The 121,896-nt window shown below is 39.3% G+C and overlaps 1 protein-coding gene across 3 annotated transcripts; it reads right to left on the bottom strand.

The window, feature by feature from the left end:
* Positions 1 to 719: 719 nt before the first annotated feature.
* Positions 720 to 84,766, bottom strand: LOC127578714 (tyrosine-protein kinase HCK-like). Of its 3 annotated transcripts, none has more exons than XM_052031055.1 (13): positions 84,539 to 84,766; positions 49,265 to 49,382; positions 48,380 to 48,419; positions 44,833 to 44,932; positions 43,883 to 43,981; positions 42,631 to 42,734; positions 42,116 to 42,265; positions 40,837 to 40,989; positions 35,590 to 35,772; positions 16,721 to 16,797; positions 4,443 to 4,596; positions 2,891 to 3,022; positions 720 to 2,336 (listed from the first exon to the last, which is right to left on the bottom strand). In XM_052031055.1, exons 2-13 carry the CDS (start codon positions 49,376 to 49,378, stop codon positions 2,134 to 2,136), a joined length of 1,509 nt encoding a protein of 502 aa, XP_051887015.1. In that variant the 5' UTR covers positions 49,379 to 49,382; positions 84,539 to 84,766; the 3' UTR covers positions 720 to 2,133. The 3 variants fall into 3 exon arrangements, with proteins under 3 accessions (XP_051887015.1, XP_051887017.1, XP_051887016.1); XM_052031057.1 differs by having other exon boundaries at positions 49,319 to 49,382; positions 84,539 to 84,724; XM_052031056.1 differs by lacking the exon at positions 84,539 to 84,766 and adding an exon at positions 83,684 to 83,834.
* Between the last annotated feature and the right edge of the window lie 37,130 nt (positions 84,767 to 121,896).

Below are 121,896 nucleotides of genomic sequence, written 5' to 3'. Positions count from 1 at the left end.
TTAAATGCTTACATTTTTTTTTGAAAACTAAATTGACCAGGTCAAGATACAGATCTTGAATTCTAGAATTCCATTGATCTCCATGGACCAAAGCAACTAACACTCTGTAATTCAACTGAGTTTGGGCAGGATCTGGGGAAGCAATGAATGGGTCTTGTACACAGGGTGGGTAATTCTCACTAAACCTTTGGCTTTATGTTTTACAAAGCAGAAAAATCACTTAATTCTCAGACACTGGGATTTGTAACAAACTCACAAGGTATCATTTACATGTTATGAGCAAGTTTAAGAGAAATGAAGATACGTCACTAAGATATTTTTCGAAGGTAAAGAAAACAATACTTCAACTATTCATGTAAAGTTGTCAGTGTGGAACCGAGAAGAGGTGGTTTCGTTCAGCACTGGATGGTATGCTCTGTGATGCATCGTGCAATGGGTTGCCCCTCTTTGGGAAGTGGGGAAATACAACCCTAGATTCCTCTTTTGTTCTTTGTTGGGACTGTTGGCCATTGCAATTGCTGCGCATAGGGAAAATAAGGGCATGTACTTTGTCTTTAGATTTCAAACACAAGAAAATATTGCTTATAAGAAATCCACTCTGAATATTAAGACTACTATGAAAATATTTGTAAAGATCAGATGTGAATTTGTACACTTTAGAGTGTAGAATTACTATCAATTCCATGTTTTTGATTTGACAAATTTCAGAACTAGCAATATTGAGATTAAGGCACTTTATTTCACACTTCAAGCATTAATTCAAATATACATTGTGAATGAGTATATTTTTGGAATTATAATTTCATTCTTTCAAGCCATGTGAAAAACAAATGCAGTTTATAAACCTTAGAGCATGTGCATACTCTGATCCATATGAAACAAAGCAACGATACACTCTTGTTACAAATGGCATCAAGCACATTCATTGCTATAAATTATTCCCAAACCTTACACACCTGATAAAAAAAAACTTAAAAACAAATATATTCAAACAATAAAAGAGGCCAACAAAATTAATGGCTTTTTAAAATTTTTATAGATTAGAATTACTTCACTGGTTTTGCTTCAGTAGATATCTCTTCTTATCAAGCTGCAGGAGCAGGAGCATTTCTTCTGCTCCAAAGACAATTCTGGTGGACTACAGAAATTTCTGCAGCTCACTTGTTTGCAGGTGCAGTTACCATTGCAGAAAAATGTATGTTTTTCCAGTAACTCAAGCTCCAAACTACAAGTTTTATGTTTAGTTTGGACAGTGGACCCTGCTTGGTAATATTCCAACAGGACAAAATAAATACTTTAACCTTCAGCAAATCAACCTGGGGCTTTATCTTCAGGCTAAGAGCATCATTCTGTCAGAAGTAGGTTTGAACACATCAGTACTCAGTGTTCTAAGTTTTCCTGAGCTTACCTGACTAATATTGTTAACTTCACAAAAGAGAAATTGGCAGATATTCCATTGGTTCTCATAACCTTTATTAAAATATTTACAATCTTTATCAAATACTTGTTATTTTCATCAACTTTTTTTAAAGTAACTCTCTACACTTTACAGATTCTGGGACTAGATGATTCAAGCTTTCTACATATAGATTAAGTTATTTCCTATGACTACTATCTATGTGAATACAACAGCTGTGCATGTTTAAAAAAACACTCTGTTATAAGATCCTTACGTGGTTCTGAAATAATTCAACTATTTTTCTAGTTATGAAACACCTAATGGATATTGCTGCATAAAGGGCTATACCACCCAGTGTCTGATATGGGAGTACTGCCTTCAGTATAAAAATAGTGCACAAGAAAAAATAAATTGTGATGTCAATGAAAATACAGTACCAATATTATTTTAAACATTATTCCAGCAAAAATAAACCTTTTGTTCAGCCATCCAAGAACTAATGATTTTTTTTTAAGTTTCTGTAGAATATTTGTTACTACATTTTTTAAAAAAGTTATTGAAAACATTTAACATGGAAAATACACTGCCTACAGTCAATAATGTTAAAAATTATTCTTACTTTGGACATGGTGCAAAAATGCAAGTGCAGACCTTAATGAGTCAAAACTGAAATGGATGGTTTGAGTTACTTTTTTTTCGCACTGTCCCATTCTCTGGTCATGCTTGGCACTTCATTATGGCTGCTGCTGGTATTGGCTCTCTGTAGCTGTAAAGAAGTCTTCAAGAACGCTCTGAAGATATTCAAAAGTGGGACGTTCTTCTGCTTTGTTTTTCCAGCATTTCATCATGATGTCATACAGCTCTGTGGGACATATCTCTGGACGTGGCATCCGATATCCATGCTCTAGCGAGCGGATCACATCTGGGTTTGACATTCCTTTAAACAAAGAAAATGTAACTAAGCGCTTAAATTTATTTCATTGTACTTTAATGTATTCTTTCACCACCTCTCTTTCAAACTTTAGCATATTTCCACAATTCACTTATCAAATGGAGCATGAATTTAGAAAATGAATAAAAGAACTTTATGAAATAATTTATTACATGTTTGTTACTAATAGTCATATTGAGTAAATTGACTGGAGGTACTAGTCATGGGTTACAAGGTAACTATCAGATGCACAACATTGCATTCACCCTACAATTTGAGGGTTAACCTGATGCATGAATGTACCTGTGCATATGACAATAAACTCGACTTTGACTGAGGGGTAACATGATGCAGTTTTCCCATTGAATCAATTTTAAGTGTAAATAAGGACCGGAATCAGGACTAAGACTCCATTTAACTAGTGCAGTATGACATTAAGAGAATCGACCTCACAGATGTAGTGAGTAGATGTTTTGATAAGTATTGCTGGTGTGATGAGAGGCATGATTCATGCAACAAAACTACAGTTCTGCTTGAAGAACTTCACTATCTTTACAGACCTGGATAAGGGGTACGGCCATATGTGATAGTTTCCATAAGAACAATTCCAAAGGACCACACATCAGACTTGATTGTAAATGATCCAAAGTTAATGGCTTCTGGCGCTGTCCATTTAATAGGAAATTTGGCACCTAGAAAGTAGTAAATGGAGATCATAGAATCAATGTCTAGAAGATCCTTAAAGCGTCTTAAGGTAGCACATGAACTGAATTTCAAGAGAGTGCAAAATCTTTTGGTTTCAGTACAGAGTGGATTTCACGTGCAGTCCTGCAAAGTGATACACAGACAATTGTTGCTACCCTGCATTGTGTCACAGTATACAATCTTTCTAAAGCCATGTGCCTCTCTACCTGGTGGTCACTGTAGGTCAGAATGAAATACAGTCCACTCTTTCCAAATAGAGTGCACCAGTGACCTGTTTTATACAACAATGGATGGCAAAGTGCAAAATGCAGCAAATACCTCCAGTTTAGTGTGGAAGGAGCCAGATTTCAGTAAAGATTGCAGACATCATTTACATTGTTCCTCACTGAGGTACACGGAGGAGAACTGTTCTATAAACATATTGGTCACCTGTGGCCTCCTGCTGACAGGTCCCTCTTTCAGCAGCTTGAGCTGCTTCCCGTATCTTCTGTTCAACTCTGTCATGCAGTATCAACAAATGGAATGCCACCAATAGTGGCAGCAACAATGGATGAAAACTCAACAGTGAATTTTTAGGAGGGATGACAACATGTTGGAAACATAGGAACCAAAGATTAATAAAGGACACAAACTCAGTTGTCCTTAGACCTATTGCTAGTTGTGATTGGGGATGACAATATACAAATACAGAGATCTGGGATGTGTACAGCAGATGCCATCTAGTTATAATGGCAGATTTTAACTTTTACAAACCTGGAGAAGCAGAACAGCTCAAAGTAGGAAGGCAACTCAATTTTATAATTCATGGATGAGAGTTTTCTGGGACTATATGTACTTTAGAGATAAGGTTGCAGTCAATTTAATGATGAGCAAGCAAGGAGTCTGTATATTCTTAAAATAAGACAGTAAAGGGACATCTTCAGACAGTGACCACAATATGATTAAATTCAATTTGAAGGAATGAAGAACAGCACAAAGCAAGGTTTTAGATTTAAGTAAGGTGAATCTTGAAGGGATCAGAAATAAAATAATTGGCCAAGCTGTTAACACTACAGATGAGCAATAGAACATTCGCAAGCTTTAATATAATACAAAATTTGTACATAGCTTTACTTGAAGAATAAATCACCCACAATCAATGAATTGGGTTACAAATAGAATCAAGCTAAAACAAAAGGCTTGTATAAATTACAATAAGATGTATAAACTCAGAAGGCTCAGAGTGCTATGAAAAGCTACAGAGGATATATTGAATGTAACAAGAGATGCTAAAAGAGATTATTAGAAATAAAGAATTATTGATCAATAGTTTCAGGGACCCTTTGTGATAATGGTGTAGTTGCTGGCTTGCAAATTTATGTCTTATACATAGCTGGGGACACAGACTGCTTCCATGGATTAACATACCTTCTCTGGCTGTATATTCATTGTCTTCAATTATTCTGGCGAGGCCAAAGTCAGCGATCTTGCAAACCAGCATGTGAGACACTAAAATATTGGCAGCCCTCAAATCTCTGTGTATATAGTTCTTGGATTCAATATAAGCCATTCCTTCTGCAATCTTAAAATAATAAGTCAATAGCATTACATATGATTCAATTAAATGAACATCCCAGGCCAATAAGGACATAGTTATTTTTACAATAATTAATTTACAACTAAAATGACAAAAAATTATTCACCTGCACAACAAAATTGTTTTTGATATTCTCTGAGCTACTTCAAAGTTAACAATTAGTTAAAAGTTAGAGCAACATTAATTACCCCATTGCCAACATCAACATGAGTTTCAAGTCAAAACACTTCCTTCTTTTGAAGGTATAGTCATTGTTCAGCATCAATTCCACGATCGTGGACAGGGCATAGATGACCCCAGAATTTCCTCTGGTAATCACATGAGTGGTACATCTAGCATTGATGCAACTGGTTTTTAAATAATGGTTTTTAAGCCTCCTATATGTTTGGTAACTAATTTTATAGAACTAAGTCTACTCTCAATGAGAAGTAGGAAATAAAGGCAGCAAATACCAGATAGAAATAACTTTTTGTCTGAACTTCTTCCTTAATCTAAAGTTCCCTGTATTTTTTCGTGTATTGAGTTATAGGATGTGGATACCACTGGCAAGGCCCAGTACTTATTGTCCATCCTCAATTGCTCCTGAACTGAGGAGGCTGTTACGAGCCTACTATATCGGGAGACCTAGTGTCACATTTAAGCCAGATGAAGCTGACGGACATAAGTGGATTTTGCAACAAGCTAGTACTTTATGGTCACTGTTATGATATTGGCAGAGAACAATGAGAACAGAGAAATAGAGGGTGGAATGAGGAAAGGATTTTCACTTTCCAAACAGTGTACATTTTAATTATCATGGACGATGGCCAGTTTAATCCACGAGAGGAAATCCTGCAAAGAATCACTTCTTTCCCCCAAAGAATTAAGCAAATTCCAAGAGTTTTGCAGGCCATATATTGCATGAAGTGGACATTTGTATGTCTTTTAAATTTTTCAGGGAACATGTTTAAGTTTAAGCATTGTTGTTGATAGTTCTGAATACAACTATTTGCGGGTTAAGTAGCTAACAAGTCACAACACAAATTTCACCAGATGGCCAGCAATGACTGGAGGTCAAAAACAAAGTGATTGAATTTTAATAGAGCTTTACCTGATGCTTACTATCTGATTGGCTTTTCCCAGTTTTTCCTCTCTCCCTCAATCTCTGTGATTCTTTCTTTCTGAGATTATGATTGCTCCTGACCCAACCTTGCCAAAAAGAAAATGAGTGGGTGAAAAATCTGCAACTACTCTGGGCTCTACCCTCAAATTCATGGCATCTGCTATAGTACAAGTGGCTTCTGTTGTGTACAAAGATTTACATAATCTGAAAACAATTTAAAAAAACTTGAAATTTTCTGGAAAACAAACCAGGTGGTCAAGTTGCTGCCCATGGACTGGCCGTTCATGTGTCTGTTTAATACACATGCAGCTTTAGAACTCCACTCAGTTTCACTTTCTTTCAGAAAAAATAAACTACACATCTCAACTTCTGTGAACTAGCTAGGGTTTAAAGTTTAAGTACTTAGGCAGAGAATAAAAATGAAAACTTTTTTTTTCATTTCCTACTGCAAATGCAGAGTCTGTTAAGTGAAACATGCTATAGGGCATTTCCTTGTACTGTAAGATATATACACAATGTTATTTTTAGAACACAAAATAACTCAACCAATGGCTTTCGAAATACTTGCACATGGTCAAGACTTCTGAATATATGGCATGTTGAAGGTGAATGTGTGACACTGGGACGTTACTGAAACAAAATGTGCACAAGCTTTTTTTGACCAGCTTCCTCTTCTAGTGCCAGTGACGTTTCCACTCCCAGGGTAACAGCTGTTAACTGTGGTAAATAACCCTGATAAAAACTCCGAGAGGCAGTAGTGGAGTAAGTGAATTGAAAAGTTCTAGCTTCCCCAAGTAGCATTTCAGCAAGCACTGGATTTTTGGGTCACAAAGGACACATTCATATTTGAGAGAGAGGAGTCTTTTTCATTTCACTCTCCAAGTTTCCTCTTCCCTCCTTAGGATGATGATTCATGGGTGATAGCTAATGGTGGGAGGAAGGGTAAACACTGTTCGGCCTGACTGCCTTCTCCCAAAATCCACATACGTGGATTTTCCTCCAGGGATTTTAGGATAGTATTCAGGACAAGGAACTCTAACTAATTTGCCTTCCTCTATCACAATTAATAAGCAAGCTAACCTGATAAGATTAGCTAAATTAGTATAAACAGAAAATTAAAACTGGGAAATGCATGCCTTTCTATGATTTTTAATACGGTGTTGTAAAATAAAAGTAGTCTTTGATAGTGTCAACCAACCTCTTGCTTCAAGAAAATGGGATTCATTAATATTTTGTCAATCCTTTCCCAATGCCCCATATAACTTTAGCGGTCATTATTAACATGCAAATTACTGGTGGTAAGCAAGGGCTAGAGAAAAATCCAGAGCAAAAAACTTATTTATGGACTATATCCTATTGCTTATGATGCATTCTTGAATGCTTTTCTGCAATCTAACATCTTTTTACAGTTAAAATGAAGCATATCTTTTTGACTTCCCTTTTTGACTTTTTTTAAATAGCATATTTGAAAATAACTACAAATGGTTTTCTGTCAACTCAAATTAAACTTTACTGGAATGTGCTCAGGTTTCCACCCAAGTAATAACACCAATGAGATAAGTTGTGACAGGTTCCAACATTGCCAGCTCGGTTGCATAAAATGTGAAAAATCTTTCAAAACAATAAGTAATAAAAACATTGATTATCAAACAGATTCTGTGAAAGTGATCAGGACAACAGAATATTTCCCAGAAATCGCAAATTGATTCTTTATGAAAGCGCTAACAATATCAACAACAATGATTCCAAGCTAAAAAGTGTAAAGCACATTTAATTACATGTTTATGTCAAAATCTTTAAACCACTCACTTTCTTCCATTTGGCCTTAAGAGTTCCCGAACTTGCTTCTAAGGAATTAAGGAGCAAGTTTTGCTAGGCTGGAGTCCAATCAGAACCACAGATCTTTAGTTACTGAATTTTCAGCTAGTCTCATACTCATGTGCAGACACTGTGAAATGTGGAAGTCCAAGACCCACCGAGTGACAGATACCATTACAATCTGTCAATATCCCCAGTCAATGGGCTTCATGTGGAGTCCAATGGCACAGGCCACTCTAATTGAGGTTTCCCACTACCCCTATAATTTTATGTCAGGTCAGACCCAGCGCAAGACTGGAGACCCCATTGATGTCAGTGGGGATTCTTGGTCTTTGCATTAGTAGATAAAGTGAAAGGCAAGAAATTTGCTTTAAAGCTAATATTTCTAGTTACTTCTCAGTATAATGACTTGAATTAATTTTTAATTACTTACTTAAATTTTAATAGTTTTTTTTCTGTCTTTCAGCATTAGAGACATTTAAAAATTATAGATATGCCACACAGTTTTTACTGAAGACAAAGCTTCTTTCAAAGCCTGTCGGGGATGTTTTGGGGTAGAACCTTCTGCTCTTCACTGCATGGCCATCTGCATTCTGTCCAGATGACTGATTATCTGCAGTGGGCTAACTTAAACAAGATCTGGTCCAAAAGTATGTGCTTGTAGCTTGGCCCTAAATATTTGGCTCTCTTCTCTTTACCTGGATAAGGATTTCACAGATATCAGGAAACATTACATAATGCTTGAAGAATTGTCAGATACTTCTTGGCCATAATAGTCCAAGCCAATCATGTTCTACAAGTTAGAAATTAAGGTGATCATGGAATGAAGAAATATGGGTTGCAAATGCTGGGATTGCAAGAATCAGTACTCATGAAAACTAGCCAGGATAGGGAATAGTGAAGTGAACTGTAGCATTGTAGGTAAAATGGTTCTTGGCAGACAAACAAAATACAAGCTTAATTTGTCTACAGTGCGACATGACATCATTGGAACAGACATGTTTGCTCAAGAGTTAGCTATTACAATTCACCTTGCATGTAGAATTGGGTAATACACATTACAACAGGTATTCAGATGTTTAGAAGAATTGACCCAGCCCGAAAGGAATTAGGTTTGTCTGGAAGACTTGCTGTCCACATCTATTTTGGACCCAAAATACAATATGCACTATTAGACTATGAATGAACATTTCTGTAGATGCCCTGTTGATAATATACCTCCAACTACAGAATTTAAACCAGGAAATGATTTATCCTATAAGTTGGAAAAAAACATGCATCTAAACTGTTGATCATGAAATTTACCTGCATCACAAACTTAGCATTCAGGTGAGGCAACTAATTAGAAAGGCAAATGGAATATTAGCCTTGAATGCAAGGGGTGTATTGTACAAAGCTAAGGAAGTGTTACAGCTGTTCTGGGTGTACGTGAGGCCATACCTGGAGTGCTGTGTGCTGTGTACAGCTTTGGTTTCCTTATTTAAGCAGGAAGCTGTTCAGAGAAAGTTTACTGGAATGATATCTGATACGAAGAGATTGCCTTAAGAGGAAAGGATAAAAAAAGTTGAGCCTTTCCCTACTGAAATTCAGAAGAATGGGATGTGATTTTATTGAAGGATACAAGATTCCCAAGGGGTTATGACAGTAGATGCTAAGAAGATGTTTTCTCTCATGGGGAGGAGGGAACTAGAACTAGAGTCATAGCTTCTGAATAAGGAAGTTGCCCATTTAAATAGATGATGATGAATAATTTCTTCAGAGGGCCATGAATCTTTGGATTTCTCTAACCTAGGCCATTCTGGGGGTACTGGAGGGGGGGGGGGGTGATGTTGAAAAGAATTAGGGAACTAGAACAAATTATTGGAAGCATAAGTCACCGAATATATTCAAGGTTGTGGGATGCACATGTTTGGACTTTAGGGGATTCAAAGTTTATGGAGAACAGTCAGAAAAATGGAGTTGAAGCCAAGATCAGATTAACCATAATTTTACTGAATGATGCAGCAGGATTGAGTGCCATGTGACATATTCCTACTTCTATTTCTCATGTTCTTATGCTTGCTAGTTTGCTTTAACTTAAAAAACTTTTGTTACATTTAGTTTCTTGAAGCGAAATTTGGAATAAATAGTAATAGTTGGACTGATATATCATCAGGTTTACCATGAATGGTACTGAAGCATCCAAAGGCCCAATAACTGTCACACTTCAGCGTAATAACTTCAACAGATTTTATAGCAAGATATATAGGATTGGAAATGAATTAAATCTAGCATATGGAGTGATAAAAATTAACATATTTTAATTGCTATAAAATTCAAGAACAGGTGATGCCATACTGACAGAATAGCCATCTGCTGATAAATAACTTCGGTGCATCCCATGAGACTATTTTGAAATGAAAATGCAATTGTTGGTTAATATATTTAAATAAGCAAAATCAAAAGCTCCTCAATGAAACTTAACTCTTTTAAGATCACCTAATCATTGTTTCTCCACTTCTATAATAACTCTTTCTAACCTACGTGTTGTTCATCTGCATAGTGCACACAGGCTATAACTTCAAAGAGACTGAGGGCTATGGTATGAGAGGGGAGTTGGCAGTGCTTGGTGAGAAAGTAGGGACAGAGAAAAGAAGGTTGCCAGGGCGAGGCTGAGGGAGGGCAAGTGTAGAATCAGTGGGCAGCAATAGCAGGGTGCTCAAGGACAGAGTTTTTCAATGGTAATTGCTGATGACCCACAAGTGCAACTATGGTAACATTTTTTTGGAAAGGCATAGAGAGATACAGGTCCAGTGGGGGCAAATCGAATCAGTGTAGATAAGATCATGGTCGCGTGAATGAGATGGGTTGAAAGGGCCTGTTTTTGTGCTGTACATTTCTATGATTCTATAATATATGTAAAATATTTAGAAAAATGCGCTGAATTTTATTGAAAAATGTAATTTGGTTAAACATCTACTCTAGTAACCTGGAATGTAAGGCTCTCAGAATGGGTTGAAGATCAAGTGTAGAGAGATTCACCGTGTCACCCTATTGATTAATTGATATACAGGAGCGTTGGAGGCCAACCAATCTGCAGCAGACCCTAGCAAAGGTTAGGAAGGACTAGATATCAATTTTAAATTTCCATGGATACAACAGGAGGCATCCCTGCTCTTAATATTCCTTGTAGGGTACACTAGAGCAGATGGGATAACTCTGGCATTCTCTCTGGTAAAGCAGAGATAGCTAAGACAGATCTTCTTCATGCGCAGCATTGATCTTTTGGATCTATGAAGGGGGTCCTGTAATAATGACAACAGAGGACGTCACTTGTGTTTTTGCCTCTGCTATGAATTTGTCCTCACAGACGCATTCTGAAGTCATGCAACAGTATTGGAATCTCCAAGTAGAATTTTCACTCTTAACATTATGTAAATTGCAGCAGCAAATAGTGATTCTTGAGAGTACCTGGGGGTGGGTTGAAAAGGAATTAGGGAACTAGAGCAAGTTACTGGAGACATATGTATTACAATAACAAGATAATTGATGCTAACTATGAGCAAAAAAGTACAACTTGAAATTTATAATTCATGCTAATTCAGATTTGTATTTCATGCATTAATCCAAGGCAGTGTGGAAACGGGTGTTCATTTTTTCAGATGACCCAACAGCAGTGCTGATCATAATGCAAAATCTTAGCGGCAAGGTGCACCATTGTAGTTGAAGTGCACTATTGTGACAAGGAAGATTGGCAAGAGGGCTATAGCAATGACACTGGCTTGTCTGACTACCCTGGGATTGGATATGTGATGGATTTGTTTGAACTACAGCTTGTGTGATGTTGTGTAGTAGGTCTGGAATGGACACAAATTTCTGAAGGCAGCCAAATTTGAAAGTATTGTCCATTGTCCCTCAGTTGGCATGATTGAAGGCTTTTATAAAATCAAAAATGTGTTCGAGGCTGCTCTTTGTATTTTTCTTGGGGTGTTAAGTGTTGAACACTATGTCAGTTGTATCACATGATGGATGGGATCCACATTATGATTTGGGAGTGGGTCTTTGTTCACTGAGGGGAGGTAGTTGAGGAGGACCCTTGTAATGTCTTCCCCTGTGGTAGGTAGCTGGTTGATCCCAATAGCTACTGAAATCAGGGCTGTTACCCTTCTTGATGATGGTCATGATTATGGCATGTTTGAGGTCTCCTGGCATGTCCTCGTCGTCACAGATGAGGGCGATTCATCTCAGAAGCCTCTCCCCATCAAGTTTCAGAACTAGGTGGGCTGAAGGGCCTGGTTCTGTGCTATACCTCTCTATGACTATTTCAGGTAGAACAGCAAATGAAATTAGAGTGTTGGTTTCAGGAGAAACAGGATTAGTAGATGCTGGTGGTTCTGAGATTAAACAAAAACTGGTTGTTTTTCAGACCAATGAGGTTGAAAATCGTGTTGCAAAAATTATGGGCATTGCACTATTGTTGTCTTCAGTTTGGGAATGTTTTACATCAGAAAAAAAATGAACAAATGAAATTCCTTCTAAACTGCCAGGGCTCAAGTTTCCACTGGGTGCTAAGATAACCAGAAACAAAACCAATACTGCCATACCCTGGTTTAAATCAATTTTCATCTGTACAGTATAATCTGTCTTTTGTGTTTTGTGAGGAAATTTCTCTGCTCCTATTACAATGACCATAACATGCAAGATAACTTTACACCAGGTAACACTGCATTCTCTCATTGACTCATTTCTTACTTCCTCATACAACAGGATTTAACAGTGAATCAGAAACACCAGAATGCAGGTGGCTTCAGAGAAATACTTCATCCAGCAATGCTCCACACTTCTAGCAGTGCCTTTTTTAGGATAAGAAGTTGCTGCTTATAAATTGTAAGTAGTTTTTCCACCCCCCCCACCCCACCCCCATTCTTTAGATTAGTGCCAGCTAAAGAAGAAATTGAAGTCAGAAGATTTTTGATGAAAACTAACATGAGACTGCATCAAGTAACAAAGTTAGGTCATTATGAGGATTTATTTTTGTAGTGTGTTGCTTGGATATTCACCTTGTATGGTATATACTATGAAATAACTTGCTCAACTTAAAGAGAAGAACCCTGACTGGTAAAAATAATACTTAATTCTACAGCAATCAGTTCAAACAGGTTAACTAGAGTAACATTCAAAAAGAATGGATAGCACAGTCAAAATAAATCACCACAAAAGCCTCATCTGCTCCTCAATGACCATCAACACCTGCTCACCTCACGCCTGCGTGCTTAGCCCCCTGCTCTATTCTCTCTATACCTGTGACTGCATGGCTAAGTATAGCTCCAACGCCATCTACAGATTTGCCAGTGACACCACTGTTGTTGGCAGAATCATGGATAGTGATGAGGTGGCATACAGGAGTGAAGTAGGTCAGATGGTTAAGTGGTGTTGTAACAACAACCTTACGCTCAACGTCAGCAAAACCAACTGATTATGGACTTTAGGAAGGGGAGGTCAGACAAACGTGCATCAATCCTCATTGAAGGGTCAGTGCTGGAAAGGAGGAACTATCCTGGGCCCAGCACATTGATACAATCATGAAGACGGCACATCAGTGTCTCTACTTTCTTAGAAGTTTAAGGAACTTGAATACAATATCCTGAAGGATATAATTACAATACTGACTGTAGTGTTAATAGATCAAGCAATTTAGCACAGACAATAGATACTGTATAGGCTGAGAATGGATATAAAAAAAACAGGATTTTCTTCAGGAAACCTTGGAAAACAATGGAAAACCAAAGACAAGTTTGCCTTTATGCTGTCACAAGAGACTACTAATGCTGGAATCTGGAGAAAAAAAAACGAAGTGCTGGAAGAACTCAGAGGGTCCGGTATTATCTGTGGAGGCAAAGGGATGGTTGATGTTTCAGGTCAAGACAAACACAGGCCATCCCTTTGCCTCTACAGATGCTGCTTGATTTGCTGAATTCTTCCAGCAGTTTGCTTTAACCCTTTTTTTTCTGATTACTTCTGAGGAGTGACATGGCTTTTTTGCTTATCTTCAATTTAGGAATTTCATTTAAATTTGCAGGCTGGTATAAAAATGGGCCAAAGTATTCTTTACATCTCTCTGGTTAAGCTAAGCAGCTACTGCTGCTATCATCTATAAATTCTTGCCATACAAAAGACTCCACTCTTTATTAAATTACTTAGCTCTGACGATTTCTTGTATCTTACTGTGTTTAGTATATTTGGCAGAACTTGAAAATACATCAGATGTCAGTTCTGCAGCCTATACAAATACAGTTTTATGAGTGAAAATGAAAGAATAAGGCTGAAACCATCTCTGTGGACAGTCCAACAAACTAGTGTGGGGGTTTATAGTTGTGACCTTTAATTAGAGCATACTGGTGTAACAGGCATCCTGTCCCAGCTAGAGCCAAGCTTCGAACCATATACAAACCATAACAAAGACAGCCAATTTCCATTTACTAACAGAAGCTGCTGGAGGTACACACCAAGTCAAGCAGCAACTTCAGAGACAGAAACTAAATTAATGTTTTATGTTGATCTTTCTCGGAAATGGAAAAATGAGAAAACCATTGTTTTAAGTTTCGGAGTGTGGATGGGGTGGAGAGAACCAGAATGTCTGTGGTTGGGTGGAGACCAAGATTGTAGTTGACATCATTTAAAATAGGGTGATGAATGTTGTTAATTACTGCTGAGCTGCCTGGGTGGGTGTAAATAGAAGGAGATAAATGAGGGCAGAAAAAAACTAATAATACTGGAGCCATGACATGCAGAACATGGCACTTCCTGGAAATCTAGAAAAGAGAATGCTGGAAACACTCAGCAAGTCAGGCAGCATCTGTTCCAAAGAAAAACAAAATTAATGTTTCAAATCCAAAAAAGGCTCTTCAGCTTGATACATCAACTCTGTTTCTCTTTCCACAGATGGTGCCTGTTGATCATTTTCAGCATTTATTTCAGATGTACAGCATCTGCAGTTTTTTTTTGGTTTTCAACAAATGCTGGAAATACTCAGCTCAGGCAGTATCAGTGGAGAGAGAAATACAAGTCGATATTACAAGTGGACGACCTTTCATCAGAACTGGTGAATTCTCACACAATCAGGAAGGGCTGGATATCTGAAACTGCTGAATTCAATATCAAGTCCTGAGAGCAGCGATGTGCCTTCGTGGAACGACATCTTTTCTTCTGTCTAGGCACGGTGCAGTTCTCAGGATTCAACAATGAACATCTTTTATCTGAAATTTTCACTAAATTCAACCCCTAGTTCCAGCACTTCTTTTGTATTTTTTCTCTCCAGAGCCCTCATTTATGTCCTTTATTTACACTCCTCCAGACAGAACAACTCTGATTAACAAACACCCTCTCTTAGATGACATCAATAGTACTTGTGTCACTAAACAATCTTGGTCTCCATCCAATCACATGCATTTCCCTTGTTTTCACCATACATCCCCCTCTTTAAAATGGTAAACACAATTATTTCTTCATTTTCCCTGTTCTGAAATGTAAACCCTCTTTCTCTCTTCATAGATTCTGCCTTATCTGACGAGATTCTCCAGTATTTTCTGGTTCTATCTTACATTTTCAGCATCTGCTGTTTCTTGCTTTTCAACTTCCATTAAGCCTCTTACCCACAGCCAAGCAACTTTTTACCCAAGCCTCCCGGCTTCTCTGAGGTTAATAGTCATTAGTCCTCCACCATCACATTCAAAATCCTCACATAATATTTCACCTTACCAACATGAAATATCTTCCTTAAACCAACTGCATTGAATTGAAATCTTAATCCTTTTAAAATAGTCTCCTCCATTATTGATGAATTCTTCCTCCCTTCTACCTTCTTGTCACTCTAGCCTTGTATGTATTCTTCATTCACCCCATTTTTCCAGTAGTCTTCATCTGTCTTCTAAAATTCCCTCCTTAAATCCGTTTGCCCTTCCAGTCCTCTCTCTTACTTTAATAACCTTCTTAAAAGCCCTTCTTGACTAGGTTTTTGCCTCCTACTTCTCCTATCGTGCCTAGTTCAGTCAATCTCTTGCTCTATTTTCTTCCCTTTTACTAAGCACTTCAGCACATTAAAATGCACTGCTGTTATGAGGCCATTTTAAAACATATTTATGACCAATATTAGCAAGCCTCCATTTCAAATTTGTGTTTGAAAATTTTTCTCTTCAGCTGGTTTATTACAGATATTATTGCACAGCAGTGAATGGGAGGCTGAGATGGCTACAGGTGGATCATTGTGATATCAGAATGGATGTGGGTATGAATAGAACAGAGTTTGAGTGGTCTGCAGTTCCAGTGTAGTTTAGGTAATGCACACATTCAAACCACTGATTCCGCTGTTGGGTAGCAATGTCAATATTTATTCACTATTTGTTCAACAGGGAAGTACAATTCATTTTTAAGTTAATATGTAAATTAGATTAGAGTCGAGGCTGGTAGAGCAATAAAGGAAGTGATTGTCAGCTTTATGATGAAGTAATCTCTAAAATAATGAGGGAATTTAAGACCTCCCATTGTATTATATCCCCAATGTTGAGGAATGTTAACAAGTACAAGGAAATAAGTTAGTTCTGCAAAGAGTATGCCCAACATTTTAAACAGTGTGAAAAGAAGTTAATTAATTAAGAAAACTAATTTATTAACAAATCAATTATCTGGAAATGATTGCTAACATGATCTACCTCAGGTTTTATATGAAATTTGTGCATAAAAATCAGGTGCTAATACATTCATTTTCCAGGTTTGGATGGTTAATGCAGACTTTAAATGTCCAAAAATCTCATCACTATCAGTGGTAGATAGAATATTTAGCCATAAATAAAAATTGTAATGTCTGTTCTTCCCTAAGGTAAAGATATGATCAAATCGCAGTTAAAGATAAAAGTACTTTTTTCTAAATGCATGGCAGGTCATTGAAGGACGCTTATCATTGACATATAACAGGCAATTTTTTGGGATATTTTCATGTAAGCAATACATTAAACATTTTTTCAGCAATCTTAAGTAATTACAGATGCTTGGTGGTCTTTCAACCAATAAAATGCACACAATATACTAGTTTCCTTTGTTAAAAAAAAAGCTCATTTTCAATTTATTCAATTCATAATACATTTTCAAAAATCTTGGTATTTTGCACTTGATTTTCATTATAGAAGGTGTTGTAAAAGAACCATGATCACTTACTTGAGCTGAAAAATCAATCAGTTTGGGTAACTGTAATCTGTTCCCTTCATCACTCTTCAAGAAATCTAATAAACTTCCTATAGGAGACAGAGGGAGATTTAATTACTTATGATGCCATTAAACTTATGATTAGGCCCAAATTACACCCATCTTGCCAATACAAACCCACGATCGCAATAATATCACCCTTCACTGGTCATCCAAAAATATTGGTTGGATTAAGTATTCCAGTATTATAAAGAGCTTCATTCTGTCACATAACAAAAACCTCCCCATCAGAGAAAAATCCAATTTCACTTGAATTTTTAGATTAAAAGTAAGGTTAAGCACACCCAAATGAATTGCAGACTGTAATGGGGAGGAACTTCTTTCTGGTTAGTTGACCAAGACTAACATGCCAAACCCCACCCTCCTCCAAACGGTCTCTGCAGAGAAATCAGGGGACAGGTGGCTTGCTGCAGCTGGTGGAAAGAGGTAGCTGGTATACCGCCTGATTAGTACACAAAAATATCTTCAAAATGTCCATAATCCTTTTCAATGCACCACAGTGCACTAATAAATGCTGGATTAGATTCTGCTTCAGATTTTGCCCCAGGCCACTAAGATTTAAATGTAACATCAAATGGTTGGTAGGAATTCATTAAAGCATCTCTCAAGTAAACATGAGATATTATACCATAATAATCCAGGATCCATTTGGAGTAAGTGACTGAGAATCTAGAGTTATGATGCTTCTCATCTAAACAGAATTGCAGAAAGAATGTGGTCTAGGCATGCAGACAAAGGATAGCAACATGAATACAAAGTAACTTTAAAAAGTGATAAAATACCACAAGGTTTTTTCTAGGACCAGTATCAAGCAACATCTGACACCAAGTTACAATGGGCAGTACAATGGAGCAACAGATAGTGTTGTTGCCTCACTGCTCCAGTGACCCGGTTTTGATCCTGACCTCGGGTGCTGCATATGGAGTTGCACATTGTCCTTGAACATGTGGGTTTCCCCTTGGTGCTCCTGTTTCCCTACACATCCCAAAAACGTGGTGGTTAATTAGCAATTATAAAATCAGTGTGGAGTTATTGAATGTGAGGGAGAAGTGGTTTCAGCAAAATAAGTAGTGGAATGGAATTGATGGGATTGGTCTGTGAACTGGCACAGACTCCTTGCGTATCTCCTATGTCACAAGGAAATATGAAAAATATGAAATACAAGATATTAGGATAGATAGCTGATGACCAGAAGTTTCTACAAAGAGATAGTCCTAAGGGACATCAAAGGAGAAAAGAGAATTATGGAGGTGAAGCTGTTCAGGAAAAGAATTCCAGAGAGTTGCAGAAATCTTGGAGGTCTGTGGGATGTTACGGATAAAGGGAGGGAGGGATGAGGCCACTGACGGATTTAAAAACAAGGACGAGAATTTTAAAATGTGGGCACTGCTTAACGTAGGTCACTTATGTTAGTTAGCAAAGCTTTAGTGGATCGAGTTTATGGAGGATAAAAGGGGGAGGCAGATCAGGTGATTGATGAATCTAGAATTAGTTCATGAAAGGGTTCTAACAACAGATGAGCTGAGGGAAGAGAGAATCGGAGACCAGCAGTCTGATTAATGATGAGAGCAAGTGCTTCAGGATTTCAAACATGATGACAAGGTTGTGAATTATCTGGTTCACTTTCAGGCTATAGGCAGGGAATGGTTTCAGTAGCTAGAAGATTAAGCTTGTGACAGGGACTGAAGAAAAAAGGATATGGTCTTCCCAATCTTTGGTTAGAGGAAATTCCTGGAGATCCATTTCTGGGTGTTGGTCAATTCTGACCGTTGTCTGACAATTTGGACAACAGTCAAGACAGGCAGAGGTGAGATAGAACTGGGTGTCATCAGTATTACTACGGCAAATTTCTCTGCAGTTTTGGACAGTGTTTGCAAGATGAAGTATGTGGATGAGCAATGGGAAGAGGACAAGAATGAATCCTTGAAGAACACCATTGGTAATGATGAGGGAGAGTGTGAAGGAAGGGAGGCCAGTGCAGTTGGCTCTTCAGTTATGACCAGATGGTTAAAAATGGAACTGGATAAGTGCAGTCCACCCAGCTTGATGGCAGCACAGGGGGTGTTTGAAGAGGATCATATCAAAAACTGTGTCCAAAACTATGGATGGGTTGAGAGGACAAGGAGTGATTATTACCTTGTGACAGAGTCACATAGCTTCTCAACACTCAACAAATGTGAATTTTCTTTGTTCACAATTTTTGAGAAAGGCACTTTTAAAACAGTTGATACAAGAATTTAAATCAAACTGATTCGACATTTATATGCTAATATAGATTTCATTCAAATTTGTATTCATGAGTCACACTCTCTCCAAAACCTACAATTCATCTTGAATGGGGCATGCAGGTTCAAGTGAGAAATGGTTTTAAAAATTAAACTTATAGCCTTACTAAGGCTTCTGGGCCAAAACTGTTCCTCAATATAATTTCATTACGGGTTTGGTCATTTGTTAGTAGTTTGGCTCAACATCTGTGTACAGAAATAATTCACGCACTCATGTATAAATTATGGTGCTTGAATGACTATTGAATTATTCTCCAGCTTTTTAAGTGCAATTTGGCAACTGATTTAGAACCATCTATTCCAAAATTACAGAAAAAAGTTCTAAATTTTCTCATGCAACGGGTCACCTTATGGGCCACCTAAAGCACATTATGTGGATTTGACGCCAATTTTTTATGTTTTACTTGACTTCCATTAGACTTTCCTAATTTCCTTTTAAAAAACACAATATAAATGTTAATATACCAAAAATATGCTTATAATTATTAATTGAATAAGTGAAATAATATATTACATCTGTTTTAAAACAGGACACCTTTAACTAGATCTCATACAGAAATATTTTAATATTTTTCAATATTTATAAAATACAATCAAAAGACAATTGCTTTGTAAACGTTTTTGTTACAATTTAAAAGAAACATCTTGCTATCTGCAAAATCAGTGACTGTGGTTTAATGGACTAGAAAACTTTGAAGTCGAGAACTAGCGCACAACTTGCAGTCACAACTGACCACAGGAACTTGCATCCTCCCCCACATTGATCAAGGGTGCAAGCAATGAATTGCTTGTGTACTTACAATATCACTGACATGTTCACGGATAAGCTGCTGTTTAGATGTATGAGTGCTTCTCCTGTACCATAATGGAATTTTCTTTAGCATTAGAAATGACTAAAGTTAATGGGAGAGATATTTGGAGCCAAATTCCAGAACATGTGGCATAAAATGAACGACCATTTTGTTCAGTGGGGTGGAAAATGAAAGGAAGCTCAGAGCATCTACTTATGCCCATAATTCACAAGATCACAAGACAAAGGAGCAGAAGTAAGCCATTTGGCCCATCGAGTCTGCTCTGTCACTTCACCGTGAGCTAAACTATTCTCCCATCTAGCCCCAATTCCCGGCCTTTTCCCCATATCCCTTGATACCCTGACTAATTAGATACCTATCAATCTCCTCCTTAAACACCCCCAATGATCGGGCCTCCACAGCTGTATGTGGCAATGAATTCCATAAATCCACGACCCTCTGGCTAAAGAAATTTCTCATTTCTGTTCTAAATGGGTACCCTCTTGTCCTGGACTAACCCACCAAGGGAAACAACTTAGCCACATCTATTCTGTCCAGTCCTTTCAACATTTGAAATGTTTCTATGAGGTCATCTCTCATTCTTCTGTACTCCAATGAATACAGTCCAAGAGCCGACAAACGCTCCTCGTGTGTAAGCCCTTTCATTCCGGGAATCATCCTCGTAAATCTTTTCTGAACCCTCTCCAACATCAGTACATCCTTCTTAAGATAAGGGGCCAAAAACTGCACACAGTATTCCAAATGAGGTCTCACCAGTGCCCCATAGAGCCTCATCAACACATCCTTACTTTTATATGTTATTCCTCTCGAAATGAGTGCCAACATAGCATTCGCTTTCCTTACTGCTAATCCAACCTGGTGGTTAACCTTTACGGTATCCTGCACAAGGACCCCGAAGTCCCTTTGCACTTCTGAATTTCGAATTTTCTCCCCATCTAGATAATAATCTGCCCGTTTATTTCTTCTTCCAAAGTGTACAACTGCACATTTCTCAACATTGTATCTCATCTGCCATTTCCTTGCCCATTCTCTTAAACTGTCTAAGTCTCTCTGCAACCTGTTTCTTCAACACTTCCTGCTCCTCCACCTATATTGGCGTCATCTGCAAACTTGGCCACAAAACCATTTATTCCATAATCTAAATCATCGATACACAGTGTAAAAAGAAGCGGCCCCAACACCGACCCCTGTGGAACACCACTAGTAACCGGCAGCCAACCAGAACAGGATCCCTTTATTCCTACCCTTTGCTTTCTGCGCATCAGCCAATGCTCCACCCATTCTAATATCTTTCCTGTAATTCCATGGGCTCTCATCTTATTAAGCAGCCTCTTGTGCGGCACCTTGTCGAAGGCCTTTTGAAAATCCAAATACACAACCTCCACAGCCTCTCCCTTGTCTATCCTACTTGAGATTACCTCAAAAATTCCTTACAAAATAGGAAGCCTTTTAGCTCATCGAATGTATGCTGGCTTTTTGAGTGATCCTGGAAGCTGCATTCCTCCACTTAACTCCCTGTAACCTATTGTCTCTCACATACTCATAAACTCCCTCCTAATCCTCCTACCACTGACTTACACAAGGGGAACTTACAGCAGCCGATTAACCTACCAACCAGTGCCACTGAAGGTTGTGGGACAAAACTGGAACATCTGGGGCAAACCCACATGTCCCAGGGAGAAGGTGTAATCTCCACACAGGCAGCAACAGAGGTCAGGATCAAGCCCAGGTTGTTGGATCTGTCAGGCAGCAGCACTACCTGCTGCATCAATCTCTTCTCTTTGTGTTTGAAGCATGCAATGAAAAACAAACATGTTGATGTTCTTGGCTGCTAAATTATAAACTGTAACATCATCAGTGTGAACAACAGAAGTATCAAGCTTGTGAAAATATTCAGCTCGGTACTAGCTGAGACAAAGCAAAATTGTAGTTACAGAGGGTAACATACAAACAGTAAATTTAATTGGGGTATAAAAGGAGTGTCCAGGCCAAATCTCCTGTTTTCCACCTAATGGTTTAGGTTTAAACTATTCTGTGACTCTATCACTATCCTATTCAAAGTTTTGAACTTTCTTTCCTATAGTCTGGGATTCAGGTTTGTCTACTTGTTCCCAATTTTCTCTTCAATTATTTTCATTTAAAATGAGGTAGTGCATTTGCTCACTGATAGAGCTCCAAAGGGGCCTATTATCTATACAATTATTGATAATTAAACAGTCACATTACCTGACCACATTGTAATTTAAAGCAAAGCCCAATTCTGCCCTTGTGCAATTCCTATGCGCATGCACTTCGAGCAAAGTCTGGATGGTGACTAGAAGTGGGAACATTGGGCTAGACTTGACTTTTCACAATGGAAGATGAGAGAAGTCAAACAGCAGTTGAGGCACTGACGTCAGCTGTGATTGGTTGAAAACAGTGATTGGGAACAAATGTGCAAACTTGTTAAACCTTACTTAGAATTATACTCCAAAGGAACACCAGATTGAAAGGTAAAAACCATACACAAGAGAGGACCATAAGACCCCTCGATCCCAATATGCTATTTTGTAAGATGGTGGTTGATCTGCTCTTTGGTCTTTACTTTGCTGAATTGTTCTCATAAACCTTGATTCCCCTGGAACCCAAAAACCTGAGTCTTGAATATCTTTAATGATTCAGCATTCAAAATCATCTGGGGATTAATTTTCAGGGATTCAAAACCTTCCTCATCTTGGTCATATGTGGCCATGGCATTATTCCAAGACTAAACTCTTTGACACATCAGTTTCCTCATCAGGTCCCTACCTTTGCTCCTGGAGACAAAGAATATTTTGCAATTACCACCAGCTTTTCCACCATAGATCAAAATGCTGAAGTACATGTAAAGAATTTTACCCAAGATTCATCTCATTGAAAGGAACTGAGTTATGAAAATCATGACATTCATTTTATTTCACTCCACTGACTGGTTAGAGCTCATCCATTGACAGAAGAGGGATGAGTTTAATTTTTGAACAAGATTATATTGGACATTCAATTACAGAAAATGAAAGGTCTTCTCTTTTGAGCAAGATCAGCTGTTCAATTGCACATTGGGAAGAATATCAGAACAAGGTTGGGTGAGAACTAAAATTATGTATATTTTTTGAAACTTTTTTATCAAAGAACATCTGCCAGAGGTCTGGCAGAATGAGTGGGTTATACGTTTATGTAAATACTTCCTTTAGTGATTCACTAACGAATAGCATGAACAGTGCAACAGAAAGGGGAACTATATACAAATATATTTCAGGGAATACCCATTATCACTCTTGGGATCTTTAGGACAGTAAGCTGACACTCACTTAGAGCTGCTGCCTCACAGCTTCAGTGACCTGATTTTGCACATTCTTACTGTAATGCATGGGTTTCCTGCAGGTGCTTCGGTTTCCTCCCACATCCCAAAGATGTGTAGGTTGGAGGTTAATTGACCTCTATAAATTGCTCTTAGAGTGTAGGTGAGTAGTAAAATCCAAGGGATCACTGTAAATGGGTGCTTGATGGTTAGCACAGATTTGGTGGGCTGAAGGGCTTATTTCCATGTTATAGGACTCTGCGACCCTTTAAGCACTGTGATTTTGCTCTGGGGTTATAGTCTAAGAAAAATAAAACTGGATGAGAGCACACAGGTGAGCAAAACTGGAGAAAATCAGTAAGCTGTACCGCTTTATGTTGCTGATACTAGTGTTTTGTAAAGCTTTCCACATTAAAAAAAATGACAAGATGCATAAAGGGTAAAAACAAAGGGGGAAGGAAAGAAAAGCTTGTGTGAGACACTGTTTAATATAGAAAAAGTGTAGAATGTATAAGAGTGAAATTAGAGGGAAAATTAGGAAAGGAATGAAAAGGTATGAAAAAAAATACTGTCAAATGAAATGACAGAAAATCCAAAAATGTGTTGTAAGTACGTATCAAGCCAGAGACTAAGGAAAGAGTTAGGAATAACTAAGGAAGGAAACTAAGGAACCAAACGCAAATTAGATAAACACTTCGCAGAGCACCTGCATTCAGCCTGTAAGAGTGATTCCGAGCTTCCTGTTGCAGGCCACTTTAATTCTCAAACCCACACCTATTCCACACACATTCTATTCCCTGCCCCAGCCCCACAGATGCTGCCTGACCCACTGAGTTCCTCCAGCTATTTGCATGTTGCTCCAGATTCCAACATCTGCAGTCTCTTGCTATCTCCACCTAGTCTGACCTGTCTGTCTGCAGTCTCTTCCCCCACCATAGTGAGGCCAAACATAAACTAGAAGAACATCTTATCTTCCATCTAGATGCTTTGCAACCATCGGAAATGAACAGTGAATTTTCCAACTTCAGGAAACTGCTCTCTCATCATTTCCCATTATTATGCTTATGTTCCATTCTCACCTCATTTCTATAAGGTCATTTCTATTGCTAATGGTTAGTCCTCATGTTCCTTATCACCTGATCTGTTTTAACCTGTCTCCACATATTCTTTTGCCTGATTCCTCACTCCTCTCCAGCTCTGCTTTGAGAAATGACACCCCTTCATTCTTCCCCCATTCTGAGGAAGGGTCCCTGACCCAAAATGTTAATCGGTTTCTCTTTCCACTGATGCTGCTTGACTAGCTGAATTCTTTGACTATTTCTGTTTTTGTTTCAGATTCCAGTAAGTGCAGTGCAAGTGGAGGTAGCGGCTAAAGTTCTTAATGAACACTTTGACTATCTAATCAAAAGAGGGCTTGATGCAAACGTTATAGGCAAGGAGGATCAGTGTGAAATATCAGTGTGAAACATAGTAAGAGAGGAAATATTTATGGGATTAACATCTTTGAAAGTACAGGTAGTTCTGCTGTAATGCAATAGTTGCATTTGTAAGAAACCTTGCATTGTTCTAAGTTGTGTCATAGCAGAACAGGCCATAGTTGCCTTCAAAGCACAGATTTAAGCAGGTTTTCCTGATTGTGATCACACTTTTGCCAATGTGGCCCACGCAAGGCAAATTTGCATTATAGCTATTTTGTGCTATGGAAACATGTGTTGTAGCAGAACTACCTGTACATGAATCATGAGCCCTGGATAAGTAAGTCCCAGGCTGTTATAGAATCAAATAACAAAAATGTAGAGGCTCAAATCATGATTCTTCATTCCTCTTTGGCTACAGGAGTGGTGCCAGAGGATTGGAGGACTGCTAACAAACTGTCATTTAAAAAGAGAGCAAGGGATAATTGAGTAATTACAGACCTATTAGTTCAACTTCAGTGGGGGGCAAATTATTGGAATCTATTCAATGAAACAGTATAAGCCTTCGTTTAGTAAAGCACAGATTAATCAGGGACAGTCAGCCAGGATTTGTTAAATAAAGTCATATTTGGTTAACTTGATTGAATTACTTCTGGAGGTAGAAAAGGTGGTTGACTGTGCATTTGATATAGATTTTTAGCAAGGTCACATACAGCAAGATACTCAAAAATGTAAAAGCCCATGGCATTGGACCAAGGGTGACAAATTAGATTCAAAATTAGTTCAGTGGCAGGAAACAAAGAGTAATGGTTGATGGGTGTTTTTATTACTGAAAGGATATTATTATTGGGGCTCTACAGGGCCCTGTACTTAGTTCCTTGCTTTTTTTGTAATATGATTTGGACAGTAGACTCCATGATAAAGTTATTTACAGATGATACAAAAAGGTGATTGATAATTGGAAGCAAAGTTTTTGACAGCAGGAAGACAGATAGTTTGGTCAGTTGGGGAGAAAAGTGAAAACTGGAATTCAGATCAAGGTAGTATGAGGCAATACATTTTGGTTTACTGAAAGGTGTGGAGGAACTGAGGGTCCTTGTTACTATATGTTCATAGATACTTAAAGGTAGCAGTGCAGGTCAATGAGGTATTAACAAAACAAATGGCGTGCTTCCCATTATGAACAAGGTATAGAATAAATGCCTTATTGGCAGTTATTGTTGATCCCTAATTGGCCTTGAGAAGGTGGAGATGACCCCTCCCTCGAAACATTGCAGTCTATCTGGTGAAGGTGCTCCTGCAGTGCTTTTGGGTAGAGAGTGCTAGGATTTACACCCAGGGATGATGAAGTCCCTTGAGAAGGTGGTGGTGACCCATCCCTTGAAACATTGCAGTCTTTCTGGTGAAGGTGCTCCTGCAGTGCTTTTGGGTAGAGTGCTAGGATTTACACCCAGGGATGATGAAGGACCAGCAATGTGGTTCCAAATCAGGATGGTAAGACTTAAAGGGGAACCTGTAGGTGGTGGTGTTTCCCTGTACCTGCTGCCCTCGTCCACGATGGGAAAGGTCACAGGTTTGAGGGGTGCTGCTGGAGTACCAGTAATTGCAGTCCTTTTTGTAAATGATACACATTGCAGCCACTATGGAGATAATGAATGTTTAGGACCACTGAAGGGGTGCCAGTCAAGAGCGCTGCTTTGTCCTGGATGATGTTGAGCTTCCTGAGAGTTATTGGTGCTGCATTCATCGAGACAAGTGGGGAGTTTTCCATCACAGTCCTGACTTGTGCATTGTAGATAGTGCAAAGGCCTTAGGATGTCAGGTGAGTCACTCAGCACAGGACACCCAGCCTCTGACCTTGTAGCCTGAGTATTTACATGGCTGGTCCAGTCAAGTTTCTGTCAATGATGAACCTTGAGTTATTGATGATGGGGTCTCAGTGATGGTGATGCCATTGATTGTCAAGGTGATAAGACCTTCTCTTGTTGGAGGTGAGTGTTGCCTAGCATGTTTATGGTGTCAGTGTTACTTATCAGCCCCTGCCTGAATGTTGTCTAGATCTGACTGGGCTGCTTCATTTACTGAAGAGTTGCAGATAGAATTGAACATTGTGCAGTCATCAGCAAATCTCTCTATTTCTAACATTACAATGAAAGGAAGGTCATTGATGAAGTAGATGAAGTTGGTTTGCACTAGGATACAGCCCTAAGGAACTCCTGCAGTGATATCCTGGGTGGGATGATTAACCTCCAACAACCACAACCATCTTCTTATGTGCAAGGTACAACTCCAACTACTAAAGTGTTTTCCCTTTGATGTGCACTGACTTCAGTTTTAGCAGGGCTCCTTGATGCCACACTAGCTAAATGTTGCCTTGATGTAAAGGACAGTCAATCCCAGCTCACCTTTGGACTTTATCTCTTCAGTCACATTTGGACCAAAGTTGTATTGGTGTATGGAGCAGAGTGGTCTTGTAGAAATCCAAACTAGTCAAGTACTTAAATGGAAAAAAAAATGCAGGGCATGGGAGTGTCAATTGCTGGACTGCTCTTGGCAGGCTGGCCTTTGTCAGTCAGGGCATTGAGTACAGAATTTGTGAAGTCAAGAAGTCATGGTGCAGTTGAAAGGGGTGCTGGTGAGGCCACACATGGAGTATTGTGTACAGTTTTGGTCACCTTGCTAATAGGAAAAATGTTATTAAACTGGAAAGAGTGCAGAAAAGATTTACAAGTATGTTGCCAGAACTCAAGGAACTGAGTTATAGGGAGAGGTTGGACAGGCTAGGACTTTATCTATGCCCCTCATGATTTTATATGCTTCTATAAGACTCCTATGCTCTAAGGAATAGAGTGAAAGCACTCAGTCTTTTTTCCAGATTTGGGGTATCAAGAACTAGAGTGCATAGGTTGAAGGTGAGAGGGGAAAGATTTAAAAGGAAGATGAGGAGCAAGTTTTTTTTATTACACAACAGGTGATATCCTTGTGGAATGAGCTGCCAGAAGAAGTAGTTGAGGCAGATACAAGAAAAGGCAGTTGGACAGGTACAGGGATAGGAAAGTTTTAGAAAGATATGGGCCAAATGTGGACAAACAGGACTAGCTTGGATGGGCATCTTGGTCGGTATGGGCCAGCTGGGCCAAAGGGTCTGTTTCTGTGCTGTATGTCTCTATGTCTCTTGCCTAGAGTTAGCATGGACTTGATGGACCAAATGGCCCTTTTCTTGCTGTAACCTTTCTGTTATTTCAAAACAGGTGAGATACCAAGAATAGTCACAAAAAATAAACTCAGCTTCAGAACTCAACGGGACAAGCAGCATCCGTGAAGGCAAAAGGGTGTGTTGACATATCGGGTCGAGACGCTGGATCAGGACTGGGGGTGGGGGTGAGGGAAAGTGGAAAGATGGTCAGTGTATAGAAGTGTGGGGAGCAGTGGGACAGGAGCTGGTGGGTGATAGGTAAAACCAGGTGATGCCGGGAATGATGGGCAAATGGAGCCAGGTGGGAGAGGGGAGTGCAATGGAAAAGGTGAACAGAGAACCTGGGCGGACTGACGGGAGTGAGAAAGGAACACAGGGAGTGTGGGTTACCTGAAATTGGAAAATTCAACGTTCAGACCAAGGTGTCGTGGAGAGTGTGGTTCCCTCAGAACACAGAAAATGGGGGGGAGAGGTGAAGATGTTACTGGTGATAAGATATTATTACAGCTAGGGGAAATGGTGAAGGATGACGTGCTGGATATGGAAGCTAGTGGGATGAATGCTGAGGATCAAGGGAACTCCATCTCTGTTCGGTCGGGGGGGGGGGGGTGGGGTGGGAATGAGAGTAGATGTGCTGGAAATGGAGGAAATGCATATGAGGGTTCCAACAATTATAGAAGCCACATTTCTGGAAAAAGGAGGATATTTCATAAATCCTGGAATGGAAAGCATCATCTTGTGAACAGATACTGTAGAGACAAAGAAACTGAAAGGGATGGTGTCCCTGCAGGAGACAGAGTGGAAGGAGGTGTAATTGAGATAGCTGTGGGAGCCTGTGGGTTTATAGTAAATATCGGTGGATAGTCAGAGAGATCCAGAAGAGGGACAGAACTGTCAGAAATAGTCCAGGTGAATTTGAGGGCAGGGTGGAAGTTAGTAGCAAAGGTCTTAAACTTGGACTCGTGTGCTTTGCTGATATTACCAAACTGGGAGGTGGAGCAAGAGAGAAGAAAATACTTGTTACAGTTAAAACCGTTACTTATATAGGTTCTGCATATACAGCAATGATATTCAGTTCCAATCCCCTCAACATATCCACTGCCTCTCATAGTTAGCGCTTACTTGTCACAGCAACCGGAATAAGCCATTGTTCCCTCCAATTAAAAAAATCCAAAGCTATTAACTTTGGCTGGTTACCCCTGCTATCCCTCCCACTTCCACTGTCTCAGATGGAAACAGACCACCATAGCCTCAGTGTTCCCTTTACCCTATAATTAGGCTTTTAATCACACGGCTTTTTCATTGATAAAAAAAAGTTAGCCTCTCAGCCTTGTCAGCACAGCTGCTACAGAAACATACATCCGTACCTTTGATACCACCAACTGCTGATTCCAATGATCTCCTGGCAAGCTACGCTTCATTGTCCTAGTCTAAAAGATTTGATGGAAAAGTGTCTATTATAGTGCATGGTAGGCAAATGTAGAGTTTGCCAGTGCAAAATTATATTGGGCATGAGGGCCACAAAGACGTGTAACAAAACAGGCCAATCGTCCATCAGATGGCAGGTGAAGAGGATGGGATGAGGGGTTTTTTTTGCAAGGGAGAGAAGGCTGTTTTGGGGTGAAAATTTAACATAAAAACAGAAAATGCTGGAAATACTCAGAGGTCATCAGTAAATGTGGAGAGAGAAACATTTGTGGTTTATGATCTTTCAAAACCAGTTATCACTGTGAAGCGTTAACTGTAACATTCTCTAACCACATGAAGTACACACTTCCATTTTTACCTCAGGTTTCCAACATTCACAACATTTTGCATTAAAAAAAAATCAGGTGGGTTGGAACATTGAAGTGTTGGGAGGTAGATGGTGGGTTAAGGAAGCCTTCCTGCAATGAGTTGTCTTTAAGCAGTTCCTCTTCACCTTATGACAAAGCGAACTTGATACATGCTTCTGCAGATCTGCTTCATTAGTGTCCCCCATTCTCTATTGGCCCTGGATAGGCATCACATGGTACAGTGCATGTTTGCATGCCTCAGCGTATCACAAGCACAGATTTCTAAGCCATTTTCTCCCTCTGCTCTACTAGGAAAGTTCAGAACAAAACAGTATGGAATCAGAGCTAGGTAATTCTTTGGAGTAAAATAAGGAACACCCTTCGCCCACTCAAAAATGTTGAAAGTGCTCGTCAATTGAAAATGTAACACATTGGGAGAATTTTGTACAGAGCTAAGGTGGGTGGATAGAAATACACGTTAACCATGATCTAAATGAACAATAAGAAAGGCTCTGTAATTTAACGACCTATTCCTGTGCCTATGTATACTTTTTATGGTGGCTAAGCCTTCAGATATTAGGCTCAAACCTCTGTTAATCACTCCAACTCCCTTTGCTAAAAATGTATCACTTTGACCAATATCCTTTCCTAATATTGTTAATTGTGTGGTAGACAGGATAGGTATACAGGTAAACTTTCATTACCTATATTGTGACTTGTAGCTGTGAGGTGGTTGTGGTGGGGGGAGGGGAGAGCAATTTAACTGTGAGCCTGTCCCCTGAGAGGAAAGTCTTGTTTCACTTTATTTCCTGCTCTTTTGCAACAGTACAAGGCTGTGGCAATTTTAGTTGTCAGGCTTCATTAACTTGCTGTTACTTCATTACCTGACTTACTTTATTAAGAAGGAAGTGGGGCGAGTACACTTCAAAACATGTGGAAAAGTATAGTTTTGTTGCTGGGTCAAAATCCTTGAATCTAACTAAACAGTGGGAGTAAATTCACACAACGAGAAAAATTCAAGGTAGCAGCTCACCATCACTTTTTCCAGAGGCAATTAGGGGCGGACATTAAATGTTGACATTGCCATGGGCACAAGCATTCTGTGAACAAATTAAAATAACATGCTTTTCAAGGACAAATGGAGCACCTGCTCTTCTCGACTTCATAAAGGAAAGCAAAAGTCCATCAGGCAGGTTGTTTTAAAATGCCCATGACTCAAATCACAACCTATCTGGGAGAATGCTTGTATCAGATTCTTTCTTACAAAGGCCCATGAACCAGTGGTGGCTCCAATTGACTTCTAGTGCAGCTCCCACGGGAGCTGAGGACTGGAGTGCAGATGGAGTCTCCAGGTATAGGGCCGGGTGTGTGGACAGAGTACTGTGGGGACCATGTGGGCCAGGATCAGGAGCTGGAAAATAGCTCGGAAGATACCCGGGCCAGTGTTCCCAGACTGGTCGGACGCAAGGGCTGAAGTGTTCAGATCTGTAGGAGTGTGGGAGGAACTCAAAGAGCTGGGGAGATGGGAAGTCCAAGTGAAGGGGTTCAGGGACAGGATGTGTGTGTTGTGTCATAGGGAGAGTGGGAAGCAAGGAGGGAAACAGTGGGCTAGAGTACCAGTACCTGTGTGATTGAGGGCGAGGGAGAGAGAGGGCACAAGAACATGCAAGATGGCGAGAAAGAGAGTGCTTACTATTTCTCATCGGCACGCATTATGTCACCGTAAGTCATGCATTAATTTAGTAGTCAACATGGTTTAACATTAAATTTTGTTTTTACTTAAGTGGCCTCTGTCGGAAAAGAGTGCAGCTTACTGACTTAGATAGTTTATTGCAGGGCAACCATAAGGCAAGAAATTTAGAAGAGAGTCTTGACTTGAATGGCTTGTCATCAGACTTTTTGTAACATGGTGCATAAGCAGATGTAGCTTCTATCTTTAATATTGAGAACAGTAATGAGACCATTGGATGATTCTAAATAGGGCAATGCCATATTGGGACATTCTGTTATTGTACCATTTGACACAGATTGCTGCTGTGACATAGATTTTTATTCCATTGCTAAACGAATAAACTGTGAAGTTTTTTTATTTTTCTTTTGGGCACTGCAATATATTTTAAAAATAGATTATTCCAATCCTGAAGTGTTCAGAACAAAGGGGTGATGCAGAGTTTTTGCAATGAATCCATATTTTTGAGGCTGGATTTAATAAAATATGATTGGGATACTCTTTATGTCAGGGAAGGAAACCAGCTCACACAAATATTTGAAATGTACATCTGTTTGTGAGTATCTTAACTGAATTTTGTATCCAAAGACTGTGCAAATGTCTTCTGTTCATTTGATAAAACCTTATTACAGAAAACATAAAATCACTATTAAGGGTATATTTAAATCAGAAGATATTCACTTTTGTTGGAGTGGAGATTCACGTGCACCGTAAGAGAAGCAGTAGAATCCTGAAGACCAATTGGCTATTAAATCTTCCTGGGAATGAAGTCTAAACAAATGGAATTTTGGGGCAGAAATGGAGATTCAATTTGCTAAAGTTAGGTGCGAAATAGAGTTTTGAAGCCAACTCTACGCTAATCGGGGGGGCCTGCCACCTTTCATGGATGGTTCTGAGAAATGACATGAACAGGAAGCACTGTACCCTACTCCATTCTATTTTCATACTTCATGCAAAAGTGGTGGCTAGCAACATTTTCATAGAAAGAAGAACAAATGGAGATTGAGGCAAGAGGAAGTAGTGGTCATAAGGACATAAGAAATAGGAGCAGAGGGAGGCCATCTGGCCCGCCGAGCCTGCTCCGCCGTTCAATAAGATCATGACTGATCTGGCCGTGGACTCAGATCCACCTACCTGCCATTTCCCCATATCCCTTAATTCCCCTACTATGCAAAAATCTATTTAACTGTTTCTTAAATATATTTAATGAGGTAGCCTCTACTGCTTCCTTGGGCAGAGAATTCCACAGATTCACTACTCTCTGGGGAAAGCACTTTCTCCTCATCTCTATCCTAAATCTATTCCCCCAAATCTTGAGGTTATGTCCCATAGTTCTTGTCTTACCTACCAGTAGAAATAACCTTCCTGCCTCTATCTTATCTATCCCTTTCATAATTGTATATGTTTTTATAAGATCCCCTCTCATTCTTCTGAATTCCAGCGGGTATAGTCCCAGGCGACTCAATCTCTCCTCATAGGCTAACTCCCTCATATTTCCGGAATCAACCTGATGAACCTCCTCTGCACCGCCTCCAAGGCCAGTATATCCTTCTTCAAGTAAGGAGATCAGAAATGCATGCAGTACTCCAGGTGCGGCCTCACCAGTACCCTGCACAATTACAGGATAACCTTCCTGCTCTTAAATTCAGTCCCTCTAGCAATGAAGGCCAACATTCCATTTGCCTTCTTGATAACCTGTTGCACTTGCAAACCAATCTTTGGTGATTCATGCACAAGCGCTCCCGGGTCCCTCTGCACAATAGCATGCTGCAATCGTTCACCATTTAAATAATAAACTGATCTTCTATTTTCCTTGCAAAGTGGATGACCTTGCATTTACCAACATTGTACTCCATCTGCCAGACCTTTGCCCACTCACTTAACTTATCTACATCTCTCTGCAGATTCTCTGCATCCTCTGCACGGTTTGCTTTTCCACTCAATTCAGAGTCATCAGCAAATTTAGATACGCTGCACTCAGTCCCCTCTTCCAAATTGTTACGTATATTGTGAACAGATGCGGGCCCAGCACCGACCCCTGCGGCACCCCATTCACCAGTGATTGCCAACCCAAGAAATACCCATTTATCCCAACTCTCTGCCTTCTATTGGTTAACCAATCCTCTATCCATGCTAATATATTATCCCCAACTCCATGCATTCTTATCTTATGGATAAGTTTTTTATGCTGTACCTTATCAAACGCCTTCTGGAAATCCAAGTATACAACATCCACCTGTTCCCCTCTATCCACTGCGCTCATTATATCCTCAAAGAACTCCAGTAAGTTTATCAAACAGGACCTGCACTTCCTGAATCTATGCTGTGTATGCCTGATGGAACCACTTGTATCCAGATGTCTCACTATTTCTTCCTTAATGATAGCTTCAAGCACTTTCCCAACTATACAGATGTTAAGCTAACTGGCCTTTTGCCTATATCCTTTTTTAAACAGTGGTTTGACACTCGCTGTCTTCCAATCCCCTGGGACCTGCCCAGAGTCTGGAGAATTTTGGTAAATTATCACAAACGCCTCTACTATAACTTCTGCCATTTCTTTCAGTACCCTGGAATGCATCCCATCAGGACCAGGGGACTTGTCTACCTTTAGGCCCATTAGTTTGCTCATCACTACCTCTTTAATGACAGCGATTATATCGAGGTCTTCACCTCCCACCGCATACATAATATCTCTCTTTGGCACGATAGATGTGTCCTTCGCTGTGAAGACCGACACAAAATAGTCATTCAAGGCCTCGGCCATTTCTACATTACCCAATATTAATTCCCCCTTCTCATCTTCCAAGGGGCCTACGTTCACTTTAGCCACCCTTTTCCGTTTTATATATTTATAAAAACTTATTACTATCTGTTTTTTTACTTTGTGCCAGTTTACTTTCATAATCTATCTTCCCTTTCCTTATTGCTTGCGTAGTGGTTCTTTGTTGCTTTTTAAAAGTTTTCCCAATTTTCCAGTTTCCCACTACTCTTGGCGACTTTGTATGCATGAGCTTTTAGCTTGATGTCTTCTTTTATTCCCTTAGTTATCCAAGGCTGGCTCTCCCCACCCTTACTGTCCTTGCTTTTAACTGGAATATACTTTTGTTGAGCACTGTGAAAAATCTTTTTAAATCTTCCTCTGTTCCTCAACTGTCCCACCATATAGCCTATGTTTCCAGTCTACACTAGCCAACTCCTCCCTCATCCCCTTGTAGACTCCCTTATTTAGGCATAATACACAGGTTTTAGATTGAACTATTGCACCTTCCATTTGTATGAGAAATTCAATTATACTACGATTACTCTTTCCAAGAGGATCCCTAACTACAAGATCATTAATTTTACCTGTCTCATTGCTCAGGACCAGATCTAAAATAGTATTTTCCCTTGTAGGTTCACTAACATGCTGTTCAAGAAAGCTATCACAGATGCATTCTATGAAGTCCTCCTCAAGACTGCCTCGACCAATTTGATTCGCCCAATCTGTGGAAGTTGAAGTCCCCAATGACAACTGCCGTTCCATCCTTACATGCATCAATGGTCCTCATTTTTCTATAGTTACAAAAGCATTATGACTCAGGATTTCAAAACCATTGAATAAAAATAAAAAAAAAGCCTGTGGATACTGGAAATAAACAGAAAATGCTGGAAACACACTGCAAGTCAGTTAGTATTTGTTGAAAGAGAAAGGGTTAATGCTTCAGTTCTGATGAAACGACTTCGACCTGAAACATTTTTCCATAGATGCTGCCTGACCTGCTGAGTGTTTCCAGCATTTTTCATTTTTATATCAAAGAAAGAAAGGCCAGAGTTCTTGATGCTACATTTTCAAACAAATCAACAAGGCAGGAAACCATTTGGCCATCGGCAACACTTTTTACTGAATAGCATACATGCAGACTAAGTATCCTCATGAAATGTTTTGCACACAGATATAAACACTGTAAAATGGTCAACTTCATGAAAAACCCCAGTTGTATAAATGCCAGAAAAAATCCAGTTACTCTAAAGCTTCAATACACAATACACCTGGAAGATAAGGATGAGAGGTGTGTTTTGAACTGCTTTTTTAGAGTGAACACCAAGTCAAAAGCTCAAATAACAAGTGGCACTTACAGAGCAGAGACAGACAATAACAAGAAGTGGTTGGAGCAAATATATCTGTCAGTAGTCCTTGTACACCTGCCTTGTTAATGACAATATCTCCACTATAAATGGCAAATTAGCTGAATTCTCAAGATCTCTCACAGCAAGAAAGAAAAAAGAATGTGTAAATATCAATACTCATTTTACCTTTGGCCATATACTCTGTGATGATGTATATGGGTTCCTCCTTCGTAACCACAGCATTGAGCCGTACCAGCTTATCGTGCTGAAGAGCCTTCATGAGATTAGCTTCCATGAGGAAGGCTTCCACTGACATAGTACCTGGCTTCATGGTTTTCACTGCCACTTTGGTATGATTTTTGAATGTAGCTGAAATAAAGAAATTTGTGTGCTGTAATTAGTCTCTTAAATATTATCATTTTTGAAAATATTATGACTAAATGATTAATTGGTGAATAAAAACATCACTATATGATGATAAGTTTAGCATTTCTGATTTAAGTTATAATTTTGCTTTTACTGATTGATGGCATCAGCCTTGTTTCAGGCAGCATTCCCTACTTCAATCCCTGTTCACAAGAACACAAGAGGAAGAGTAGTAGGCCACTCAGCTTCTCAAGCCTGTCCTACCATTCAACATGTTCACAGTGGATCAATGCTGGCCTCAACTCCTCTTCCATGCCAGTACCACAACCCTCAATTCTTCAGCTATTCAAGCACTTATCTATCTTCACCTTAAATATATCTAATGAATAAAGAACACAAGAAGATAATAGCAGGAGTAGGCCACCAAGCCCCTCAAGCCTGCCTCGCCGTTAAATATGACCATGGCTGATCTCTGCTGGCCTCAACTCTTCTTCTCTGCTAGTTTCCCCATCAATTCTTCTATCATTCAAAATATTTATTTATCTCCACCTTAAATATATCTAATGATCTGGCCTCCACCACTCTCAGGGACAGGGAATTCCAGAGATTCCCTACCCTTTGATATGGAAACATTTCTAAACACCTCAGTTTTAAATGACTGTCTCCTTATGTTCTATCTATGTGCCCAGGTTCATGACTTTCCCCACTAGTGGAAACATCTCAACATCTACCCTGTCAATCCCCCTTGGGATCTTATATGTTTGAATACCTCATCCTTCTAAACGTCAATAAATACAAACCCAAACTGTCTAACCTATCTTGATAGGACAACTGTTTCATCTCAGGAATTAGTCCAGTGAATCTCCTTTGAACTGCCTCCAGTGCTACTATATCCCTTTTTAGGTAAGGGGACCAAAACTGTGCACAGTATTCCAGGTGTGGCCTCACCAACACCCTGTACAACTGCAACAAAATCTCCATATTCTTACACTCCAACCCCTCAGCCATAAAGGCCAACATGCTGTTTGCCTTCTTAACTATTTGCTGGACCTGCCTGCTAACTTTTTATGATTCATGCACTAGAACACCTAGATCCATCTGAACTTCACTCATTTGCAGTCCCATTTACCTTCATGCCTTAGTCCTTCCACAAAGACAATGACATAATCTTTGACCTTTGACAAGTTATCAAGAAATACATCAAAATAGTCAAGTCAGTACTTGTGTCATTCCAGTTATGCAGGACGACCAACCCCCTAGTTGGTGCTTCCCTTACTTAACTTACATAGCTCATTACAGTGTCCTGAATGAGCATGCTGAACTTGACATATTTTCAACTTTACTGTCAATAACAATGAAAAATTCCTCAATCCCAATTCCAGCTATTACAAAACATTAACCATTTTTGTTTCAGGAGACGTACAAATTGTGAATTTCTGAAATGGTCTGTTGGTCTTACTATGACAGGATGAGAAATGGCAACTGGCTGTGAAATTTACACAATTTCTTCACTACGTGCTTCAGGGAAGGAAACCTGCTGTCTTTACCCACCCTGGTCCATATGCAGCCGTAGACACACCAATGTGGTGACTCTTCACTGCCTCCTTAATTCAGAAGCAATTACGGATGAACAACAAATGCTGGCATATCCAGCAGTGCTCCCATCCCATGAACAAATAAATAATCTTGCTTTGGGGAAATGCTATGAACAGAGTTTTCTTTGTGGTACATTATTTTTGCATCTCTACATCTTTATGTATGTAGGTTTTTAATTAGAGCTCTCACCCCTTCAGTGCCACTCACACCCCACTGGTCCATTAGTTCACAACCAACTCTAGCACTTTATTTTGTCATAACCACATTGTGATAAGCAATGACTGGGTCCCATCTGCAGTTCTGGTCATACCCTCATTTTCTGACTTAGAACGATAAACATCAGTATTTCATACTGCAGTAGGATTATCTACATATTTTCGAAATTGTGACCGGAAAAGAGAACCATTTTTAAGTCTATTGGGTTGGTGTAATCCTGCTTCAGAGCATATATTCAATATGTAATGTGTCCTGATTGCACAGAGGAAGCTAGCAATGTAAATGTTTGTGCTACTGTGCTAACACAGTTCAGTGAGAAGGATAAATACAGATAGCACTCAATTTAAAAAAGTTCCCAGGAGACAGGAGATTGTGATTACAAGAACAGGAAAGATAGAGAGGATGTAGAATCAGTCTTAACAGGATGCGATTAATATTATGTCATTGCACTCCAAAGAGTACTACATTCACAAAACAGGTTAAATATTTTGATGTGAATTTTGTTTAAACTACTTTAGATTTAAGTAAGATCATTTGTATTTACAAACCCTTATGTTAAGAAAGCCGCCTTTAATCTTTATTTTGAAACACTGATTATCTGTTAAGTTTTTAAAAAAGTATTAATTTAACTCACTACACACAAAGAGCAAATTTAAACGTTTGAAGTTAGGCAGGGGAATAAAATCATAAGTTGAAGGATGGTGATTGCAAACCATGGGTGGTGCTTGGGAAGTCAGATGGGTGAAATTTGGGGGGTTTGTTTGTTCCCAGTAAGGTCAGAACAGATAGGTAGCAAGTAGAGTGGTTTGCCATCTATGGCTCCATCAGAGTGCAGAATAATAAGACGCGGTTGTTTTAGAAATGACCATGACCTGTCTATTAATGGTCACTTCTGGACATAGTTTCAATTTCCAAAGGGAAATTTATATTCAAAATGATGCCAAAGTATGTTGATCAAACATAACCAGAAGCACCCAGTTAAATTTTCAGTTCAGTATTAAATGTGGCAAAAAAAAACTCCTCATCTGTGATTCTGTGAATTGCTGATCCATGCTGGATCTTGTGCTGAAAAACAGTGATGGATCCAGTATGTAAGGCCTTTGTTCCTTAAGAGTCTTTAGTACCAATTGAGATAAGAATGTTGGTCAGAGCACCAGAGGAGCTTCCCATTCCTTTACTGCCAGTGAATCTTGGAACTTGGCTTGAAATTACAACAGAAAAATCCATTAACTGTAGCAAAAATGTCTCAAGACATTGTGCAGCAACATAATCAAGTACAAATTGATTACAAGCCACATAATGAGAATTTGGCTTTGCCAATTGGACAAGTTTTAAGGAGAATGTCCAAGGGAGAGAAAGAAACAGAGGGACAAAGAGGCTTTGGCAGGGAGTTCCAGAATTTCAGATTTGACAATTGAAAGGCATGGTGGAGCAACTAAATTCTTGAACGATCAAGAAACCAGGTAGACATTTTCAAGGGATATGGAGTGGAAAGAGATTACAGATACAAGAATAGGTAAGAGGAAAGATTTAGAAGAAAGGGCAAACAACTTAAAATCAAAGTCAATTGGTGCAGGAGTGATGGCTGAATGGGACAGTGCAAGTTGCACAAAGGTGAATTGTGGCAGATGTCAAGTTTACGGAGAATAGAACGAGATGACAGTCAAGTGTGTGTTGGAATAGTCAAATCTAGAAAAGGTAATAAAATAATGAATGAGAGTTTTCACAGCAGATGAGCTGAGGCAGAAGCAGAATTAGGCACTGTAATGCCAGTGGAAACAGCCAATGGTGGCATAGTGATATGGTCTAAAGTTCATGACAGGATGAAATTTGATATCAGATGGTGAATGGTTTGGATGAGTCACAGATAACTGCCAGAAAATTTACTGGGTTTATGTCAGAATAGAAAAAGTGGTCTTGAACTTCTTAGCATTCAGAGAAAATTTCAGTTCATTTAGTACTTGATGTCAGACAAGCAGTGTTGCAATTTAGGGATGATGCAGGGCTCTGTGGAGGCAAGGACAGAGTTAGGTATGTTAATGTACTTGTGAAAACTGATGTGGGGCTTTCTGATGATAGTGATGGGAAATATGTAGTTAAGAAATTAGGAGAGGCCAAAAATGGATCTTGGGATATACCAGAGGCAATGGTGCTAATACTGGAAGGGAAGCAATTGCTGGTGATTCTCAGCTATGAGTGGATGAATAAGGTGGTTACCAGGTGAATGCAGTCCCATACATCTAGAGGATAGAAAAGGGGTGATGAAAATTAAAGGTATGGTCAACTAAGTCAGAAGCTGCAGAAAGATCAGAAAAGACAAGGATAGATAAGTTAACTCCATCACATTCATATAGGTTGTCATTAGTGACTTTGATAAAAGCCATTTTAGTCTATGACAGGCATGAAAATCCGGATGGAAATATTCAAAGAGTTTCAAATAAGGAAGAGGTGAATTTGAGAGACCACACCTCCGAAGTTCTTGGATGTGCAGAAAGGAAGGTTGGAATTGGGGTGATACTATTTAAGGCCATGGGGTCAAACCTTGAACTATTGATAGGGATGGCAATGAAAGATTTGGAGGGAGCATGATATTACCAGAAGAGGTTAACATTATCAGCCAAGGAAGTGACATTTGATGGTCAGCATTTTTTGTGAGAATAATTTTATGGGAGCAGATTCTGGGTTTTACAGACAAAATGAGTTCAGAGAGGTCATACAGAGGAACAGGAGGGAAGCCAGACCATCATCTGACCAATGGCACCACTAAAAAAAGCAGTACTTCCTTGGTATTAGTGACCACATAAAACTGTGCCCACATTGTGGCTGGAACCAAAACATTTTGACAGAGGAGAGTGCTATTACTGAGCCGAGCCATTTTTAAAAAAATACTACATGCAATAAAAGCAATAGGTTCAACATTGAACCTTAGGTCCCGAAGTTGAAGCAATGTGCTAACAGAGAAGACTCAGGAGGTTACCTTGGAAGCATTGAACATTGCTAAACAAATCTAATTAGTATTTTTAAATTTTTGACCAGAATTCCAGGATAGTCCTCAATTTTATTTCTATTATATTCTGGTAACTATTGTATGGTGATCATATGACCCAACCTGTTAAAATTAAACCAGAGCCACCGAAGGAATAACAATGGTTCCCCATCAATTTGCCAAGTTTCATGTCCTGTAATTTGATCAACAATTACGTACTAGCTTAAAGGAGAGACATTGTAAGAAGATAAATTGATATTGAAACTTACCCAACCACACTTCTCCAAACTGTCCAGCTCCAAGTTTTTTCTCTAGTCTGAGTGACTCTCTTGGAATTTCCCAGGCATCTTTCTCCCATGGTTTTTGAGGTTTTTCACTAATGCAAGGCTTTGTTAGCTTCTGACACAATCCATCTCCTTGTTCTAATAATTGGGGTAAAAAAGAATGTTAGCGTGCAATTATGGACATTAAATTCTCATCGAGGATAGACAAGAACAATATCATCAGCTGTGACAAATTGATCTGATAAAAGCCAAAATAAAGCATTACCATAGATGATGCTCACATGTTTTACTTTATTGAGTTTTTTTATTATCCTTTTGATAGTAGTCTTATGATCCCATATGTTCTCTACTAAACAATTCGATACAGCTCATTAGTAACTCTTGCTAGAATATATGTAGCTGCTTTCTCTGTTGCAAAAATAGAGACAGGGCCCCAACTTTACTTTTGGTATGGCAAATCTCTTCTGGTGTGCCCCATAGGAACCAAAAATGCTATTTATCAAGAACATGAACATGCCATCAGGTAATGATTGCTATGCTTTCTTGAAATGAATGCTGGTCACTTCTATTATATATGATCAGAGCCATTTTTCAGAGGGTGGTGGGCAGTGGGAAAAGACCAACAAGATATTCCGGATAACTTGGGGTCAGCATTAAACAGAGAAATTTGCAGTAGACTGTGCAATATCTGGACATCAATTCTGGACTGCAGCAAGGTCGGTATTATTCAGCTACATCATGTCACCAGTTGCCTTCAGCAGGCAATTCAGCTGTCAGTCTCTAACAATTCAAGGTTGGACTCCATTTCTTCACTGTAAATGGACATGAGTTCAAAGGCAACTGAAAGCATTTTTCAGTGCCTGGTAAAAGGCTGGTTTCTATTTTGTAAGTAGATCAGCAAAAGCATACAGTTTTATCTTCATTTGACACAGTTTGCCGAAGGAGAACATTCGTACTTTACAGAAAACATAGTATTGTTAAAAAACACAATATGTGTAGCCCAGCACAGCACACATTTGCTTTGGTCTCACCTTAATTAGATTCATTATTGGCCACATGGTAACAGTGCACCAAGATCAACCACAATCTGGAATTTGTGTGTACTGCATATAGGCAAAGGCATTTACCAATTTATTTTAAATTAGTTATCCCCACCATTAAAAAGTTCCTAAAAGCATTTTGGACTAATACATGCAAAAGTACAAATTTATCCCTCAGAACAGCTGGCTGTAAGAAGATTGCTTTACTACACAACAATACTCACTCTTGTAATGGTTGACTAGTTCAGTCAAAGTGGTGAATGTTATTCGAGGAGAGATATAAAAGCCACCATTGTCCAGAGTACGTATCTTGTAATGTTTTACTGTGTCACCCATTGTAGGATCATAATCTCGAACAGAGAGGGAATAACTACCTAATCCACAAAAAAGAAAAGATTTTAGCAGTTCAAATACACAATAATATCAAAATCTCAGATCAAAACATTTTTTGTATCTTTGTTCATCACTAAATATTAAAAAAAAGATATAATCGGTTTACTACCATATCGCTATTGTGAGAATACTTCTGCCAAAATAAGGGTTGATAATGGACGGTGCACAAAGTATCAACTTTTAATGTTTATTGATGTTCAAAGTTTACATTTGGAAGTAAAGGAATTAGAGGTTGTTCCATATGATAGCCATATCTACTAACAACGTACATTTATATGGCACCTTAATATAGATAAATGTCCCTAGGAATATGCTATTGTTCTTAATTACAAATAAAAGTACTCACCTTTGGTTGTTTCACTATCTCTTATCATAAATGAACCACTCTTATTTCCTGTTGCCAGAAGTTGCCTCTCTGCATCCTTTCTACTGACACCTTTGAAGAACCAACTTGAATGGAACACACAGAACTTGTGTTAGTTTAAAAAAACTCGCATCTTCATTGTTTCCTTTTAGACTTTTTAGTATATTCAAATATGTCTTTATTTAATAACTTACTTGTTATACATGTGACCATTTTTTTTTTGTTCAGGATCTGGACCAGTGTGACCAGGTCAGTACTGACTGCCCATCCCTATTTTGTCTTAAGTCAGTGGTGGTGAGCTGCCTTCTTGGTTATGCAGTCTGAGTGCTACAGATGTGTGCATAGCATGGTAAGTTAAAGAAATAAACTGGCTCTTTTGCTGAGGTTAATCAAGGAATGTTGCCCAGGGTATTAGGAGAAGTTCCTCCTCATCTCTGTTCAATACCACAGAATTTTCACAATAGCAGGATTGATAGACATGTGCTTGGTTTAAATCACCTGAGGGATGGTATCCCTAATTCATACTCAGTTTATACAATACTTTTATTACATTCCATCAGAGCACCTCTAAAGATACTTCAGTAAAACAGCGCACTTAAATCTTGTTAATAGCAGTGCAGATGTCTACAAGGTCGTAATGTAAAGATAAGGACAGATAACCATTCTCAACACAGTACAACCAGCACCAAAACATTTTGGCAGCAGTGGTTAAATTACTATCCATTGTGGAAGCAAATGAAATAAAAACAGAAAACACTGTAAATACTGGCAGGTCAGGCAGCATCTATGGAAAGAGAAACAAAGTTAATATTTCTGATCATCAGGATCTTTAAAGAGTCTTTGACTTGAAATATCAACCGTTTCTCTTTCCACAGATGCAGCTTGACCTGCCGGATGTTTCTAGGATTTTCTGTTTTATTTCAAATTTCCAGAATCTGCAATTTATTCATTTTCAGTTACCATGAATATAGTGTGCCTTCATCAGGTTATTTCCATTGCTGCACCCCACCCCACTATATCTCCTACAGAATAAAAGACTTGGATGAACTTAATAATATTAGATGCAGAAAGTGAAAATATAGTGTGGCACTTATAATTAACTATAGTTTTCTATACTTCAACCTAACTACTTTGGACAAAATATCAGATTTGTCAAACAAAAATTGGGACAGACAACCATGTAAACTGACAATCTGCTTTAGGTTATAAATGCAAGCATTTCATGGATACTTACTCTTCCGTTTCAAGTGAGTTAACTCTGGCAAAATAGTTACTTGGAATATAGCCTTCCTGATCAGTTACTAAAGATATTCCCAGCCACCACTCATCTTGTCTGAAACAAAAAGGACAATTCTATTAGTTTGTTTTATTTGTGCATTTACCAGCTACAATTCAGCTTGATGTTGCCTCAAACTAAGATTTAATTAAAACTGTTGGTGATCTTTATATGTTTGTTAAAAGCATGTTGCCAGTACTCACAAACATACTTTGTAAGTTATCTGGAAATGGTGGGAAGAAATTAATGATGAGTCTCCTCTAGTTTTAAGTAAAAGCCATGCAGTGCTGCGGGTCTGCCTTGGATATCATATTATTGGGGCAAGCACAGATGTCACATTTGTTTTTACCCATCCATTGTACAGAATGTTGTCTTGGAATTCGAAGTAACTCTCCATTTTCAGGATCTTTGAGATAGCAGAATTTGGGTAGAATGTTCTGGAAACAATATGGCACTTGAACATGTCAATGATAGTACCTTTGTGTGTGAATCAATAAAGATCCCATTGGTCCACTGAAGTAATTATCTACACCATCTTCCTGATGGTAACAATTTGTTAAAATGTCTCTCAATGTCAATATTTGTCTTTCTTGCAAAATGGAACAAATCCATGCTGCACATCGTGCAAATAAAGGTTAAGTTCAGAAATTTTGGCTGGAAATTCAGTAAATAGTTCTTGGGTTTTGTATAAGCTAACATTATACTTTTCTAACACTGGCCATGCTTCAGGTGGCTTCGTTTGAAAAATTTTATTAACTATATAGCAGGCATGCTAATTGTTATATTAACATCATGGTATAAAATTTTTGGATTGTTCCATTCATTCTATCATTCACACACAATTCCCCTCCCACCCACCTCAGTGTGAACGTTAAAGCTTAACAATGGAGCAGTCAACTCTTACTTACTGTGAGATCACTTTCACTTTTTCTCCTTTCTTAAAACTCAGATCTCCTTCATGAATGCCTTCATAGTCGTAAAGTGCAACAACCACCATGTCGTCCTGTCCTATAAATGGGAAGAGTTCAATCAATTCCCGTCCATGGAAAAGTATAAAACATTTAGTTATATTTAGCCTCATGTTGCAATTAAGTGTGATGGTGCCCAACTTTCTGGGTCTCTGACTCACAGTTACAAGTGCAAAGGAACAGAGTCTCTGTCTGCACATTCACAATGCCACAGATCCTTTTCTAAATTGCAGGGCCAGAATTGCTTCCACGGCCAGAATGAACATCAGCTGTGAGCAATGGTGATACAGTCTGCCTTTGTTAAGCAGGATACACAGAGGTCAAAGGGAAAAATATTCACAACTGTTTTCCACTCCAATTTCTACTTTTGTCAAAAGCGAATCCACTCCCAGGATAATCAATTAGTTCTTTCAAAATGTCTTAATGCGCATTACTTGCACCAGATCCCAGACAGAGAGAGTGCCACAGTAGCCATGGGCACAGCTGGTAAAGCTGCTGCTTCACAGCTCCAGTGACCCGGGTTCAATCCTGATCTCCAGTGCCATCTGTATGGGTTTGCCTGTTCTCCCCATGACCATATGGGTTTTCTGCAGGTGCGCTGGTTTCCTTCCACATCCCAAAGTCTTGTGGTGTGGTATGTTAAAGGCCGAGTGTAAATTGACCCTTGTGTGCAGGTGAGTGATAGTATTTCTGGGAATTTGGCACCAATGTGGGGAGAATAGGTTACGGAGAAAGTTAGTGAGGAATGGGATTGCTCTGTGAGCCACAATGACCACCTTCTATGTCATAAGAAAATAATGAAAAATGGAAATATATTTGGTCAAATCCTAGGATACTCCAAAAGTTGTACCCTTCATGTGATGGGGAGGTATAAAGTAGGTAAGGTAATAATCTCATACTTCCCATCATCCTTCTATAGATCAACTAGCAAAATATTAAAAGCAAAAATAAACAATGGAAGAATATAGTAAAGGCTTCCTCTTCAAATTCTGACAACCCGCTTGTTACTCATTTTTGATCCATTGTATCTTGGCAAACACAATATAGTTCTTTAAATATATGCATAAGGAGGAACCAATTGGTGTAATATATTTGAATTTCAAAAGATATTTGATAAGGTACCACACAAAAGGTCTTTATAATAAAACAAGGGCTTATGGAGCTGGATGTAATACAGTATATGGCAAGGAGAGAGCCTTGTACTAGGAAATGAGGTCTAGGTATGGGTTAGTCATGTAGGACTGAGACAAAGAGAAATTTCTTAACCAAATGATTGTAAAGGTTTGGAATTCTCTATCCCAGGAAGACTGGGAATGCTCAACTGTTGAATTTATTCAATTTTGAAACAGCAAAATGTTTGGACACCAAGTAAATCAATAGATATGGGGACGGAGCTAGAGAGTGGAGAGGTAGACAATCAACCATAGTCTTATTAAATATTGTAGAGGGCTTTATAGGGGGTGGGATTGCTAGTGAATGCTTAGGTCATACTATATGGGCTATGCCTGTCTTTAATTTTTACGTTGTGTTTTTGTGGTGAAACATCTTCAATAAAGTTCAATTTCCAATCTTTTCATGCCCTGTTCTAAAGCAATGACAAAATAAATCAACAAAATGAGTTTGTAATGTGTGGTGATTTTCCAAGAGCGATTAAGCAAAGTTTGATGGGCAACTTCAAACACTTTCTAGCAGAGAATCCAGGAACAGCGCAACCTGAGCTCCAGACAAACCTTTCAGGAAACAAATATTAATTCAGAAAATAGTACCATTACAAAATGTGTCATTCTATGTACTAGTCCCCATCCTCAATTTTATTAAGAATCATTAAACAGGATACCATAGAAGTCTCAGGTTAAGCTGTATAGCTCTGTAAAGTGTCAAAGGGTCCATTCAGTGCTCAGTTTTATCTATATAAAGAGAGCACAATGCTTACCTACTTTCCCCTAGTTTAAAAATGCCATTTTGCTCTGCATTTCTTACTTAGAACAATCTTAATTCACCATTCTTGTCTCCTCACGAAAGATGATATAGAAATGAGACTGAATAGTTCTTGAAAGCTTTTTAATAACAAACATTCTAATGATTTTTACTAATTGGTAGCAAAAGATAAGAAAACCGAATAATTAGGAGGCTTTCAAACCTGCTCTTCAAGATGCTGGCAGATCTTCTATCTCAGTGCCATTTTCCTGCACCCTTAAGGCCCAGAAATCTATTGACCTCTGTACTGAATGAACCAAATGACTGAGGCTTCACAGTTTCCTGGGATAAAGGATTCCTAAAGATTCACTCTGTGTGAAGAAATTTCTTCATGTTTCAATCCTAAATAGCCCAATCCTTATTCTGAGACTGTGATCCTTGATTTTAGAATATAGCAGAAGCTCTGACAAGCTCTTTAGTTATTAGAACAAAGCATTTTAACCACTTAAGATTGCTGTATTGTAAGAAACTTTATTAGGTAGTAGGTTACTATGAGGAAGGTTATACTTATTAGAAAGTGAGGCACTTTACAAAATTCAATGGATTTTGTTGAATCCTTTTGAATTTATGGAGCTTCCAACAGATAAGTATGAAATTTCGAAGCTAAAGGATATGAGAATTAGAAGCAGGATCAGTCCACAGAGACTCTCAAACCTTCTCTGCCATTCAACAGGATCATGGCTGATCCTGAGCCTTGTCCACTTTCCTGCTCAATCTCCAACACTTCTGATTCCCTTCAATATTCAAATCCTATCAATCTCAATCCTAAATGTGCTCAATGAATGAGCACCCACAGCCCTTGAGAAACAGAATTTTCTGCATAAACAATGAACCAAAGAAAATCTTTCTGTGCTGTAACCGATCCCTGATCCAGTGAACGATAGCACATCAGAATTCCTACCAATTCTTTCCTTGATTCCCGTGGAAGGACTAGAGAGCAGACAAATTTCAAGAGGGGCTAAAATCACTTTTACAAGAATTTTTACCATAACTACCAATGGGTAATAATTCAGCTTGGCTGCAACAATAATTTTCATTGGCAAAGAACTGCTTTTAACAATAAACAGCTCCTTCACTTCCATGAAATGGTGCATCCACCACCTTGCAAATGTAATTAAAATCTGCATTAATCACACTGAAATAAAAGCTTTTCTATATTATGTAATGTTTTATATATAATGTATATAATGACTAACTATGTCAAATCTAATCCATCAGTAATATAGCACAAGCAACAGTTTACTAAAAAAATGTTAAGTAATCATGACACCTCACCAGCAATTTCTTATCCTTAGTGATTATTTATAGGAATTTGAATCCAAGCTGTCAAACATTGACGCATTAGGAATCACAAATAATGATCACTTTGCCCAACATCACATCACTAATTTCATTATTAAAGCTGGAAAGAGTGTCCAGTGATAGCAGGGGGGGGGGGGGGGGGGGTGTAAAAAAGCAGCTGAATCAAATGATTTACAGGTAAGACCAGGAATTAGAATTTCATACATACCTCCTGGAGAACATGCTGGCATAGGACAGCTATTTGTGTTCTAAAGAAAAAGAATGTTAACAGTATATGAATATTCCATTGTTCAAGTACACACAGATTCATAGGCCTGTCATAATATACTTTCATATTTGCTCCACATACTTCCATGACCAATTTACAGTAAGATAACTTATGATTACCATAGTATTTCTACAATTAACCAAGGATACATAACTACTCCCACGGACCTGGCTACAACAATGGCATTTCAAACCACTGGAAAAAGGGTTAAGTTCTACTACCCACAGCCTGCCAGCTGTGACAAAGCCCGAACAAAAGTAGCCTTAACTGGGAAGGGGAGTGTTCCATTACTAAATGTAGAAAAAAAAGTTAGAACTAAAAATAGAGACTCAGAATGTCTTTCTCCATTAAAATATAATATGTAAATGTAGATTTTTGTGGAGGAGCCTTTATCCTGATTTTGCATGATCTCCACACACTTATTTTCCATCAAGTGGCATTGGATGTTGAAAGAGGAAATTAGGATGTCTCTGTCCTGCTTCAAAAGCACCAAGACCATTTCCATCAACAAGTACAAACAGACAGTTCAGCAATGTGATCAGAAATAAAACTGGGAACTTCCGGCCTCCAAGTTTGGAAATACGTGCAAGTTACTTTTGAAGTGGCATATTAAGTGAGATGCTCTTGTACTCCTGACTCTTGTCAATCCATTATGCAGTCATTATTCAGTCCACAGAGGCTTCATTCAGCATGACAAACGCACACACACAATTCTTATGGGAATGGTGTTTATTAACAACAAAAACAAAATCCTCTGAAAGATTTGTGTATAGGTTAATTTTTCCACTAATTAAAGGATTACCTTAAACTTTTATTCTTACTTACAAGAGAATTGGATGTGGGGTCTTTCACATAAAGAGCTGTTTGAGATTTACGTACGGGATCATTTAAGCTTTTTTCTTGCAAGTCCACAGAGTCTTTTGATTTGGCACAGCCCATGTTTCTGAAAATACATTTTAAGAAAAAAAATATTTTATGGCGTACTCCAAACAGTGTAGCTTCATCAGTGATTGAATGCCAATGTAAATTTACAACAAACTTTTCATCTTATCTCCAATATTATCAATGCCTAAAAAATAGCGGCTGGAATACTTAAGCTGACATAAAGACGCACAGTCCAACTTCCAAACAATGAATAACTTAAAATGGCATTGTAAAGGCATTAAATCCAGTTAAAACAAATAGGAGATTAGGTACAAAATGAAATAATTGTACCAGAGACCTTGTTGATTCAAATTGCATCAAAAGATAATGAAAAGATTCTGGATAATGACGAGACAGACTTCAAATATCTGAATTTTGTTAGAATTTATCATTAATGCACTTGACTGTCTTAGGTTTGTCACAGAAAACTTTTGAGTGCTAGTTTCAGCACCTTTGGTGTAACTTTTGCAGCTCTGACCAAACACAAGGCATAAAAATCTCAAGTTTGCAGCAGTTTCATCGCTTGCAAAAGAAAATAACTTAGTTAGCCCAGAGCTTGGAGAAAACCATCTCTGACCCAACAAGCAGCCAATTTTACCAAGAGGAATCACATAACAAAGATTTCAGCCAAGTAAAACAAAAAAAGAAGCTCGTCTGATTCATATATTTTTTTTCACAGCAGACTGGAATTATAGCATGTCTGGTGATCTAGGAGCTACGTAATATCAAGATATTCCCCTTTTCCCCATTAAGTATATATTAAAAAACGTATGCATCATGGACCCAGGACAATGTTTAATCTATTTATGACAACTTGAGATGCAGAAACCAGGTGTTATTTCTGGTTGGGTCCTGATTAGCAAAAATATGTTAAAGTGCAATTAGACTCTAGAGTACAGCAGGAAGAAAACAATAAAAACAAATCACAAGTTAGCATTTCTGACTGATCGCCATTCAGTGAGTTATTTTTGAAAAACATGTGCTAGCTGCAAATTAGCCTCTAGGACTCTGTAAACAATTGACAATAAATCTGTATCACAAAACAAGGGCCTGAAGAAAGCTAATTTAAGTACAGATGGGAGGAAGCAGAAGCAAATTGGATGGGAAGATTTTTTTTGAAAGAAGAATTTGGAAATTTGCTAACTTATAGCTAGTTAATCACATTCACAGATAAATAAACAAAAGCATTTGTGGTTTCTAATCAAATAAATTGGGTAGCACAGTGCACGAGTACTGTTGGTGCTTCACAGCTCCAGTATCCAGGTTTGATCCTGGACTCTAGTGCTGGTTTTTGAAGTTTACATGTTCCCTCATGACCACTTGGATTTCCGCAAAAGGTTCACTAATTCCCTCCCACATCCCAAAGATACGCTGGTTAGTAGGTTAACTGCTTACTGTAAATTTCCCCACATAGGTAGGTGGTAAAAGAATCAGGGGCAGTCGATGGGCGCTGAAGAGGAATAAGTGGGGGAATGAGATTGCTCTCCAAATGGCCTCCTTCTGCACTGGAAATATGATGAATATGAATAGAAAAACTGCAGTTTGTACAAAAGGCCAATATAATAATTGCAAAGTATTATTTATACAGCATAATAAGTTTATTGCAGTCAATAACATACGCTTCAGTAATGCATGGCTTTAAGAGAACGACAAAAGGTCTTTTTCCATATCTGACTCTTCCACCCACGGAAAGGTTTTTAAGGCCCTCAAAAGATGGAGGAGAAGATACCAACATACATACACTTCTCCAGAATATCATGTGAAAACAGAGATTTTGCTTGCTGCAGTACAACTTCCAAACACGTTCCTGTTAATCCAAACATCAAAGCTCCAGAATAACAGTTTTCAGGAGGGGTATATCTGAGCACCAAGTTAGAGCACAAAACAGTGAGTCTGAGTGGTGTCATATCACAAGAGCATCTAGTGCACAAGAAGTTCCACCAGGACACCACAAAATGCACAATAGATGGGTTTATGGATAGTGTTCAGTTATAATTCTCACCAACACTTTTATTAATTTAGGGCACTTACTGCTTTTAGTGCAGAGAAGCACCCCAAAGTGCTCTCAGAATGCACGAAGAAAATGGATGTCTTACTTTAAAGGGGAATCAGGAAGTGGGATGCACAAAGGGCTGTAATTGGAGAAGTGGCACATTTGAGAGGGTTTAATGGGGCAATTACAGAGATAATGTGGGATAAATCCATGAAGTGATCTATATCACAATTTCTTGAATGAATTGTTGGGAGGACAGTTGCCAGTTTAGAGCAGCAGCAAGTGGTATTTAATACACATGGGATACCAGTGAAAGAGAATCAGAGCAGGTGGTGTGCACGGAAGGTGTAAAGTATCTGTTGCCTTGATCATGATGCTGAACAGCTATTACACATTTTCATTTGCATACTGCAGAGTACAAGAAGGAAGTACAGCATCTGGAATAAAGCTGGGTCCTGGTGAGGGAAGAGAATATGGAGTGGGGGGAGGGGGCAACTAGTGGTGAAAGGCCCAGAGAGGGCACCTGGCCAGAGGTTGCTGTGGAAGATGGAGATGAAGCACCTTGTTGGGAAGTTTGGATGGGCCTAGGGTAGTCGGCCATCAGGAGGACGAATGGCCTTCTCTCGTTCCCCTTGCGTTTCCACGAGCTTGTGAGTATGGACAATAAAATCACATGGAGGTTTCCTGGACAGGTGGAATAACATTGTACAAAGCTGTACAGATAGGAATAATAACCTTATTATTAACAGACTGGTTCTGCTAGACAGTGCATGACCGAAATCTGAAATAAAAACAAAAATTGCTGGAAAAACTGAACAGGTCACGTAGTCCTTGTGGAAACAGAAAAAGATTTAATGGTTCAAGTGAGAGAGAAGGCAAAGCCATTTTACATTACAAAGACGGAAAAGGGGAGATAACAATGGGAATGTCTGACAAAGGTGCAAGCCAAAGTTGTCAAGGCAACAATTACTCAAAAAAACTGGCAATTGAAAGAAAAATGATGCAGAAACAATTAGAAACATAATAAATTGAAACAGACAGGTACAGCCACACCTGTGTGGAAAAAAGGGGAGTTAACTGAGGAGATTATGAAACTTAAATATTAACACGTCCAGTCAGGTGAGGTGCTGTTCCTTGAGCTCTCACTGGGCATTATAGAAGAATGTCGGAAGGTGAAGACATTGGTCAGAATGGGTGTGGTAAGAGAATCAAAGGGCAGCTGGAGACCCAGAGTGAAATCCATGGAATGAATGTGGCTCCCTTATAAATGCAGAAAAAAAAACACACTGTGAGCACAACTCCTGTGTGGATCCATGCTTGATTTGGAAGGACTATTTGGGTGGGAAGGGAAGAGGCAGAAAGAATGTTGAATCAGCTATGCTTACATGGGAAAGAGCTGTGACAAGGGAGTTGTTGGTAGTGATGGCAGAGTCACAGAGGGCACAGTCCCCTTAGAATGCTGAAAGGAGGGCGGAGGGAAAGATGTATCTGATGGTGGAGTTACCAGACATTATGGAGAATGTGAAAGCTGGTGGGATGAAAGGGGAGGACAAGGGGAACTCCATCCTTGCTCTGGCTGAGAGAAGGGGACAAGAGCAGAAATCCGGGAAATGGAGACGTGATTGAGCTCCCAATTAAGGAAGCTCAAGTTACAGTTAAGGAAATAGAAAGACATTTTAAAGGCAGTAATTAATTAATTGGTTTATTATTGTCACATGTACTGAGGTACAGTGAAAAACTTTATTTTGCATGCCATCCATACTGATCATTTCATCACATCAGTGCACTGAGGTAATATAAGGGAAAAGCAATAACAGAATGCAGAATAAAGTGTTACAGTTACAGAAAAAGTACAGTGCAGGTAGACTATAATTTGCAAAGCCATGAAGAGGTAGATTGCAAGGTCAAGAGTCCACCTTATCAAACAAGAGGTCCATTCAATAGTCTTATAACAGTGGGATAGAAGCTGTCCTTGAGCCTGGTGGTACGTGCTTTCAGGCTTTTGTATCTTCTCTAGTGTGAAAAGCCTCATCATTAGAGCAGATATGGCACAGATGGAGAAACTGCGAGAATGGAGTGGAGTCAGTATAGGAGGTAGGGAGAGAGGAGGTGTAGCTGAGATAGCTGTGGGAAATGGTGAACTAGTAATGGACACTGGTTGTGAGCCTCTCCCATGAGATGGAGATAGAGATGTCAAGAAAAGGAAAGAAAGACTCAGAAATGGACCATGTGGAAGTGAGAACAGAGTGGAAACTGGATGCAAAAGTAATAAATATTTTGGGTTTCCTATGAGTGCAGGAAGTAGCACCATAAAGCCATCAATGTAATAGAAGAAATTGGTGGGGGTGGGGAGTTCTTGAATAGAACTGAAACAAAGACCCAAAAGAGATAGACGTAGTTTGGCGCCCATGCGCGTTCCCATAGCCACAACTATAACCTGGACAAAGTGAGTGGAGATGAAAGAGTTGTTTAATGTAATAAGTTCAACCAGGCAAAGGATTGTGGGGGAAAAAGGGGGCTGCTTCGGTCTGTTCAAGGAAAATGTGAAGGGCCCTCAGACCATCCTGGTGTGGGATGGAGGTATGGGATAATTGGACGTTCCCTGTGAAGAGGAGATTGATGGGACCAAGGAACTGGAATCTGTCAAAGTCGCAGTGGGGTGGGGGGTGGGGGGCACCAGAGGTATCATGGATGTAAGTCAGAAGGTATTGCACAAGGAGAAAGAAAGATTAGAGCCAAGGCAGGAGGAAATGTTCTGTGGGGCAAGGGCAGTTTGAAACAATGGGTCTACCAGGGCCATCCTGCTTGTGGATCTTGAGGAGGAGGTAGAAGTGGGCCATGCATGGTTGGGGAATAATTAGGCTGTGGGCTGTGGAAAAAAGATCTCTCAAGGAAATGAGGTCAGTAACTGAATGGGAGGCAATGGCTTGATATTCATTGATGGGGTCATGGTCCATTGGGGAGATATCAGAGGTATCAGCTTCTGGAAGGTAGAGATCAGTTTCCCAAACTACCCTTGTCAGGTTTGATGATATTGGGGTTGTTCCTCAGTGGAATGTTGCAAGTTCAGAGGACCATAGGTTAAAGTAAGAGCAGTGGAAAAACTGAGGTGGTCAATGTCATGTTGGCTGTTAGCAATGAACAGCTAAAGAATGTAAGGTGCCAGAAGGAAGGGGGTTTAGAATTTCTGAAATAAAGGAAATATGCTTCCTGCTGTGATAGTGTTTCACTGCTGTGGTAGGGAGACGCCCGAGAAAAAGATGCAAACATATCCTGAAAGCCACCCTGAAACAAAACAACATCCATCCTGATCTTTGGGCTTCCCTGGCTGATGAACACCAATGGTTTAACAGGACAACCTCAAGACCACACATGAGGAGCATATGGGTGTCCTACATAAATGGCTGGAGGAGCGCACCACCTCACAAACTACCCACCCACCCATTCCATCTTTGGGAGAGTCTACCGTTCCCACCTTGCTCAGAGCTCACAAAACTGGAGTGGAAGTAAGTCATCCTTGATCCCAAGAGACTGCCTGAGAAAAAGCATGCAGGCACACGCTGATGCACGCTTGAACTATGTTTGGCCTTCCTAATGTTGAATTGGGTGTAGTTGAAAGCTATCTAGGAGATGTTGCAACCATTTAGAAAACATGGGGTTGTTCAGCAGTTAAGAGCTACTTCAGCTTGAAGTTATTGAGGAAGGCCAATTGACAGGAAAGCTGAGATTTCTGAAAGACCCTCAAGGAAGAATACTGGCCCTCTGATTAACTGTGACACAAGCATCAGGCTCCAAAACTATAGACAATCCTGTTGTATAAAGTTTTTCCATCCATAACAATGCTGAACACTGTCCTTGTGTGAAAAGACAAAGCTTGGGAAAACTTCCAATATTAGATTTAGCAGTATAAAAGTTTAGCAAGTATGCTTGTTATTCAATAAATGATATTTCCAGTTTCAACAGGGTAACTATTTTGCTCAACATTTGAATATTTGCTCTACCTAATCTTGAGAGCCATCTTTGTTCTTAATTATACACGGTTCTCATTTGTCAGCTCCGCTTAAATTACTTTTCCTGGGAACCTGATCTATCCACTGGACACTGCTTAGCAAAAACAAAAAAACATTTGAGTTTAAACTTTTACCAATGCCCTCTAGTTCTGCAATACAGGAAGTAGACTCCCTTCACTCAAAAGATCCGATGCCAATAAAAATCAAGGCAGTGTGAGAGTCTCTCTTCATAACATAGTCACGTAATAATACTGGTCGCTTTCCCTTGAATCTAAACTAATTTAACAAAATCCTTCGGAAGTGGTGGACAGAAGATTGCATTTTAAATCCACATCTGCCTCTAATGAGTTTTGCAGAATTAAAAGTGTTCTGACAGAGGCTCCATATCCTAAATGTTAACACATTATCATGATTTCTATTTAATTTTCTAAAACAACAGAGAGAAATCAGCAAATGTTTTTGATTAACTCCTTAGCTTTAGAATTTTTGGCGAAATGTTTTGAACAAAAATCACTCTGAAACCCAGACCATTGATGAAAGTAGAGCTGTAGATGTTGGCTTCATGAATTTTAGTAAGGTGTTTGACAAGGTCCCTCATGGTGGGCTCATCCAGAAGATTAAGATGCATGGGATCCATGGTAACTTGGCCATTTGGATTCATTATTGGCTTGACCATAGTTGACAGAGGGCAGTGGTCGATGGGACTTATTTCTGGCTGGAGAGCCATGACTAGCGGTGTTCCACAGGGATCCGTACCGGGACCTCTGCTGTTTGTGATGTGACTTGGATGAAAATGTGGATGGGTGGGTTAGTAAGTTTGTTGACGAAACAAAGATTGGTGGCATTGAGGATAGTTTAGAAGATTGCCAAAGGATACAGTGGGATATTGATCAGTTGCAGATATTTGCAGAGAAATGGCAGATGGAGTTTAATCTGGATGTGTGAGGTGTTGCACTTTGGGAGATCAAATGTAAAAGGACAGTACACTGTTAATGGCAGTGTTCATGTACGGAGGGATCTTGGGGTCGAAGTCCATAGCTTCCTGAAAGTGGCTGCAGAAGTTGATAGGGTGGTAAAGAAGGCATGTGGCCTGCTTGCCTTTATTAGTCAGGGCAATGAGTTCAAGGGTCAGGAAGTTATGCTGCAGCTTTATAAAACACTGGTTCGGATGCATCTGGACTATTGAATTCAATTCTAGTTGCCTCATTATAGGAAGGATGTAGAGGCTTTGGAGAGGGTGCAGAAGAGGTTTAATCTTCTGGTTTAATCCATGTGGTTTGGTTTAATCTTCTGGTTTAATCCATGTGCTATGAGGAGAGGTTGGACAAACTTAGGTTGTTTTCCCTGGAGTGGTGGAGGCTGAGAGGAGACCTGATAGAAGTTTATAAAATTATGAGAGGCATGGATAGAATAAGACAGCTGGTATCTTTTTCCCAGGGTCAAAATGTCTAATACTAGAGGGCATGCATTTGAGAGTGGGTAAATTTAAAGGAGGTGTGAGGGACGAGTTTTTTTTTAAACACAGAGAGAGTGGTGGGTGCCTGGAATGCACTGCCAAGGATGGAGGCAAATATGATAGAGGTGTTTAGGAGGGCTTTAGGCACATGAACGTGCAGAGAATGGAGGAATATGGACATCACGTAGGCAGAAGGGATTAGTTTAGTTAGGCGTTTAAATACTAGTTTAATTAGTTCAGTGCAACATCATGGGCTGAAGAGCCTGTTCCTGTGCTGTACTGTTCTATGTTCTCTATTGATATAATTCACCATAGTTATTCATTTATATACATTGTCTAAAGATCCCACAATTAAACTATTAAAGGCGTATCCATAAAAAGCTTAATGAGCATCTCACCAAGTTATAACTTATTCAGATATGTATTGTGCTCATTGCTTTGGCTGCAATTATTACAACAGCAACAACATGGTTTGGAAACTTTTTATTCATTCACAAGATGTTGATGATGAGATACCGGCATTTATTGGCCAATCTACATGCCCCTGAGGACATAGCTAAGGGTCAACTACTTTGGCGAGTCTGGATTTACATGTAGGCCAGAAAGGGTAAGGATGACTGAATTCCCTCCCTCAAAGACATTAGTGAACAAGGTGGATTTTTATAGAAGTCTGATAGTTTCATAGTTCTCATTGGTGGGATGAGCTTTTTTATAAATTTCAGATTAATTTACTTATTTGAATTTAAATTCCCCAGTTATTCTGATGGGATTCATACTCATATCCATGAACTCTGGCTGCTGTTCCAATAACCTTTAAAAAAGTTACATTCAATAACCTTCCAAAATCAATACTTAGTTCTTCTAGAATTGTGAAATCAAGAGCTAAGTGCTCAGAGCTCTCTTTTCACACACAGAATGCAAGAAACAGAAGCAGGAGTAGGTCATTCAGATTGTGGCTTCTCTGCCATTCAAAAAGGTCATTACTTATCTTTTATCTCAGTGCTAGTTTCTTTTATAAGATAAGGATAAGGTATCTTTATTAGTCACATGTACATCAAAACACACAATGAAATACATCTTTTGCGTAGAGTGTTCTGGGAGTTTCCAGTGCCAACGTAGCATACCCACAACTTCCTAATCGTAAGTCTTTGGAATGTGCTGAGGAAACTTGAGCACCTGGAGGAAATTCACGCAGATGTGGGGAGAACGTACAAACACCTTACAGTGGTAAAACTGAACCTGGGTTGCTGGCGCTGTAATAGCTTTACGCTAACCACTACACTACCATACCTGCCGTTTCCTGCACAACATATATTGCTGGATTCCCTTAATATTAAATTCTATTGAACTCAGTCTTGAATTATGCCGTGAATGAGCTTCCACACCCCTCTGAGATGGAGAGAATTCCAGATTTCACTATCCTTTGGGTGAAGGAATTTCCTCTCATCTCAGTCCTGATTGGCTGTTAACTTACTCTGAGTCTCTGATTCTTGGTTCCAGACATCCCAGTCATGGGAAACATCACTCTGTCAAACTGCCCGAAAAGTTAATGCACTTTAATGAAATTGCCTCTCATTCTTCTAAGCTCTAGATAGAATAGGCCAGTCTGCTTAAACTCTCCACCAGCAACAAACCCACCAACTCAGGAATAAATCTTGGGAACTTTACTTTACTCCGTCTATTCTAACTGTACCCTTCTGTAGGGTGGAAGGGAGGGATGTCCTAGATGCAGACTCACAAATATCTATATAAATTGTAGCAAGCCATCTCTACCCTTTAATTCAAATAGTTTTAAAATAGAGGCCAACATACCAATTGCCTTCTTAATTGCTTGCTTAGCTGCATGTTAACTCATTGTGATTCATGTACAAGGACACGCAGGTCCCTCTGAACAACAACACCTGTGAATGTCTCATGTTTAAAATACTGCACCTTTCTATTTGTTCTACACAGGCAGTTGATCTCACATTTTTCCAAGTAACGTTCCACCTGCCATATCCTTGCCCTTTGCATTCTCCTCACTGTTCATACTACTGCCTAGCTTTGTATCGGCAGCACATTTGATATATCATAATTGATCTCCTCATCCAAGTCATTGATATAGATCGTAAGTAACTAGGGAAGAAGCACTAATCTGTCTAACAACCCTCTAGTCATGGTCTCAAATCCAAAAATAACCCGTTTCTTCCAACATTGTTTCTGTCCATTGACCACATTAGTATATCAATCCTAATACCATGAGCTCTCAGATTAAATAAATATCATTAAATAATTAAATAAATATTACGAAAGTCTAAATATACCACATTGCCTTTACCTGTCCTGCAGTTACATCAAAAAAGACTTGTCAAACGTGAATACCTTTTCAAAAATCCACACCCACTCTGTTCAATACTATTATTGTTTTCCAGATGTACTGTTAGCACTTCCTTAATAATACGTTCTAGCATTGTTTGCACAATTGATGTCAAACCAAATGCTATAGTTCCTTGTTTTCTCTCTTCCTTCTTTCCTAGCTTGATAGAGTTATTAAACTTGGCAACAGTGTAGTCATAATTTTCTCCCATTCACTTGTTGTCCAAATATGTGACAAAGTCTAATCGACCACTTCTTTAATTATATATTCCAGCATTTTCCACAGAATTGATGTTGGACCATCTGACCTAGAGTTCCCATCAATTTGTGACAAAGTCTAATTTAGGACAGATTTGCATAGGCCCAAATTATAAAAATTAGGAAGTGCAGCTAGAACAAAACTGCCAGCTCAAATCAAGTATCAAATTGGGCCCAGTCACGATTCAGGTATGTAGTATACTTGAACTACAAACTTAGCTTTGCTGCAGATCCAAAGCAATTCACACCAATTCAGGATTTAATGTTTTGAGGCCAGTTTAGCCACAACAACGAAGGGAAATATATAAAAAAATTAAATAAAACTCTTTACTTGGAACTGTTGCCCATCCTTATCTGCTTGACAAACTGCAGACTGAATGCCCAGTCTATCGTAACATTTCCAAGCTCAACAACAGTATTTGACTAAAACACTCAAAGTAGGCATGGAAGAAGGATTGGAGTATGTGCAGCATCCAACTGAATTATTAGGTTAGAGAGCAAAGAAATTACACGGATTTTGCAGATGTAACATCTGCAAAACTGTCAGTATTCACTGTTTTTCTACTACAGAAATGACAACAATTTCTTGGGTACAGACAGGTATGGCTAAATGCAGACACCAAAAACTACAAACAGTGATCACCAACCATTCCACAAGGTGCACTGTAATCTACTCCAACAAAAACAACATTATTATAAACTTGCCTTACTGAGCAGTATCTAAAAATTTTACATGGTATCACAAGATTCAACTTAAAAAATATCAAACTTTTATTATTACTGCTGAAAAACCTCCTTGCCCTAAGAAAGTGTGCAGGGACTGCAATACTGTTCAGATAAGTATTTGAAAATAATGGATTGAAATTAGATTTAAAAGAATAAGTCTGTTTGATATTTCAGTTTCTAATTTAATCTTGTGAATGCCACCAGCTTTGTTCTGTATTTTGCTTCCTGGTTTGGCATGACAATTGTAAACACAACTCGCCATTCTGCTACCATGATAAAATCACAGTTGCTAGATGCCAGGGAACCGCCGGAACTGACATCCATGAACAATTGATGAGGATAAAAGGGGAATTACATACGATAATGTTACCAGACTTTTGGGGGAAATTTTCTCTGTCTCCATCATTTCAATATGTTGCATTCATCCTTATTTTTCTATTCCTTCTGTGGGTTGAGATTTTTGTTTCAATGTCACCTTACTACTTTTGGATGAACATCATCTTTTTAGTTATAGTTTGGATTTGAAGCTTGTCTTTTCTCCTCAATTTGCCAATCATCCTTTTAGTCCATTTCTGCTTGTTAATATATTAATGCATTGAACGCTTGTTAAAGGGTTGAAGTCCTTTCTACCTTTTGTGCAAAGTTTAGAGATTTCAGTTGTACATCCATTTTGGATATTGTTTAAGAGATTTTCAATGTAGGTATACATTTGAAACTGTTGTTAGGTAGGTTTAGAATATTCTACGTGCCCTCCATTGAACTGAACATTCTCTTCCAATAAACCAAAAGTTTAGGACATCACATTATTCTATTTTTTATATAATTTCTCCTTTCTGGCATGAATTGTTTTAAAATGTTTCTGAACAATTTTCACTCACTTCATTATTTCCCTAAACAATGCACTAATCTTTGCTTGAGGGACAGCAAGCACAGTAGTGTAGCGGCTATCGTAACGCTTTACAGCGCCAGCGACCTGTGTTCAATTCCCACCGCTGTCTGTAATGAATTTGTAGGTTGTCTGCGTGGGTTTCCTCCGGGTGCTCTGGTTTCCTCCCACATTCGAAAGACGTACGGGTTAGGAAGTTGTGGGCATGTTATATTGGCACCAGAAGTGTGGCGACACATGCGGGCTGCCCCCCAGAACACTACGCAAACGATACATTTCACTGAGTGTTTCGATGTACATGTGACTGATAAAGATAACTTATTTTATCTTTTGACACCAAGTAAAATCATGGGGAAGAAAAAGGCACAAGAAACTTTTACAGTCCCTCTGTTCAAAGTGTGCCAGGTGAGGCTAGGGCGGTGGGATGATCCATGCATGGATCAAGAAGTTGGAGAAGTGGGAGAAGTGACAAACAGAAAAGCTGCAAAAGATAAACTGGGGATGCAAGAGATTCTGCAGATGCTTGTAAAAGTAAACACACAAAAGGCTGGAGGAACTCAGCATCTATGGAGGGAAATAAACAGTCGATGTTTTGGGTCGAGACCCTTCATCAGGATTGGAAAGAAAGAGGGCAGAAGCCAGAATAGGAAGGACGGGGGAGGGGTAAGAGCACAGGCTGGTAGGTGATAGGCGAGTCCTGGTGAGAGGGGGAGGTAGGTGGGTGGGGGAGGGGGGATGTAAAGGGAGTGATGCAAGAAGCTGAGAAGTGATAGGTAGAAGAGGCAAAGGGCTGACGGAGGAGGGATCCGGTAGGAAAGGGCAGTAGACCATGGAAGAAAGGGAAGGAGGTGGGGGGTAGATGGGCAGGTCATGAGGGTGGGGGAGGGGAAAGAGTAGGGGTTACTGGAAGTTAGAGAAATCGATGTTGAGGTTGTCAGGTTGGAGACTACCAAGGAGGAACATGAGGTGCTGTTCCTCCAACCTGCACCTGGCCTCAATGCAGCAGTAGAGGAGGCCATGGTTAGACATGTCAGTATGGAAGTGGGATATGGAATTGAAGTGGCTGGAGTCTAGGAGATCCTTGCTTTTGTGGCAGACGGAGTGAAGGTGCTCGACAAAGCAGTCACCCAATCTGCATTTGGTCTCACTGATGTAGAGGAGGTCGCACCGGATGCAATAAATGACACCCTCAGATTCACAGGTGAAGTGCTGCCTCACCTGGAAGGACTGTCTAGGGCCCTGAATGGTGGTGAGGGAGGAGGTGTAGGGACAGGTGTAGCACAGTGCGGTTGCAGGGATAGATGCCGGGAGGGTCATCAGTGGGAAGGGATGAGTGGACAAGGGAGTCGGGGAGGGAGCGATCCCTGCGGAAAGTGGGGGGGGGGGGGGGTGGAAGAAGGGAAAATGTGCTTGGTGGTGAGATCCCACTGGAGATGGCGCAAGTTGTGGAGAATGATGTGTTGGATGCGGAGGCTTGTGGGTGGTAGGTGAGGACAAGGGAAACCCTGTCCCTGTTATCTTGGGAGGGGGAGATGGGGTGAAGGCAGACCTGCGGGAAATGGAGGAGATGTGGGTGAGGGCTGCACTGATGGTGGCGGAAGGAAACCCCATTTACTGAAAGAAGACGACATCTCAGATGTCCTGGAATGGAAAGTTACATCATGGGAACAGATGTGGTGGGGGCAGAGGAACTGGGAGAAGGGGATGGCATCCTTGCAAGTGACAGGGGAGGAAGAGGTATAGTCAAAGGTAACTGTGAAGTCAGTGGGTTTGTAAAAGATGTCTGTGGTTAATCTGTCCCCAGAGATGGAGACAGAGAGATCCAGAAAGGGGAGACAAGTGTCAGAGATGGACCAAGTAAATTTGAGGGCAGGGTGGAAGTTGGAGGCAAAGTCGATGAAATTGATGAGCTCAGCACGGGTGCAGGAAGTGGCCCCAATGCAGTCATCAATGTAGCAGAGAAGAGAGTTGGGGAGCATTACCGGTGTAGGCTTGGAACAGGGACTGTTCCACGTAGCTGATGAAAAGGCAGACATAGCTGGGGCCCATGCGAGTGCCCATGGCTACACCTTTGGTTTGGAGAAAAAGACGTTGTTCAGGGTGAGCACCAGCTCTGCAAGATGGAGGAGGGTGGTGGTGGAGGGGGACTGGTTGGGTTTGTTGTCAAGAAAGAAGTGGATGGGGGATGGAAGTGTACAGGGACTCGACGTCCAGAGTGAAAATGAGGCAGTCAGGGCCAGGGAACTGAAAGTCGCTGAAGTGATGGAGGTAGATAAATTGCGAATTTTTTTTAATAAAGGGATGGCAAAAGATGCAACAAGGTGGAAGGGGTTAATAAGATACTTTCACAGAACAGGATCATGGTAGCAGAAACCTCTGCCCATAATGCTCGAAAACAGAGAAAGGGGAAATGCATAGGTTCTGAAGAACGTCATGAGAGCTGCAACGTAGGGTGAACGGAAGTTGAAAGCAAATTGGAGGAAGATCCAAAATGACTGCAAGGTCAGGAATCTGAAGTAAATTTGTCAGCAAAAATGAGCCAACAGCCATTGTAGAGATTTGTAAGCTGACAGACTGGAGACACTGGCTGTGTAAGTGTCTCCAAAGCAGAGACAGAAGATCAGACACAACAAATAAGGTTGAGCTTAGAGGGAAAAAAACCTCCATGAGGGGCAGGTGGAGTGATATTTTGGATAGGAAAGATGGCGAAAGGGGGGTCAAAAAGGAACCTTGATTAAATTGGTATTGATTGGCCCTCTCTTGTGGAATAAGATCAACTTCTTGGACTTGCCCAAGTATAGGACAACTGAAAGTACAAACTTTATCTGGATCACAGTACAACTCTACGTTATGGTGTTCAGAATTACTGCATGTAATAAAGATCTGAAATGCACCAAATGCATAACTGAATGATATTCCTCCCCACTTCAGCACACCCATGAAATGAAACCTATTGTTCCAATGTGGTGGAGAGGAAATGAAAAAAACCTTTACAGATTGAAGGTGTACAAGGTCTTCCACAATATGCTCATGAGTATCCTTGAAGTAGTGTTGTCAACAGGTTGCATGTATAAACACACACAAGATTAAATAACAGGTTGTAAATATTCTTACTCCAAACTTCAGATAATTTATTTTTTTTTAAACAGGAATCTTTCAGTACGTGCCAAAGCATCCATTTCCTCTTTCTCACTGATAAGAAATTTTCATGAGAATTCTGCCTGACTGAGAAAAAACTTATCTTAGGTAAATATCTATTATTAAAGTTTTGGAACCACACACACACACACACACACACACACACACAGCTGTGTTGCAGGCCTGATTTTAAAAAAGGACAATTTCCATATTGCTAACTTAATGATTAAAGCAAAGAACTCAAAATATCAGCATCTCTATGTATTCACAGCAACTTGCAAATTCAGCAAATCCACCACACAAACATATCCCATTCTGATTTTTGTTTCACATACTCAATTGACAAGCGTTCAACTGATACGTTTCTCCCCTCCTGGAAATAGTTGGCTCTATGGTAAGAGCATAAAAAAACTATACCACGGACTGTATCTGCCTTTAATTTGGCCTATTCCTAGAAAATTCTGATTTCTTTTATCAAAACAGTGCAAGAGACAGACTTGCAAAGCTTCAGTTCTCTATTATTCAACAAGTAGGGTGCAAGAATGTGATAGATGCAATGAGGTAAAATTAACATTGTACATTTGTTAATTTTATTTAATTTCATCATCTCTACAGGGCTTTAAGTTTATACGATGTGATGCACAAGTGGTGTTTCGGAAATTTTTGTATGTGAATTCAAACTTTCAATGCATTGCCCATCTTTTTCCTGATATTACATTCCAAATCTCCTGTTCACAAGATCACAAGACAAAGGAGCAGAAGTAGGCCATTCGGCCCATCGAGTCTGCTCCAAAGAAAAGGGGAAAAAGAAAAAAGAAATGAGAAATGGGGGGGGGGGGGGGGGGGGGGGGAGTCTGCTCCATGAGCAAAGAAAAACTATTTGAATCCCAATTTCTGGCCTTATCCCTTGATACCTTGACTAATTAGATATCTATCTATCTCCTCCTTAAACACCTCCAATGATCTAGCCTCCACTGCTGTACGCGGCAAGGAACTCCATAAATTCACTACCCTCTGGCTAAAGAAATTTCTCCTCATCTCTGTTTTAAACCTGTACCCTCTAATTCTAAGATTGTGCCCTCTGGTCCTGGACTCACCCACCAAGGGAAACAGCTCGGCCACATCTACTCTGTCCAGTCCTTTCGACATTTTAAATGTTTCTATGAGGTCCCCTCTCATTCTTCTGTACTCCAGTGAGTACAGTCCAAGAGCTAACAAACGCTCATCATATGTAAGCCCTTTCATTCCGGGAATCATCCTCGTAAATCTTCTCTGAACCCTCTCCAACATCAGCACATCCTTCCTAAGATATGGGGCGCAAAACTGTACACAGTATTCTCAATGAGGCCTCACTAGTGCCCCGTAGAGCCTCATCAACACTTACTTACTTTTATACACTATACCTCTCGAAATGAATGCCAATAAAGCATTCGCTTTCCTTACCACTGATCCGACCTGGTGGTTAACATTTAGGGTATCCTGCACGAGTACCCCCAAGTCCCTTTGTACTCCTGTACTTTTAATTTTATCCCCTTCTAGATAATAATCTGCCTGTTTATTTCTGTTTCCAAAATGTACAACTGCACATTTCTCAACATTGAATTTCATCTGTCATTTCCTTGCCCATTCTCCTAAACTATCTAGGTCTCTCTGCAACCTTCCTGTCTCCTCAATACTCCCTACTCCTCCACCTATCTTGGTGTCATCCGCAAACTTAGCTACAAAACCATTTACTTCATCATCCAAATCATTAATGTACAGGGTAAAAAGAAGCGGCCCCAACACCGACCCCTGCGGAACACCACTAGTAACCGGTAGCCAACCAGAACAGGATCCTTTTATTCCCACCCTTTGCTTTCTGCCAACCAGCCAATGCTCCACCCATTCTGTTATCCTACCTGTAATTCCATGACCTCTCATCTTATTAATCAGTCTCTTGTGCGGCACCTTTTTGAAGGCCTTTGGAAAGTCTAAATACACAACATCTACCGCCTCTCCCTTATCCACCCTACCTGAGATTTCTTCAAAAAACTCCAATAGGTTGGTCGAGCAGGATCTTCCCTTCACGAAACCATGTTGGCTTTGACCTATCTTGCCTTGCACCTCTAGGTATTCCATAACCTTATCCTTGAGGATCGATTCTAATAACTTCCCCACCACCGACCTCAGACTGTTGTGCAGTGAAAAATTATAAGCATCTCAAACCCTGGAATCTCTTTGTCAAAATAGATACAATTGAAGTAAATCATTAACAACCAAATAATCAAGATAATTTTACAATTAATCAACAGCTCCCTTGTATTGGAAAATAAACAGCTACTTGTTATTTACTGTCTTCAGTGTACATCTCTCATTCAGACAATTCAGCTCCTGTCACTCTGCATTCTCAGTCTGTATGGTTTTAATATAGTTCTGTCCTGGAAAATATTCAGCAGAATTATTCTGCCCAGATCTTCTATGTACAACATAATCCTCTTTCCTTGGTTTAATAAGATGCATGGCATATTTGAAGCAGAAGATAGAAGTTATTTAAAGAACCTAAATTAGATTCCTGGATAAGACTGCACCTATATTTCAGGAAAGAATTTACTGTTGCCCTGGGATTTATCTTAATAGACTCACATATAGTAACAATACATTTAAAAAGTGTTCAAAAGATGAAGGCACTGCTGGCAACATCAGCATACTCAATATCACCCATTTCTAAATGACTTTGAAGGAGCTAGTGAGTTGCCTTCCAGTACCTTGGGAGAAGTCCTACCACCTTGCCCCAGTTCCAGAGGGAGAGTGACTATTTCTGAATAGGAATGCCGAGTGCTTTGGAGGGGAACTCACTGGAAGTATTTCCCTGCATCCTTCACCCTTACGCTGACAGATGGTAGAAGCTGTAAATAAGAGAGGCATCACTGAGTTGCTACACTGCATGATATGGTATGGTAATGATGGAGGCAAGGGATGTGTTGCCATTTAGGGAAGATACTTTGCTCTAGATGGTGTGAAGCTTCCCTAATACACTCATCCAGCCAAGTGGTGAGTATTCCATCATACTCCTGACTTGCAGAATGTGGAAGGACTACAGGGGTTCAGGGGGTGAGCACTGACCCACTGCAGAATACTCAGCTTCTGACCTTCCACAGACTTGTTTGCAGTGAGTACAGTTAAATTGTTCATAGTGACGAGGGACAATTTAATGATTAGTTTGAAATATTGACATTGAACTGTACAGGCCAAAAAGATGCCACTCAATCCACTGAGCCGATCCAGCTTTTTGCAAGAGCAATGCAGTCAGTCCAATTTCACACCCCATGTGGCAGGTCTAAACTTGTTAGGCTAGATGATGATTAATTCCTGCTTCTCTCCAAATTGCTGCACTGAGCAGCAAGAGCTCACTCATGTGTCCACAAATTTTTCTAGATAACCCAGTGAGGTTTGTTAAATCTCCATGGATGGGGAGGTTGGCGCTGTCTACATGCAGACAACCTCCCTTACATAGGTTTGTCATGTAAATATCTGGAGGAGTTAATATGGCCATTAATGGTAATTATTGGATTGGTGTATATTTTATTTTTCTTGTGATAATGGAACCCAAGAGTAGAGCCTCCTAGTTTTGACCAGAGAAATTAAGCTATATAAGTCTCTAAACCAGAGCCAGAGGAACATGTGCACTGTACAAGCAGTGAAGTAGATGTTCTGCATAATGTTATAATGGCAATCCTGATAAAACTACGGACCACAATAACATCCTGCTCTCTTTACTAATTTTGGAAAGAAAGTACAGAGATACAATCTCACTCCTCACGAGTGTTAGATTGGTCAACTAACCTCAAACTAGCAATGGGGTTGTTGCCCCCAAGTCAATCATTTCCAGGTTCTTGCCCAATAGCACTGCAATTTTTTTTCCTTTAAGTGCAACTAATCAAACTGTTTCCACCACTGTTCAGGCAGCAAATTTATTATCATAACAGTTCACTGTGTGAAAGAGATTTCTCCCTGTCATGTGCCTGGTTCTTTTGCTAGTTACTTTAAATCTGTGTTCTCTGGTTCTCAAACCTTCTGGCAATGGAAAGAGTTTTTTTATTCACTATGTCTGGACCCATCATGATCCTTGAATACTTCCATCAAATCTCTCAGCCTTCTCTGCTTGAAAGAACAACTCCAGCTTCTCCATTCTATTGGTGCAAGTAAAGTTGCTCATCCTGTGGTTATACATGCACTCTCTATTAGTCCTTCACAACTGTCCTAAACTGTGGTGCCCAGAACTAGACATAGTAATCCAATTATGGCCAAGCGATTATTTTAAAAAGTTTCAAAGCAACTTTGTTTTCCTATCCTATGCCACTATCTATAGAGCTCTCTCAATCAGCACCATCATTTTCAAAGATTTGTGCACACCTATCCCAGGTTTCTCCGCTCCTGCAGAATTTATCCTTTAGGTTACGATTATTCTGCCTCCCACTCCACCAGTATGTGCGATGCTCCATCAGCATCCTTCTCATTTCAAATTTTGAATGACCTGCAAATTTCTAAATGCTGCTCCACATACCTGAAATCAAGGCAATAACATATCAAGAAAAGCACTATCCTTGCACCAGGCCCTGGGAAACATTAATGAAAACTTCTTCTAGCCTGTGAAACTACCATTTCCCACAACACTCTATTTTTTGTACCCAAGGCAATTCCAGGTCCAAGCTGCTTTTGGCCACCAATTCTGCTTCTTTTTGACACTGCCAAATTTCAAGCCAAAATATACAATATCAATCACATTGCCCTTATGAATTGTCTCTGCTACCCATCAAAGCATTCAAATCAAGTTAGTTAAACAGAATTTTACTTTAATAAAGGAAAACCACCATGGATTTGGTCATCTACACAATCGCAAATCATTATTTGATTTCTTATTTTCCCAGCAACTTCCCAGTAAACAGGTTACTTTGACTAACCTATAGTTGCTAGGCTTATCCTTACATCATTTTTTTGATCAAGTGTGTAAAATTCACAATTCTCTATTCCTCCATAAACATCTCCATTTCTAAGGAGGACTGGAAAATTATGGCCAATATCTCTGAAGTTTCTGTCTCACTCCAACCTAAAGGTTTTCTCATCCAGATGCACATGCAGCAGCCTAGGAAAAGGAGTGCCCCATAATAGATGTGCTATATGGCAGGGTGCACCAGTGATCTTTTCAGTCTTAGCTCCATTGCTGCAAACTTCAGGTGTATCGGAGGCCTTGCAGGAGAGGAACATGGGATGGGGTGGTGTCTAGAAGTTTGGCTGGCCAGAGGTCAGTGCCTGTAAACCCGAAATCAAGTGAGGTGAAGAAGGTTCTGTACAGAAAAGTGATGGTGAAGTAGAACCTAATCTTAATGGTGTTAGGAGTCCAGCAAAGTGCAATGAAAACATGAATGATTCAGAAACTATTCCCTGGCAGCACTCCAAAAAGAGTACTGCAGAGGGCTGATGTTATTTGTCATCACACAGCTTAACTTGCTCCAGGAGGTGTCCAGTTGAATTTCTGGAGACTTTTGTCCTTATGTTATAATCAAGGCTCCCTTAAATAAACAGTGCTATGCAATCAAATTTCCAGGGCAATCTGCCTTTCTCCCCCTTTCATTAAGTAGGAAATTCTGATTTGGTTACCTAAACTTACACCTTCACAGGAATACATACAGACTGCACATTAAACAATTCTTCTTTAGAAGTTCCTTATTGTTTAATTACATTTACGCATGCCACTTTGATTCTAGTTTATCTTGCCCAGACCCGTTTTCAATCCACTGAAACTATCATTCTTTCAATTTAGAATTGTAATTTTGAATGCTTGTCTCTTTTCATAAGCAATTAAAACCTTGTGTTACTGTAATCACTGTTCCCCAAATATTCCCTACGCCAGCATAGACATTTTCTCACCCAAACGTAAGGGAAGCTAGAAAATGGAGTGCATTGTCCACTTAACCCATCTCATTCCCCAAAACCGGATCAAGCAATGCTTCTTTCCTTAATGGAAACAGATTCTTCCCTTTGCTGTTTAAAAAGTCAAGGCAAGATAGTTAGCCATCCTCTGGTTGGAGATAACCATTGCATGGGACTGAAGTGAAACATAACATGTGTGCATCATATGCTCAGACAGGAACATACATTCCAGTCTTCATTTTATTATGAGACTGTGAACAGAACTGAATACTGTACAATCATCAGAGACTTTCCCACTGCTGACTCATGTTGGAGGGAAGGCTATTGATGAATCAAATAAAAATGGTTAGGTCTAGGATACTGCTCCAGGGATTCTTGTAGTGAGGTTTTGAAGTTGAAACAATTGGTTGTAGCTGTAAGAAACCATCTTCCTGGATTAAGTCAGCGGAAAATTTCCCCTCCATTTCCCATTAACATCAATTTTACAAGAGTTCTGATACTACTAATCCATCGAGTACTGCCTTGATATTGAGAGTAATTACCCTCACTGCAGGAAACAGCTTGCGTTAATCTTTGGGCCAAGGCCACGATGAGGTCTGGAGCCAAGGGGCTCTAATGGATCCCAAACTGAACTTTGGCGAGTAAGGTATTGATGTCCCACTAAACAGCATTGTCAGCACTCCCTTCCATCATTTGAGGGAGACAAATAGTGCAGTAATTAACCAGATTTCATGTGACATGCTTTCTGAGGGCAGGGGAATCCTGTCAGGGAGGCAAGAGGTTTGCAGCTATACTGGAATAACTTGGCCAAAGGCTAATTTTGGAGCACAAGACTTCAGCACCACAGTTGGTATCCTTTTGGATCCTGATTTTTGTTGCTAATTTGATTGTTTCTTCATATCAAGTGGAGTGAAACGAATTGGTTGAAGGCTGGTTTCTGACGGCAGCAGTCTCAGGAGGTGGCTAAGCAAGATCACCTGTTGACTAAAAATGCTTCAGTCTTTTCTTTTACACTCACATGCTAGGTTCCATTGAGGATGGGGTTTTTCATGGAGCCTCCTACTTTACCTATTGCTTAACATCCATTCTGGATGTGGCAACTTTTATTATAATCACTTATATGATGTGGCATTGCTGGCAAGGTCAATGATTATCACCTATTCCTAACTGTCAACAAACTGGTTTGCTTGGCCATTTCGGAGGATAATTAAGAATCAAATACTTTGCTGTGGGTCTGAGGTCACATACAAACCACCTGGGCGAGGACAGTAGATTTTCTTTAATAGTTATCTCTTTCACTTTTTCAGTTGCCCTAACTGATATTAGCTTTCAATTCCAGATTAAATTATTTGACTGTATTACTTACTTATTACAACATTGAAAAAGGCCATTCAGCCCAGCAGGTCCATGTCATTTCCCAGCAGAGCAATCCCATCAGACCCATTCCCCCTCTCATTTCCCTGAATTGCTGCAACTTAATCTCTCTCACGTGCCCATCAACTACCCTTTGATTTTGTTTTGCTACTAACCTACACTAAGGGATAATTTACAGTAGGTAACCAACAGGTCTTTGGGACATGGGAGAAAACTGGAGCATCCATTGAAAATCTATATAGGCACAGAGAGAAAATGCAAACTCCATACAAACATCACCCTAAGTCAAGATCCCTGGAGCTATGAGGCACTAACTGCTATGCCACTATACTGCCCAAGCTGATTCTAGTTTAGTGGATATTCTATGTAACCAGTCCTCACAGTCTTTCCTCTATTAGTTTTTATATTATTAACATTGAAATAATTGTATTTTCACTAAAGTAATAGCATCCCCTTCCAGATGACTACAGCCTTTTGGAGATGCAAATTTCCTCTTGCATCTTGCCCCATTACTTGTCACTCTATTGCTCTAGATTCCAAGGAGGACTTTGGCCTATCATTAGGTAGCTCCTACCTTCTTGGATCCACATTCCTCACACTGGTAGACTGAAAACCTCCACCCCTTTTTGGTTCTGATGTCTTTCAGGACATAGCTAAATTATTTCAACTCCTTACAGAACCAAAGCCTTCTGACAACATACGATTCAAGTGTTGACATTTAAATTGGCAATCTAAGCTTAATCGTCTTCATTCACATTTGGCCTCAGTCTCATTCTGAATTTGTAGTTTTCCATCTGGTAGAATGTTTTATTTGAAGCTGCCATTTGTGATTACAAAGATTGACTTTACTGTTAATGTTGACAAATTTGCTCTCAACAATACTCATTCACAATTATACTAGACCAGTCATTCTCTTTTTGATCTTTTGCTTGCTTTAGTAGATATTTTATTTTTTCTTCTTTTCATCCCATGAATACTCTTTGACAATAGTTTTCAATATTTGCTATTTAAATGGTATGCAAGCATGAACCTCCATTGCACCATTACCACTGGTGTAGCAGCATTGGTTAATAAAGTAGTTCCCAAAATATTACAAGAATTAGTCTAACTTCCTGAAAAAAAAGTTTAAAACTTAGTTGTGATCCCCAATGCTAAAAATGTTGCAATGGAACAGATTCGCGAATTCAGCTAAAAACTATTTCTTTTCCTCCTTGCTGAGAAGTCCTTGATAATATGTTCAAAGCGTTTAGCCTAACTTCAGCACTTGCGATCCCTTTATACTCTAGTGTTCTCCACCCAGTGTTTCACATCACGGATTTCCAAACAGCTGTCATTTAATGCGGTTACATTTTAATGAGCATTTCTCAAACTGATATTCTGGCCAGTGAACACTAGTTCCACAATCACCCTGTGGACTTCATCTTCTAACTTTCTCCTGTTGCTGATTCTTGGAACTCAGAATTCCCTTCGAAACATCATCCACATATAAATGAATCTCTTCTTGGACCCTTTGATCTGATACAATTCTTTCTGATGTTGGAGCTCATAGCAATAGAGCTGTTCAGAGTAATCATTTTTTGCCCTAGGGTGTGAATGTTACATGAAAAGCCTTCCCATTCTAAAATCAGAACTGTTTAATAATTTTATGACCCAGCAGAGATATATATAACTGTTGTCTGTCAGGCCAAATGGAAATATCTTCTAGAATGTAACTGTAACCTTTAAAGCTGTGTCATTCCTTTGTTATTATTTTGAACATGAACCAGGGCAAATCTAGTTATCACTCAGTCTACTTTCAGTCATTAGAAAAATGATAACGGGGGGGGGTGGGGAGGGGTGGCGGGGGGGTTATTGACAGTAATATCAAGCAGTACGTTCACCACAATAACCTGCTCAGAGATGCCCAGTCTAGATTTCACCACAGGGTCAAAGCTTATCATAGCCTTGGTCCAAACATAGCACAAAGAGTTGAATTCCAAAAACAGATGAGTATCAATGAGGAAGTAGAGAGACTGAAAAACATTAGGCAGCAATTTCCTTAGTGTAGAGCCTCACAAGTTGAAAGCATGGCAACTAAAGTAAACCAATTAAAAATCAAGGATGGTCATGAGGCCAGAACTGGAGAAGCATAGAAAACTGGGGTTATTAGAGCTAGAGGTAATTAGACGGGGGTGGAGGGGTGGTGGGGGCAAGGCATTGGAGGGATTTGAAAACAAGGCTGAAAACTTAAAATAAAGTTATTGTTTAACCAAGAGTCAACATATATCAGCAGGACAGGGGTAATGAGTAAACACAGCATAGGTGAAATATGGGAAGCCAACCAGTGGAATGATCTAGTCTAGAAAAACAAAAGCATGGATGACAGCAAATGAGCTGAGGCAGGAGCAGAACTGAGGAATCCTAAAGAGCTTGCAATAAGCATTGCTAGTGGCATGGATATGTCACTGTATGTCGTCGGAAACTCCTCTCCAGGGTCTTATATAACAAGGAATTGTGTCAGAGTCCAGGAAAATGAGTCTGTGCTATAGATCAAGACAATGGTTTCAACAGAGGAAATTTTTACTCATAGATAAGTAGTCAACAATTTAGTGACACTGGAGTGGTCAAGAATTAGTTGTTATTGGTTTTCATATAATTATGATTACTTCACAAAGGAAACTTGCTATTCTTATTCGGTCTGGGCCAAGTGTGGCGCATGTTTCGCACTAGTGTGGTCAACTATCAACTGCATCTGAAACGGCAGAGCAGTTCAGTTTATCAAGTCTCTGAAAAATACTATGTAAATTCTAGCAAAAATTCTACAAGTGTCCCATTATCATCCTCAGCCAGACTGTTATGGTTTAAGGTCACTAAATGTAAGTGACATCTACCAAAACAAAAATGAATACAAAAAGGAAAACAATAATTTAGCAAACAACTTCATAAGGAATCAATCCCAAAAGTTGCATAATAAAAATGCATTTCATATACAAGCCTGTTTATTTAATCTGCCACATGCCTGTAATGCTGCATATTGTGGTAGTGGACTATTATTTTATGAAGTAGTGTGACAATTTTTCAATTGCTCTAATTACACATTGGCAACATGTCTTAGTGACTTGACAACAGAAATAGCCAGTCTTACAAAAGAGAGTAACAAAGCTCAGTAATGTTGTTTTCTTCAGATCATTCCAATCCAAAGGATTAATGCAAAGATTAATAAAGTGCAATTTAACTCGAAGTGGGAACTATATGTTCTTTTTGGAAACAACTCAGTTTAAAAACAAGATTTAAGGATGCAAACTGAATGTGAAAAATGTAAATAACATTTCTGCTACTGTATTCTGAATAGGTCCATGCAATAAATTATTGGTGTGGGGCACTGGAAATAGGAAGATATATTGTAATAAATTCAGGGTAAGTAGGCACTATTCTCAAATATACTTTTAAACAAGAAATTACATTGCATTTGAACTCCTTGTTGTTACTGTGTAATCTTTGCAGCATTTGATCTGTATCATTCTACTATTCTCTCTAGTCTTCCTAGAATAACCTGAGGATAGTACACGGTTCTTAGTTATAAATGAAAATTGAAATGGCTGAACAGATAGGTGATGAAAATCCTAAATCTGCCGGCCATGTCCTGCAGCCCTGCATTTTGTAATACTTGCATTCCTTTATCTGCATCCTCATTCTCCAACAGCCCTCATTTCATAGTTCTCATGAACGAGGATCATGTTCTTTCTCCATTATTATGCTCATCAGTTTCTTGATCAGATTATAGAACATAGAACAGTATAGCATAGGAACAGACCCTTCGGCCCACGACGTTGTGCCGAACTAATTAAACTAATAATTAAATGCCTAATTAAACTAATCCCTTCTGCCTACACAAGGTCCATATCCCCCTATTCTCTGCACATCCAAATACATATTTAAGAGCCTCATATTTCCCTCCACTACCACCCCAGTAGTGCATTCCAGGCACCCTCCACTCTCTGTATAAAAAAAACTTAACCCACACATCTCCTTTAAATTTACCCCCTCTCTCCTTAAAATGCATGCCCTCTAATACTAGACATTTTGACCCTGGGAGAAAGAATCTGGCTGTCTACTCTATGCCTCTCATAATCTTATAAACTTCCATCAGATCTTCCACCAACCTCTGCGGCTCCAAAGAAAACAACCCAAGTTCGTCTAACCTCTCCTCATAGCACATGCCCTCTAATCCTGGCAGCATCATGGTAAACCTCTTCTGCACCCTCTCCAAAGCCTCCACATCCTTGCTATAATAGGCGACCAGGAATGAATGCAATATTCCAGATGTGGTCTAACTAGAGTTTTATAAAGCTGCAACATAAATTCCCAACTCTTGAAGTCAATGCCTCAACTAATAAAGGCAAGCATGCCATACAGCTTTTTTAACCACCCTATTAACCTGTACAGCCACTTTCAGGGAGCTATGGACTTGGACCTCAAGATCCCTCTGCTCATCAACACTTTTAAGGATTTTGCCATTAACAATGTAGAGTCCCTTTACATTTGATCTCGAAAAGTGCAACACTTCACTTTTGGCTGGACTAAACTCCATCTGCCATTTCTCTGTCTATATCCCACTGTATACTTTGGCAATCTTCTACACCACCAATCTTTGTATCATCTGCAAACTTACCAACCTACCCATTCACATTTTCATCTAGGTCATTTATATATATCACAAACAGCAGAGGTTCCAGTACAGATCCCTATGCAACACCACTAGTCATGGACCTCCAGCCAGAAGAAGTCCCATCAACCACTACCCTCAGTCCTCTATGGGAAAGACAATTCTGAATCCAAACTGCCAAGTTACCATGGATCCCATGCATCTTAATCTTCTGGATGAGCCTACCATAAGGGACCTTGTCAAAAGCCTTGCAAAAATCCATGTAGACAACATCCACAGCTCTACCTTCATCAATCACCTTCGTCACCTCCACGAAAAACCCAATCAAGTTAGTAAGACGTGATTTGCCCCGCACAAAATCATGCCTACTGCCCCTAACTGGGCCATGATTTTCCAAATGCTCATAAATCCTATCTCTAAGAACCCTCTCCAATAGCTTCCCTACCACTGATGTGAGACTCACCAGTCTATAGTTTCCAGGATTATCCCTATTTCCTTTCTTGAATAATGGAACAACATTAGCTACTCACCAGTTCTCTAGGACCTCACTGGTTATAGTGCATTGCAAGGAAAACCCTGGTCTCATCCTATCAGAAATATTCACTTTGTCCTATCCATCCATCCACCATCCTCCTTGTAGCTTGCTACTCATCATTTTTCTGTCCATCCAGTTTTGATGGAAGGGTTTTGATCTGAAACATTAACTCTTTTTCTCTTTCTACAGATGCTGCCTGATCTCTTAAACCCACATCTGCCACGGAACTACTATCCTGCCTTGCCAGTAGAAACAAGTAAACACCATTAACCCTGTGTATAAAAGGCAGTTTTGTAAACAACAGTTACAGGAAAAAGGAGAACTGCAATTTTAATGGTTTCTTAATAAAAAAGAATTACATGGGAATCAAAGACCATACAGAGAAAGAGACATCATGTTAATAGAGTATGAAGTTCATTTGGTGCTTGTGGCAGACAAGTCAGAAAGTCAAGGGATCAGACTAGAGCACATGACCTGGGCTGGCATTTCAGAACACTGACAGAATGGCAATGACATGCCATCTTTTTGATTGCTGCTTTTGGCAGCAGGGGTTGATAAAAGGAGGTAAGAAGAAATATTGAGAGATCAGAAAAGTCACAATGAGCTAACCAAAACACAAGATATACTAATAAAATCTGTTCAGATGTGTTCAAAATATGGCCTTGCCTGTTTCCCTCTTCCGATGTAATGTAGAATCTCAAGTATCTCAATTCAATTCATCTGTTCATTCTATTTTCCCAGTACCAATTTTTCCACTTACTATGTTAATTGCATTTAATTTGAATTATTGGGATTATTTTTTCTCAATAGCATAGTACAAAGATTCAGAAAAATTCAAACTATTTTATGAAAGTACATACTGTTATCTCAAAAATTTGTTACAGATGCAAGTTCAAATTCAATTTAAAACATGTAATTTGGAGTCTCTTGGCTCACATTAATAAGATGAGACTGATTAATAAGATGAGAGGTCATGGAATTATGGGCAGGGTAGCAAAATGGGTGGAGCATTGGCTGGTTGGCAGGAAGCAAAGGGTGGAAATAAAAGGATCTCGTTCTGGTTGGTTACCGGTTACTAGTGGTGTGCCGCAGGGGTCGGTGTTGGGGCCGCTCCTTTTTACCTTGTACATCAATGATTTGGATGATGGAATAAATGGTTGTGTGGCTAAGTTTGCGGATGACACCAAGATAAGTGGAGGAGTAGGGAGCATAGAGGAAATAGAAAGAATGCAGAGGGACCTAGACAGTTTAGGAGAATGGGCAAGGAAATGGCAGATGAGATTCAATATTGAGAAATGTGCAGTTGTACACTTTGGAAGCAGAAATAAGCGGGTAGATTATTATCTAGAAGGAGAGAAGATTGATAGTGCGGTAGTACAAAGGGACTTGGGGGTACTCGTACAAGATACCTTAAAAGTTAACCACCAGGTTGGATCGGTGGTTAAGAAAGCGAATGCTATGTTGGCATTCATCTCGAGAGGTATAGCGTATAAAAGTAAGGAAGTGTTGATGAGGCTCTACGGGGCGCTAGTGAGGCCTCATTTGGAATACTGTGCGCAGTTTTGGGCCCCAAATCTTAGGAAGGATGTGCTGACGTTGGAGAGGGGTCAGAGGAGATTTACGAGAATGATTCCAGGAATGAAAGGGCTTAAGTATGATGAGCGTTTGTCAGCTCTTGGACTGTACTCACTGGAGTACAGAAGGATGAGAGGGGACCTCAGAGCGACATTTAAAATGTTGACAGGTAAGGATAGAGTAGATGTGGCTAGGCTGTTTCCCTTGGTGGGCGTGTCCAGGACCAGAGGGCACAATCTTAGAATTAGAGGGTACAGTTTCAAGACAGAGATGAGGAGAAATTTCTTTACCCAGAGGGTGGTGAAATTGTGGAACTCCTTGCCACGCACAGCAGTGGAGGCCAGATCAGTGGGGGTATTCAAGGAGGAGATAGACAGATATCTAAATAGTCAGGGTATCAAGGGATATGGGGATAAGGCTGGAAAATGGGATTAGAATAGTTTTTTTTTCTTCTTTTTTTCCCACCCCATTTCTTTTTCCCTTTTTCTTGGAGCAGACTCGATGGGCCGAATGGCCTGCTTCTGCTCCCTTGTCTTGTGATCTTGTGATTTGCCAAACCCATTTTACAACCTTCTACATTCTTCTACTAAGTCCTCCCCTATGATTGCCTCTGTTATATTTAAATCTGATACTAAATTTACAGGCCTTCTAACCAACTTTTTATGTTGCAAACTTTACTTTCTGCTCTATCTGTAATCTAAACCACTGCTATGTAGCACTTTTACACACCCCTTGCTAACGAACACTTTGGCCCCACATTTGTATTGAAGAACAACAACATATTTTATAGAAGCAACACTGATGAACTCTGCATTACACCAGAATCATTTGCACAGCTAAATAGAAGTAAAACTGCACTTTTAGGTGCAGATTGAAAGCAGTTTGTTGATGAATGTGGGGATTCTCTCTGTTATGCTTTCACTTGTCAGAGGTCACAACATACGAGGACAGACTTGAGAACCATTGCAAGTTCAACTGGGATTCAAAAAGTTTTCCTATAGTTTTTCCAGGTATTGTAATTGATCCCAAAACCCAGAGACTCAATTATTCCGGAACAGTTGCTCTCTCTTCCATTTGGGGAACATATGAACAATTTTTTCAAGTTTCTTTGGCTTATCGTCAATCTGCTGATCTGAATTCCAATCAGGTGCTGACTGACGGGGAGGTGGGTGCTTCTGCTGCTCAGACCCCTCGTCCCATTTGTTAAAAAGCCCCTTGGGATTTGTGTTGAGCTTCACTTACTCTGCTGCAGGCAGCTGAATGCCCCAATCCATCAACCACTGAGGAATAGATGTACGCAGTGGCTGTAGCCTATTTGACTCAATTTAGCATGGCTATGCCAAATTTCGAAGAATTAGAGGTCGACTTGCTGTCACATTACTGCTTAGAAGTAGGAATTCTAAGTGATACTCAGCATGGAAAATGCAGGTGTTATTGGGACTGACTGCACCTTTATCCCACATTTCTCTAGAATGACCTAGATTCTATAAAGATTTGGTTAAAATATTTAAAGAGATAAAAGCATTCAAGAACATTATTAGTTCCTCCCAAGAACACGGCCCTTGTTAACATTTCCAACAAATCCACATTTACTGCAGATGCTGGCAATTGTCCCAAAGAGGCAATCATGGTAGTGATTAATGAAATGCATTCATTTTATGAAAAGCATTAGCGGAAACCTATAAATTGCAGAATGCAGTTTGCCACAATGGAGAAAGGTGCCAAATGTGTGATCTACAACATCAGAAAACTGAGCTGTGTTAAAAAAAAGCATACGCTCTTGCATACGAAGAGCATAAGTGGAGATTGTTCAGACTTATCAGCAGAATAAAAGAGGTTAACACTGTGCACCAATGCAAGTGAAGGTATAAGCAATTAAGGACAAATTCAGCACTCATATCTGGAACCAAAAGCACAATCAACGTCTGGAATTATTATTGTATAAGGTAGAGGAGGCAAAAATCGCAAAAGGTAGTTCAACACGGGTTGGGGAGTGGGGTTAGAGAGGAAAAGGCAAGTCATTCACCCATTTCTGCAAAACGAACCCCTAGATGGACAAAATCACCAGCCTCAGTTCTGCCTATTTTTTTAATGTTCAGTAGCAGTTCACTGTCAGAGAACAGAAGCAGTCCCCGCATTTCTATAACGGTACCAGGATATAGTGGCAGAGACTTGCATAATCTCAAGTTTATGGAGGCTACAGGGTGAGAGCAATGGGATAATCGAGACTAGAGGTAACATAAATGGGCAGTTGAGGGTTTCAGTAGTTTATGAACTGTGGCCGAGCAAGGACGTGCAATTTTGTGGAATCAGTCCTGGTGATGGAAAGATATATAAATTGGGCCAAATTAAGTAATTGTGATTTCTATGGTAGCCTATAATGTAAAAAAACCAAAAAAATCTTTTTAAAATGTTCAGGAGTGGCACATCAGGAGCATTTGAGTCATAGAGTCACAGAAAGATATAGTATATATATGGGTCAAATATTTAATAACGTCAACATCAGCTCGCAGATGGCCAACATATGCCATAATATGAAATAGGATCAAATAGAAGATACATTTCATTAAAATGTGGGCAGGCACGGTAGTGTAGCGGTTAGCGTATCACTATTACAGTGCCAGCGACCCAGGTTCGATTCTGGCTGCTGTCTGTAAGGGGTTTGTACATTCTCCCTGTGTCTGCATGGGTTTCCTCCTGTTTCTTCCCACATTCCAAAGATGTATGGGTTAGGAAGTTGTGGGCATGCTATGTTGGCGCCGGAAGCAAGCGGGCTGCCCCAGAACAATCTACGCAAAAAGATGCATTTCACTGTGTGTTTCAATGTACATGTGACTAATAAAGATAAAAATATCTTTAAAATAAAGCAGAAGAACAATCCATGTCAATATACTGCCTTAGTTCAATGTCTCACTTGAAAGGCAGTACTCAGTACTGCACTGAAACATCAGTCCAGAAGTGTCTCTGGAGTGTCCTGAACCCACATTCTTCATAATTTATGAAGAGTACTAACAGTGAGGCAATAATGCCATTCTGGGAAAATTAAAAAATCATTGAGATAGTCTGAGTTTTCTGTTGAAAATTTCAAATACAATTTAACAGATAAAACACCTTCAGGTGTGGAAATTATTTAAAGGACCAAGTAACATTTTCAAAAAACCAGAGGTCAAGGAGTGCACTCTGGTGTCTATCCACTTACGTTGCAAACACCAATTATCTTCACACAGAATAACCTCATTTCTTATCAATAAAACTTGGTAACAACTGGAGAATCTTTTATGAATGTGGAAACAAAAGGATTCTTATAGTTAGTCTGGAAATTGATCACTGGTGTCATTGTTGGTTATCATGTATGTTTGGCAAGGATTTCCTTGACCAACACCATAGTGCATCAGCTTCAGCTCTTCATTCACAAGAGGGCTGCGTAGCCACAAAAGTACAATATCCTTTCAAACTGACAGTTTAATATCCTTCACCTTTAAGTGTGGGCTACACACCTTGGCTGACCAATACTCTGTTTCAGAGAGCCTGAAATAAGGTCAGTGATCATTTTCTGGAGAAACTAGAATCTTGGCTTGGATACTTCCTAACTACAACACAAGTTAACATGCTTTCAACTGAAGTTACCAATGATCATCACCAATTAGCATTTCTATGGAACACTGTACAAAATAAATGCATCTGAATATTTCACAGAGCAGTGGATGGCAAAAGTATGACCAAATAGATGGGAGAAAAGTTAACTCAGCAAAAGAACATTCAATAAGGGCAAACACAGGGAGAAAGAGAGTTGACAAAGGAGGGAATTACAGAGGTCAAGTGTAGAACAAGTAATAATGGAAGGAAGGGTATGTGGGCTGGGGTAAAAAAGTATAAAGATACGAAGGAAGGCTAAGACCATAGATTGATCCAATCGCAAATGAATCTTGAAGGATGCTGCAATGCAAGACAGGGTAACAAATGGGACTTTAGCAAACAACTGTGCGACCATAGAGCATAATGTGCTTGAAACTAACATGAGAACTAGTCAGGGGGCCATTTAACATTGCATCAGAATAAAAAGTCTTGATGCAGGATTTCGACCTGAAACATCAACAGTTCCTTTCCCCTCCACAGATGCTGCTCAACCCACTGAGCTCCTACAGCAGGTTGTTTGTTGCTCCAGATTTCAGCTTCTGCAGTCTCTTGTGTCTGCCATATGGCAGGGATTAGTGTGCATTTTTTAAAATAGGATTGGGCAAAGGATGAAACCCTGGGATTCAATTGGGAATCTTTTGGGGCCCAAGGAGAAGTCAGTGGAAGTGCTATACACTTCACATTGTAGGTGTTTCATGTGGAACCAGGAAAACAAAACAAAAACAAGAATCGTCAAATAATTTTAAGCATTGAAGACAATAAAGAAGCTTCAGTTGCAATTACATCAGGCGTCACTGGTGAAGTTGACAACAGCATCAGAGATAAAAGTAGGAGTAAGCCAGTTAGCCCCTCGTACTGCTCTGCTATGCAATAATATCATGGCTGATCTTTTACCTCAGCACCACTTCCTTGAACTAACTCCATATCCCTTGATACCCCTGGAATCCAACAATTTATTAACAACTCTGTTAAATACAGTTAATGACTGAGCCTTCAAAGTCCTCTTGGGTATAGAAATCCAATGATTCACTACCCTCTTGATGAAGAAATTTCATCCCAGCCCTGTCTAGATTGGCTGACCCCTTATTTAGTGACCGTGACCTCTAATTCCAGCCTGGAGAAACAATATTAATGAGTTAGTAAGATGGGCATCCCTCCCCCACCTGGCTCCACCTGCCCGAACAACCCCTCCTCACCTGGATGCACCTATCACTTGCCAGCTCCTGCCTCACTCCTCCCCCTCACCTCTTTATGCTCTCTACCTCCTCTTTACACTCTCTTTCCCAATGTAGGGTGTCAACCTGAAATGTCAACCTCCACAGCTGCTGCTTGGCCTGCTGAGCTCCGGCTGAGCTCCTGCAGCAACTTGTATTTTTTAGATGTTTATTTATTAGTCACATGTACAACGAAACACACAGTGAAATGCGTCTTTTTGCGTTACTGAGGATGTGCTGGGGGCAGCCCACAAGTGTTGCCACTCTTCTGGCACCAACATAGCATGCCCACAACGCCTAATCATATGTCTTTGGAATTTGGGAGGAAACCAGAGCACCCGGGGGAAACCCCTGCAAACATGGGGAGAACGTACAAACTCCCTACAGACAGCCGCAGGGTTCCATCTGCCCATCATCCCCCCCCCCCCAATCTGGCTCCACCTATCAGCCTTTATCCCTTTCCACTCCAGCCCCACCCCCTCCTCAAACTACTACATACCATAATGGGTGGGTGCCCCTTTAAGAATTGTAGCACATACCCAAATGCTTAAGTAGAACTATGCAGGAGTTTTCTTGTGTAGTAGTCGGCACACAGTCCAAAATACTCACCCTCTGGAAGTTCTTTTGTTGGTTTAAATTAGCAGATATCCTTCCGTATCTTATTGACTGAATGAGATCAATATACCGAGACATTTGCTTCCCCTTAGGACTCGAAGTAAAATTCTTTGAACAGTTGGTTCAATGTATGGAGGTCCAGCTGTTTGATGACTAATACGGTTTGTGCCCTAATCTGACCACGTCGCCTTCCACTGAGGATGTCGACAATAACGGGAGGGGGGGGGGGGGGGGAAGGATATGAATAATCAGATTCGACAGTGAACTGAAGGCTCACTCATATTATTGGTGACTTTTGTCAATACGATGCTGCTGCCTGCACAAATATAGGTTACCAGTCTTCCTAATTTAAGGTCCCCGATGATGCTGGTCCAGGTTATGTCCAGAGATGTCCCAGTGTATTTGCAACCCCATCCCACCCCCATAAATCGTAAAAGGCTCTAATGTACATATGTATTCAGAAATCCTATGACAACGATCGTCTTAGTTTACCGAAATAACGCCCTTTTCTGCACTCTTCTAGTTCCCCAAATCGCACTGGTTACTTTGCCAACTGCACGCAATCAAACACATGTATTCTTGTTTCAGAAAAAAAAGATATGCGGCGGGGGAGGGGGGCGGGATGGTGGTGGAACCTTTTATATAGAGTACTGTGGAGGGGCTTAAACCATCGGGAAAAGGACATCACCCTAGATACGAAGACCTTCACATAATTCGGTCAGACCACCAAACACAGCTCCATGCAGTCTGTGTCACAGGAATGCAAGGATCCCAGTTTCGGCACAGTTAGTCTGAAACTACAACCGCATCCAGCCCCTGTGAAAGTCTGATTTAAACCCATGCACGTACCTTTTTCCGACCTCCCTCTCTTCCCCCGAAATTGACTCTAGGAAAGTAGAAATAAAATCGCCACAATAAAGCCGGTTCAATGATTCCTTCCCCGGGTCAAACAGCAGCGTAAAATCCCATCGTTACCTCAGGTATTAGGGCTGGAGATTTCAAATAGTTGCCTTGTCACTTACTACATTGTGTGACCTATTTCCTGGTCTCTGCTTGGGAAGTGCCACCCTCAGAGCAGGCTCATTGGTGCACGGGGAGAGGATGGAGGTTGTTGAGTGGGCGGCGCTCCGGGGCGCAGCCGAAGTGTGAGCGGAGGTGGACCTACTGTATCTCCCAACCCCGGCGCTGCAAACTATCAACGGGCGCAGAAACCTCGCCTAGCATCGGGAAGCAAATGTTGGTTCACTTTGACTCTGTAATTCTTTCAGTCCCTTTCGCTGTGGGGAGATATTTCTCGCTGACGTGATCTGTTCCTTCACTGTCTATCGTTAAGTGGGTCACCAAAAGCGTTCCTCTGGGAAAATCGACATTGACCCGTCTAAACGCGGGGAGGGGGAGAGATCTATGTGTGTATGTTTTGGATTGTAGGAATGATGTACGGTGTCATACCATAAATTTCCTACCTGAACAGTTGAATGGACTTGCTTTCATTTTTTAAGAGACTGCAGATGCTGGAATCTGGAGCAACAAACAATCTGCTGGAGGAACTCAGCGGGTCAGGCAGCATCCGTGGAAGGAAATGGACTGGATTTCAGATGAAACCTGTGGAGGCCAGATGAAGGTTCTCGATCCGAAACGTCAACTTTGTATTTCTCTTCGCAGGTGCTGCCTCACCCGCTGAGTTCCTCCAGCAGTTTTTTTTTGCATTTATTTTTAATGACTGGTCACAGCCCAGGGCTTTAAATACTGGGCAAATTGACGAGCAGATCATCCCCAGGGATACTGCTTAATCCCGACAAATTTGGCAGTTTTTGCTGGAGATAGATCTCTCAGTTGTGCAATGGTTTAGCTGCACTGAAAGATAGAGCATTTTGGCTTGTTTATTAGGATCAAGTAATTTAGGATTAAGTCAGTTTGAACTATATCCAGGCAACTGGTTCTAAACATTACACAGACCTTAAGGATACATTATCCCTCCATTTTACAGATAGGAGCAACTTGTCTTTAAGATGGGTAAGTGTTTCAAAAACAAAACAAGTGTTTTAAATCTTGTCTTTATCTTAGATACTATCTTGGGTTCTGTGGTGTAGGCTGGTCTGGTGAGCTCTGAGCATCATTGGGAAAAGCAAAAAGCTGCAGAGGGTGGAAATCTGAAATAAAAGCAGAAAATGCACAACAGGTCAGGCAGCATCTCTAAGAAACTTTTCCTCAGAACTTTCTGATGAATGGTCATTGACTTAAAACATTAAATCTGATTTTTTCTCCACAGATACTGCCTATCTATTGAATACTCCCAGTATTTTCTGTTCTTATTGTAAACATGGGAGTTGATTCATTCCATCTTACAATCCTTGTGTGACCTGAATGTCATATTAATATCATGCTTGCATGTAGTTCAGTCTTGTCAAATTGGACCACACAAATTGCTGAGATTGGACATGAACTCATTAAGCTGCTTTATTTTAGTGTGTATAAATGACGTTTGCACAAAAGTAATGAACACTTTCCTTGGCTTAAATTTTTAACTCATTTAACACATTTATTCTTAATGGAGCACTTCCTGCAAGTCACAGTTTAATGTTTTAACAAAATATAAACTCTGTTCCTATTTCTACCACATATCATTTGCTGTTCACAATCCTCAAGAGAGATCCAGACAATGGAACATAAGGTCATTATCCAACACAGAGACGTGAATGAATTACTTATTATTAAGCAATACATGAGGAAATAACTTCAAATATAGCTCATTAATATTGCAGTTATATTTCTGCCTGGATCTTAACATAAATTGCCTGGTTATAACAGATGTGTTTAAGTTGAGTCTTCACTTAACACTGTCTGATTTTATGCTCCATTTTGGTCAATGGGGCATAAAGTTAAGTAGGTGTAAAATCCGATCTGTATTTAACACAATCCCATCAGATTAGGAAGCAAATGAAAAGGAAAAAACTGAAAATGCTAAAGTAAGATCAGAAAATTCTGGAAATACTCCACAGGTCAGGAGAGATGCTCAGCATCTGTGGAGAGAGAAACAGAGTTAGTTTCTGTTTGCTGACTGGGAAAAGTTAGAAAACAAGCATGTAATGTAAAGAGCAATAGTAATATCTGTGATAGGGTAGAGACCATGATTGAAGAGTTGACACAGATAGTGTTGGTGTTGGCTGACAAAGGATACTGAAGTCTTGTTAATTGCAGTTGATCTGTTTGGAGGAGATGTAAACTGAGGAAATAAATGGGAATGATGAAGGAAAAAAGTGCTGGAACTGTGAAAAATAGAACTCTCTCCACATATGCTTACTGATTTGTTAGTCTGTCCAGGAATTTTGTTTTTATTTCAGATTTCCAGCATCTACAATTCCTTTTGTTTTTTGATGACTTGAATTCACTGCCACTTCTCTTCCAGGAATGCCTGCCTTTAAGAAGTTCTACCCTTCTCACCAGCAGGATTTCCGTTTGTCTCTTTTACTTTGTTCCCTCTCAATGGTTTCTTTTTCAGTCTTGCTTTTGCTAAGCTGTTGACCAAACCATGCTTCCACTGCCACTTTTAAGCAAATACAGTATCTCCATCTTATTCCAGGTGGATTCCAACCAAAATTCCATGCTTCACAATTTGGATCCATCCTTGATTACGGATGTTCAAGGTATTCAGTGTTTCTTAAATCGCTGTTCTTGTCACATCATGTCAGAACCATAAAGACAAATCTGTAATATTAATCAATTTTTCTGCCTCTACAATTTCTACCTTTTGGATAGTTCCAGCATTCCCTTTTATTTCCAGCAACTGCTGTATCTTACAGTTCCAGCATGTTTTTTCTCCTTCTCCTGTTTACATTCATCTCCCTCCATTTACATCTCCTCCAAACAGATCAGCTGCAACTACCCTCTCTCAGCTGACACCAATGACACCTGTGTCTTTTGTTTCCTGTTGGTCAGTACCATATTACTGACATTCCTTCCCCTTTCTCTGCATCCTAAAACATGCTTCCTAGTTCTGATAAAAGGCATCAGCTTGAATCATTAACTCTTTTTCTGTCCCCAGATACTGCCTGATCCATCAGATTGGGATTGTGTTTCGGAATCTCCTCCTAAGCATATTTTTAGCTTGCGTTAAAAAAGAATGCCCTAAAACACAGTACTGAGAGTAACTCTTCCAGAAATGGTTGAAAAATGGTAAATGTTTCTTAAAATAAGATATTTATTTATTAGTCAAATGTACATTGAAACACACAGTGAAATGCATCTTTTTTTGCGTTACTGAGAACGTGCTGGGGGCAGCCCGCAGGTGTCGTCACTCTTCCGGCGCCAGTGTAGCATGCCCACAACTTCCTAACCTGTATGTCTTTGGAATATGGGAGGAAACCGGAGCACCCAGAGGAAACTCACGCAGACACACAGGGAGAACGTACAAACTCCTTACAGACAGCGGCAGGAATTGAACCCGGGTCGCTGACACTGTAGTAGCGTTATGCTAACCACTACACTACCATGCCTGCCCTACTACTGTGACTCCATCCTTGTTTTATTTTTCTTTTAATTTATTTTGCAACAATTAAGGGGCAAAGATAGACACGGCAAAATATACCCTTGACTGAAAGGTATTTAACTTTTTGATTTCCTCAACTTCAAAATGGACATATTAATAGTGAACACACTTGATAACAATATTGATTGTGTCATATTTTAAAATATGCAAAGCAGATCTTATTTAAAATATGTACATATAAGTAGATATATAATACAACGGAGCTGTAAGTAGCAGGTGTGGGATGACTTGCTATGGAATCATAGAAATTTTTATGACACAAAGGATGGCCATTCAGTCCATCATGTCTGAGTTGGTCAAAAAAGGGCCACCCACCTTCCTGAAGGGCACATTTCTTCCAAATTCACATCTAAGAGTTTTTTACATATGATTAGGACTTCTGTCTCTGCCATCCTTTCAGGCAGTGAGTTCCAGCCATCCACCATGCTTTGCGTCACAACATTGTTTTGCATATTCCCTCTTATCCAGTATTTCTAGTATTTTTTCATGCCTCCATTTTGTTTTCCAAATTTCCTTTTTATTATTCAACCTGTAGTGTCTGATGTAAGCTTTCCTCTTTTGCTCTGTCTAATACCATATGCAGTTTGTCATTCATGAGGCTCCAGAGTTGCCGTCCTTTTTCTTTATGGAGGCATGTTCACTCTGAACTTCTTGAATCTTCTTTATGAACTCTTCCCATTGTCCTGAGATTGATTTTCCTTCATGTGGTAGTTTCCAGCCACTTTTGGTAAATCATTTATGAACCCAGTAAAATTTACTTTCCTGCTATTTTGAAATTTTATTCCTATTTTACCTTTGTTACTTTCATAACAGCACTAAATCTAACTGAATTATGATCACCAGTACAAAAACGCTCTCCCAATCATCTTCTTCCACCTACCCAGCTTCATTCCCTAAAATTAAATCCAGAACTGTCCCATGTCATGTTGAGTTTGCTTTATACTGATGTTAAAAAAATCTCCTGAATGCAATTTCGGAGTTCTGTGCCCTCCATGCTTTTTACACTGAATGTATTGCAGGTAACATAAGGGAATTTGAAACATCCCATTACAACTGGGCAATTTTCTTTTGCATGTGAGAAATGTGCCTACAAGTGTGTTCTTCTATCTCCCTTGTACTATTTCCAGGTCCATTTATCACCACAATTTTTACAGATGTAATACTAGTTCTGTCCTTACTGCACAATGTATAATCTCAGATTATTTGCATTTGAACCATTTGCAGGTTTACCCAGAAATAATTTACAATATTAAAATATCATGCAAAGTACATTGTCCCCTTATTATTTGACATGGTAGAAAGAGAACACTTGCATTAATACAAACCATATGGAATCATTGAATTTTTGGACGTAGAAGAAGCTCAATTGATCTGCTGCTTCAGGGTAATGGCAGAATACTTTGATTATTCCCATTTTTTGACTTTTTTATTAATTCAAGAGCCTGTGTACATCTGATAACTTTCCAACTGGCCCTCCACTCTTTAATTAAGAAAATGTATAGAATTTCCTCAGAATACAACCATCCGAAGAACAATGCTATGTATGTACTGGAGAGATTTCTTAACATATGACGATAGATTTAAAAATAAATAGTAAAGAAAGAAAAGAAACTACTTTAATTTTACAACAAAGCTTTTTGTGAAATGTTGGGCATATAGAGTTATACAGCGTGGAAACAGGCCCTTCAGCCCAACATCCATGCCGACCAAGGTGCCTTCCTGAGCTAGTCCCATTTGCCTGTGTTTGGTCCATAACCCTATAAACCTTCCCATCCATGAACCTGTCCAAATGTCTTTTAATATGTTGTAATTGTACCTGCGTCTACCACTTACTCTGGCAGCTCCCCTCTATGAAATAAATTTGCCCCTTGGGTCCCCATTAAATCTTTCACGTATCACATTAAACCTTTACCCTCTAGTTTTAGATTCCCCTACCCTGGGAAAAAGACTGTTACCATCCACCTTATCTAAGCCCCTCATGATTTTATACACCTCTGTAAGGTCAATCCAATGAAAATAGACCCAGCCTATCCAGTCTCTCCTTATAAATCAAGCCCTGCAGTCCAGGCAACATCCTTGTAAAACTCTGCACACTGTGATAACTTATGGATAAGATCCCACAAAGAGCAATGAGACAAGTAAGAAATTGTTCTGTCTGTGGAGGTATTTATTCAATGATTTAAAGCCCATTCTCTTTGAACAATGCCTTGGGTTCTTCTATGTTTACCTGATTAGGAATGGAGATTAGCATCACATGGATTAGTTCATGCAATGACTTCTCTGTTGACCTGACAAACTAACCCAAGTCTGACAGAACATGAGCAAACGGGAAGGGGGGTGGGGGTGAAGAGTTTAAAGATAGAGGCTGTTAGGTGATAGGTGAAAACAGATAAGGAAAAAAAGAATTAGACATATGGAGCTAGGTGGGGGAGGAGAGGGAGAAAGTATTGCCAATGAAAAGACAGGCATACTGGGGCCCACGTGAGTGCCCATGGCTACACTTATAATTATAGAAAGTGGGAAGAACCAAAAGAGAAATTGTTAAGGGTAAGAAGAAGTGCTGCCAGACAGATGAGAATGTTAGTGGAGGGGAACTGATTGGACCTTTGTTTCAGAAAGCAGTGGAGGGCCCTACCCAATGGGGGATGGAGGCGCAAGGTGAAAATGGCAGGTATGGATTGTGATATACATTGAACTGCTGGATTTGGGCCAGGTATGAAAAAATGTCAAGCACACGGGTTGGGTGTCAGATTGGCCTTCATCAGGTCAGATTTTAATTTTATATTTAAGCAGACCATCTTTGTTATGGCATTGAAATATCCATGTCAATAATGGCCTAGGAATTTACCACAGTGCCAAATGTGTACAATCTAAAATTAGATGAAGTATAACAGTATTGCAAAATAGAATGTATTGTGCTGACTTCAATCTGCAAAATTTGTCACTCTGCAACTTTCAACATTGGGCTGGTGGCGACATATACGTGAAGGGAAGTTTGTATTCTTGATTACTGGAATCCAACACTTACTTTCCATCAGTTTCCTGTTACACAATTTCAAATATGTCTCTCTGATACAACATACTCAAATTCATTTATTGGAAAAGACATAAAAAGACATTACTACAACATATTATTCGACATGGACAAACATAAAACCAAGCATTTTTTATCAGTGCTATCTTAGTTCATATCTAAATTGTATTACCGCATTTTAATAAACTTCATTATATCTCTTCCGCATAATAAGCGCAGCTTGGTTGCTGTACTGCTGGTGATCTGTCACTGACTACGTTGACCTTACTTTGTTAATCAGCATCATTGTCTAACATTGTATCTACTTCTAACTTGAGCTTGGTTTTGTTAATATTATTCTTGTACTCTGATTTTGAATGATTATATATTCAGTTCATTAATTCCTCTTGCTCTGAAGCACCACAAGTAAACATAGGAACTATTTCTTCCACATACTTTTATTTCTAGCCATGTCCTAAAAGCATTTCAAATTGGCAGAGAATGGGAACATTGCTGCTTTCACTGAATGTCCAATAGTATAATTTCTCTTTCTGTGGAAGAGGGAAAGGAAAATTAATGGGTGTCTAACCAATAGCCAATCATATACTGCCCATTTCAATCCAATTGAAATTGAATTTTAACCTCTACATGTTTGGTCAGCTGGAATTTGTGGCCAGTGGAAAATACTAACTTTTGAGACTTCACCATGGAGATCTAATGGCCACTTGAACATACCTGCATAACTTAGCTCCAGATTAGACTTTGTTTAAGGAAGGGTGTTAAAGGTTTTCTGTTTGTAACTACTTCAGTGCAGTCAAACCTGCAGATTTTTAGCTTAAAAGACCTTGATGTGAATATCTTCACAATTGGAAGAAATAGTTCATTTTACAGATTTGATTATATTTGTTGAAATATTCCTTGAGACTTGTTTAAGATAACACGTCTTCTCTAATTGTCAGTTGATGATGAGAACATCAACAGTATAATTCTGCATGCATAATTAATAACCAATTGTATGATAGCTGGTAATCTTAGAATGAAATATGATTTCTAAAAACCTGTTACAAAGATAATTTATATTTCTGTGGTACTGATTACTTCCAGAGAAGATGAACTTAGATTGGGGGAGTCAGATAAGGAAGAGGTACTAGGAGTGCATAATACGGCACAGAAGGCAGAATTCCCTTAAGAATCTTTTCAGGAGGAAGTTTGGGGAGAAACTGGAATCGTTGAAGAAGGAAGAATACTCGGAGAGCAGAAGACATTGACTGAAGGAGCAACCGATAATTGTGGATCTGAGCCAGCTAGTGTGCTGGCAAGTTAGAAGACTGGACTGGAGTAGATCTCGGAGATGGAAAGGATGGGTGGGAGTGGGAGGGATGATTCCATGGAAAAATATAAAGATAAGAATGAGTAGCACTATGTTGATTCTCTGGGATGCATGCAGCTAGCAGAGCTCAGGGAGTCTCATATCGATCTTTTCACTTTAAAAACATGAGTATCATCATTTCTAGTAAGGAATTTTTTTTTTGTTGTTTTTGCAATGGAATAACTAAGCAGGTATTTTATATAACTTTCTGCTTTTTATTAAGATGTATATCAGCCTTGTATGGGCATCCATCTCATGTTCCTAATGACTGCAAAGAAAAGCTGTAGGTTATTTTCACTATTTCCTTCTTGTCAACACATTGAAAGTTTGACATTGAAAGTCCCACACTCACCTCTATCTGCCTGATTTTTTTTTTGTGTGGTTCTACTTACCATCTACCAGCCTCTGTCTCTGCACTTCCCCCCTCCTCTTTCCCACCTACTAGCCTCTGTCTCAGCGCTCCCCCTTCCCCTTTCCCACCTGGCTCAAGTTGCATGTCATTCCCCCCTCATCTGTTTCCACCTATCACCTACCAGCTTCTTTCTCAGCCCTCTCTCTCACTTCTATATACTGGCTATCTTCCCTCCACACTCTCAGTCCTGATGCAGGGTTTTGACCTGAAATATCAACCATTCCTTTGCCTCCGCAGATGCTGCTTGGCCTGCTGAGTTCTTCCAGCAGCTTATTTTTTGCTCCAAATTCCAGCATCTGCAGTCTCTGTTGTCTACATTGAAAATTAAGTTCTCTCTATCTATTGTTAACATTTTCAACTTAATGGCTTATCCTGCATTCTCTAATTAATTAATCAATTAATTAATTGAAACAAATACCTGCATACTTTACCACTACAGCATAACTAAGTAAAAACTTATGGAGATATTTTTAGAAGTATTTTTAAATGTTCAGACCCGTGCTTCATTTGAATGGTCTACTATATTATGTCGTTTATTTAAAGGTTGTTGTCATGGTAATATTTTTAGTATGCAAAGAGCTGGTTAATTGAACAACATAGTTGAAAAGCCAATAAACAAATATGGAAGGCTGTGTATCATTATATAAGGCTAACATCAAGTTGATTGCTTGCATTACTGTTTCTGTAGCTTTAGTGTAACAGTCTTTGATAAGAAGGAATACATTTCTTCTGCTGATGATTTTGAATTTGTTAAATGTAATTACTAGCTTCAGTTGAAAGCCCTTAATATGCTTGAACAGTAGAATCTGATCTTGCCTAAGCCTCACAAAATTTCTCAAGCTTCTTCCCATAACCATAGCATATCTATGGAATTGTCTTAACCATGTCTTCTGAACCCTTTCCCAAGACAACTGGACACCGTATTCAAAGTCCAATCAAAATATGATTGTAATTAGACAGGGTGGCCTGTCATATTATTTTTAGCAGTAAGATTTTTGATGGATCCAGTTAAAATGCAGAATATGGAAATTGCTTTGGCTGTTATTTTGCTGTTATTTTAGAAGCAGAACAGAATGAAAGGAGACCCAAGTGAAACAAATTCAAATATATCAGAGATGAACTCACCATGTTTGTACATTTAGCCTTGTGAGATTTAAATACATAACACAACCTACTTTCCTGGTCTCCATGCAACTATGCAGGAACTGAATTATGAACAACCTTGACCTCAGTGGATGAACTTAAATTTCTGAAGAGTTAATGACTGGAGGCAGGTTAGTAGTGCACTGTCACAATGTATACCCCTCATCCTCAAAGTTGCTGAGCGTAAATGGCAGATTTGGCATTGAAGGGCAGTATGTCAATATTTGTAAATTGTTACAAAACTTCTATCCAGATATTGCAGGAGAGTTCTGAGCTTCACCAAAGTCACTACTGATCTGAAGTTTTATTTCTTAGAGTCATTCCAAGTAACTGTGGCTGACACCAGTGTCATTAGCCAAACCACAGTATACTAATGCATCAAGCAGACCACTGATGTTTTGTTCACAAATGGAATAAACATCATCATTTTTCTTTGGAAATATTCTGACAGCTGAGTGTGCTGAATTGAATCTTTACTTGGCCCCTGTTTGTGGCCTGTCAATGATTTATACCACCTTTATCTCTTAAGGTATACCTTTGCAATCTACTCTTTCAAATAGCCCACGCATAGAACACTGTCCCAAAGTGAAGTTATCAAGGCTTTTGCATGGTAAATGAGTAATGCACTTTATGACCTGGTGTCATTGACTGTTTGACCATTCGCACATTGCAGTTAATGAAGGTTTTGTACAAAGGAATCCTGCTGGTCATCCGTGTGGGATTTTTTGGAAAATCTCCAAGCAGAGTATTTCCACATAAAAGAGAACAGGGCTGAATAGAGGATATAAGGACAGATTATTAATAGGTCGACAAGAGGGTAGGTTTTAAGTTGTGTCCTAGAGGAAGAAAGTGAGACTGAAAGGTTTAGGGAGGGAATTTCAGAGCTTAGGGCCTCGGCAGCTGAAGGCACAGGTGCCAATAATAAAGGAGATTAAAATTGGGAATGAGTTGAAGACTAAAAGTGGAGGAATGCTGGCACTTTGTGTATCTGTAGCACTCAAGTTTACAGAGAAAATGAGCTCACAAATGGATTTGAATTTAAAAGTTGTTCCTTAACTGGAAAACAATATAACTTAGGAGTAGTGGACGATGCAAATTAGTAAAGTCAGAGTTGTGGGTGAGTTTAAATTTCTGGAGGGTTAATGACTGGAGGTGGGTCAGCACTGCGACAATGCTTGATGACAGGTGCCCCTTGTCCTGAGTGTAAGTGGCAGACTTTCCAGTGAAAGAGGTATGCCGATATTTGTAAAATGTTACAAAACTTCGGTCAAGATGCTGCAGGAGAATGCTTGATGATACAAATGGATTTGGTATAATTTCCAGCATTTCTTGAAAATGTAACTCAATACATTTTCAACAAGAGTGTGTGCATCATTTTCTGTGCCTTTGTTTTACTCCTTCTGTCATCAGGATGTTTAAGTATCACAATGTTGGAGCAGAAAATATTCCTTATAATATCTAAACCCAGTCAAGTTCCAACTAAATGGAATAAAAGCTCTGAAATGACAATTGCTGATATCAGTGGACCAATGTGTGACATTCCTTTCTCTGCTATTTTAGCAATGGCAATACCTACTTAAAATAAATGCTCAAATGCCTCTGTTAAAATAAAAAGGAATGTTGTGCAAAAAAATAACTTTCCCACCTGCTAACATTAGCAACTGTCATTTCTAGACAAGAGTCTTTTCTAATCATATAGAGCAGCAAATGTGGAGAGACAGATAGAGTTAATGTTTCAGTTTGTTGATCACGCTGTAAAAAGAGATGAACCAGGTTTTCAGCAGGTTCAGAAAATAAAATAATTTATTTATTGGGAAAATTATTCACTAGTTATAAGTATACAGTAAATGGCAGGAACCTTAGGAGCACTGATGTACAGAGGGATCTTGTGTATATGTCCATAGTTCCCCGAAAGTGGCGGCATGCAGAACAAATGGTAAAGAAGGGGTATGACAGCTTGCCTTCATCGGTTGCAGCATTAAGTATAAAAGTTGGCAAGTCATGTTGCAGCTGTATAAAACTTTGGTTAGGCTGCATTTGGAGTATTGTGTGCAGTTCTATTGGAAGGATATGGATGCTTTGGAGAGGGTGCAGAAGAGGTTTACCAGGATGTAGCCTGGATTGGAGAGTATCAGCTACAACAAGAGGTTGGACAAAGTTGGATTGTTTTCTCTGGAGTGTCAGAGGCTGAGGGGCGACCTGATAGAGGTATGTAAAATTATAAGGTGTAGGAAGGGTAGACTGAGTCTTTTTCCTATGCTGGAAATGTCAAATACTAGAGGGCATAGGGTTAAGGTGAGAGGGGGAAATTTAAAGGAGATATGCAAGGCAATTTTTTTACACAGAGGGTGGTAGGTGCCTGGAATGCACTGCCAGGAGAGGAGGTAGAAGCAGATATGTTAGCAATGTTTAAGAGGCATTTAGACAGACACATTAATGGGCAGAGAGTAGAAGGACACAGACTATGTGCAGGCAGATGGGATTAGTTAGATTGGCATTTTAGATTGGCTGTTTCTGTACTGTACTGTTCTATGTTCTAAGAGAAACAAAACAGCTTATTTCATAATATCAATGGAGTTGCACTATATCAAAACATTTTTTTGAAATCTGGGTGTGGCTCTCATGGCCAACATTTTTTGCCGATCGCTATTTGCCCTTGAAATGATGGTGGAGAACTGCTTTCTAAACAGCTGCAAACCTTCTGATGAAAATACTTGGGGAGGGAGTTCCAGGATTTAGATCCAGTAACAAAGAAGAAATGATGAGATATTTCCAAATCAGGATAATGTGCTGAGAGGAACCTGTAAGTACTTCCTTGTGTCTGAAGGTCTTGTCCTGAAGGTGGTGGAGGTTGCAGGTTTGGGAGATGCCATGGCATTAGTCTGTGGATTGCCCACACTGCAACCACAATTCACCAGCAGTGGAAGAATTGCATATTTAGGGTGCTGGCTGGGGTCCCAATCAAGTGGGTTGTTTTGTCCTGGAGGATGTCTAGCTTCAGGACTGCTGCACTCTTCAAGTAGAGAGTATTCCATGACAATCCATGATTCATGTTTTGAGGATGGTGGAAAGGCTTTGGACTGTCAGGAGATGAGTTATTTGGTCCCATCATCTTTGTTCTGTGCAGTGTTCTTGGCTATTTCGTAATATCATGTCATGTGAATTGAATAGGCTGGGGTTGGGGATTTCAGGAGGAAGCTGAGAAAGATAATCTAATCAGCACTTTAGTATTCACAACTATGTTCATCCTAGTGCTTTAGCCTTCTCTTTAGCACTCATATGCAGGGCTCTGCCATCATTGAGGAGCCAAGTGCTGTTCCCAGCATTTTCTTGTGCACTTCTTGAATCTGGGTGATACTCCTGCCTTGATTGTAATAGTTGAGGAAGGGATATGCTGAGCCATGTGTTACAGATAATGGTGGCATACATATCTGCTTCTGCTGATAGCCCACAGTGCCTAATGGATGCCCAGTTTTGAGCTGCCAGATATGTTTTGACCTATCCCATTTAGCATCATTGTAATTTTATTTTGACACAAAAGGATGCCCCAGTTAAAGGACAGATCATTATCTTAACAAGCACTGTGTGCTGGACACTGCTACCATTTCTATCAGATGAATTTTGAACAAGTTGATTAATGTGGATGAGGTCAGTAAGTTTATACCTCATATTGGTTCACTGACTACCTGCCACGGACCAAATTTAACAGATCTAAATTGGTAAATTGGTTTATTATTGTCACAGGTACCAAAGTACAGTGCAAAACTTTGTTTTGCATGCCATCCATTTAGATCATTTCTTCACATAAGTACATTGAGGTATTACAAGAGAAAAGCAATTACATAATCTAGAATATAGTGTACAGAGATCTGCTTTTAAGGACTTGGTCAGTTTTGCCAATGGTAATGCTACCAAACCATTACTGGTGATGGGCATTGTAGTCCACCCACTCAAAGTACACTCTGTGTCTTTATTACCTCCAATGTTTCTTCCAAGTGTTGTTTACTCAGCAGGTCAGGCAGCATCCATGGAAAGATTAGTGTTTACATTTCAGATCAAGGACCCTTTGTCAAAACGCTGAAAGAGAAAAAAGAAATTAGTTTAAGTTTCATAGGAAACTTTCTGATAGGGTGATGCCAGGGTTGCTGTGGGAATATGCTGGAGATAAAGTCATCTGGTTGATAGGTTAAGGAGGGAAGTTTGAGAGAGAGAACATGAACAAAGGAACATAAAAGTTGAGAAATGCAGGGAAATGTTCAGCAGGTCAGATTGTGCTAATGAAGAGAGAAAAACTGAGCCAATATCATAGATGATGACCTACAGTAGAGCTGATGTAAACAGAGAAGTGAGTTACCCGATGTAGTAGAACTGATATTGAATTTGGAAATCTGCAACCTGTCCATGGAATATGAGGTGTTGTTCCTCAAGCTTACATTGGGCCTTGTTAGAAAAGTGCTGTAGACCACAGACAGAATGGGAATGTGATGAAGAATTAAAGCCACTGTGTAAAGCACTCTGTAAAGCAGTCACCCAATCTGTGTTTGCTTTCTCCATTGTAGAGAAGAGCACACTCTGGATACTAAATGCCATAGACTAGATTGGAAGAAGTGCAAGTGAATCTCTGCTTCACCTGGAAGTCACCTGGATGATGGGAAGGGAGGAAGTAAAAGGACAGGTGTTGCATCTCTAGCAGTTGCATGAGAAAGTGCTGTGGAAAGGTGGAGGTGGAAATGCAGACAAGGGAATTGCAAAGGGTAGGGCCTCTTAGGAATTTTGAAAGGGAGAGGAGGGAAAGATGTGTCTGGTGGTGGAAACTTATTGAAGGTGGTGGAAACTGCAAAGAATGATTCACTGAAGTGATGAACAGGAGAAATCTATCCAGGAGGAGAGGAGGTGAGAGCAGAAGGCAGGAAATAGATGAGATGTGGTCAAGGTCTCTGTCAACTGTGGTAGAGAAGAAGCCATGGTTAGGGGAAGGAAGACATCTCAGAGGCTGCCTGATCCACTGTGTGTTTCCAGCATTTTCTATTTTTATTTCAGATATCCAGCATTTGCAGGTTTTTTTGATTTTCATTGTGATATAAGAATCTGGCAAATTGTTTGTAATGTATGATCTTATGAGTACAACTGTATCAGATTGTTGCTTAAGTAGTCATTAGGACCATTCTCCCAAAGTAGACAGCAGTCACCAAATATTTGTGATGATGACTTTGCAAGGTCTTCTGGGCTGAGAGATACTTTGCCGTGTCCAAATACGTTGCTATGGTTGATACCAGGTGATCATTTTGTTTTCCAATTTAGCAGTTGTGACACAACTAAATGGTCTACTGGACCATTTCAGAAGGCATTTACGAGCCACTCCTTTGGTGGGGTCAGAGAAATATAGGTCAGATCTGGTGAGGATAGCAGATTTCCTTCTCTATAGAATCCAAGTGAACCAGATGGGATTTTATGACAATCTGGTAATTATGTCGTCATTATAAGAGATGACTAGATTTTATTAACTCCAGTTATTAACTGAATTTAAGTTCCATAGCTGCCCTGGTGGGACTTCTGGATTGTTAGAACAGACCTCTGGAAAGAGAAACATCAACTGTATTTTTCTCTGCATGGATGCTGTGTGTCCTAATGAAAATTTCCAATTTTTCTGTTTTCATCTCTAGATTATGAGTCTGGTAATTTAAAGTTGAATTATTACAATTAGATAAAAAGCAAGAATAATCCCTTTGAGAGCTGACCACACAATTTCTTAGCAGTAATCATGTTGGCAGTGATATGCAGGATTTATATAAGATTAATACTCAGAATTCATTTACCTGTAATCAGTGGCCTATGTTTAATCAAATGTCATTTATTAGAGGGAATTACTTAGGATGTTTCTTATTTTCAATCTATTATGTCACATATACTTTATTATGTCACATATACTTTACAAACATAACTTCAGATGGAATGTTAAAGAGTTGGCATTAAAAACTCAAAAACATATTTGACATGACTGCTGAATTTGGCAATTTTATTAAACACAACTTACAGATCAAGTCACAAAGGAGCTGGAGGAACTCAGTGGGTCAGGCAGCATCAGGACTGGTGAAGGTTCTTGACCCAAAACGTTGACTGTTCATGTACTTCCACAGATGCTGCCTGACCTGCTGAGTTCCTCCAGCTCCTTTGTGTGTTGCTCCAGATTCCAACATCTGCAGTCTTTTGTGCCTCAGATCAAGTCATCATGGAGATCAAAACTTAGCAGGAAATAACTGATAACTTGGTTTTAGTTACTATTAAATCTGATAGTTAGTTTCTATTAAATCTGGTTAAATCTGATATTTAACAAAAGTATTATCTTTGGAAAGTTTGCAGTTCTCCAGAAATATAACTAAAATATTATGCCCAACCTATTCTGATAGGATATGAAAAAAACTACTCACAGAGACAGTTATTGATGCATTCTATCCAGATGTATCATGGCTTGATATGGCAACTGCTCTGCCCGCGACCACAAGAAATTGCAGAGAGTTGTGGACACAGCTCAGCACATCACAGAAACCAGACTCCCCTCCATGGACTCTGTCTACACTACTTGCTGCCTTGGTAAAGCAGCCAACATAATCAAAGACCCCACCCACCCCAGACATTCTAACATTCTCTCTTCTCCCCTACCCCCCAATTGGGCAGATGATACAAAAGCCTGAAAGCCCATGCCACCAGGCACAAAGATAACCTCTATCACGTTGTTATAAGACTACTGAATGGTCCCCTAGTATGATAAGATGGACTTTTGACCTCACAATCAACATCGTTATGACCTTGCACCTTATTGTCTACCTGCACTGCACTTTCTCTGTAACTGTAACATTTTATTCTGCACTCTGTTATTGTTTTACCTTTTACTACCTCAATGCACTGTTGTAATGAATTGATCTGTATGAACGGTGTGCAAGACAAGTTTTTCACTGTATCTCAGTACATGTGACAATAATAAACCAATTTACCAATTTAAGACTATTATTTCAGAAACTGAAAATATTATGTCAATGTGTAATAGAATGGATATAAAATCTATAATTATAGAAGAGATCAAAAATAGAATAAAGACACTAATATCATAAAGAAAGTTGGGATAGCAATTTGGCAAACCCGGAAAAGACTACAGAGGTATTAGACAGAATCATTTAAAATGAATAAATGATGAACTGGAGAACTGAAACAAACACAAGAACTTGAAGTTGTATAGAATCATGTTCTATATGTATTTAGTCTTTACTATTAAGATATAAAAACAATTATTGAAATTACAAAAGAGAAAGATTATTTTCCATGGTGGTAAATAAGATGCTTATTTTATCAGGCTGTTCTGAAGAACACTCTAATTTTATATTGCGCAAATGGGGAATTGTAAACTTACAAAGGATTGTAAATAATTTCATGAGTGTAATATTAGATGAATTCAACTTCACCATTATGTTCCCTGGCCTTTGCAGAAAGTAAACACATCTATAAAGGGGAGATATTAACAAGGGAAATATGACTATGCTTTGGGAGGCCAGTCACAGTGACTACATCATGTACATGTACGGAAATGATTGGGTGTTAACTGAGAACTTGATGCTGATAAATATTTGCAAATTTATGAATCACTTTTGTTCCGAACTTGTAGATAAACATATTGGAGTTACCTCAGAATATAGTTCCTCTAATGTATGCAGCAAATGTTGTGAAAGATAATCTTCCTGCAAAATAATATAGTCCTCTTGTTCCCAAAAAAGTTGGAATAAATTAGTTTTGGATAGAGTCCTGGCATTAGGTTTAATGCATACATCACAGCAAGCACTGCTCTCCTTTTCTAAAAGTCTTTACCATTTTAGGATCACCCTGGAATGCAGAGATAACCTTTGGCTTTTATCTATCATCAACAAGTTAAAGGCGTCATCACCAAGATTGAGACTCACCTGTTGACCTACCTCAGAAACACCCTCCCTCCCTTCCTCTTGTACCCAAAGCAAATTTCCAACAAAATTCCCCTTTGCTCTATCCTGACCTTTGCCTTTTATGAATTTTTCCTATCATACCCTTTTTGAACTTACATTGTTCATTAGACCCAGCTCCTGCTCTTTACTGAACTGTTGACTACTTATCTACCTTTTCTGCCATCATGATCGATTCTGTAGTTCCTTTTGCACAGATACTGACATTCTCCCTTTCAAAACAGACATCATCGTCACCTGCACAAAAAATCCTATGTCTAATCCCTCAGTCCATACAAACAAATCCCCTTACTCGAACCAAGGTTCATGGCCATGCTGTCCCCTCTGAAATCCGTGCTATTTTTCCTGCTCTCTGCAGTTGATTGTTTCTGCTTGAGTCAGAGGGAAAAAAACCCTCTATTTTCTTATATTTTTTTGAGGATATGGTGATGAGCCACCTTCTTGAGCTGCTGAAGTCCATTTGATTAAGGTGCTGTTGGGGAGTGAGTTCCAGTATTTAGATCCATCATCAGTGAAGGAATGGTGATATATTTCCAAGGATGGTGTGTGATTTAAAGGTGAATTTGCAGATGGTAGTGTTCCCATGCCTCTACTGTTCTTAATCTTATTGGTGATAGAGGTCACAGGATTGGGATGTGCTGCTGAAGTAGACTAGGTGAGTAACTACAGTGCATTTTGTAGATGGTATATATTGCAGCCAAGGTATGCTGGTGTTAAAGGTTATGAATGTTTAGGATGATGGATCAGCTGCTGATCAAGTGAATTGCTTTGCTCTGGATTGCCTCGAGCTTCTTGAGTTTATTGAAACTGCATTTATCCAAGCAAATGGAGAGGATTCCATTATACTTCTGACTTGTGCCTTGTAGATTGTGGAAAGATTAGTGGTATCAAGAGGAGAGCCTTGCCATAGGATACCAAGCCACTGACTTGCTCTTGTATCCACGTTATTTATGTGCTTGGTCCAATTGAGCCTCTGGTCAATGGTGACCCCAGAACTACTTATAAACTATCATAACGGCAGAACAAATAGAAAGATAGTCAACAGTTCAGTAAAAATGGATTTGAGAGAGCAGGAGATAGGTCTAATGAACAATGTGACCCTCAGCATGTTGATGCAGAGCTTTGTAATGGTTTTGGAGGTCAAAGGCAGATAACTAGACTTCCTCTTGTTGGAAGTTGCCATTGCCTGGCATTTTGTGGCATCACTGTTATTTTCCATTTATAAGTCCAAGCCTGAATCTTATCAAGATCTTGCTAAACATCTTGCTGATTGCAGGCATGGACTACCTTATTTTGTGGGAATGGTAGATGGAATTAAACATAAGGGAACATCACACTTCTGATGGAAGGAAGGTCATTGGTGAAGCAGCTGAAGACTGCTGACACTGCCCTGAGGAACTCTGGTAGCATGCCGAAATCCTTCCTCAATGACTGCGGCTGGGTTGTGACTGGGATTTCCCCAAGACACCCTACTGAATATTTCCTGTTGCTGACTTGGTGTCGGTTTATGTGGTGCTTTGCTTTCTGGTATCAAGGACCTAGTTTAGGAAGAAACACTGGAAAGGAGAAATGTCACAAAAGTTAGCATAGGGAAATGTGAGTGGTTGATGTAAGAAATAAACTTTTGAATAGAATAGTAGCAGCAAAATCCATGGACCCCGTTATGAAGAAATGGAATGCTATAAGGAATGATATTAGGATCTTAAGGAGGGATGAATTATGATGTTCCAAACAACATTCCACATTCTCCCTTCATTGAGACTGATGAAAACAGCTCACCACTACCTTCTCAATAAGGGGCGGGTAATCTGGAATTGACAATAATGTCTACATACCATTAATGAATAAGAACTCCTGTCTTGATGATATCTACAACTTTAGGGGTGCATTTTGAGATCTCTGCTTTTTCTAGTGATCATTAACACTTAGCACCATGTCAGCTTTTAAATGAACTGAGGATTTAATATTTCCTTTTTCTGTTTCATGTTATTTGCTCTTGCACTCTATACAAATGAAATTCTATATGTATGAACATCATAAAAGGGCTTGTTGCTATATTCATATTGTTCAACTGATGCAACTTGAAGAACAAGCTATTTGAAAATACTAACAAAACAAATTGAGAGAATTAGCATCTCTAACCAGTTTTTGCACTTTTACTATTGTTCTTAAAAGTGTATCTTCTCTATTCTGTGCCTTATAGCACAAGATCCTCCTACTGCTTTTGTATCTGGTACAATTGCAATAAAAATACAAAATGCTGGAAATACTTAGGAGGTCAGACAATATTTATTGATAGAGAAGCAGAATAATATTTCAGATTGATGATCTTGTGGCAGAATTCGAGTGTCAGAACAAGCTTGCTTCTACAGTATACTGAATCCTGGCTAAATTGTAAGGATGACTCTTAACCAATATAAGAACTAACCAGATGTGATGAGCGATCACAACTGTACTCCAGCATTCTGCATACTGGGTTCATGTGGCCTTTGCATGCAATTAGCTGATTATAGCTATGTTTACTCAACTGCTTTAAAATAAAGCAGCAAAACCCTTCTCACTGATAAAAACAGAAAATGCTGGAAACCCACAGCAAGTCAGGCAGTATGAGTGGTAAAAGAAATAGAATTAATGTTCAGGTCAGAGACCCTTCATCAGAATAAAGTTCTTAAATGTTGACACTGTTTGTCTTTTTCCAGCATTTTCTGTTTTTATTTCATATTTCCAATATTTGCAGTAATTTGATTTTCATAACACTTTTAAGAAGAACAGCACAGCACAGGAACAGGCCCTTCGGCCCACGATGTCTGTGCTGACCATGATGCCAGTTTAAATTAATCCCATCTGCCCGCACATGGCCTATATCCCCCCCATTCCCTGCCTGTTCATGTGCCTGTCTAAATGTCTCTTAAATGTTGCTATCATATCTGTTTCCATCACTTGCCCTGGCAATGCATTCCTGGCATCTCCCACTCTCTGGGTAAAAACTTGCCTCGTAAATCTTCTTTAAATTTTCAACCCGTCCCCTTAAAGCTATGCCCTCTAGTATTTGACATTTCCACCGTCAGGAAAAAACTCTTGACTATCTACCCTACCTATGCCTCTCATACTTTTATATATTTCTATCAGGTTGCCCTCTCAGTCTCCAACGCTTCAGAGAAAACCATACAAGTTTGTCCAACCTAACAACTGAACATTTTTTCATTCGCATTTTGAATAGATTCGCACATGGGAATCTATCCAGTTCAGATTCAGATTCCAAACCATCCAACTTTTTCACATCCTTAAACATATGATGCATGGATGACTTTTCAAAATTCGTTATAGTATGCTATTCCTCTGACAGCTTTTGCTGAAGTAATGGACAAATGAATGCCACATGAACCAGTTACATATTTGTTCTCCAATATCTAATTATTTCTATGGTTCTATCACAAATTTTGTCCATGTCTAAGTAATATAAAAAGCATTTTATATGAATAGTGTGGTTATTTCTACAGCAAATACAAATATAAAAGTTACTCACAGAATCTAGAGTAAGCAGTAACCCCAATCCAAATAAAAAAAATAATAGTCAGGAATATCAAAGAATCTAATTCCTCACAATTGACGGAATATTTATTTTAAATATATACGTAGTCTGCATCTCTATAAGCATTCACTCTGTAAAGAATTCACTCTAACTTTGTTTCTTCTCTCTTGTTGTGGGGAAGTGGTTCATCTCTGTCACCACTTCTCCTCCCCATCTCACCTGGACCATAAATTGGGAGGAAGTCACCAGATCTGGAATTTAATATTTGAAGAAAGTACACAATACTCATGATTTTTTGAAAAATAATTGTAAACAGAAAAGCTAATTTTCCCCTTTTTGAATCCTTTAAAATTATTTTTGATTATGTGCATTATTTAAACTTAAAACTTGGAAACCAATAAATAGTTAACTAAGAAGATTAGTATTTCCTTGTTTTTTGTTGGTTTGTATTTAGCACAAGAATAAACATGCTAAAAAAAAGGAAATGCTGTAAAAAGAAGAACTTTTGCAATGAAGGAAGTGAAATCTAGAGTTACAGCTGTGTTTTGTACATTCGCTGTGTCTCAGTTATCATGTTCTAATGTGGAGTAAATGGACATGTACAATGTCAGGCAACTCAATGAATAAGAGATTACAAGAACACAGAAGGTTCAATGGGTCAAGTGGGCTGCTCTGGTCCCTTTGTTAAGCAAGATTGTCCTGATGTGCCAAGATTGTCAGCAAAATTAAATGAACACACTGTGGCCATCCATATCTAAATTGAAAGCAACTACTCATAATCATTATTCAGTTATACAGAGAAATCTTTATTCTGCAACTTCCTTTAAGATTTGCTGAGGGGTGTCATGTATTTTTATCATATTGATACATGCCCAATGAACCTGAATGTTGTGTTTTCGGATGATTAGAATTCACATGACAAAGGCTAAATCAGTAATATAATTATCAATATTTCAGTGTATATTATATTCCTTACTATATATAGGTAAAGTGACAAGAATATAAAAAAGGAAGTAATAGTGTTTGCTCCATTAGTAGTTAACATTAAGAGAAAAATGCTTCTTGTAATTGTTTGACTTTGTAAACGTACTCAGAGGACTGTAAGTCTAATTTTAACTCAGTCAGATATGGTAGAGGAATTAAACAAGCTGTGGTGAAGTTGCTTCTCTATTAATACTTTGCTGCTTTTACTAACAGCTCTTGGTGGATGGCCCAGTTGCTGATTACTGATTACTGTTTACTGATAAAGGTCCTTTGATGTACATAGAAGCACAGTGTAGTTTTGAGGGAAAGGTGAGCAAAGCCTGTACTGTTTATACCTTTTGTAAATGACACAAAGATTTGTGTAGTTGTGGACAATGTATAGGGTTGTCAAAGAACACAGCAGAACATAGATCAATTACATATATGGGCAGAGAAATGACAGATGGAATTTAATCCACGCAAATGTGAGGTGTTGCACTTTGCGAGGTCTAATGCAAGGGGAAAGTATACAGTTAATGGTAGGATCCTTAACAGCATTGATGTACAGAGGGATCTTGGGAGTCCACATCGATAGCTCACTATCAGAATAAGGAAGCCATGTTGCAGTTATAGTAAAAATTTGGTTAGGTTGCACTTGGAGTACTGTGTGCAATTCTGGTAGCCTCATTACAGGAAGGATGTGGAGGCTTTGGAGAGGGTGCAGAATAGGTTTACCAGGATGCTGCCTGGATTAGAGGTAATGAGCTACAAGGAGAGTTTGGATAAACTTGTGTTATTTCTCTGGAGAATTGGAGGCTGAGGGGAGACCTGATAGAGGTTTATAAGATTATGAGAGGCAGAGAAAGGGTTGACAGTCAGAATCTTTTTCCCAGGGTAGAAGTGCCATGTATTAGAGGGCATGCATTTAAGGTGAAAGGGGGAAAGTTTAAAGGAGACATGTGGGGCAAGTTTTTTACAGAGAGAGTGGTATGTGTCTAGAACAGGCTGCTTGGGGAAGTGGTGGAAGCAGATATGATAGTGGTGTTCAAGAGCCGCTTAGACAGGCACATGAATATACAGGGGGTGAGGGGTGTGGATCATGCACAGGCAGAAGAGGATTAGTTTAATTCAGCATTGTGTTCAGCACAGACATTATGGGCTGAAGGGCCTATTCCTGTGCTGTACCGTTCTATATTTTTGCTATGGTGATAAAAAGGTAGTAGACTTAAAAATGTAAGTGAAAAATTAGAATTGTAGTGCCTATGGTTTCCTGATACAAATTCCTTCAGTGGTTAGGAACAGTATTTCTCATATCTCATTACCAGCACATAATACCAAAGCTCTATTTTGCAGATGAAAATAAAAAACTGGAAATCTGACATAAAAATAAAAAATGCTGGAAACACTCAGCTAGTCAGGCAGCATCTGTAGAAAGACTAATAGAGTTAACCTTCCAGGTCAGAACAAAGGGTCTTCAATCTGAAATGTTAACTTTGTTTCTCTTTCTACAGGTGCTGCCTGACCTTGCTGATTGTCTCCAGTATCTTCTGCTTTTATACCATTTTGCAGAGTTTGTCATTTGTTGAACTGGGATATCTGATAGCTTTGATCTCCTCCATAAATTACAGAGATTGGAAGGAGTAGTGTACGCCATGGTCAGAGGCCGTTCAGATAATGGTGATGGACTCATTTACACACATTTCTCAAATTCCTTCAACAGCTTTTGTTTCACCCACCTGTCCATGGTCTTGAATATCAATGAAGTTTCCGACAAAGCCACTGATTTTTGCTTTACTTTAATGTTTTTAGTTATGTTTAAGTGTTTTTATGTGTTTTCAGTTAACTTTATTTTTTAACATTTGAATAGCTTTCTTATTTTAAAACTCTTTAATTATATTTTTAAATGCCTCTGTCAGCTAGATGTAAAATCAATAACAGCTTTGACAAAAAGCTCTGCTTTTAGCGTCTAGTGAAGGCATTGTGAGGGCGGGGCCACTGCACTAATGCCATTCATGTCCCTATTCCAGGGTAAAGAAGGAAAATAAGGCAGGCCTCTGAATTCACTCCAGGCACATCTGAGCGAGCAGGGACTGTGGGGGATCCTGATCAGGCTTGTTGGATTGTATCGACACTGTCCAAACCTTTTATAACTTTAGACACTAATTGGTCTCCAAACCTGTAGTGTTCCAACAAAAAAGATTTTTCATATTTTTATTTCCTTATGTTTGGCAAAGTTCTGGTGGATTTAAGTAGAATCCTTTCTGAAGTCTCATGGGACCATTTGTTAGCCCATGTAAATGGAAATAGGGATTACAGTGCACTATACTTTGTCCAATATGATGCATACAGCACACCAGCTTTGTGCTGTCAGGTTATCATATTGATTGCTGCACGCAGCCAGTGCCAGCCACTGTACTCATTAGCTGTATGTTTCAGCAGGAGGGCCCAATATCTAAAGATAGCAATAGTTAAAGATGGCTGGCTCTGCTTAAAGCTAGCCCACAATTGTTAAAGGGAAGGTGCATTGTGGATGCTGGAGATGCCAAGATCATAGCTGTGCAGCAAAGAACAACAAAGGAGCATAACAGAGAGCACTTATTAGGCTTTTCCAGAACGCTGTGCTTCTTTAACATATGAGACATAAGTAAATTATTGGCTGAAGTGTGCAATTAATGGAAACCCTGGTGTTAAATCAATATCAGGTGTGAATTGATGCCTTGAATCTGCTACCTCTGCATACTTCTGATACTCTTTAAATTTTTAAATTTAGACTTCTTAAATTTTATTTACAGTGTGGTAACAGGCCCTTCCGGCCCAACGAGTCCGCGCTGCCCATTTTAAACCCAATTAACCTACCCGTACACCTTTGCACTGTGGGAGGAAACTGGAGCACCCGGAGGAAACCCACGAAGACACGGGAGAACATACAAACTCCTTACAGACAGCAATGGGAATTGAAATGCGATCGCTGGCTCTGTAATAGCTTTACGCTAACTGCGAATGTGCAAACTCCTTTATCAGGACAGCATCCAGCACACCACACAACAGAAGTGTCTGCATACACACTGCAGATGACACTTCTGAGTCTTAAGAGGAAATGTAATATCAAAAGATGGATGGAATGGTTTTGCCCCCCTCAGCTCCATGTGATGGAAAATAACAGACTTTGTGTAAAGAGACCCTCCAGCATAAAGATACATGGCAGGAGCTTAGCCTTGAGCACTTGAATGCAGTGCCACAATGTTTAATAACCTCCTATAAGTGGTCAAGACAAGTGAATACTTTAAGATGGCGCATCTGATAGCTGCTTGAAAGCTCAATTCACCACACCCCCTATCACTCAACAAACATCAACCCCTATCAATTAGACATATCTAGCATTTACATCCTTCACTTGCCTCTCACACAATTTTCACTGTTGCAAATCTCACACCAGTATCTTACTGCTTTCACAAACTGCCAGTAATTCAACCATCACGTCATCCAAAAACAGAGCATAACACTCACTAACACAATTTCCCCTTTCTCTCAAGTAGCCTTGCTGAAGTCCTTCAGTTCTTGTTACTCTACTCTCAGTAGGCATTTAAAACTTGAGACAAATGTGGAAAACATCAAACACTTGTAGAATTTTAGCAACAGACAGAAGAAATAAACCAGCAACTAACAAGTATGTGCTTGACTGTCCCTTTAAGTGGCTAGTTTTGGAGGTTGGAGGGTAGGGTTCCTTCCTTGTGGTTAACTCGTGCAAGATTGAGAGAAGATGTCAACTGAAGTATGTAGATCCAGATAGATATTGCAGACTGACTGATGGCTCGATCTACCCTCTCTACATACTTAATATACATAAAATACCCTCTCTACATACATACATAAATGTGTGCTCATAAACCCGTTTATCAAGATGCCATCCAGCCTGCTACATGTTGGAAGGGTGCATACGTGACATCCTAATAGTAGACCTAACATCAGCTGTTGTTGCTACATTTTTCCTATTTATTATTCTTCCTCAGTTTTGAGGTATAATACAGGTTGCACTAATCTAGCTGAGCACTTTTGTTTCTGCTGTTTGTGTTGCAGATGCCTAACTTTTATTAGAAATAATGTCCGATAGGGAATTCTGTGAAAGAATAAGGAAGTATGTCAATGAATCTGTATTCTTTGAAGTTTGAAAGAACAAAGATGATCTTATTGAAACATATAAGATCCCAAAGGGGTATGACAGGGTAAGTGTTGAGATGTTTACACTAGCGGGAGAATCTCAAATGCGGGGATGTAGTTAATAGATTAAGGGGTGGTCACTTAAAGCCGAGGTGCATAGGAATTCCTTCTTGCGGAGCATAAAGAAACTCTGGAATTCTCTACCCTTAGGGTTGTGGAGGCTAGATCACTGGAAGAACTTAAAGAGGAGGTAGATACATTTTTGAAAGATTGGAGAATTGAGGGCAATGAGGAACTGGCACAAAAGAAGGGATGAGACTTGGGGCAGATTGAGCATGATCATATTGGGTGACCCACTCCTGATCGTATTTTCTGATGATCTTATTGCCATAGTAACTGGGCTAATTGGATTAGCTATTCAATGCATTAACATATCCATGTCTGGAAGGGGAGGGTGGTAAATTAGATTATTTTTTTAAGTGAAAATTATACTTAAATGATGAGTTTTGTGACCTCATAATGTCCCAAAGCATTGTGTACCCAATGGTATAGTTTTGAAGTATGCTCACTGTTTGTAATTAAGAAAGTAAAAAACAAAGAGCAGGACTTGAGGGATGATGTCAGAGCAATTGAAATTGAGCAGTGGAGTCCCAAAATATTAAGTTCATTGTTCATATGAATGGATCATACATAATCCAGAGGAAGTGGTGTTAAAGTTTACTGATGATGCCTTTGATCTGAAACTTTAACTCTATCTCTATCCCTGTAGAAACAACTAACCTGCTGAGTATATCCAGCAGGTTTTGTTTTTATACTAGAAGGGTTTTCATTGTGTGTGATTAATTATTTTTATTCGTTACTATTTTGTGAAACTGTATCATACATGCACATTCTGGAGCATTTTATGATGTCTATCTGCTAACCCGCTGTGAAACCTTTTAAAGTAATCCTCAGGCATAACTTGACATCGGTTAGAGGGTAAGCACTGTTGCACATTCCTCTGATGTTGCTGCTGATTGGCTGCTCTTCTTGTGGAAAGGTCAGGTTCTCTCAAGGTTAGCAGAACTGTAGGCTGTATCAGGCTTTCTTTTCAGATACTTTTTTTATTAAAGGGCTTTCTAGTAGAGATTTATTGAGACAAAGTATGACAGATAAAATGCTTCAGCATAAGTTCCACTTGCAATTCAAGGTGGTCTGGTTGATAGTAAACTTGTATCTACCTAAGGTTGTGGAATCAAGACCTACTCCAGGAGAATGAGTATGAAAATCTGGTGCAGGGTAAAACAATATCAGTGGTGCAATCCTTCAGATGTGACAATAAACCACAGCCCCTCCTGACCTCTTTGGTGGAGGTTAAAGTTCCCAGAGCATTACTTGGAAGAAGAATCAGAATCAGGTTTATTATCACTGTCTTATAGGATGTAAAATATGTTGTTTCGCGGCAGCAATACAATGCAAAGACATAAAATTACAATAAATTACAAAAATAAATAGTGTAAAAAGAAAAGGAATAATGAGGTAGTGTTCATGGGTTCATGGACCATTCAGAAATCTGATGACGGAGGGGAAGATGCTGTTCCTGAATCATTGAATGTGGGTCTTCAGGCACTTGCACCTTCTCCCTGATGGTAGTAACAAGAAGAGGGCAGTACCTGCATGGTGAGGGTCCTTAATGATGGATGCTGCCTTCTTGAGTCACCGCCTCTTGAAGATGTCCTCAATGGTGGGGAGGGTTGTGCCCATGATGGAGCCAGCTGAGTCTACAACCCTCTGCAACCTCTTGCGATCCTGTGCATTGGAGCCTCCATACCAGGCTGTGAAGCAACCAGTCAGAATGCTCTCCACTGGAAGAGAGAAGATAAACCCAGTGACCTGGACATTCTCAATTATGTCACCAATCAAAATGTTCAGGTAACTGTGCTTGTGGGATTGTGCAAAATCTGACTTTACAATGATCACTACATTTTCAAATGTAGTTCATTGGCTGCAAAGAATTTTCCAATGTTCTGAAAGTGATGCAAAAGATTGCACAGAAATATAGGTGTTTCTTTTTCAATGACTGAAGGATCTCATTTGAAAGGTGACACATGACGGGTGGCACATGCTGTATCAACATCTTTATACATAATATAGATTTTGTAGGTATTCGATTCATATCATAGAAAACATTGATTACAGATCAGATGTTACGAAGCACTTTATCAGTATGTCGGTTTCTCTGAAATATTTACACTGTGATTCTTTGCTCCTGGAAGCATGCTGTTGTATTTAGGATAATATACTTCCTGGCGATTCACTAGATGCTAGGGCAGTGACTTTTATCCATGAACACGCAATACATATGTTCATATTAAAATAAATTTACCTTCTAAAATATTTGTTGTTATTTTCCTATTTATAGAGATGGTTGTCAAAGAACCAAATCCCTTGGGGAAGTTTTAACATCAAAATCCCCCAACAGCAAAGACATTTGGCTGAATCGAGCTAACTGGCGGTTGGCGGCTTCTGTAAGGAATTCCCAGCGGTCACCACTCGCAGGTCAGCTGGTCTTGGATTTCTGAGCATGCTCAGTCAAATACAGAAGGCATTTGACCTCCCGCTCCATTGGACTCAATGGTGAGACCCTTGCCAGAGCACTGACATGTTGGAGAGTGCGGATGGATGCAGTTGCCATCCAGCCTCTCAGCTGTTTGCTAGTCATGTTTGGCACAGGAATAGTGGCCCCATATATTTAAATGAGGTTGTAAATGATGTGGAAAGATGTAAGAGCAGATATACAAATTATTTTACTTTATCTTAACAATTTTAATTATCTGCCAGTATTTTGTGCATTAAATTTATTTTTAATTTTTTAACATCAATTTTTTAGTACTTAAGACTGAATAGTTTAGAAATGTCTCCATCAATGACACTTAAAAAGAATTTAAAAACTGTTGACAGTGATGAGCTGTCAAAGGCCATCAGAGCATTCCAGGAACTGCCTCAGGGGTGTACTCACTGAGGCCTACTCAGAGCCTCTTCTGCTTTGCATGACACTTCTCAGTGCAGAGTATCAACTTAATTGACCCTCCACATCTGTAAGACCACATGGATAGCCACCATAGCCAGTAATTCCTGGTGGTGGTCTGGACTCAGCTTAATTCAGCCAAATTTGTTGTTCTAGTTTGTACTTTGCTCTGCTACATTGATTTTGGCCACAGTTCAGTTGAGCAGGAAGCCCATTAACACAGATCAGTATAACAATTTTCTCATTGTCTGAACATTATTTTCTAATTCTGATTAAAAATAATAATTGTCAATATGTTGCCAAAGCACTCTGAATGTAAAAAGTGGATGCAAATTAATGTCAAGAGGATGTTAAACCACATGGCTCTTACTCCTATATTTCAATTACATTCTTTGTTAGATTTTCATTTAGTTGCATCTTCATGAGGTAAGTAGCATGACATTATATTTCTTTTCGCAAGTTTAGGACTAAATTGTGCATGGTAATCTCTGCTTTTTCACTGGAACTCTGGCCGAACATCCTCATCAGATCTGAAGACCTTCGGGCCTAGAAACTGAAATGATTAACACTTTTTTTTCCCAGACCATTTCATGATACTATTTACAACCTGTGCTCTGGATCTGATTTCTGGGACCTTGAGCTGTTCCCATCATGTCGATGTGCTAGGATTACTGCCGGGTAGGTTCCTTACTTTCCTTGCGTTGACTTGGCACCCAGCACTGCACCAATCTTTCACCACCTTGTTGTTAATGATGCATCGATGTCATTGATCCCTGATTGCCCCAATCCATTGACTCACCCAAAGCCACCAGCACAAAATCCCCCAATAACCCCTTGATCTCCAAAAACATCCCTATGCTACTTCATTGCTGGCTTTGATCCTTGCCATGAACATGAATCTACCTACCCAATATTTGGTTGACCATCAGCCACAGTGCTAGGTCCCCTTTCCCCAAAACAAGGCTCCAATCCTTTTCCCACTACTTCCCACCCAAGACACAAGGCAAATTTCTAAATCTTTCATGAACCAACAGCTCTAGCCATAATCCTTTTCTCCTCTTGCCAAGATTTCAGCACAACCCCAATTGGGCCTTCAGCTGTCAGTGAACCCGACCCTTTGCATCCATTCCTGCCACAATTTCTGGTGGCCAGGGCTGTGGGCCAGGACTGAAAGAGTTGTTGAGGCCCCACTACAAGGTTCATCCAGCACTGCAATTTCTTGAAGGTAGTGTTCCGTCTTTTCTTTAAGCCTTACACAGCCCTTCCATGAATGATTCACCCTTTATGTTTCTTAAGCTATAACATGCGGTTTCCCAGGAGCTGATGAATAGAAGGTTCATTGCATGCAATAAAGGAGGTCTCAGATTAACTACTAATTTGTGCTGAACTAATCTCAATGGGGCAGAGCAACAGCATCAACCTTACAGCCCTAGGAGTTTTTCTGACTTCCTGAGGAACCTATGCCATTGTGTGTGCTGCTCGAAGTATTGATGTCTTTGGTGGATCTACACAAGAAGCAGAAGAACTGATTTTAGCAAGTAAGGTAAGTGAAGTGTTACAATTGCCAGAAGGTAGAAGGACAACATTTATGGGGATTTCTCCTGTGTGCCCTGCAGTGCCTTCTGCAGGAATGTATGTCATGAGGTTGCTGGGCAAGAACAGGCTACTTTTTTGCCAAAGGCAACTGGGATTATTACATATAATTCACTAAAATCTATGGATCAAACTAAGGTTTTGGAATGAAATAAAATTCTGATAAATGGCACGTGGATGTTATCAGCTTGGCCTTTGGAATACACTTTCGAATCCATCAGAGTATAAAGAACTTCTTTCACCTTGTTGGTTTCTTTGAAGGCGCAACCTCATCACAGCCAGATCTAAGTTTGATGATGTATGACGGGAAATTCTTATGACTACTTCTTGATTCTGAATTAAATGCTGTTGTTGATCTACAGAATACCGTTCAATTAATATTTACAGACCATGAGATCTAGAATAGACACTTTGAAGTTGGCTAATAAAACTGGTTTCCAAAATAAAATGTCAAGCAATATACATGGAGAAAGTATAGCTTGTAAATCTTGTCTGAGAGGAATATTGCTCTTTATACTACATAGAGAATAGATTTTGAGGGTCTATTTCCTCTAGATGAAAAACCCAGGAGTTAGGGACATGGTTCCAGGATAAGGCTCAGGCATTTACTTCTGAAGTAAGGAGAAATTTCATTTCCCAGATGGTTGTAAACTCTGCACTTCAGGAAGTGGTGGGAGTCATTTATGAACTGAATCTGTGCTGCAAAATATTAAAGGATGACTGAATATGTGAGGGCATTAAGAATTTCTGACAATGCATGGAGACACTTGTGCAATATATGAAAAGAAAGCAAAGCATTCATTTTCTAATTAGTGGGGGGCAGGATTCATGCTGGACATACAGGCAGGGGGTATTGGGAAGAAGTAGCTGCTTGGGTAAGTGTCAGTGTACATGTAGAGCAGGAAGACATTTAGGGTTTGATTTGAGTTGTCAAGGGGAGTGAATGGATTCTTCAGATGAACCACACAATGTACATACACTTCAGTTCAGTACACCACTACCACAAACCAATCAACCATCTTGATTAGCTAATGTCCAGTCCTTAAAGCCGTTTATCTCACCTTCACCAACAGTGAAACAGGCACAAGGGTCCAAATGGCCTGCTGCTTCTATTTCTTATGTTTCTATCACACAGTTGGCACTTTTATAAGGCCACATCCACAATTCAAAGCTTTCACTTACTGGCAGCCATTCAAAGTTGACATTACATCGATAAAAGCATATTGCAGGATATTCAATGGTACATTTCACTCGTTTCTAACAGAGAGGGCGGCACAAGTTGAAGAACTAGCATTTACATTGTCCCAAAACAAAATTTAACATTGAATCATTTAACAAGATATTATCATGAATTACCAGAAGCTTGATCAAGGAGGTAGGTTTTAAGGAAGGCAGAAAGTTAAGGAGACAGAGAGAATTAGAGAGAGAACTTCAGAGACCAGATCTTGATTGTTAAAGACTGTACTTGTCTTTACTAGAGGAATAGTATTAGGCAAACTAATGAGGCTGAAGGCTGATAAGTCCCTGACCCAGATGACTTATCAAAAAGCGTGTACAATTTTAGCTGGAAAAAATTATCAAATGATTAAGCTGTAAGCATTTTAAACAGTACTGTTAGGGTGAGAAGGAATGGCTGGAGTGGCTGATCCTTTCAGTTTTTAACATCAGATTCAGTTGTGCTAAGTTAAGACTAAGTATTGCGGCAGTGTGGAATTGCAAAATGGCAACAATGACTTGAAATCGGTATCAAACACTTAATTAACTAGCTGCTCTACATTCTGATGATGATCATTTAGTGCAGGCACACAAACAGGCACCAGGATGGTGCTTTGCCTTGGAAATATATGACTATCTGACTCTCAGCTGGTTGTGTGTTGGATACATTGGGTACACCATCATAATTTACCCTCCCAAAGATCTCTGATTAATACCACTACTGTAGTGCTATCTGATAATTGCCTTTTCATTTCTAAACAGTTAATCCAGTATCTGACTTTTAAATATAATATATAAACAAATGGCATAGTATTATTTATAATTATTGTCCAGTACAGAAAACTAAATGAAGAATTGAATTAACAATGGTAGAAAGACTTGCAATATTGGACCATTTTAACTGCAATTTGTAGAAAATGACTTTAAACACGAAATAATTATGCATTTATTAGAATTCAGCTGTGCACATATACTCAGAGCTTTTAGAATGATAAATTATGTTTCATCTTTTGTTGTTTCTCTGGCAAATCAGCAGGTATTAAATACATATTCACTCCCAAAAAGACAAACTGCCAATGTTCTTTAATTGAATTTAAGTGATTCTGACTGTGGTGAGATCCACTTAATGGACTTTGAAATTAATATCAAATAATGTTTTAGACGATTGAATGATTCCTCTTCTATGAGCAAGATAAATTCTTTTATTCATGAGATGTGAGCTTTGCTCTCAAGGCCAGTATCTCTTGCCAATACCTATTTGCTCTGGAAAATGTAGTGGCATAGATTGGCTGAATGACCTCCCTATGTACCATTTCCATAGTGAGCCACTTTCTTGACCTGCTACAGTCTCTGTGGTGAAGTGCTATTAGGTAGTAGATTCTTTAATTATAGGCTAGTCACAATGAAGGGAATACGACTAGACTTTATTTTACTGGGGATGGTCATTGCCTGGTGCACATGTTATAGTCCAAGCCTGAATGATATCCAGATATTGCTGCTTGCTTTATTATCTGTAGTTGCAAATGGAACTGCACACTGTGAGGTTCTTGGTGAACATTCTCACTTCTGTCTTTTATCATGGCAGGATGGGCATTGATGACTTATCTGAAGATGGTTAGATCCAAAAATTAGGAACTCCTGCAGCAATGTGTGATGATTGGCTTCCAATAACCCTGACCATTTTCCTTGGTGTGAGGTATGAATCAAACCAGGGTAGAATTTTCTCACCCCTTGATTCCCATTGATTTCAATTTTACTGGAGCTTCTTGATTCTACACTCAGCTATATGGTCTCCTGGTATCAAAGGCAGACTCTCTCACCTTGCTGCTTTTGTCTATGTTTGCAATGAAGCTGGAGGATCTCAAACCTAGCATCAATGGCCCGCTTATTGGTAACTTGGTGGTGCTAGATTGCACTGCAGCATTGTCACTTGCTGATGATTAAGAAAACACTGATTGGAAAGCAGTTGAATAGATTATATTCATCCTGTGACCTGGAGACATGTGGGCCATTTTCCATTCCTTCAGCTAAACGCCAGTGATATAGCTAGCCTGGAAAGATTCAGCTAGTTCTGGAGTACTGCAGCTAGGACATTGTTGGGGTCCACAGACTTTGTGGTATCCCATGTACATGGATTGAATTAAATTAGTATCTGTCATGGTGTGATCCTCAAGAGGTAAACATGATAAACCATCTACTTGCTGTATCTGGCAGAAGATGCTTGGAAGTTTTTCAGTCTTGCCTTTTGCACTTGCATGCTGGGCTCCACTATGTAATGAGGATAAGTCCTGCTTCTGTTAATTGTCCATCATTCATGACATGGTGTGGCAGGATAGCAGAGCTCAGTTCAGTTTACTTCTGTTCTTAACATCTTGATAGTCACATGCTATGGCTTCAATTTTACTTATGTCTGCTGCTGCTCCTGTCCTGTTCCTTACTAAGCTAGAGTTGGTCCCTCAGCTTGAGGCAAGTTCAGCACTGGTGAAGTTATTTCCATTTCCCATCACAAGTAATTATGAACGTCTGGGTGCAACAAAAATCATTTTCAACTTTGAAGTTGTTGCTTCCATTTCTTTGGAATGTGCTCTGACAATAATCGTAATTAATTTTCCCATATACACCCCTGCAAATGCATTCTTGACCATAATTTGCTCTGTCTGGCCTGATGGGTTGAGAATAGTAATTGATGGACTCTTGTCATTGATTCCTGACATTGCTTATGTTTTTTCATCATGTCTTCCAACTGCATGTTTATTTCAGGCCACCAGTCAAAACATCTGGCAATTTGCTTAATACAAGAAACACCTAGATGTCCTTCATGTACCTGCATCAGACTAGCTGCCCTTCCTTTTTCAATCTTTTTATTAAATTTCAAATTAATATACATAGCAATAGTGATTATACACATGGTGCGAAGAGATCGGGATTTCAATAATAACAGTTGACATATACACTCACAGGGAGTAAAATATATGATCTGAACCTCCCAATCTCTTACTAAGTGAACATGATACAAAAGAATTTGAAAAGAAATTTAATTATATGAAAAGAGAACCACAAAATTAAAAAATAATAATAAACAAAAGCAAAACAAAAACTTAAAAAAAAACTGGACTGTTATTTCTTTGGTTAAAAAGCATTATTATGTCATTAGCTCTGCTCTTCTATATTCAAATAAGAGGTTATTGAAAGGGATTCGAGAAAGGTCAGCTTACATCATATGGAAATACTGAATGAATGGACTCCAAACTTCCTCAAATTTAAGCGAAGGATCAACAGTACCACTCCTAATTTTTTCTAAGTTTAAACATGTTATAGTTTGAGAAAACCATTGAAATGTGGTAGGAGGTATAGGATCCTTCCATTTAAATAGAATGGATCTCTTGGCCATTAGTGTAACAAATGCAATCATACGACAAGCTGAAGTGGATAAATGGCCGGAATCCATCATTGATAACCCAAAAATTGCAGTAATAGGATGAGGTTGTAAATCAATATTCAAAGCAATTGAAATAATATTAAAAATGTCTTTCCAATATTTTTCCAAAAGAGGGCAGGACCAAAACATATGTGTCAGGGAAGCCACCTCCGAATTATATCTCTCACATATAGGATTTATATGGTGATAAAAATGGGCTAACTTATCCTTAGACATATGGGTCCTGTGAAACACCTTAAACTGTATCAAAGAATGTCTAGCACACATTGAAGATGTATTAAGTTATTGGAGAATTTTCTTCCCTGTCTCTATAGGTGATAGTATCTGGAGTTCTCTTTCCCAGTCATTCTTAATTTTATCAAGTGTCTCTAGACATATTTTCATAATCAGATCATAAATTATTACTATCAAGCCCTTCTGATAAAGATTAAAACCTAAATTTTTTTCTGTAATTTCAACTTTATGTGGTGTCAGAAAAATAGGTAAAATAACTTTTAAAAAATTTCTGATCTGTAAATATCAAAAAAAATCTGAACTAGGCAAATTGTATTTATTAGACAACTGTTCAAAAGACAATTATCAATGAATAGATCACGAAAGCATGTTATTCCCTTCATTTTCCATAAAGAAAAAGCTAAATCAATTCTGCGTGGTTGAAAGAAAAAATTGGATTGGATAGGACTTGATAAAATGAATTTATTCAATCCAAAAAATTTACGAAATGGAAACCATATTCGTATTGTATGTTTAGTTATTGGGTTAATCATTTGTTTACTCAATTTAGTAAGTGCAAAAGGGAGTGAGGCTCCTAAAATAGAAGCTAATGAAAACCCTTGCACAGACTCATACTCAAGGTACACCCATCAGGGACATTGAATTACATCTAAATCTTGTGTCCAAAAAATTAAATATCTAATATTAATTTCCCAGTAGTAAAGTCTAATGTTAGGCAAAGCCATACCACCATCCTTTTTTAATTTCTCTAACTATTTCTTATTTAACCTTGGGTTTTTATTCTGCCATATATATGAAAGAATTTTAGAATCAATAGCATCGAAAAAGGATTTCAAGATGAGGGTTGGAACCACCTGGAATAAATACAAAAATTTTGGTAAAATATTCTCCTTAACCGCATTAATTTGACCAATCAATGATAGAGACAATGGGGACCATTTAGTAAACAATTGTTTAACATGATCAATTAAGGGTAGAAAGTTAACTTTGAATAAGTCCTTGTGCTTCTTGGTAATTTTAACACCTAAATAAGTAACATAATCAATCACTAATCTAAATGGTAATTGCCTATAAATTGGGACTTGCATATTTAATGAAAAAAGCTCACTCTTATTAAGATTTAATCTATAACCAGAGAAAACACTAAACTGAGCAAGCAATGATAATGCTGGAGGGATGGATTTCTCAGGGTTAGAGATATAAAGTAACAGGTCATCTGCATATAGTGATATCTTATGCGTCCCCTTTCCATGAGTGATATCAAATATGTTAGATGAGTCCCGAAAGGCAATTACCAAGGTTTCCAAGGCAATATCAAATAATAAAGGACTTAAAGGGCAGCCCTGTCTAGTAGCTGCCCTTCCTTGTGGTGGAACAACAATTCTATATCACCAAAGAACCACCACATTTCGGATGCTTGGCTCATATCTTTTTCTGTAGTATGATAACACTATGTTTCCTGCCCACCCATGAGTTTGGGCACCCATGTGAGAGTGTGGTAAAAAGCTGTTGGGTTGTAACTGGCATATTGAACATATTCCAGCACTACAACTTTTCTTCCTCAACTGTACTCCTGCTCCTTGGAATCATCAAACTTC

Source organism: Pristis pectinata, chromosome 16, assembly GCF_009764475.1.
Source record: "Pristis pectinata isolate sPriPec2 chromosome 16, sPriPec2.1.pri, whole genome shotgun sequence".
Lineage (NCBI taxonomy): Eukaryota > Metazoa > Chordata > Chondrichthyes > Rhinopristiformes > Pristidae > Pristis > Pristis pectinata.
This window is presented reverse-complemented; position numbering and strand designations above follow the sequence as displayed.

Bases quoted from the DNA above. Each gene is read 5' to 3' on its own strand.
- LOC127578714 (XM_052031055.1), bottom strand. From the start codon at position 49,378: ATGGGCTGTGCCAAATCAAAAGACTCTGTGGACTTGCAAGAAAAAAGC. The intron at 43,982-44,832 runs GTAAGTAAGAGT...TTTTTGTTTCAG, and splicing joins AAAGTGAAAGTGATCTCACA to ACAAGATGAGTGGTGGCTGG. The intron at 4,597-16,720 runs GTAAGTGATCAT...TATTATTTTAAG, and splicing joins TGATTGATTTTTCAGCTCAA to ATTGCAGAAGGAATGGCTTA.